Source organism: Salmo salar, chromosome ssa01, assembly GCF_905237065.1.
Source record: "Salmo salar chromosome ssa01, Ssal_v3.1, whole genome shotgun sequence".
In the NCBI taxonomy this organism is placed as follows: Eukaryota; Metazoa; Chordata; class Actinopteri; order Salmoniformes; family Salmonidae; genus Salmo; species Salmo salar.
Genome location: NC_059442.1, coordinates 46525244 through 46669422, shown reverse-complemented (window position 1 = coordinate 46669422; position 144179 = coordinate 46525244). Strand labels below are relative to the sequence as shown.

Sequence of the window (144179 nt, the reverse complement as noted above, 5' to 3'; positions counted from 1 at the left end):
GTGAATTGGGCCAAGTTGTACGTAATAATGCATTTAGGTTTTAGTTTATTGAGAGCATGAATACACCACACCAAAAGTTAGATTTTATGGCTGTTTTAAAACTAATTTCCTGCAATTCTACTTAGTAATTCTTCTTCTTCTTTTTATTATTATGTTCACTAATCTATGCAAATCAATTCTATGAATTGATAGTTCACTTCTGTTTTCTTTTATTCTGTAATTGGGTATATTGTAACTTGGTGTTCTAGCTAATCAAATCAGTTAATTTAGCGCAGTCCTTTTAGAACCACTCATCAAGATCTGTTGCCTACGCCTGCCTAATAGTCCTACTCATCACTTATTATTACAAATAGGAGATGATCACTTCTCACAATGGTGCTCATTTAGTAAAGTTAGATCAAAGCTGAATCAATGTCTAGCAAGATCACAAAACGATGAATTAATAGTTTATATAACAGAACCGAATATAATAGCATAGTACGTTAATCTCTAGGAGACTGTACGCGTCTCCTTCCTGAGCGGTATGATGGCTGCGTGGTCCCATGGTGTTTATACTTGCGTACTATTGTTTGTTTTATGAAGAGTCTCTCCCTTCTCACGTGTATCTGGGTTATATGAGATTCCCTGTGAGAGCCTTCGTGCCCAAACCCATGCAGTGTGATAAATGTAAAATATTTGGTGTATGTAGACGGGAGGAGTATTATATGCGAGCTGAGCCTAAATGCTTTAATTGTGGTGGTGAACATGCACCCGAATTTCTGAAGTGTCCTGTTAGGGTGAAGAATGGCAAGAATAAGGGCTGTCCAGAATGTCTCCTTTCCGGAGGCGTTGAGAAGAGTGGAAGAAAGGAGTGAAGTGGCACAGAATCCTCTATCTATTTCTATGTTGTTCACACGCATATTTGCCCTCCCATCCACTAGAATGGTCCCACCTGATCTCACCTCCTCCCGTTTACCTTCCATCTTTGAGGGCATGTATTTCCATTGCTAGAGTGGTCACTTGAATATCTTGTCAATATAACAGACAATCTTTGCCTCTAGTTTCTGTGTGCCAAATTTGGTGAAAAAAAGTTATGATTCTATGCTGGAGTAATTTGATCATGTCAAGGAAAAGAAAATCTAAGAATAACAAAAGGTTTCACAGCTTTGCTATGAACCCCTAAACATTGCATGAAGTTGTGTTGTCAACTGGATGAAGCTCATTATTTATGTATGCTAACTATATGTTTTTGATACATACGAAAACGAAAAATAGGCACTTGACGATCCAAGACAGAACAATTGCTTTTTGTCTTCATTGGTTGCGTTTGGTAACCAACTGTGGGTGTATACTGCCACCTTTGGTCCGGGAGTGTAATGTGGGTAAATTACCAGTTCCAAATTATACCACCAGAGGGCAATAGGCCCATTTTCTGCTGAGTTCACGTTGATGGCAATTTCTTCCATTGCCATTAACGTTTCATTCTTCCGTTCTGTGCATAATAAATTAGAATTCAAGGTATATTATTTCTTGAAATTATAGTGTAGTTTAACATCAGTTCATTGTGCAAGACAGTCATTTCTGCCTTAGGCCAGCACTTTTTTACTCAGTAAAAAAAAAAAACTTATTGGTGTAATCCTCCTGTCCTATATGATTAAATGGGGCTGGAGACTCCTGTATTCAGCTCAGGTAACAGCAGGAGGACCATGCCCTCTGAAGCATGTGTAATTAACACTTCATAAAGATATTATTCATGTTTAATAAGACATCAAAGATGTCATTAATATTTGATAAGGACGTTATTAATGTTTAATGTAGTCTACTTCACAGATGGCACTGCATTAGCTCACATGGTCACAGTCATGTCTGGTAATGGCAGAAAGGTTATTTTCTGCCACTGTTGCTGAAAAGTTTAGTACAACAAAAGACTGACCCATGTGGGTGAAAGAGATACGGAGCACATTGTTCTTTTGGATATGCATAGGAATACCAAATTCTTTCTTACAAGCTTTTTAAAAATTAAAAATGGAAAGGGTATACCTAGTCAGTTGCACAACTGAATGCATTCAACCTAAATGTGTCTTCCGCATTTAACCCAACCCCAATGAATCAGAGAGTTGACTCTGAATCAGAGAGTTGCGGGGGTCTCCTTAATTTCGGCACCCGGGGAGCAGATGTTGTTGGAGATTAACTGCCTTGCTCAAGGGCAGAATGTCAGATTTGTCCACATTACCGGCTCCGGGATACGAACCAGCGACCTTTCTGTTATTGGCCCAAAGCTTTTAACCACTAGGCTCCATGCAGCAAAAGTTAATGCATTGTCAATTTTACACACACACACACACACACACACACACACACACACACACACACACACACACACACACACACACACACACACACACACACACACACACACACACACACACACACACACACACACACACACACACACACACACACACACACACACACACACAGAGAGAGAGAGACAGAACACAGCATACCATCTGGGTATTCAGCTTATAGTTTGCAGTAGTGGGTTCCTCTGTTCTCCTGCCATGGGTTCTGGGCCCCTGAAAGGCCATGTCAGCGAAACCTTGGAACCTGAACCCAATTCAATCCTGTCTCCTGATATCAGTCAGGGCCCAGGGAGAACCCTAATAGGCCTGATTAGGCATGGCTAATCTCTCTCTCTCTCTCTCCCCTCTCTCTCTCTCTCTCTCTCTCTCTCTCTGTCTGTCACTCACTAACTCTCTCTCTCTCTCTGTCTATCACTCACTCACTAACTCTCTCTCTAGCAAGCTTTAAGTAGAGCACTTACCTGAACAAATACCATTTCCTCCACCGCTTTGATATGTTCCCACCTCTCCTTTCCTCCATCCCCCTCTCTGCTTTTCTCATTCTTGGAACAATAAGAGATGGGGGTTCCCTCCCTCATCTTCATCCTCCCTCCCTTGCTCCTCTTCCTTCTCCTCTTCTCTACCTCCCTCCCCCTCATCTCTCCTACTCCCACCCTTGTCCTGCACCCCTTCTCTCTTCCTCTTCTCTCTTACAGAGCCTGATTGCATGGAACTCCCTTCCATATCCAATTACTCAAGCAAACACCAAAATTATAAAACAACATCTAATGACACAATAGGGACTGTGAAATGGCACACGCGCACACACAGACACACTCAATCACATACAATCTACACACACATTATTCTTTAGTTTTAATGGCGCCAGAAGAGATGGCTGACGTTTTACCGTCTCCTAACCAATTGTGCTATTGTGTGGGTTTTATCACATTATTTGTAACTTATTTTGTACATAATGTTTCTGCCATCGTCTCTTATGACCGAAAAGAGCTTCTAGATATCAGGACAGCGATTACTCACCCCATACTGGAAAAATATATTTTTTTAACTGTAACGAGTCGGACACAAAGGATTTACTCCAGACCCCCGACAAGGCCCTCATCTCCATCATTTGCAGGAGAAAGAGACAGAGATATCTGGGACGTAAGTTTGGGTGCCTTGTAAGGATCCGACGGCGAATGGGTAATCTGCCTTTACCATCGATCATATTAGCCAATGTACAATCACTGGATAACAAAATAGACGAACTACGAGCACGTATATCCTATCAACGAGACATTATGTTATGTTTCACTGAGTCGTGGCTGAATGAGGACATGAATAACATAAAGCTGGCGGGTTTTACACGTATTCAGCAGGATAGAATAGCAGCCTCTGGTAAGACAAGGGGGGGCGGTCTATGAATATATGTAAACAACAGCTGGTGTACGATATCTAAGGAAGTCTCAAGGTTTTGCTCGCCTGAGGTAGAGTATCTAACGATAAGCTGTAGACCACACTATTTACCAAGAGAGTTTTCATCTATATTCTTCATACCTTTCTATTTACCACCACAAACCGATGCTGGCACTAAGATCGCACTCAATGAGCTGTATACGGCCATAAGCAACCAGGAAGACGCTCATTCAGAGGCGGTTCTCCTAGTGGCCGGGGACTTTAATGCAGGGAAACTTAAATCAGTTTTACCTCATTTCTACCAGCATGTTAAATGTGCAACCAGAGGGAAGAAAATTCTAGACCACCTTTAATCCACACACAGAGACGCATAAAAAGCTCTCCCTCGCCCTCCATTTGGCAAATCTGACCATAATTCTATCCTCCTGATTCCTGCTTACAATCAAAAACTAAAGCAGGAAGCACCAATGACTCGGTCAATAAAAAGTGGTCAGATGAAGCAGATGCTAAGCTACAGGACTGTTTTGCTAGCACAGACTGGAATATGTTCCGGGATTCTTCTGATGGCATTGAGGAGTACACCACATCAGTCACTGGCTTCATCAATAAGTGCATCGATGATGTCATCCCCACAGTGACTGTACGTATATACCCCAACCAGAAGCCATGGATTACAGGTAACATCCGCACTGAGCTAAAGGGTGGAGCTGCCGCTTTCAAGGAGCGGGACTCTAACCCAGAAGCTTATAAGAAATCCCACTATGCCCTCCGACAAACCATCAAACAGGCAAAGCATCAATACAGGACTAAGATTGAATCGTACTACACCGGCTTCGACACTCGTCGGATGTGACAGGGCTCACAGACTACAAATGGAAGCACAGCTGCGAGCTTTTCAGTGACATGAACCTACCAGACGAGCTAAATTACTTCTATGCTCGCTTCTATGCAACACTGAAACATGCAAGAGATCATCAGCCTTTCTCGACGACTGTGTGATCACGCTCTCCGTAGCCGATGTGAGTAAGACCTTTAAACAGGTCAACATTCACAAGGCCGCAAGACCAGATGGATTACCAGGACGTGTACTCTGAGCATGCACTGACCAACTGGCAAGTGTCTTCACTTACATGTTCAACCTGTCCTTGACTGAGTCTGTAATACCAACATGTTTCAAGCAGACCACTATAGTCCCTGTGCCCAAGAATACTAAGGTAACCTGCCTAAATGACTACCGACCCATAGCACTCACAACCGGTAGCCATGAAGTGCTTTGAAAGGCTGGTTATGGCTCACATCAACACCATTATCCCAGAAACCCTAGACCCACTCCAATTTGCATACCGCCCCAACAGATCCACAGATGATGCAATCTCTATTGTACCCCACACTGCCCTTTCCTACCTGGACAAAAGGAATGCTATTCATTGACCACAGCTCATCGTTCAACATCATAGTGCCCTCAAAGCTAAGGACCCTGGGACTAAACACCTGCCTCTGCAACTGGACCCTGGACTTCCTGATGATCTCCAGGTGGTAAGGGTAGATAACAACACATCCGCCATGCTGATCCTCAACACAGGGCCCTCCTGGGATGCGTGCTCAGTCCCCTCGTGTACTGCATGGTCAAGCACGACTCCAACACCATCATTAAGTTTGCAGATGATGCAACAGAGATCACCGACAACCATGAGACAGCCTATAGGGAGGAGGTCAGAGACCTGGCCGTGTGGTACCAGGACAACAACCTCTCCCTCAACGCGATCAAAACAAATGAGATGATTGTGGACTACAGGAAAAGGAGGACTGAGCGTGTCCCCATTCTCATCGATGGGGCTGTAGTGGAGCAGGTTGAGAGCTTCAAGTTCCTTGGTGTACACATCACCAACAAACTATCACGGTCCAAACACACCAAGACAGCTGTGAAGAGGGCATGGCAAAGCCTATTCCCCCTCAGGAGACTGAAAAGATTTGACATGGGTCCTCACATCCTCAAAGATCTACAACTGCGCCATCGAGAGCATCCCGACTGGTTGCATCACTGCCTGGTATGGTAACTGCTCGGCCTCCGACCGCAAGGCGCTACAGAGGGTGGTGCGTACGGCCCAGTACATCACTGGGGCCAAGCTTCCTGCCATCCAGGACCTCTATACCAAAAACTCCAGCCACACTAGTCATAGACTGTTCTCTCTGCTACCACACGGCAAGCGGTACCGGAGGGCCAAGTCTAGGTACAAAATACTTCTTAACAGCTTCTACCCCCCAAGCCATAAGACTCCTGAACAGCTAATCAAATGGCTACCCAGACTATTTGCATTGCCCCTCCCCCCTCTTTTACGCTGCTGCTACTCTCTGTTTATTATCTATGCATAGTCACTTTGACTCTACCTACATGTACATATTTCCTCAATTAACGGGTGCCCCCGCACATTGACTCCGTACCGGTACCCCCTGTATATAGCCTGTATATTGTTATTTTAATGCTGCTCTTTAATTATTTGTTGCTGTTATTTAAAAATGTATATATATTGTTGGTTAAGGGCTTGAAAGTAAGCATTTCACTGTAAAGTCTACACCTGTTGTATTCGGTTCATGTGACAAATACAATCTGATTTGATATCGTTGTATTTAAAATGTGTGTGATTGTTCTTATCTATCAGTGTATCAGTGTCGTGTTTTTTATGTTTTTGTGTGGACTCTGGGAAGAATAGCGGGTGCTTCGGCAAAAGCTCATTGGAATCCGAATAAACAAATTCTCCCTCTTCCCTCCTGTAACGGTTGTCGTCGGGAATGGAGGACCAAAACGCAGCAGGAATGTGGATGCTCATCTTGTATTTTATTTTAAACCAAGAAAACACCAAAATAACAAAATGAAGAACGAACAACAAAACAGTCTTGTCATGCTCACACACGCAAAACAAGAAACAATCTCCCTCAACACCAAACCAAACAATTACACATATATAGGACTCTCAATCAGAGGCAACGAGAAAGCACCTGCCTCCAATTGAGAGTCCAACCCCCATCAACCTAAACACAGAAATACAACAAACCAGAAAGAACATAGAAATACAAAACATAGAACATAGACCCAAACCCAGAAATAATACATCAAACACTCCACGACACAAATCACCACCCCGAACCACATAAACAAAACACCCCCTGCCACGTACAAAACAAACATCCCTCTGCCACGTCCTGACCAAAATACTAAACAACTACTCCCTCTGCTGGTCAGGACGTGACACCTCCTCCCTCCCTCCTGCTTGACGTGTTGGAGGCACCCTCTCCTGTTAGGAATGAAATAGTGTAATAATGGAGAATCTAGAATAATAATTATAGGTGCACTATAGCATGTGAATACTAAGCACCAACAACACTATTCCATCTCCTCTGCTAGTATAGCCTGGTCATCAGATTATTTTTGGCTTCAACCAACACCTCTGATGTTCGCTGTCTTGCTAATGCTAGCTCTAGTACACGCTGCTTTGGAGTTTCTGACACCATATTAACTTACGCATGCCTCTCACAGCACATTTCTCACACATCTCTCCATTCAGAGTTGTCTCCATGTTGTCGCATCCCATATTTTAATAGGAGGGGATAGGGGGTGGTTGTGGTGGGGTAGAGGGGGCAGAGACACACATGGGTCAGCAAATGGGGTTTGAGACTGGCTCCAACCAGACCCCTCCACATGTGTGCACGCACATATATACACACACACATACACCCTCGCAATTTCCATATAGCCGTTCCCCCAGACAGCTGTTTACTCACAGCTTGATGTTGTCCAACACCACCCCTCCTGACCACACACACACACAATAATATCACTTAACCCAGAATATAATCTGTTCCAATCTAAACCCTTCAGTGTGATCGTTTGGTTGAAAAGTACAATACTGTGCCAGTCACATAGGGGGGAATTCCGACTCAAGTTATGCATTCGTAAATGGAACGTAACTCCCTTTTTATGCACTTTTCTCTCTACGCGTATTTGGACCTTGAATTTAAGTCAAATCAATGTTTATTGGTCGCTTACACATTTGACCAGGTGTTAGAGCGAAATGCTTATGTTACCAGCTCCTAAAAATGCAGTCAAATATCAAACCATTAAAATGAATAAAAAATAATAATAATAATGCAAGAAATCAGGAATGGTGGGACGAATCCAAATAACAACGTAAGGGAATTTCGTTTTTTTTTTCACCCAACTTTTAGCCTAAATCGAATGACATAATGACAATTTTTGTAGATTTAACGTTAGATTTAGATTACTTGACCAAATGAGTTGACCAAACTCAAACCAAAAGTAAACCAACAAAATATATTGAAATGACATCTGTGCCCAGTGCGAATGCTCTCCAAGCCGTTTTTTTGTTATTATTCATAAATACTGTCCTAACCCTAACTAATATACCAATTGGTTCTGAAAAGGAAACAAATATGTGTGTATTTAGGCCTACATGGCTTTCTTTCATTGATCCATAATATTCTAAACCCTTCTCTCCATATGTTCTAGTGAGTCTGTAGAGAAAATTCTAATTAAAGGTACACCAAATTTAAAGGGATGGCTTTAGATAAATGTACGGAAACCCCTATTTGTTGTTTTGTTTTTTTATTGAATATTTAAAACATACAATATACTTGCAATACTTGCAAGATACTTACTGAAACCCCTATTGAATGAAAACGCCATAAGAAAATCTGTTGGCCAGCAAGTGGGAGGGTTTTCAGCGGTTATATTATATTTATTCAACGCGTGCAAGGGAACCATGCCTGCAAAGCCCGTTACGCACTTGCATGAGGTAAATCTGAATACCAACTACTGAGAAGTGTGTAGGAACGGCGTGAGTAAGAAAGGTGTACATTTCCTAAGTCTGAATCGGGCCCATATAGCCCCACTCCCCACCAAAGACTGGGGTTCAATCAATGTGTCCACCCTTCCTACTGTCTTCCCACTTGTTTGTCTCCCTCTCTGTTTCCAAGTCAAATCACATTTGATTGGTCGCGTACACATATTTAGCAGATGTTATTGCGGGTGTAGTGAAATGCTTGTGTTCCTGGCTCCAACAGTAATACAGTCTCTAACAATACACTATAAATAATACACACATCTAAAAAGTACAATTATTGAATAAAGAAATATATAAACGCAACATGTAAATTGTTGGTCCCATGTTTCATGAGCTGAAATAAGATCCCAGAAATTGTCCATACCCACAAAAAAGCTTATTTCGCTCAAATTCTTTGCACATATTTGTTTACATCCCTCTTAGTGAGCATTTCTTCTTTGGCAATATAATCCATCCACCTGACAGGTGTGCATTTCAAGAAACGTATTAAACAGCATGATCATTGCACAGGTGCACTTTGTGCTGGGGACAATAAAAGGCCATTCTAAAATGTGCAGTTTTATCACACAACACAATGCCACAGAACACATGTAACCACGTCATCCCAGGACCTCCACATCCGGCTTCTTCACCTGTGGGATCTTCAGAGCCAGCCACCTGGACAGCGGATGACACAGGAGTATTTCTGTCTGTAATAATGCCCTTTTTGTGGGGAAAAACCTATTCTGATTGGCTGGGCCTGGCTTCCCAGTAGGTGGGCCTATGCCCACCCATGGCTATGCCCATGCCCAGTCATGTGAAATCCATAAACTGACCGATTTGTAAACTGGAACTCAGTAGAATCTTTGACATTGTTGCATGTTGTGTTAATATTTTTGTTCAGTATATATATATATATATATATATATATATATATATATATATATATATATATATATACATATACATATATATATATATGTATATGTATATACATATATATATATATATATGTATATATATATATATATATATATATATATATATATATATATATATATATATATATATATATATATATATATATGTATATATGTGTATATATATATATATATATATATATATATATATGTGTATATATATATATATATATATATATGTGTGATATATATATATATATATATATATATATATATATATATATATATATATATATATATATATATATACATGTGTGTGTGTGTATATGTGATGGGATGTGTTAATAATATGGACAGTAAATGGATAGAATATGTAGTATATCTGAAGAATATTATATGTACAGCAATTGTTAAATAGGATAGGCCTTGACTAGAATACCAAATCCACTTCAATCAGTGTAGATGAAGGGGAGGAGACAGGTTATGATCATTAAGCCTTGAGACAATTGAGACATGGATTGTGTATGTGTGCCATTCAGAGGGTGAGTGCGCAAGACAAATAAATATAAGTGCTTTTGAACGGGGTATGGTACTAGGTGCTTCTGGGTTTTTCACGCTCAACAGTTTCCAGTGTGTAACAAGAATGGACTCAATATGCAACTCAATATTAGGAAGGTATTAGGAAGGTGTTCGGAAGGTGTTCCTAGTGTTTGGTATACTCAGTGTATATTTGCTGTGTGTTTTTCCATTGCAGTCAGTCAGCAGCACTGGTGAACTGGAGGTGTTCATTCTGGTGTGTGTGTGTTTACTTGTTGTTACGTAAGACACATAAAGTAAGACATAAAGGGCCTGAGAGCTTTATGAGTGGACGTATATTAGCTTGTTCTCCAGGCGTCACTGGCTTAGTGAACCTCTTTTACTGCTAACTACTCTGACAAGACAAAGGCTTTGCTCCCATTGTATCTTCTTGACGACCTGTCTCCTCTCCACTCCATGGACGCGACGCTAGGCCTCACAGCACCTCAATGGACCCTACCTCCCTGGGATGAACAAAGTTTGTCTTTCATTCAGGTTGGAACAACCACCTTCCCCATCTCCCCTCCTTCTTCTCGTTCATTTTCTTCTCCAATAAATCTCTCCTTTACTCCTTCCATTTTCCAGGAACATAGGACCGGTCCTGACCTCCGACCCCTGTAAAAGCAGGACAAACACAGGAACGCAAAGCGACCATAATGAGGATAAACAGCATCGGTGTATGTGTGTGTGTGTGTGTGTGTGCGCACAGCGGCACTCATACAGGCATTTCGTTTGGTTAGTTTAGAGAGGGGCCGGTTGGTAAACATTTGGACAGGCAGCCTAGGCTTCACTCCTGCTCCTGAACAATGGGAGATGTGAGGGGCCAGTGTGGACTGCTATTATCAGCCGGGCCAGGTGAGCTATGTGAGGCCCATTGTGAATAGGGGTCGTATGGTATGTCCACTCCAGGTCAATTCTGAGACAGAGAGAGGAGCGTGAGGGGTCAGTGATAAGCTCTTGAGAAAGCAGGTTTTACGAGCGGTGAAATCTCCCACCAAACAATGGAGTGACCCTGCCTGAGCAATGTAGGACCACTAGCCACTTATAGAAGACTGTTGGGAGATTTCATGATCTCCATTCACACTCAAGAGACACAATGCTGGGGGAGTAAATATTGGGTAGAGACGGAGAGAGGTTTGGCTGGCGAGAACATTCCAGCTATGTCTTTTTGTACAATTAAGTGATTTCTTGAAGATTAATATATCAATCATGCAATATGACAACACACACACACACACACACACACACACACACACACACACACACACACACACACACACACACACACACACACACACACACACACACACACACACACACACACACACACACACACACACACACACACACACACACACACACACACTCAGCTGCTTACAGGGAGCATGAAGCACTTGAAGCCCTCAACAGGGTCACATTCATTGTCTTCTCCAGTGCTTTAATCCAGTGCATGTGCGTGCTTATGCGTGTGCCTGTGTGTGTTATACAGAGCTGGGGTCAGTTCCGAGTAGCAGAGCCTCGGAGCTGGTGTCCACTCCAAGAAACAAAGTGTTCCTTTATGCCTTCTTCAGATGACCATAAGGATACTTCAATGGTGACATCTCAAAGGAAAGCATGCTAATGCTGATGCTTAAATGCATTCATATTTCAGCTGACAATCTTTTATACCTACAATATGCCATTGATACATTTATTTTGTTGAACACACTATGTCAAACGATGAATGAGTCACTATGAGAATTTCACTTTGTTATGATTGTTCACCTCACAGCTGATTCAAGTAATTGAAACTTGATGGTGATGAGTTGATTATTTGAATCAGCTGTTTAGTGCCAGGGCAAAAATCAAAATATGCAACCTTTGGGGTCCCCAGGACCGATTTTGGGAAACGCTGCACTAAGGTATCCATGCACATGTAGTTCGTTAGACACACCTGAAGTCTCTGTCAGGGGTCATCGGCTCACAGGTCTCTCTGCTTCCTGTCTCTACCTAGTGTAGGGGAGGAGCAGTGACGCGAACCGCTGTCGAAATAATCAGTCGGAAATGAAAACATCATGGCAGAGCAGACCCTATTACGCTGGAATGGAGGAGAAACGCTTGTGGGGTGACATCACCGTCCATTCTCTCCCACTCTCACTCTCTAAGCAGTTTTTTATGCCTGTGGATATGGGAACCAACGATTAGCACATAAACACAATTCCCCACCGACCATGTCTAAATGGCCCACAGCTGGGGTTACATAGGGCTGGGGCTGAGCTAGGGTCGTCACCCAGGGCCTAAGGTTCATCACGGGGACACACTGTATTATAAACCACTTTATTGTGAATGAGTGCACACACACACACACACACACACACACACACACACACACACACACACACACACACACACACACACACACACACACACACACACACACACACACACACACACACACACACACACACACACACACACACACACACACACACACACACACACTCATGAACACACATACTGTTCATTGACTTATGATAACAAAACCATGCCGTATTCGCCTGTGGACAGCAAACTGCTGCTATAAGATTGTTTGTTTGTTGTTAGTAAAGGACCTATCAGTTGTTCACAAGGTTACCCGGCCCCTTCTCCAAAATATAACCACAAAATGTATTACTGCTATTCTCCACAAAGTCTATACGATTTAGCTAAACCAACTCCAATAAGCAACAGCTTTCCTTCAGATTTATAAAATCAAACAATAAACTCCTCCTGTCATTCCCCTCCAGACTGTGTTATAGTTTGGACACAGAGGGAGCCATTGATTAAGGGTTTTCTCTCCCTCCCTCTGCTCTCGGTCCATGCATGACCGTGGACACACACTGCCCTGTTTGTCTCAGGACGGTCAGAGGGAGCAGGCCTGAGCCTTGGAGGGGCGGTACGGGGCCATTGGCGGACTGAGGGGTGTGCTGTTCACCTTTCTCCGACGGGAGCCAGAGAAAATCTGTGATTCCCGTTGGTGTGAGACAAGTAAACAGAGGCTGACCCACTAGCGGCTAGCTCACTGCCTAGAGCGAGCGCGTGTGTGTCCCAGGGCCTACTGTAGCTTGCCAAATGTCAGGGAAAATGTGCACAGAGCAGCTTTCATGGGGACATGGGCTCCTCTTGCCTGTCAATACAGGTGCCCAAAGAAGAGGAGGAGAGAGGGTGGTTTGGGAAAGTCAGAAGAAGGGTTGTTTACAGTAAGTGTGAGTGAACAGGTATCAAATCCAACAAGCTCTCACAGTCTCACTGCAGAATTAGACATTTATCCACATTTATCCAAATGTTTTTGACAGCCTGGGTTGACTCCTCCTGCTCAGTATCTTTCTGTTTCTCCAAACATCAAATTTTGAAGTTGCTCCAAACGTCAAATTTACAAGGCTAAGATTTTGGATAGGGTTAAAACATTAAAGGAAAATTCCACCCACAAACTCTCTTTTGGTATTTCTTTAATTAGTCCATTGTTGATAGAGTCCCAATCAAGTTAAAGTACATAACTTTCAAGATATATCTTGAAAACTTGATTGCTCACATGCAAAACATTTTGAGACGATATCAACAATGGACTAATGAAACAAATACCAGAAGATAGTTTTTGGGGACTCATTCTGAATGGTTAAGGTTAGGGTTAAGGTTTGGGATATGTTTAAAACAAAACAAATAAAAACACAACCATCTGATCCAGAGTCATGGGATTACGCCCATCCGTCCCAAATGCCCTTAAAAAACCTTACAAAACCCAACCTTACTTGACGGTAATAACGCTCACTGTAGCCCCTAGTGGCCGGTTTTGAAGGCATTCTCGACTCCTCAGGACATGGAAAGACATCTAATTTCGAAGTCACTCTTAGCTTGATCATATCAACCACTCGACTCAAGACCATGTTAACCCACTGAGGTAAAGCCTAGACATCAGTTTTGTATAAGGGCACAAGGTGAGACCCAGATGCAGACACGGGAAGCAGATGGTTTGAGTCTTTGATATTTATTAATAATCCAAAAGGGGTAGGCAAGAGAATGGTCGTGGACAGGCAAAAGGTCAAAACCAGTTCAGAGTCCAGGAGGTACAGTGTGGCAGGCTGGCTCGAGGTCAGGGAAGGCAGAATGGTCAGACAGGCAGGTACAGAGTTCAGAAAACAGGCAAGGGTCAATACCGGGAGGACTAGCAAACGAGAACAGAAAAGGCAGGAGCACGGGAAAAACACGCTGCTTGACTTGGAACATACAAGACGACCTGGCACAAACAGACAGAAAACACAGGTTTAAATACCCAGGGGATAATGGGGAAGATGGGTGACACCTGGAGGGGGTGGAGACAAGCACAAGGACAGGTGAAACAGATCAGGGTTTGACACTTTGGGAGTTATGAGTCTTAGGCAAGGCATATGAGTCTTAGGCAAGGCTATTTAACACAAATAGGTAATGAGTTGTTGGAGGTAGAAGGATAGTTTTGAGGGGGAGAACAGAGGGCTAGCTTTTGAGAGATGGCTAGTTTGTGTATACTTGGCTGATAATTCACTGTAAGACTTACTTCATCACAGCTCCAGAGTTGGAAAGCACCATGCAACTAAAGCCCAGGCTTAACACACTCTTCCCCGCAGGAAAATCAGAGCTTATAGCCTGGCCTGGATCTAAGACCAGAGCATGTCCCCCAGACTCAATGCAAGGAACAGTCACACATACAGACATGCATGCAAACGCACACACACACACACGCGCGCATGCACACACACTCCCAATACTCATACTGGCGACACATTCATGTATTCCTTACCCAGAGCTCCCCTTACCACCAGCTGATATCCTTTATCCCCCTCTCTCCCAGGGCCAGTCTCACATCTGTCCGACATTTCTCCTGTTTTCCGAGTGTGAGAGAGGGAGAGCAAATGAGTAGTGGTGAAATGTGGTCAACATGTGTTTGGCTGAGCTCCCTGAGCCCATTATGGTCTCTGAGTCACTTATGAATTAATAATATAATAATTCATAACAGAATAATATGGCACTACCTCCTCCTGTTCCTCCACCATTAGGGTCGTCACAGTCAACGCTGTGAGCTCTCCAACCAGATGGTCTCCATCCATTTAGATATTCATCAGACACTCATCTCACCATCTCCACCTCCCCTAACCCCTCCTTTAGGGGAAAAAATTAGTCATAAATTAGTGATGAGGTCATATTCCTGAGACTGAGGAGACGTATCTATTATTATCTGTATTGTAGCGAACGGCGCCAGTTCAATGACTTCAGCTGTTCTTCAATCTAAGTCTCCCAGCCCATAAACAAAGCCTGTAAACTTGCTAACCACTGCTCCAATAGGGTTAACGTCCTCAGAGTTGTTATAATAGTATCAATTAAAAACCTTTATTTTGCTTTGTGTGTTTGGCTGACTTGACATAGCCTACCATTCAGCAGTGAGACTCTCTGCTTGCTTTCAGAGCCTCACTAAACCTTTCCAATAGCCACCTGGTCTGAATATCTGATACACTCAACATTTGTTTTTCAAAACCCTGATGTCTGTCATGGCCCATACAGGAGAGACAGACAGAGATCTGTTCGGCCGGTCTGAGCGTTGGAGTTGGTTGCGTGCCCTACCTTCAGCTTTAGCGAGCTAGCGTTAGCACCTCGCTGTAAAGTGTTCGGCCTGGCTGGGAATAAATTATATCAGTTCTCGGAAGCAAATATAGGCGTGCTAATGGGGAGAATAGTTGACACCCAGCTAAGCAGTCTAATGTGAGAGACCTGTGTTAACGAGAATCGCTGGATAGAAACCCAATGAGAAGCCCAGAGCAGAGCCGACGGCTAGACATAGAGAGACTGTGTTGCTGTAGATACTGTATTCATGTAACACTGTATTACAGTATTAATGGATTACTGTAAATGTAAACTCAACTCTGGGTCTCACTATATTGAACACTATGAAAAATGTATGTTTCTTCATGATATAATGGATCGATGATATTGTTGTTATATGATGGTTATGACAATGATGATAAGAATGAAATCCAATTAAATTTTTCCAAAGGAAGAGGTACAAAGTCATCTAAATCAGATGGCTAACAAAAGGGGGGCTGGAGAACAGCTGTAAGACGGTCAGATCTAGCCCGTCAGATCCACTGATAAGACTGGATGATGCAGCAAGGCCAGGGTCTGTAAGAGAGGGTGGAATGGTTCTACAGGTCCAGGAAGAGAACCCTGTCTGTCCGGTGTGTTTGAGACTCAGGTTCTTTGATCTCCTCTCTTCCTCTCAGCTCTGTTCTGACTGTTCCAGGAGAGCCCTTCTGGAGCCACTCTCCTTCAGCTCTGCCTTGGATCTCACTCTCCTGTATTAACAGCCCCTCCATTGCCCGTAAAACTAACCTCAAAACTTCACTTTCTTTCTTTCGTTTTCTGTTTGTTTCTCTCTTTCCCACTTTATTTTTTGAAATAAATGTTTCTCTCTACCTCCCTCCTTGTCTCTGTTTCTCCCTCTGTGTTCTGTTGTCTCTTCCTTTGTTCATCTCCCTTGTCCATATTATGCCATTGTCTGTCTCATTCTTTCTATATCTCCTCTTTCTTGTCTTTCTCTCACTCCATCTTTTTATAAAGCCTGTGTGTCTATGCTGGTAACTCAACATTATACATGCCAGCTACCAGAGCAAGTGAAATCACTGCAACACTTAACAAAGAGATGCAGTCAGTTTTAGAATGGGTGGCAAGTAATAAAATAGTCCTAAATATTTGAAAAATTAAAAACATTGTTTTTGGGACAAATCATTCACTAAACCTGAACTAAATCTTGTAATGAATAATGTGGCAATTGAGCAAGTTGAGGAGATTAAACTGCTTGGTGAAACCCTGAATTGTAAACTGTCATTGTCAAAACATAATAATGCAACGGTAGCTAAGATGGGGAGAACAAGTCAACTAGAGGCCCTAGCTTTGTCGCACCTGGACTACTGCCCAGTCATATGGTCAAGTACCACAAAGAGGGACAGAGCAGCATGGATGGCCCTTAAATGTATACAGAGAGCTAACATCAATGGCATAAATGTCCATCTCTCCTGGCTCAAAGTAGAGGAGATATTAACTGCATCACTACTTGTCTTTGTGACAGCCTTCCCTGTAGCTCAGTTGGTAGAGCATGGTGTATGCAACGCCAGGGTTGTGGGTTTGATTCCCACGGGGGGGCAAGTACGAAAAAAAAAAAAAATGTATGAAACGAAAATGAAATGTATTTATTCACTACTGTAAGTCGCTCTGGATAAGAGCGTCTGCTAAATTACTAAAATGTAAATGTATGGACTTGTTGATAACACCAAGCTGTCTGTTAATACGACTAGCCACAGCTTAGACTCCCATGCATACCCCACAAGACATGTCACCAGAGGTCAGTCGATTCACAGTCCTAAGTCCAGAGTGGACTCTGGAAAACGCACAGTACTACACAGAGCCATGACTACAGAGGTGAAAAAACAAAGTGAAAACATGTTTTTAGAAAGTTTTGCATATGTATTGAAAAATAAATACAGAAATAACTAATTTACATAAGTATACACACCCCTGAGTCAATACTATGTAAAACCACCTTTAGCAGCAATTACAGCTGTAAGTCTCTAAGAGCTTTCTACGCCTGGATTGTGCAAAGTCCCATTCATTTTTGTAACCAGGAATACTGGCTGGTACAGTCAACATGATAATGCTGCAGAAGCATGGGAGACACACAACAAATTGTAACCTGTACCCTGAAGTCACTGTTCGCATGATTCAGGGCGACACTGCGCATGAGCGCCATTGGTAGGAGCAGACAGCGAGACTCCCGTGAAGTGCCATCTGAAGGGGTGGGACACCACCTTGTGGACTGGGAGAGATTGGTTCTTCTTCCATTTCTACCACTCTTGATGGCACTGACAGAGATGGCAGCTTGTATTTCTACCAATACAAGATGGCACCGATAGAGATGGCAGCTTCGCTTCTAGTCCTTAGGAAAATTTACACTATTTTGTTTTTTGATGTAGTATTTATTACATTGTTAGCCCAGAAAACCTTAAATGTTATTACATACAACCGGGAAGAACTACTGGATATCAGAGAGACGTCAACTTATCAGCACAGCCAGCACTACGACCAGGAATACAACTTTCCCAAAGCGGATTCTTTGTCTACACCTCCCAGGGCATTTGAACTGATTCCAGAGGCCGACCCAAAACAACGCCGCCGGAGGAGAGGGTGCCGGAGCGGTCTTCTAGTGAGGCTTCGGATGCGCACACCACCCACCGCTCCAGAGTATATTACTCGCTAATGTCCAGTCCCTAGTTAACAAAGTCGACGAAATCTAGGCAAGAGTTGCTTTCCAAAGAGATATCCGGAATGGTAACCTACTCTGATTCACGGAAACATGGCTAGCTGGAGACATGCTGTCGGAGTCCATACAGCCAACGGGATTTTCAGTGCATCGAACCGACAGGAATAAACATCTCTCCGGTAAGAAGAAGGGCAGGGGTGTATGTTTCATGATTAACGACTCATGGTGTAATTGTAACAACATACAGGAACTCAAGTATTTTTGTTCACCTGACCTAGAATTCCTCACAATCAAATGCAGACCGTATTATCTTCCAAGAGAACCCCCGCAGGTGGATACCAAGATGGCCATCAAGGAACTTCACTGGACTTTATGCAAACTGGAAACCATATATCCTGAGGCTGCATTTATTGTAGCTGGGGATATTAACAAAGCTAATTTGAGAACAAACCTACCTAAATTCTATCAGCATATCGAGTGCTGTACATGAGCGATTAACAAGCTCGAACATTGCTACTCTAACTTCCGCAATGCATACAAGGTCCTCCTTTAGGCAAATCTGACCACGACTCCATCTTGTTGCTCCCCTCCTATAGGCAAAAACTAAAACAGGACGCGCCCTTGCTAGGGTCTATCCAACGCTGGTCTGTCGGATTCCATGCTTCAAGATTGCTTCGATCACGTGTACTGGGATATGTTCCGGGTAGCCTCAGATAATAACATTGACGTATATGCTGACTCGGTGAGCGAGTTCATAAGGAAGTGTATAGGCTGTTGTACCCACTGTGACTATTAAAACCTTCCCTTACTAGAAACCGTGGATTGATGGCAGCATTCGCGCAAAGCTGAAAGCGTGTACCACTGCATTTAATCATGGCAAGGCAACTGGAAATATGACCGAATACAAACAGTTTAGTTATTCCCTCCATAAGGCAATCAAACAAGCAAAGTGTCAGTATAGAGACAAAGTGAGTCGCAATTCAATGGCTCAAACACGAGAAGTATGTGGCAGGGTCTACAGACAATCACGGATTACAAAAAGAAAACCAGCCCTGTTGCGGACATCCACGTCTTGCTTCCAGACAAATTGTAAAAGTTCTTTGCGCGCTTTGGGGACAATACAGTGCCACTGACACGGCCCGCTACCAAAGACTGTGGACTCTCCTTCTCCGTGGCCGAAGTGAGTAAAACATTTAAATGTGTTAACCCTCGCAAGGCTGCCAGCCCAGATGGCATCCCTAGCCACGTCCTCAGAACATGCGCAGACCAGCTGGCTGGTGTGTTTATGGACACATTCAATCTCCCCCATCCCAGTCAACTGTCTCCACAAGCTTCAAGATGGCCTCCATTGTTCCTGTACCCAAGAAAGCAAATGGAACTGAACTAAATGGCTATCGCCCCATTGCACCTACTTCTGTCCTCATGAAGTGCTTTGAGAGACTAGTCAAGGATCATAGCACCTTACCTGCCACCCAAGACCCACTTAAATTTGTTTACCGCCCCAATAGATCCACAGACGATGTAATCGCCATCACACTGCACACTGCTCTTTCCCATCTGGACAAGAGGAATACATATGTAAGAATGCTGTTCATTGACTATAGCTCAGCATTCAACACCATAGTGTCCCGTGTGGCTCAGTTGGTACAGCATGGTGTTTGCAACGCCAGGGTTGTGGGTTCGGTTCCGACGGGGGACCAGTACGGAAAATAATTTATGAAATGTATACATTCATTACTGTAAGTCGCTCTGGATAAGAGTGTCTGCTAAATTACTAAAATGTAAATGTACCCTCCAAGCTCATCATTAAGCTTGAGGCCCTGGGTCTGAACCCTGCACTTTGTGACGGGCTGCCCCCAGGTGGTGAAGGTAGGAAACAACACCTCCACTTTGCTGATCCTCCACACTGGGGCCCCACAAGGGTGGTTGCTCAGCCCCCTCCTGTACTCCCTGTTCACCCATGACTGCGTGGCTAAGTAAGCCTCCAACTCAATCATCAAGTTTTCAGACAACACAACAGTAGTAGGCTTGATTACCAACAATGATGAGACAGGCTACAGGGAGGAGGTGAGGGCTCCGGGAGTGTGGTGCCAGGAAAATACCCTCATACTAAACTTCAACAAAACAGAGAAGATGATCGTGGACTTCAAGAAACAGAAAGAGGGAGCACCCCCCTATCCCCATTGAAAGGACAGCAGTGGAGAAGGTGGAAAGCTTCAAGTTCCTAGGCGTACACATCACTGACAAACTGAAATGGTCCACCCACACAGACAGTGTGGTAAAGAAGGCGCAACAGCACCTCTTCAACCTCAGGAGGCTGAAATAATTTGGCTTGGCACCAAAAACCCTCACAAACTTTTACAGATGCACAATTGAGAGCATCCTGTCGGGCTGTATCACCGTCTGGTACGGCAACTGCACCGCCCACAACCGCAGGGCTCTCCAGAGGGTGGTGAGTTCACCCAAAGCATTACACCGGGGGAAAACTACCTGACCTCCTGAACACCTACAGCACCCGATGTCACAGGAAGGCCAAAAAGATCATCAAGGACAACAGCCACCCGAGCCACTGCCTGTTCACCCCGCTATCATCCAGAAGGTGAGGTCAGTACAGGTGCATCACAGCTGGGACCGAGAGACTGAAAAACAGCTTCTATCTCAAGGCCATCAGACTGTTAAATAGCCATCACTAGCACATTAGGGGCTGCTGCCTATATACATAGACTTGAAATCACTGGCCACTTTAATAACTAGAACACTAGTCACTTTAATAATGTTTACATATCTTGCATTACTCATCTCATATGTATATACTGTATTCTATTCTACTGTATCTTAGTCTATGCCGCTCTGACATTGCTCATCCATATATTTACAGTGTGGGAAGAAAGTATTTGATCCCCTGCTGATTTTGTAAGTTTTCCCACTGACAAAGAAATTATCAGTCTATAATTTTAATGGTAGGTTTATTTGAACAGTGAGAGACAGAATAACAACAAAAAAATCCAGAAAAACGCATGTCAAAAATTGTATAAATTGATTTGCATTTGGATTTATTGAATAATGGATTTAATGGTGCTCCGTGGGATGTTCAAAGTTTCTGCTATTTTGTTATAACCCAACCCTGATCTGTACTTCTCCACAACTTTGTCCCTGACCTGTTTGGAGAGCTCCTTGGTCTTCATGGTGCCGCTTTCTTGGTGGTGTTGCAGACTTTGGGGCCTTTCAAAACAAGTGTATATATACACTGAGATCGTGTGACAGATCATGTGACACTTAGATTGCACACAGGTGGACTTTATTGAAATAATTATGTGACTTCTTAAGGTAATTGGTTGCACCAGATCTTATTTAGGTGCTTCATTTGCACGCACCAATTTTCAGTTTTTTCTTTTTTTTTTATGTAATTTTTTTCATTTCACTTCACCAATTTGGACTATTTTGTGTATGTCCATTACATGAAATCCAAATAAAAATCCATTTAAATAACAGGTTGTAATGCAACAAAATAGGGAAAATGCCAAGGGGGATGAATACTTTTGCAAGGCGCTGTATTACTGCACTACACCCGCAATAACATCTACTAAACACGTGTATGTGACCAATAACATTTGATTTGATTTGATCCTGGTAGACCAGGTTTCTCCCTTCCAATATTGACTGATACCATTCAATTCAATAATAAAAAAAGACAATACAAGTAAAAGTTGTGTCTAGTAAAAATGTAACGCCGAGTGCCAGATCTCTCTCCAGAGAGATATAGCTATGGGCTAAAAAACATAAATAAAAAACGTTTGCTGGAATGGGCTAGTTGATCTGGACTTTTCTGACAAGTTTTACATTACCGTTCAAAAGTTTGGGGTCACTTAGAAATGTCCATGTTTTTGAAAGAAAAGCACATTTTCTGTCCATTGAAATATCAAGTTGATCAGAAATACAGTGTAGATAGACATTGTTAATGTTGTAAATGACTATTGTAGCTAGAAACGGCAGATTTTTTATGGAATATCTACATAGGCGTACAGAGTCCCATTATCAGCAACCATCACTCCTGTGTTCCAATGGCACGTTGTGTTAGCTAATCCAGGTTTATCATTTTAAAAGGCTAATTGATCATTAGAAAACCCTTTTTCAATTATATTAGCACAGGTGAAAACTGCTGTTCTGATTAAAGAAGCAATAAAACTGTCCTTCTTTAGACTAGTTGAGTATCTGGAGCATCAGTATTTGTGGGTTTGATTACAGGCTCAAAGTGTAGCTCTCTAGGGTATGCAATGACTAACATGACAAGAGTAACTGATGATGCACTACCCAATTTCCAAATTGCACTTTGTGCATTCTACTATTACAACTTTCAAGAGTAAGTTTAAAGCTGGACCGAGGAGAGGGTCACAGTTGGGGGGGGGGCAGAGTTTGGGAACCACTGACATAGGTTACGGTTGAGAGGAGGTTAAAGAGGAGGGAGGAGGCAGGCGGGTTGGAGTGTTTCTCCCTCATTATTAAGGGAGAGGGAGGGCTTTGGGGTGCCTCATGGAGGAAGAACCCGGGGTGATATGGGAGCAGAGAGTGAGGGGTGGTTCTGGGGTGGATGATGGGAGGGGTGAGGTATTACTTAGGGGAGGGATCAGGGCCCAGGGCAGCACCTGACTTGGCTGGTGCTGCCCTCCTCCTGGGGCAGGCATCCTAGCAATACCTAATGTGGAGGCAATTAGATTATTAGAGCTCCAGATGGCAGTTACACAGCCAGATATCTATTCTGTGATAAGCTTACAAGACTCTGGTGTGCTACACTCACTTTCTCTGCTCTATTCAAATCTCTCTCTCTTAGCTTGATTAAAGTTTTTCTCTGTCTTAGCTCGATTTTTCTTTCTCTCTCTCGGATTCAAAGTTGCTTTCTTTCTCTCCTACATTCATCTCTCACTTTCTTGTTTACCCTTCCCTGTCTCTCTCGCTCACACACTCTCTCTCATTCATAGTAAACATGAATGCCAAATGATCTTCTTTCATTCCTATACCCTAATGATCGTATACAACCTGTAAGCCTGAACATAAACACCAGTGGGACTAGCAACTTGTGGCAAAGTTAAATTTATTATATTTTGTCACAGCACATTTATAAATCACAGAGAAGAATGCTGAGCAGTTGATTGATTGAGGGTTACGTGGTGTGGTGTTAGAGAGCAGTGTTTCTCAACCTTTTATATGATCTCTCAGATTATGGCTGGGATTCAATATGATTCAATCTGCGTTTTGTAGACAAAGCAGTTATTAAAGGCAATGTTACCGAGTAAGTGGAGATCGCATCAAGGTAAACGCTGCAGATGTCGTCTCAATAGAAATTACCTTTAAATGTAAAGTGCGCTAACAAGGATCTAGCGAATCTAGGCCCAACACTAGCAATTGAGAACTGATTAAATCGTTGTTAGCTAACCATCTGAGGGACTGGTTAGAAACAGTAACAGTCCGCGTATTAGGGGTGTATCAATGTTCTATATCAATGGGAGAAACACTGGTATAGAGTGAACACATTCCCTTTTCATGTAACAGAGACCACATTGGGGATGCTCTCAATAGTCATCTTCATACGATTAATTTCAATAAATACTATACAAAAAAATTGATCTAAGACCGAGATAAAAAACATGGCACATGCTGAAAAAAATACATACCCTTTACAATTAGCTATAAAAACTAAATGATTTACAAAGATGTTGGTACACTGCACTGTGTATTACATACAGTATATATTTCATTATGAGTTTGTATATACATGTATATTACTTACTTATGCTTTTAATAAAGTGCCTTTCTTAAAAAAAACAAGTTTACAAAAATTATACCTTATCTTTTCAAAAGAAAATATTCCTGATAAAAAAGGTTTGCAACGTAAACTTTCAAATGTAAGCCCAATACGAGACATCTCCAAAAAGACTAAAGTATTTTTCCATGACAAAAACAACAAAGAATGTTTCAAATTGAGAAACAGCATTGAAGTTGGCCAATGATAAATAGCACAATGAAACACGTTGCCAACTGCAGTGTACTAGGAACATTTCTCCCATAAACCCATGAACTTTAAAACAGATGGTTTTGCATCATCATCACCCCATTGGTTTGTAAGAAAAGTAAACACAATCATTGTATAAAGTTGCACTTTATTCCCATCTCACAAGCTCTATCACCTTAACATTTCCCTTTGCTAATAAAAGGTCCAACAATGAGACAGAATCTGTAAGGTACATGGAAAAGAGTCGAGCAATTCATACTGTGCTGAGTGGATTTAACAGTGGCCATTGAAAAATAGTCAGTTTGTTACTGTACAGAAACACTGTACAGAGAAAGAGAGAGGGCAAGAGGGAGAGGTGGACGTGGCTTGCTTTGAAAACAATATAACTTTGAGAATCAGGCCAATGTCAATACTTTCTAAGAAACAGTTCTGATAGCCAGCCTTTCTTCCATCCCTATTTTCCTCTTCTCTCTCCTTCTCTCCCTTTTCCTCTGTAGCCATACTTTACTCAGCACTCCCACAGAACACACATACACAGATATCTATCTACTGCAGTGGAGGCACCTCCTCAGAGGAGGGGAGGACCATCCTACTCAGTCATTTCATGAAAAATAGTGAAACGTTATAAAGGTTATCCTTTTAAGATGATACTATACTAAATATATTCACATGTCACCAAATAACTGATTAAAACACACTGTTTTGCAATGAAGGTCTACAGTAGTCTCAACAGAACTCTCTGGGGTAGCACCATGGTGTAGCCGGAGGACAGCTAGTTTCCGTCCTCCTCTGGGTACATTGACTTCAATACAAAACCTAGAACAATGGATTAAAGTGATCTTTAAGAAATCATTCACTGCCTTTTTTTTGTTGAGTGCAAAAATGAAGGAGAAGCAGCAGAGAGAGCGAGAGCTAGCTCTATTTATTTTTTTATTTTTCCTTTCATTCACTTAGCTAGCTAATTCAGTTAGCTAATTTAGCCTACTCAAACACCCAGCACAAACAGAAGCATGCTATCTATGTTAGCTATCTGGCTAAGGCTAGCCAACACTGGAACTCTTCCAAGTCAAGGTAAGCGGTTTAATTAATGTATTGCCATGAGGCCCGCTGGTGTAACTGCTAAACTGCTTGCTGTACACTGTACTGCGTGATTGTAGCGGGTTTACTAACGTGTTAGTTCTAGTAGCTATGTTGACTATGACGTTAGCTAATATGGTGACAACGATGTAGGCTGTGTGTAGTGGTTAGCGATTACGGCATGAAGGTTTGGCATGGAAAGTTTATTTTTGCATGGTCACAGACAGCTGTTGTGCACTGAAAGGGAAAAGGTGAGGGGAGGATAGCACGTAGACGCGAGAAGGAATTATACAATGAGCAAAGTGATGATTCTGTTTGTATGTGGCTGCTATGAAAGTGAACTGTGTGTGCGGGTGATTAGGGGTGTATTCATTCCACCGATTCTGTTGAAAACCGTTTCTTAAACGGAAATAAACAGAACGAAACGGGGATAAACCTACCTGAATTTGTCCAATAGAAACTCTCGTTTGCAACTGTTTGGACTAATGATTACACCCTAGATCAGCTATATTCAGGCAAGAGTGTGCAAGGCGGTATTGAATGCGTCACTGTCTGTCACCTTGATTACTCCAATTTGTCTCTCGATCTGTTATAAACTTTCATTCGTAGACTAGGTTGTAGCAACCTCATGATAGATATAGGGAAAATTCAAGAATCATGTAGCCTAAACCTATTGATGTTACATTGAATGGAATATAAATGACACTCATCCAATATGCTGTAATAGAAATAAGGCCTTGCGCATAAAAAAAAGGTCCTCCCTAATCTTAAACGGCACCAACCACCACTGATCTACTGAACCTAGAGGTCCTCTGAAAGACATACACGCTTGCACGTGCATACACACAACACAGAGTACATTCCTAGGACAGAGAGATATGCTGTGAGAGTCAGTGGAGGCTGTTGCAATAGAGTGAATGTTATGGTATCAAACACATGAAAACCATTATTACTATGAGTTGTCCTCCCCTCAGCAGCCTCCACTGGGTGTAGTGGTTGTAGTGTAGTGTAATGTGATGGTGAAACCTGAGGCAGCAGCAGGCAGGCTGGAGAGCCATGCAGCAGTGTGAGCCTGAGCTGTTAATGCCATGAGGATTCAGGGGGTTTTCACAGCTGGGCCCAATGGAAGATGAACCCAGTGTAGTGTGAAGGTATCCATTACTCCATGCCAAACAGTCAGAATGGACTCAATTAAAGAGGGACTTCATCCCAAATAGTACCCTATCCCCTTTATAATGCACTACTTTTGGTCCAAAATAGTGCACTATATAGGCGATAGGCTGCTATTTGGGACAAATTCCCTCTTTAATTGAGTCCATTCTGACTGTGTCTGGCATGAAGTAATGGATATCTTCCAGGGACTGTGGATGGTTAACTGGTCATATCCCAACGTACACTCCTCATATGAATCACTGCATTACTTTGTCTGTGTTCACTTGGCTGTGTGTTTGGTAGTGATATGAAGCAACAACGTGATGGTCAAGGCAGTTTGAGTCCATAGGAACACATCACATTCAATGACAAGGCTTTGGATACTATGTGATTAAAATGTTCAAAATCCATGTAAAACATCACAGCACAATTTGAAAAATATATGGCACATGAAAACCAAACGAGGGTGGTCTGCAGTGATAGGTGGGATGGGCTGAGAGTGGCTGAGGGGTGGGATTAAAGAGCTCATGTTCGGTAATGTATTATTGTTATGTGATTGCTTTATATAAAAGTACCATGTATGTAAAATCTATATGTACAATGCATGTATAAGTAGCAAAAAAGCTGTAAAAAAAACAAAAAATATATTTGTGTCCTCCGATGGGGGGGTTAAGGGGGAAAAAAGGGTGAAAAATGGCAAGGCTTTGATCAGAGAATGTGGACAAATGTTACCAGCACCGTGTCTCAACAGATGAAGGAGAACGCATGTCATGCTGCTGTTTCATCTGAGAGAATTTGAGGGAAAAAAAAAAACGTTATTCATACCAGAGGCTGTAACGCTCTTCTCATATTATGTTCGTCAGTGTGTCTGAGTCCAACTACTACAGCCCTCTGTGTTCTTATTGTGATTGGCATCTTGATGAATTGGGATCTCTGTGAAGTTTCCAAACGCTATTCGCTTAACTGGCTTCGATATGGCAGAGTGCAGGATGTTGAGGGAATACTGGAGGGCTGCCTGACTCTCTGTGTGTGTGTGTGTGTGTGTCTGTGTTTGTCTTTAGTGACGGCCTGATGACAACCTACAGAGAATTCCCCTATGCCAACTTGAGCCAGTTATGAATGGGCATGGATGAGGGCGAGGGAGAGAGAGAGAGAGAGAGGGAGGAAAGGAGAAAAGGAGCAATCGAGCTACCAGCTCCCACAGTCTCACGTCAGAATTAGACTTTCATCCATGTTTCTTAAACGTCAAATTCAGAAGTTGTTCCAAATGTCAAATTTCAAAGTGTTTAAAGTTAGGTTTTGTCATTAACTCCAAATGTTTAAGGTTAGCGGTTAACCTCAGGCATTAACTCCAAATTCTTAGGTTAGGCAGTAACTCCAAATGGTTAAGGTAAGGTTGAAAGTTTGGGATACCCTTAAAAACAAAAATACTTTCCATTGCTGGTTTTGAACTTGCAACCTTTGAAATCAGAGGCAGATGATTACGCCCAATCCCCGTCCACAACACAACACCATAGCAAAACCAAAACCTTCTTGAAGGTAACAGTGCTCACTATTGCTCCTAGTGGCCGGTTTACACATAATTTCCCGACGTCGTCAGATGTGGATGGACGTCGAACATTGACTTGTATCACGGGTGACCTGGATGTAATTAGAGTATAAAAAAGGGAAGGAGAGGATAAGTCCCGTGTGGCTCAGTTGGTAGAGCATGGCTCTTGCAATGCCAGGGTTGTGGATTCATTTCCCATGGGGGACCAGAATGAAAAAGTATTAAGATTGTATGCACTCACTACTGTAAGTTGCTCTGGATAAGAGCATGTGCTAAATTACTAAAATGTAAAAATAAGAGAGAGAGTGACTGAGTGTGTAACACCAAAGGTTGTGTATTGTTTCTGCTGTTGTCATTGCAGTGTGGAGAGGGAGAGCTGTCCATCAACACTATTCTTTCAGGATGTATTCAGCCTCAACATCTCTCAATGGCACTCAGTCTGATAACCAGGGTTAGTATTAAGACCTTAAAACAACACCAGGCAACAAGACAGGGTGGAGGGGGAGAGGCAGCAGGTCTTGGACACCAGTGAAGGGGAGAGCTCTTCAAAGGGTTCCACTGTTTACAGAGATGTCTCTCCACTTCCCCTCTGCTCAACTCCCACTCCTCTCTGGAGAAAGGACCTCCATGCATCAACTGAGCCCAGACACCCCTCTCCTGCACCTTCACTTCTACCTCCAGCCTCACTCCATCCTCCCCCTCACCCCTAGAGAGTCCAAGTATCTCTCTCCTTTCAAGCCCCCCTACCAAGCGTTTCCCCCTCTTCCCTCCTACCTCTCTCCCTCTTTTCCAGCACCTCTACGACTGTCTCTCTGAGTGTCTCGGGTTGCGAGGAATGCAACACCGTGACTTGTTAACAGGCGATAAAAGGAAAACATCTCAATACGGCTCAATTATGGATCAGATTAAACGATGGAGCAATCCTTAGGAGGAATACAAGCGGTGCGTCTGTCGATGAGAGAGAGAGAAAGAGAGAGAGAGAGCGACAGAGAGACCTTCAAGGTTTCAACAATGTATTTTTATGTTTCCCCCAGGATTAGCTAACCATGACCCAGTGCAACTTTATCTGACGGAGCATTACGGCCAAATGGCTCAGGAGGATGAGTATCTGGTCTTCTGATACTGGATATGACTGGATGAATAACACAATAGAGTTCTAGGGGTCAACATCTCCAAAGAAATATGTGGCTTGACATGAAATAAGAAAGTAAGAAAAGCACAATGCATCTTGGGGCTGTGCTTGATCAGTCTGTTTTTTTGTTCCGACTGGAGTTGGGCCAAGAGAGAGAGAGAGCGTTGGGGAGAGAAATAGAGAGAGATAGAGAGAGAGAGAGAGAGAGAGAGAGGAGGGAGGGAGGGAGGAGGGAGGGAGGGAGGGAGGGAGGGAGGGAGGGAGGGAGGGAGGGAGGGAGGGAGGGAGGGAGGGAGGGAGGGAGGGAGGGAGGGAGGGAGGGAGAGAGAGGTGGATAGAAAGAAGACAGAGATTGTGAGAGAGAGCTTCAAGTCTAAGACAATCAACAACTAACATTCTGTGTTGAATTCATCCCCATTTTAGCAGCTTGACAGGAATTCCTTTCATGAGACAGAGTATTTGAGTAAATACAATACAGGCCCAATATGAGTCCAATAAATACACTATCCATGTTCCTCCATGTTCCCTCAGGGGTTCTGGAACAGCCCATTGCAACCACTGAGCCATCCCATCCCCCTGTACCCATCCCCCCATCCCTTTTCTCAATAGCAGCAGCACATGTGAGTCTATGGGGTGGTGGGTTGAGGGGTGTCAGAGAGAACTAGGACAATCTAATTGCAGTCTCTCCCTCTTTAAAATTTCCCAACGTTTACAAACCAGTGTTTTTTTTTCTTTTTTTTTGAGTGTAGCCCAAAAAAATGCTCTCCAAAATCCAGACTTTCACAAGCAATAAATTACCAGTTAGAAAATAGTTGTTTTTTTCTCTTCCCGTAACACCACAGTAAGTCATCCATGGGAAAGCATATTCCAATTGGCAGGTGGATTCTGATGAGTCATCCAATGAGGAAATGCTTGCTGGTGATGATGTCATAACAACGCGCCATTAAGACGCGACGCTCTTAGAGTTTTCCCACCCACTCCAGATAAGAGTACTCAACTTGACTCCATTTTGGATGGGTGGCTGCCGGGTTGCCTGATTAGAAAAATGTAAAATTTCGTTATTCACTAAACTCTGTACCATAATGTGTCCAAACACTGAGTAAGGGGGAGGGGGTCTCCAGGTCTTTCATCCAAAGCAACTGATAGTTAATACAATATATTCAGTACATGGCCCATGCCCAAATCCAATAGAGCCATTGGAACCAAGTGTCTCTCTCCCCACTCAGGATCTCAGTACTCCTCCCCCTCTCCTCCCTCAGTACTCACGGGCCTCCACTAGCTCAGCCTGGTACACGTCCTCTGTGGGGTTGTGGGCACACTGCAGCCCGTTGTTGGGCGGCCTCACAGAGTGGAAGCGGCTCCAGTCCCCTTTACACAGGATCCAGGGCAGCACGTCCACTTTGTAATGCAGCTCCGGTGAGAACTCCGTACTGATGAGGTTTGGCGCGCCCGCCCCTTTCCCCCGTGTGATCAGCTTCATGTGGTCATCGTAGCAACAGTGCTGCGCGGCCAGTGTGGTGCTGTCGAAGGAGAGCATGGAGCGTGTGCAGAAGCGAGCGGAGGGCTTGTAGATGTCCAGCCGTTCTTTGGGGCCGGAGGCGTCACGCCAGCGGTAGGTCTTACGCAGCGTCTTGTCGAAGATGTTGACGGCGCTGTAGACGGCCTCAGATGGGTAAGAGCAGGGGCAGCTGGGTAGTTCGGTCAGCACCTGATGGAGGTACTTCTGGAGAAAGTCGTTCTTGCAGCTCAGCCACTTCTCACAGCTGTCCACGTCTGGGGAGGAGATTAATCATACAGGAGTCAACAGATGATGAATAAACTATCCATCGATACCACAAGTCAATCGACAAGGATCAATCAATGATCAGCAGAAATCAATTAACTATCAATAAGCACAGAAACATACACTAAGCACCTGCTACTATAAGTGATGCAAACATATAGAGTTGAATCGTAGCTGAAGGCACAAACAAACCATGGACTTTCACACAAATCACCCATTGACATCTATGCATATTTGTGTGAAACATCACATTTTCAATGCGTATGTGACGGTCGTGATAATGGTCGGACCAAGGCGCAGCGTGTGTTGAGTTGCACATCTTTATTTGCAGTGAAAATTTGAACAAAAAACATACAACGACCGTGAACTACGTGGTGCAGAATGCACTCACACAAAACAATATCCCACAAAAGCAGGTGGGAACAAGGACACCTTAAGTATGATCCCCAATTAGAGACAACGATAATCAGCTGCCTCTAATTGGGAACCATACTCAATCCCAAACATAGAAATGAATCGACTAGAACACCCCCTAGTCACGCCCTGACCTACAACACCATAGAGAGCCCTTCGTTCTCTATGGAGGATTATCATTTTTTGCCTTGGTCCGTCCATTATCACAACCGTGATAACGCATTGAAAATGTGATGTTTCACACAAATCATGCATAGATGTCAATGGGTGATCTGTGCGAAAGTTCAGGGCGTGACAGAGTATATAAATAAAAAATGGATTCGGACCATATTTAATACATTTTCCAGCACATAGAATATATACAGTATATATATCTATGAAATACTATAATGCATACTAATCACGGTAATCAACCGCTCTCTTTCGACAGCTCAGGTTTTGGCCGTAATAAAAAGATGACTTTCGGGGAGGATTATAAGCTAAGACAGCGTTGGTAACCCTGAGGAAACTAGAGAGACGTTCCAAGCATAAAGGAGTGATTTCAGCGCGTTAAAACCCATTACTTTGAACCGGGGGGCTGCAAAGCTCTCAAAGACCATGGAGAGCAAATGAGAGCGGGTTAAAAAACAAAGCCATAGTCAGTGCTAGAGAATAAAATGTTGGAGGCTGCGGTCAAATTGGAACCTATTCATTATAAACATTTATGTTCCGTAGTGGATTGGGGAAAGAGCAAAAAAAAAATGGACACTTTATCTTGTTATGTTTTTGTTGCGCATTCTTTGTTATTTTTGCCCAGAGTGAAAAGACCTATCCCTTTCACTGGCCTGTGCCAGACGTAGGGAGAGCAATAAAAGACAAACTAAAAAGCAATTCAAACATTTCTTGGAGGAACAGTTGGGTTTTTCATGGGCTTTGTAACAATCTCGGTGGAGCAATCCTTAACGCGGTGGAGGGAGGGAAAATTCTGACTACCCCAACTGGACTCCTGCAGTCTCTCTATGATTGGAGCCCCAGTAGAACAGTTTAAACCCCCCTAAACGGAACAGACCATTAAGGCCCCCCAAATACTAGAACGGGCCGTTGGCTACAGAAAAAGGGACAACCAGGTAATACACAGCCACGCATGCACACACACACACACAAACACACACACACACCAACTTGTCATATACACATTTCAACCAACATACTTGTGTCGAGGGAGTCAGTGCCATTTGTTGTCTCCAGAGGTATCAGCTCAGTCACTGCTAACAGGTCATCTACAGAGAGAAGGGACGCAGACACTGGTTAGGAAACCTGCTGAATGGATAGCCTCATACCGTAGGCAAAGGGAAAAAAATGTTTCTGAGTAGCTGTTGATATGACTAGGGGGACTGTCTATGCCCAACACACACACACGCGCACCCACACACACCTTCCTGGGTAGCAGTACGAGCCTTCATTGAGCGTTTTAAAACAGACATGGAGCTGTGTACACACCAGGACTCTGCAGGAGGGCAACAGAACAAGCAGCTCACTACTAAACACACTAACAGGGATCAACATCACGTTTGTCCATGTCCCAACTGTACTGATATAAAGAGCCCTGTACTAGAAGCATCAGGCAGACCTTTTAGGAAAAGCCTAATGGTACGATCACTGTAGAACTGATCACTAATATATGAAAGGCTGGATACGTTTTAGCCTGTTGCTTTAACACGTGTAAAGTCCTTTGAAATCAGTGATCATGAAGGAAAGGCGGCACATAGAGGATGCTATTTGGAACTACTGGGACCCAACCAGAGGCAGGCAAGGTCTGATGACATCACACAGCCACGAAACATGGCCATTGTTGATGACATTACATAAGTGTCTCTCTCACCTGGGCATCTGTCCAGGTCACAGGTCCGGGACTCGGTCGCCGTGCACGCATAACCACATGAACGGATACGCTTCTGGTTGCCATGGCCACAGGTGACGCTGCATGGAGACCAGACGCTCCACTCCTCCTCCTCGTACTCTAAGATGGGGGGATGAGAAAGGGGGAGATGGAGAGATGAGAAAGGGGGGGAAAGAGGGACGAAAAAAAAGCAAAGGGTTATATTAGAGAAGTGCGGTATGTCTTTGAAGTGAGCCTAGTGAATTCCTCACCCAGCTGGTGAGAGCGTTATGCAATAAAGCAGCAACGACCAAACATGTTTGGAGCTACAGTAGAGTGTTCATCTGTCAGCTCTAACATGCATACATAAACCTTCTTCAATGTGCTGGCTGTGGCAGGAACAACTGAGTATCTTAGTATCTCAGGAACAACATAGAACAAAGTAGACACCAGGAACAACCGTGTCTTGGAGCAGACCAAAAAAACCACACTTCAAAAAGCCAAGGAGGCTTCAGAAAGGAGTGAGAGTCTTTTCATGAGGCTGTAGCTGGTGGCTGTCATTAACTTCACTAGGGCTGTAGCTAGTGGCTGTCATTAACTTCACTAGGGCTGTAGCTAGTGGCTGTCATTAACTTCACTAGGGCTGTAGCTAGTGGCTGTCATTAACTTCACTAGGGCTGTAGCTAGTGGCTGTCATTAACTTCACTAGGGCTGTAGCTAGTGGCTGTCATTAACTTCACTAGGGCTGTAGCTGGTGGCTGTCATTAACTTCACTAGGGCTGTAGCTAGTGGCTGTCATTAACTTCACTAGGGCTGTAGCTAGTGGCTGTCATTAACTTCACTAGGGCTGTAGCTAGTGGCTGTCATTAACTTCACTAGGGCTGTAGCTAGTGGCTGTCATTAACTTCACTAGGGCTGTAGCTAGTGGCTGTCATTAACTTCACTAGGGTTAGGGTTAGGGTTTTAGTTTTTGCCTTAGCATTAACACACCTGATTCTAATCAAAGGCTTGATAATGAGTTGCTTATTTGAATCAGGTGTATTAATGCTAGGGGGAAAAAACTAGGGTCCCTAGGACCAGGATTGACAAACACTAATCCAGTACCTGCTTTAGCTAGTTCCACAGGATGATGTCTATAACAGAGAAAAACGTACCTGCTATAGACATACTTTTTTCAATCTTTACTAATGACCTGCCACTGGCTCTGAGTAAAGCCTGTCCGTCTATGTATGCTGAGGACTCAATCGCCAAAAATAAAACAGACACTGTACCTGCTATATTCTGATCTACTGTAGAACCTGTCAAGTACAAGTGAATATCTTTAACAGACACAGACATCAAGCTGCTATATTCTGATCTAAGACCTGTCAGGTAAAGTGATTCTCCTTAAAAGAGACAAACACCAACCTGCTGTAAACTGATCTGGAATCTGCTTCTCTCCGTCTCAGTGAGACTCCATCCCACCACCAGAGACGCTTAACTGCTCCCTCAGTTTCCACACAGAAGTTAATGACGCGTGAATTAATATTGCATATTTTTCAGGAAAGTATAATCTCGCTAATGATCAGGATATGGGGCCAGTTGGCAGGCTAGGGTGTGTGTGTGTGTGTGTGTGTGTGTGTGTGAGCATGTCTATGTACCAGTGTGTGTGTGTGCGCGTGTAGATGTGTGTGTATCCGCAAGTGTGTGTGCTTGCGTGCTCGTGCATGTGCCATTGTGTATGTGTGTGTATGTTTCTCTTGGTTGTAATAAATATGTCAATGGCAAATTCTCAGCAGCATACAGCGGAGTGAACAAAGCCAAGACAAACAGTGCCCCAGGACAGCTAGCCCTGTACTAGGCTAGCTAATAGGTTTTCTGTTTCTCTAATGAACAATCAGTTCTTTCCCCATGTTAGGGAAGGAGGAAGAGAGGAAGAAAGAAAAGATGGAGAGACATAGGAAAGAGAGAGACACACAGTGAGGGAGAGTAATGGAAAAGATAAAGAAATAGAGAGGGAGAGGGTAAAAATGTAAGAGAAAGGGCAAGTGGAAGAAGATGGGCATAGGGACACATGCTAGGTAGGACAAAGGGAGGAGTGCAAAAGGAGAGCCATCAAGGAACATACTCAACGAGGTGATCAAGGGATGGAGCGAGAGAGAAGAACATAGAAAAAAAGAGAAGAGAGGAAAAGGAGATTAGTTCATCCAGCGTCCTGCTGCCTCTCCGGCAGTTAATATGTTTTTGGCTAGTTGCCGTTGGTTGCTAGTTTGGGGCTAATTGTGAGCTCTGGGCCTGGTGTTGAATGAGATGGAGCCTTCTCCTGTTGGCAGACTACAGTGTGTGTGTGTGTGTGTGTGTGTGTGTGTGTGTGTCTTGAAGGAGCCTTCTCATGTTGGCTGGCCAAGTCAAACAACACAGAGGTGTGGGTGACATGCTGCACTCCTCCACTCACTAACACTAATCCTGGAATGCTCTGTAGTCTCTGTAGCCACACACACACACACACACACACACACACACACACACACACACACACACACACACACACACACACACACACACACACACACACACACACACACACACACACACACACTGTCTCTCTTCCCGTCTTGTTCTTCCCTCTTTCATTCTGTTTCCTTCTCCCTCTTCCTCCTTGTCATCCCTCTCTCCATTTCTCTTTCTCTTAATAAACCCCACCTCCAACTCTCCCTTTCTTGCTCTCTTGTATACTAAGGGTGTGACAAAACTGAGCACATAACATACATTATGGGTTCCTTAAATGTACAGTGCCAAATATAAACAAATAAGGTCTCCTAATGATAATGAATATGAATTTGGATGACAGAAATTATTAAATATTAAAGCACTAAACGCATCACTAAAGGCTTCAGTCATACAAAAGTTATACTTAAATCCGAACTGGTTCTCTAGCAAATTCATAAGAATGTCTCACCCCATGTTCAAGAATGGCCTTTTTCACTTTATTCAGATTACAACCTCGCACTTTCAGTTATTTTAAAAGGAAATAATCTCCCAAATATAGCCATAGGTTGGTTGCAATTTACATTTACTCCACCAGAAAAAAAACTGAACAAATAATACAACTAATATTGTGGTTAAACTCAAATATACTAATAGATTAAAAAAATTAAAAAAGAAGATAAAAAAATTTAAAAAATGTATAATCTTTGTAAATGATATCATAAATAGGACTGGTGGAGTTATGTCACACATGCAGCTAACAAAAATATATGGAAACCCAAAATTACAACCAACTAATTCCAGCATTATCACACAAATGGAAGAGGAAAGTGGAAGGGGGAAAAAGTAGGGAACTTGTCTGGCGGGCATGCATTAAAGACAATAATTGGTTAAAGAAAATTGTGATAAATAAATAAGTATACCAGTTTAATTTAAGGATCAAAAAATTGACTGCTGTGCCATATAGATTGCAAAATAGTTGGGAAGAGATATTTAAGTACCGATTCCATGGCACATGGTTTATGAACTGTGTCACGACTTCCACAGAGGTCGGTCCCTCTCCTTGTTCGGGCGGCGCTCGGCGGTTGACATCACCGGTCTTCTAGCCATCACCGATTGTTACGGCTTGGTAATCGTGGAGGAGGAATGAGGCGCAGGAAGCAGTGAACACAGGGTAGTGGTGTTTTTAATATACACTCACACAAAAAACAAATGTTCCCACACACAGGGGAGAAAATACATACGGCGTCCAACAACGTCGACACGAACATAAGCCGTCTGACAAGAAACAATCATTAATCCCGCACGAACAGGAGCGGGCCAGCTAAACTAAATAGCCCCTCTAATGGCTAATTGACCACAGGTGTCACAAAATAAAAAAAGGGAAAAGCAAAAGGGAATCGGTGGCAGCTAATAGGCCGGTGACGACGACCGCCGAGCGCCACCCGAGCAGGAGGGGGCGCCACCGTCGGTGGGAATCGTGACAGTACCCCCCTCCTGACGCGTGGCTCCCACAGCGCGCCGACGCCGGCCTCGAGGTCGACCCGGAGGGCGAGGCGCAGGGCGATCCGGACGGAGGTGGTGGAACTCCCTCAACATAGATGGGTCCAGGACGTCTGCCGCCGGCACCCAGCACCTCTCCTCCGGGCCGTACCCCTCCCAGTCCACGAGGTACTGTAGGCCCCTCGCCCGGCGTCTCGAGTCCAGAATGGCCCGTACGCTGTACGCCGGGGACCCCCCGATGTCCAGAGGGGGTGGAGGGACCTCCGGCACCTCATCTTCGTGAAGGGGACCAGCTACCACCGGCCTGAGGAGAGACACATGAAACGAGGGGTTAATACGGTAATAGGAAGGGAGTTGCAACCGATAACACACCTCGTTTATCCTCCTCAGGACTTTGAAGGGCCCCACACACTGCGGCCCCAGCTTCCGGCAGGGCACACGGAGGGGCAGGTTCCAGGTCGAGAGCCAGACCCTGTCTCCTGGTGCGAACACGGGCGCCTCACTGCGGTGGCGGTCAGCACTCCTCTTCTGCCGCGCACTGGCCTCCTTTAGTGAGTCCTGGACGGCTCTCCAGGTCTCCTTGGAGTGCTGGACCCAGTCCTCCACCGCAGGAGCCTCGGTCTGACTCCGGTGCCATGGTGCCAGGACCGGCTGGTAACCTAACACACACTGAAAGGGTGATATGTTAGTAGAGGAGTGGCGAAGTGAGTTCTGGGCTAACTCAGCCCAGGGAATATACCTCGCCCACTCCCCTGGTCGGTCCTGGCAATACGACCTCAGGAACCTGCCCACCTCCTGGTTCACCCTCTCCGCCTGCCCATTGCTCTCGGGGTGATAACCGGAGGTCAAACTGACCGAGACCCCCAGCCGCTCCATAAACGCTTTCCAGACCCTGGATGTGAACTGGGAACCTCGATCAGAGACAATGTCCTCCGGCACCCCGTAGTGCCGGAAGACGTGGGTAAATAGGGCCTCCGCAGTCTGCAGGGCCGTAGGGAGACCGGGCAATGGGAGGAGACGGCAGGACTTAGAAAACCGATCCACAACCACCAGAATCGCCGTGTTCCCCTGAGAGGGGGGAAGATCTGTCAGGAAGTCGATGGACAGGTGCGACCATGGTCATTGTGGAACGGGGAGGGGCTGTAACTTCCCTCTTGGTAGATGCCTAGGAGCCTTACTCTGGGCACATACCGAACAGGAAGAGACATAGGACCTCACGTCCTTAGCTAAGGTGGGCCACCAGTACTTCCCCCTTAGACTCCCCACTGTCCTCGCCTCACCAGGATGACCCGCAGTAGGTAGCGTGTGCGCCCACCGAATTAAACGATCACGAACACCGAGCGGCACATACATGCGCCCCACGGGCACCTGCGCAGGCGCAGGTTCCAACACCAATGCCCACTCGATGTCCGCGTCCACCTCCCATACCACAGGTGCCACCAGCCTAGACACTGGAATGATGGGAGTTGTATCGATGGGCCGGTCCTCCGTGTCATAGAGACGGGACAGCGCGTCGGCCTTAGTATTCAGGGAACCCGGTCTATAGGAGATGGTAAACCTAAACCGGGCGAAGAACATGGCCCACCTCGCCTGACGTGGATTCAGTCTCCTCGCTGCCCGGATGTACTCCAGGTTTCGGTGGTCGGTCCAGATGAGAAAGGGGTGTTTAGCCCTCTCAAGCCAGTGCCGCCACACCCTCAGAGCTTTAACCACTGCTAGCAACTCCCTGTCCCCCACATCGTAGTTACGCTCCGCCGAACTGAGCTTCTTCGAAAAGAAAGCGCAGGGGCGGAGTTTCAATGGCGCACCCGAGCGCTGTGATAGCACGGCACCCACCCCAGCCTCGGATGCGTCCACCTCCACTACGAACGCTAAAGACGGGTCCGGGTGCGCCAACACGGGTGCATCGGTGAACAGCATCTTCAACTTCTTGAAGGCTCCGTCCGCCTCCGTCGACCATCGCAAACGCACCGGCCCCCCCTTCAGCAGTGAGGTAATGGGAGCCGCTACCTGGCCAAAACCCCAGATAAACCTCCGGTAGTAATTGGCAAAGCCTAAAAACCGCTGCACCTCCTTCACCGTGGTTGGAGTCGGCCAATTACGCACGGCCTTAACGCGGTCACACTCCATCACCACCCCCGTGGTGGAAATGCGATAACCCAGAAAGGAGACGGCTCGTTTGGAAAACTCACACTTCTCAGCCTTAACGTATAGGTCATGCTCCAGCAGTCTACCAAGCACCTTGCGCACCAGGGACACATGCGCGGAGCGGGTGGCGGAATATATCAGAATGTCATCGATATAGACAATCACGCCCTGCCCGTGCAGGTCCCTGAGAATCTCGTGAACAAAGGCTTGAAAGACGGCTGGAGCATTTTTCAACACATACGGCATGACGAGGTACTCATAATGGCCTGATGTGGTACTAAAGGCGGTTTTCCACTCGTCTCCCTTCTTGATACGCACCAGATTATACGCGCTCCTGAGATCCAGTTTTGTGAAGAACTGTGCTCCGTGAAATGATTCCACCGCCGTAGCGATGAGAGGTAGTGGGTAACTAAACCCCACCGTAATAGCGTTTAGACCTCGGTAATCAATGCACGGACGCAGACCTCCCTCCTTTTTCTTCACAAAAAATAAACTCGAGGAAGCGGGTGAGATGGAGGGCCGAATGTACCCCTGTCCCAGGGATTCCGTGACATATGTCTCCATAGCCGCCGTCTCCTCCTGTGACAAGGGGTACACGTGACTCCTGGGAAGCGCAGCGTTAACCTGGAGATCTATTGCACAATCCCCCTGTCGATGAGGTGGTAATTTAGTCGCCCTCTTTTTACAAAAAGCGATCGCCAAATCAGCGTATTCAGGGGGAATGCGCACGGTGGACACCTGGTCTGGACTTTCCACCGACGTGGCACCTATGGAAACTCCTAGACACCTACCTGAACACTCCTCTCACCACCCCTGGAGAACCTACTGTTTCCACGAAATATGGGGATTGTGACCAGCCAGCCAGGGGACCCCCAGCACCACCGGAAACGCAGGCGAATCAATAAGGAAAAAACTAATGCGTTCCTTATGATTCCCCTGCGTTACCATGTCCAGTGGCACCGTAGACTCCCTGACTAGCCCTGACCCTAATGGTCGGCTATCTAGGGAGTGCACGGGGAAAGGGGAATCTATCGGCACCCGCGGAATGCCCAGCTTAATGGCAAGTCCACGGTCCATAAAATTCCCAGCTGCGCCTGAATCGACTAGCGCCCTAGAGGGAGAAAATTTAGTAAACAAAACAGGTAAAAACACATGACCAACAGGGGGTTCTGGGTGAATCTGGTGCTGACTCACCTGAGGTGACCGAGAAGTGTTCTGCCTACCATCTCGACTCCCAGACTGGCTCCTCCAACACCGGTCGGCCGTGTGTCCTCTCCGACCACAGCTGGTGCAGGAGGAGCCACCTCCTCCGGTGCCCCTTGGCACGGCCCCCCCTACCTCCATAGGGGTAGGGCGGGGGTGCACGGGGGTGGAACGGGCAGGACCCTCTCCGAACGCCCGCGGGCAGCCAGCAAATTGTCCAGTCGTATGGACATATCTATCAGCTCGTCCAGGGACAGAGCTGTGTCCCGACAGGCCAGCTCCCTGCGGACGTCCGCCCGGAGACTGCAGCGGTAGTGGTCTATGAGGGCCCTGTCGTTCCACCCCGCCCCAGCAGCCAAGGTCCTGAAGTCCAGCGCGAAGTCTTGGGCACTCCTCGTCTCCTGCCTGAGGTGGAACAGCCGTTCACGGCGGGTGAACTCTGGGTAGTGGTCCCTCGCCGAGTCTGGACTGTTCCAGACCGCATTAGCCCACTCCAAAGCTCGGCCCGTCAGGCAGGAAACGAGGGCACTCACGCTCTCCTCCCCCGTGGGAGCAGGTCTGACGGTGGCCAGGTACAGCTCAAGCTGGAGCAAAAACACCTGGCACCCAGCCGCCGCCCCATCGTACTCCCTCGGGAGCGCCAGACGAAGCGCGCCAGAGCCAGACGTCATGGGAGGCGAAGATGGCTGTATCGGGGGAGGTGGAGGTGGAGAGAGGATACCACTTCTCTTCCATCGGTCCATCCTCTCCATCATCTGGTCCATTGCCAATCCGATGCGATGGAGGACTGTCGTGTGGTGGAGTACGCGTTCCTCCATCGAGGGCAGAGGAGTGGCCGCTGCTCCCTCTGATTCCATGCCTTCTATCGAGGCGCGGGATTCTGTTACGGCTTGGTAATCGTGGAGGAGGAATGAGGCGCAGGAAGCAGTGAACACAGGGTAGTGGTGTTTTTAATATACACTCACACAAAAAACAAATGTTCCCACACACAGGGGAGAAAATACATACGGCGTCCAACAACGTCGACACGAACATAAGCCGTCTAACAAGAAACAATCATTAATCCGGCACGAACAGGAGCGGGCCAGCTAAACTAAATAGCCCCTCTAATGGCTAATTGACCACAGGTGTCACAAAATAAAAAAAGGGAAAAGCAAAAGGGAATCGGTGGCAGCTAATAGGCCGGTGACGACGACCGCCGAGCGCCACCCGAGCAGGAGGGGGCGCCACCGTCGGTGGGAATCGTGACACCGATCCACTTTTAATTTTCCATTTGTTTTGTCTGTGGGTTTTTCCCACCTGGTTTCAATTCCCCCATTACATGTTCATTATTTAACCCTCTGTTTCCAACATGTAATTGTGTGTGTTTGTTCTATGTTGATGGCTGTATCTGACGGCTGTTATTTTGTTACCGGGTTTTGTAATATGCACCCGTGTAATTTTTGTGGTACCGGTATATTTCACGCACCGTTGTATTGTTTCTATACTGGTGTTTTTCATGTATTAAATATCTTGTCCATGCATCTCAGCTCTCCTGCACCTGACTCCTTTTCACCAGTTACCCAAAGCCTTGACAAACTGATACGCAAAACAACGCCGGATTCAAAACTTTGAATTATTCAGTCTAAATTATTATACAAAATTCTTGCAACCAATAGAATATTATATATACATGGGGGATACAACCTTCCCAGCTCTGCAGATTTTGCTGCGACGAGACAGAAACATTATATCATCTGTTTTGGTACTGTCCATATGTAGCTTGTTTTTGGTCGCAGGTTCAGGAATGGCTGAAGAATTGCAACATTTACTTGGAGCTAACTCTGCAGATAGCACTACTGGATGACCTGAAAAGTCATAAGCTGTGTTCGAATACTCCTACCAACCGCACTAACCGGAGCTTATTGGTCATGGTATGGATATAGTTAGTATGCCAAAAGTTCCCGACTGTTGTACTAAATTCGCCAAAATATGAAGTATTCGAACACAGCTTTAGTCAATCGATCAATAAAATAATAATACTTTTATCAAAAATCTGTAGAAATTATGAGAATAGAAAGGTTCAAAACTTTTATGAAATATCACAGCCCAGTTGAAAAAGATATGGCAAATAGAAATCCAATATGGATGGTGTTAAGAGATAGATGGGAGGGGTTGAATGGAGCTGAAGGTTGGGAATAATAATAATAGGTTGGGAATAATAATAACTAATAACAACAAGATGACTAATGTAAAACAATGTGTTCGTAAAATGTATATAGGTTCAGAACTTTTGTGAAAGAAATAGATGGGAGAGGTCGAGGTTAGAGGAAGGACAGGAGAAAAAACAAACAAAATATAACTATTGTAAAATAGACTGTGCCCGGAAAATGTATATAGTATGTACAAGCTGGAAGTAGAAGCCTTAGCGTTGTTGTTCAGTAGTTTTTCTCCAATTAGGGGACGGGTGGAAGGGTTAGAAAGTAACAAAGGAAAATATATTTCTTTAAGTATGTGTATATACAGTACCAGTCAGAAGTTTGGACACACCTACTCATTCAAGGGTTTTTCTTTATTTTTACTATTTTCTACATTGTAGAATAATAGTGAAGACATCAAAACTATGAAATACCACATATGGAATCATGTAGTAACCCAATTTTTTTTTAAACAAATCAAAGTATATTTTAGATATTAGATTCTTCAAAATAGCCACCCTTTGCCTTGTTGACAGCTTTGCATAATCTTGGCATTCTCTCAACCAGCTTCATGAGGTAGTCACCTGGAATGCATTGTAATGAACAGTTGTGTCATGTTGAAAGTTAATTTGTGTAATCTATTTCCTTCTTAATGCATTTGAGCCAATCAGTTGTGTTGTGACAAGGTAGGGTTGGTGTACAGAAGATAGCCCTAAAAGACCAAGTCGATATTATGGCAAGAACAGCTCAAATAAGCAAAGAGAAACGACAGTCCATCATTACTTTAAGACTTCGTCAATCCGGAACATTTCAAGAACTTTGAAAGTTTCTTAAGGAGAGTGGTTAAATTGTTGTGAAGAAGGCTTCAGGGCGCCCAAGAAAGTCCAGCAAGTGCCAGGACCGTCTCCTAAAGTTGATTCAGATGCGGGATTGGGGCACCACCAGTACAGAGCTTGCTCAGGAATGGTAGCAGGAGGTGTGAGTGCATCTGCACGCACAGTGACAGACTGATATTATGCAAAAGGTACAGGGATTGGACTGCTGAGGACTGGGGTATAGTGATTTTCTCTGATGAATCCCCTTTCCAATTGTTTGGGGCATCCGGAAAAAAGCTTGTCTGGAGAAGACAAGGTGAGCGCTACCATCAGTCCTGTGTCATGCCAACAGTAAAGCATCCTGAGACCATTCATGTGTGGGGTTGCTTCTCAGCCAAGGGAGTGGGCTCGCTCACAATGAATAAAGGATTGTACCAACTCATCCTCCGAGAGCAACTTTACCAACCATCCAGGAACAGTTTGGTGACGAACAATGCCTTTTCCAGCATGATGGAGCTCCTTGGCATGAGGCAAAAGTGATAACTAAGTGGCTCGGGGAACAAAACATCGATAATTTGGGTCCATGGCCAGGAAACTCCCCAGACCTTAATCCCATTGAGAACTTGTGGTCAATCCTCAAGAGGCGGGTGGACAAACAAAAACCCACAAATTCTGACAAACTCTAAGAATTGATTATGCAAGAATGGGCTGCCATCAGTCAAGATGTGGCCCAGAAGTTAATTGACAGCATGCCAGGGCGGATTGCAGAGGTCTTGAAAAAGAAGGGTCAACACTGCAAATATTGGCTCTTTGCATCAACTTCATGTAATTGTCAATAAAAGCCTTTGACACTTCTGAAATGCTTGTAATTATACTTCAGTATTCCATAGTAACATCTGACAAAAATATCTTAAGACACTGAAGCAGCAAACTTTGTGAAAATTAATATTTGTGTCATTCTCAAAACCTTTGGCGACGATTGTATGAGAATTCCTTAGATATCGTTCACCAGCTGTTGTTTACAAATATACATAGACCTTGTCTTACCAGAGACTACTGTTCTATCCTGTCGATACAGTGTATAACCCGCCAGCTGTATGTTATTCATGTCGTCGTTCAACCATGACTTGGTGAAACATAAGATATTACCGTTTTTAATGTCCCGTTGGTAGGATATACGTGCTTGTAGTTCATCTATTTTATTATCCAATAATTGTACGTAGGCTAATAGGACCGATGGTAAAGGCAAATTACCCACTCACCACCAGATCCTTACAAGGCACCCTGACCTTCGTCCTCGAAATACGGGGATTTGGGCCTTGTCGGGTGTCTGGAGTAAATCCCTCTCGCCCGACTCGTTAAAGAAAAAAATGTCTTTCAATATGAGGTGAGTAATCGCTGTCCTGATTTCTAGAAGCTCTTTTCGGGTCATAAGAGACGGTGGAGAAAAACATTACGTGCAAAATCATTTACAAATAACAAAAAAAAACACACACAATAACACAATTGATTAGGAGACTGTAAAACGGCAGCCATTCTCTCCTGTGCCATTGTGTAATCTCAGTGACTTCTGGGAAGGGAAGAGTAAATTAAGTTTGGCATTAAAAAGAGGGCCCCACTTGCCCCTCAACAAAACAGACATGGAATCACTGGTCACTTTAATAATGGAACACTAGTCACTTTAATAATGTTTACATACTGCTTTACTCATTTCATATGTATGTACTGTATTCTAGTGTATTTTAGTCAATGATATTCTGACATTGTTCATCCTAATATTTATATATTTCTTAATTCCATTCTTTCACTTTTAGATTCACGTGTATTGTTGTGAATTGTTAGATACTACTGCACTGTTGGAGCTCGGGACACAAGCATTTCGCTACACCCACAATAACATCTGCTAAATATGTGTATGTGACCAATACAATTTGATTTGATTTGACAACTCCAGCCCCTCCTCCTCCACCCCCTAAATGCCTGTGCTCCCCCCCTCTCTTCGGTCTAAATGATCACAAATAAATATTAGTTGTTTGGCCAGGGGGTTGTGAGGAGACATCATGCCACCATTACCCTGAGAGTCAGCGCCAGCAGAGGTTCAAATGACTGCTCTATCCCAAGAACCAGTGTCAACTTCAAAGGACACACACTTCAAAGGACACACACGATGGACTGACGGTCGAGCGCTCGCTCGCTCTCTCAGTTCCTCCCTGAGCTTGCCCTCGTGCTCTCCATCTCTTTCTTTCTCCCCCTTTCAATTTGTTCTCTCCAGCCCAATAGCTTTATCTTTCCCTCTGTTATTATCTGACCTGTATTCTACCATATCTTTAATCTTGTCTTTTAATCATTTTTGTTGTGATATTTTTTTGTTTTATAGTTTTTTTCTTAGGGTACATTACTATCCATTTCAAATTAGAAGTTTATAAAACCTGTACCTGTAGGCTACCACTCAAAATAACATTAAGAAATACATAGAGTTGAATAATAAATAATACATTCACTATGAACAGGAAAAGAAAACAAAAAAAGATTTGGGCCTCCACCCCACCCCAACCTCCCATCCCATTCCCCCAACTAGCCAACATGTCTCCATCCAACCCCCCCACCCCCCAGACAATGGTGGCCTGTCCGCTGTGAATATGAGAATAGTAATAATCTATCAGAGCTCTTTTGGCAGAGCGCTACAGACAAAGCAGAGCCGTAGCACTGTGGGCTGACTGGTCTCACTTAGAGGTGAGTGCCTACTGATCAGGTTAACAGCATTAGAGAGCTGTTAGCTAGTCTGGTGGCTAACTGCTACTGTCAGAGAGAGAGAGAGAGAACAATAAAACAACCAACTAAAAACCAGTAACACAGAGCCAGAGCCAAGAACTGAAGCTCTTTCCAGAGGGCTTAATGAATGAGCTTGAGGGTTGACAAGGAGAGTTCAAGGTTCAGACAGATTATAACTACCGGAGCCGAAATAAGGTCTTCCGAAAATGTTCCTACCTTCTTCATTGAATGCAGCCCTGTGACTTGACTACTGTAATCATTCTATTTTGGCCATATTATTTCAGTTATAATATGATCCACATATTAAAATAGTTAGCTACAGTTATCCCTGGAAGGGAAGGGAGAGGATAAGGAAAGGCTATACAGAGTAGTCTGTAAGAGCATGTCTTGGGCAGTTTTCACTATAAAGATCAACCTTCTTAGATGTCTTATAATGGGACATAATGACCATCAAAAGCAGCATTTCTAAAGAGGCTAACCTACAGGCCTACAGTATACAATATCAAGTTTATAGTAAGTTATCTCTAAATCTTTAAGTTCTTGGAACATAAATCTGAATCTCTAGGATGTCAACAAACACCTCTAATTGTCTCCCCAGTAGACAGTAGGCCTAAACATTCAACAATCCAATCATCTTTCATGCCATGAACATGACTTTATCCAAGGTGAACACAGTACACCTCACAGGCCAAGTCCTGTTCCTCTCGCTCCCTGGCTGGCTGTTTTACAACTGATAGGCATCAGAGAGGTGAGGGAGGGAGGGAGAGTTTGGAAGAGAGCCTCAGGGAGGGAGGGAGGGAGGGAGGGAGGGAGTTGACATGTTTATGTAGCGGACCTTGAGCGAACAGCCTCGAATCATAAATCATGTCGTAGGAACAGAGAGTAAGGCGGGGGGAGAAAAGGAGAGACAGTGGGGGACGGAGGCCCGTATTGCTGTCTCTGAGCCTCGCGGAGGAAACTGTCAGGACAAAAACATCTCAGACAGCTCGCCACATACATGCCCTGACCACTGACCCCCGAACCATACACAAACACCAGCCCTCTCTCAGATCTGTGATCAGATCAGGGACACCAAACAAACAGGAGGAACCCTCTTCTACAATAGAATGGTACAGTAACAATACACAAGCCATACATTCTCCTAGAAACCTTATCTAATCATTGTCGAAGAAACTGAAGGGCCAAAACTTCTGCTTCCTGTGGGGTGTTTTAAAAAGGTGTCTTTTTAAGAGGATGTTATTTGCAGTGCATCGTCCAGGTAGGTGGTGGTGCTACACATTGGATGTTTCACAAATTGGAACACGGAGGGGTAGGAGTCCAAATCAATGTGGAATGGAGCTCGGAGGGCACTTCTCGGATGCATACTCTGTTTGTATACATTTTGAAGCGTACATCGATGCAAGCCGCAACAGAAAGTACGCACAGAATTATGATGCAACCATGTAAAAAATGGTGTAACGTTTATTGAAATCAATGGTCATTGTTTGAGCTGAAGTGAGAGAAAATAAACTCTGACTTCAGAATGACATGTTGCCCATTCACATCTCATACGTTTCCTGACTACAATATTTGATCTTGATACGTTAATAAATAGATTCTATGTTCATTTTGACATGTTTACCTGCCTACAATACCCACTGTAGTGTGTGCAGATGCAAGCCCATATGGGCCCGGGGAGTTCGAGTGCTTGTCAAATGTACTGTTTTATGCGTTTTCCACACTGTCATGCTCACAAGAACGTACTCTAGAGAATGTCCTCGTAGAACGTACTCTAGAGAATGTCCTCGTAGTATGCACTCGGTGCATGAGAGCGTGGAGCACGGTGGTATGCATATTGAAAAACACCCATTGTAACTTGATTCTGCCGAATTGTTCCTTCTTTATCTATCATTTCGTGATAATTACAACAACAACAAACATTCCATCATAAAAAACATACCGTAGTTCTCCTTGGAGTCCCATCCCTTGTTGCTGCTCCAGCGGCTGGCCCAGCCGCCACCCACGCCTGCCCCCACCCCAGTCCCCCCGGTCCCACTAAGTACAGGTTCCTGCTCCTCGGGGTTGTAGTTATAGTCCTCTGTGGGCTGCTCCTGTTCCTCTAGGCTGGTCCTGCTGCCAGGCCCGCTCTCAGCCTGGTCTGGGTACTCCCAGAACAGAGGCCAGAATAGCTTCTTGTGGCCCAGCCACTCCTCCGATGACAGGGACCAGTCGTTGCGGCCCCCCTCCCCCCCCTCCTTGGCCAGGTCCATCTCCATCTCTGTCTGTGGGTCCTCCACCACCTCGATGGTCACCTGGAGGAGGGGGGGGAGGAGAGGGGGGAGGAGGGGGGGGAGGCGAGAGAGAGAGAGAGAGAGAGAGAGAGAGAGAGAGAGAGAATACACTATGAAAGAGATCTTTTAGGTTTCAAATGAAATACTTTTTTCATTGCCTTGAACAACATGCCAATGCCAAACACACATGGTTTCTGCACCCTTCTCAACATGTGTGTACTAATTAAATACTAATTCGAGTGATAATACGAGTAGCAAAATCTTTCCCAGGTCTCCAGTCCTCCTTTCATATATAGAATATTGCATTCTGTGTAATCACAACTGAATAATGTGAAACCTTTATAAAAGTTAACCTTTCTACAACTGGGAATTGAGGGTGTGATTTCACACTTCACAATTATCCTCAGCAAATTGCAACAAAATCATAGAGTAAATTGCCTCTGGACCGAAGCTGTTGCCAAGAGTAACATTCAACACAATTGCTTGTGTAATCTTATGGAGTCTTACAGGCTTGCATCCCAAATGGCACACTATTCCCTATATAGTGCACTACTTTTGACCAGGACTGATAGTAATGCACTATATAGGGAGTAGGGTGCCATTTGGGGTGAAGCCAGGGTGTCACAGACTCTGGTGCGGTTGATGGCCAGCAATTATTGAACACACAGTACTTTCCCAGATGATGGTAAAACAGCAATGACTGTAGAGTAATACTGATAACACATACACTGGCCACAAAACTGCTTCTGTAACTGTAGTCACAGCAATCGAAGGCCGGCTAGTAACGGTAGGAAGGGAATGCAACAGAGGTTAAAGAAACTATGGGGATAGGGAAACAACCCTTCCAGTACTGTATGTGATATGTACTTCCTGGTGAATATGACTAGGACCAGGTGTTCTTCCTGACCACATGGCCTCACCAGGAAAAACTCAGAGTCCTAGTTATACCAGCAATAACAACTAGAGACCAGAGGTACTCCCCTGTAGCTCAGTTGGTAGAGCATGGCGCTTGCAACACCAGGGTTGTGGGTTTGATTCCTGCAGGGGACCAGTATGAAATGTATCCCCTCATTACTGCAAGTCGCTCTGGATAAGAGCATCTGCTGAAATGTCAATGTTTCCATAGTCAGGCTACGTGTTCAGGGAAAACTCCTTGCTCTACCACTGTCCATTAACATTCTATATACTAACATTACTGCTTCTACTGTAAACAACCTAACATTTACAGCATCGGGCTCAGACATGCAACATTGGAAAGAAAAATAAACAACCCCCTCCCACCCCCGTCTAACAACATGGTCTGTTCTGCCCCAGCCCTGTTGTCTTGGTGCCAGTCTGATGCCCTATCTGAACCCACTGGATTCTTGGGATGAACCAACCAGGGTCCTGAGGGAAGCGGGTGTGTAGGTAGGTTTGTAGACAGTGTGTCCAGGCATGTGTGATGAAGGGAGAAGGAAAGGAAGGTGGTTGGGGAAGTATGTGATGGAGGGAGGTGGAGAACAGAGTGGAAGAGTGAAAAGGGATGGCAGGAGCGGGAGGAGATACTTAGAGCGGGGCTGTAAAGGGAGGTGTATATGGAGAAAGCGGGATAGTGAAGCGAGTTGAGAAGTAGGGGAGGGATAGAAGGAGTGAGGTGCGGGATAGGGGTGTGTGGTGGTGGAGAGGGAGGGATAGCTAGAGATGGAGGGAACAAGATAGAGGGATAGGGGATAGACTGATAGACTGCCACGAGCCTGCAGGTCCAGACAAAGGCATGGTTGTTTATGCTTCTGCTAGTAGTTACCATCTGATGGCTGCTACAACTGTTTATAAAGACAACCCACTGGCTAAAGACACAGATTAGGATGGGGAGTCATGGCTACTAGTCTTATGCCTCTCAGACCCTTAGCACCATCTCTTTCTCTCTCTTTCCCTCTCTGTCTCTCTCTGTCTCTACCTCTCTCACTCTGCTGACAATAATTGTCAATAGACCGACAAGTCAAGGAAGATTCATATATCAAAATATGACAATGCTTGATTTAAAAAGCAATACGCGAAGTAGTAGGACAGGACACACTGTGGCGTCATTACAAGCCTGCATGATTCCAAGGGGCAAAGAGAGGACATAGCCAGCCCACTGTATGGCTCTTGCTAGTTGTCAGCAGGGTGAAGTTGGACTGTAGTGTACTGTACTGTATAAGACCTCCGTAATATTGAAGCTGAGCTCTATTTCCTCCCGCCTGTCTGAGCGGTAAGTGGAGGAAGTGTATTAGGCCTAACTATGACCCATTATAGGCTGTGACTCATACATAACTGTGGATCTGAAGGACAGGCACTTCCAGTATTAATGCCCCAGACAAACCATAGGGAACTAAGCCACTCCAGTAAAATAGTTCCTGTGTATTGTCAATCAGGAGATTGTACTATGCAGAATGTTGGTAATTTGTCAACGATGATGGGCAGAGGGACCAGTATTTGTGCACATGTGTATGGGAAGACAAAAATATTTGAAACATCATTATTTATATATCGGATGCATTTGGTTCTATTCAAATCTACTCTATTGTTGTATTCTATTCCTCGTAGTGTGCCAGTACAGTCTGGTACGGTTCACTCAGTTCGTCACGCTATGACCCTCCACAGTCAAAACCAATGAATTCCAGCCGACGTGATAACAAGGTAAAAAGCCCACTAAAGCAACCAAGGATATTAGCGGCTGGCTCCCAAAGAAAGACTTATAAAACCAAATAGCTTTGTCTGGTTCCTATAGACTAAAGGATGGCCCAATCCCACTTGGATCAAGAACACATTTTCCTTGTTATAATAACGAGGCGCTTTCAATTTCTGGATACCTGGGCTTCTCTTGTGTCAGTTTTTCCCCAAAGTCTAACTTAATTTCCTTTCAAATCCACTTGCACACATAAACCCTCTGAAATAACACTAAAAATAAAATGAACGTTTTTTTTCTTCATACTTCTGTATAAAAAAGCACTTTTGAGATAATCAAGATCTGCTGCGCTTGGAGAGCATGTTAAAAAGTGCTTGTTAAAATAATAAAATAATGCGGTGACCTCTCACCCCTTAGATTTGGCTGTTTTCTCTGCTCTCTCCCTAAGCCCCATGCAGATGTTCGAGCATCATGGCAGACTTGAAGCACCCCACTGTAAAGGTCTCGCCTGGAGAAATTTAAGAGGCCGCGCCGACTCAAAACAGCTGTGAAGAAAGATGGGAGGGGGAGTCAGTGTATGTGTGTGTGTGTGTGTCTGTGTGTGTCTGTGTGTACATGCGTGTGTGTGCATTCACGTATGTGTTGGGGTGATACAATAAGCTTTAGAGCAAACGCCCCACCTCCCTTCTTATTCTGGAGTCCCTGCAGCCTCTTACAATAATAGCAAGAAAAAAATTAAAGGGATAAATTATCAACTAAATGAAATGCAAGGAAAACAGAGAGCCTTGTAAACTCTACTGTTGGCCAGTGGTTCCCAGTGTGTTTGGTACAGTAGCAGCGATCAGATATGAAACACCACTAGAGGAATACAGTCTCTAACCCTATTAAATACTGCCTTTTACCCAGGCCTAACTAGGGAACTTGAATTTTCTGCAAATCCCCATAGACATCAATGCATGATGTACACAGAAGTCTGAGTTCTGTGCATGGGTGTCTAGTTATGATTCAGCCCACTTTAAAGAAAGTCACTTCCTTGCCCCGCTCAGTAACTGTTTCCTTCTTAACTTACTCGGTTAAGAAGAACATGAGTTATTAAGTGTTTTTCATGCTGGATCAAAACATGGTACAATCTTTGAAAAAAAGGCGCTACCTGGAACCTAAAAGGGTTCTTCGGCTGTCCCCATAGGAGAACCCTCTGAAGAACCCTTTTGAGTTCCATGTATTCTACCTGGAACCAAAAAGGGTTCTCCTATGGGGACAGCCAAAGAACCCTTTGGGAACCCTTTTTTTCTAAGAGTGTACCGTCCCTTGGATACAATCATTTGATGAGCTACGTTCTGCTAGTTCGCTCCGGGGCAGTCACAGTTTGATACTCTCAACACTTTTCCAACCATCCATTGTTACACATCAGCTAACATTTACTGAAAGCACTCAATCCAGCAATCTGGTGCCTCAGTCGTTTCCTGTTAACCATAAGTCATTATGCTTCTAAATGACTCTAACACGCAGCCCTGTGAGAATTAGCTGTCAACCAGGCTTTGGCATGGCTCACACATTATACAGAGAAGCTGGATTGCAAAACCAGGTGCAAAAGGTTGTCGCTGAATAAATTGGCTGTCAACAATAATGATGCATATATGCAGCGCTGTGTGTGTGTGTGTGGGTGTGTGTGTGCATGTGCGGTGTGTGTGTGTGTGTGTGTGTGTGTGTGTGTGTGTGTGTTAGGCTTACGGTAATCCTGTACACAGTATCATTATAAACATCCTGAGATCTTTGTTGTGACAGTCGTCCTTCCCTACGCTAGAGTGATAGGGTTTTATTAAGCTTTGGGGTCATTGAGACAACGGTAAGATAGTAACATTATTACAATAAGTTTCCTTCCAATTTATCATGAATATAAAGATACAGACGTCATCCCAATGCTCTTCAATAGCTTCCTTTTCTTAAATTCTTCACTCTACACTAACAGTAGATCTGAAAACACTACTAGTAGATCTGAAAGGATCGTTGGATGGATGTAAGCAATTTTTCACCTTTATTTAACCAGGTAGGCAAGTTGAGAACAAGTTCTCATTTACAATTGCGACCTGGCCAAGATAAAGCAAAGCAGTTCGACAACATACAACAACACAGAGTTACACATGGAGTAAAACAAACATACAGTCAATAATACAGTAGAAAAATAAGTCTATATACAATGTGAGCAAATGAGGATGAGATAAGGGAGGTAAAGGCCAAAAATGCCAATACTGGAAACTCTACCTAGCCCATACAACCATGATATATATGTGATATATTCTGATGTACTAAACAGAAGAGCTCCAGAGATACACTATATATACAAAAGTATGTGGACACCCCTTCAACATAGTAGATTCGGCTATTAAGCCACACCCATTGTTGACAAATTGAGTGTATAAAATTGAGCACACAGTCAATGAATCTCCATAGACAAACATTGGCAGTAGAATGGCCTTACTGAAGAGCTCAGTGACTCAATGTGGCACCGTCATAGGATGCCACCTTTCCAACATGTCAGTTCATAAAAATTCTGCCCTGCTAGAGCTGCCCCGGTCAACGGTAAGTGCTGCTATTGCGATGTGGAATCATCTAGGAGAACCAACAGCTCAGCCGCGATGCGGTAGGCCACACAAGCTCACAGAACAGGACCGCCGAGGGCTGAAGCGCGTAGCGTGTAAAAATCATCTGTCCTCGGTTGCAACACTCACTACCGAGTTCCAATCAGCCTCTGGAAGCAACATCAGCACAATAACAGTTCATTAGGAGCTTCATGAAATGGGTTTCCATGGCCGAGCAGCCGCACACAAGCCTAAGATCACCATGCGCAATGCCAAGCGTTGGCTGGAGTGTTATATAGCTCGCCGCCATTGGACTCCGGAGGAGTTTGGTGGAGGAGAAATAATTGTCTGGGGATGTTTTTCATGGTTTGGGCTAGGCCCCTTAGTTCCTGTGAAGGGAAATCTTAACGCCACAGCATGCAATGACATTCTAGACGATTCTATGCCTCCAACGTTTTGGCAACAGTTTGGGGAAGGCCCTTTCTGCTTTCAGCATGACAATGCCACTGTGCACAAAGCAAGGTCCATACTGAAATGGTTTGTTGAGATCGGTGTGGAAGAACTTGACTGGCCTGCACAGAGCCCTGACCTCAAGCCCATCAAACACCTTTGGGATGAATTGGAACACCGACTGTGAGTCAGGCCTAATCGCCCAACATCAGTGCCCAACCTCACTAATGCTCTTGTGGCTGAATGGAAGCAAGTCCCCAAAGCAATGTTCAAACATCTAGTGGAAGGCCATCCCAGAAGAGTGGAGGCTGTTATAGCAGCAAAGGGGGGACCAACTTCATATAAATGTCCATGATTTTAAAAAGAGATGTTTGACGAGCAGGTGTCCACATACATTTGGTCATCTAGTGTACTATATAATACATAGTGTAATATTTAATTATGTGTCCTCTCCTACCTGTAAATTAGGGTTGTGTAAACCTTCACACCATTTAGCAGACACTCTTTTCCAAAGAGACTTACAGGAGCAATTAGGGTTAAGTGGCTTGTTGAAGGGCACATCAGCAGATTTTTTACCTAGTCAGCTCAGGGAGTTGAACCAGCAACATTTTGATTACAGGCCCAACACTCTAACCGCTAGGCTACCTGTACAAACCTACCTGTACATTAGGGTTGTGTAAACCTACTTATTCATTAGGGTTGTGTAAACCTACCTGTATATTAGGGTTGTGAGATCCCAGGTCTGCGTTGGCCAGCTCAGGGAAGTTCCTGAGGTCCAGGATGAAGGGTTCTGGATCCTCCTCTGGTTCTGGTTTGGGCAGAACCCCCTGGGACCAGCCACGGCGTCGGGGTCTCTGGGAGGATGGGTTGGATGATGCCAGGCTCTGGAGCTGGTTCTGCTGCTGGAGGTCCTCCAGAGTCTCACCCACATCGCCACCCGGGCTAGCCTGAGATATCGCCTAAAGAAAAAAGAGATAAATGATCAATTATTTCATTTTTTCATGCATCACCTCATACAGGTTGATAGTAGATGACAGATAATAAATTGAGATCATCACTGAGAGTAGGTATCTCTTTAACAAGAGTCCTGATGCAGGCCCATGCACAAGCTTTGTCCTATTGTTGCAACAATATATTGTGGATCAGAACATTTTCTCAAAACGTTTTTAAAATGTTGTGAAATGTTCAGAGACAATAATCTTATAAATGTTGATACAAGATTACATTTCTGTGGCATTACAGAACATTCCACATGTAGTTAGATAAGACTGAATGAACATGCTGAAGACTGAATGACGATAACAACAAATGAGCTAATTCAATTTGACATCATCATGATCTAACCGGAGGGGTATACTATGAAGTAAGCTAGATCTACTCAGGCTTTTCTAAAGCTAGCCAGTTTCAGTTAGCTTCACATTCCAGCTCAGGCTTCATCCGTACTACGATGGTCATGGCTCACATCAACAGCATCCTCCCGGATACCCTAGGCCCACTCCAATTCGCATACCGCCCCAACAGATCCACAGATGATGCAATCTCAATCGCACTCCACACTGCCCTTTCCCACCTAGACAAAAGGAACACCTATGTGAGAATGCTGTTCACTAACTACAGCTCAGTGTTCAACACCATAGTGCCCACGAAGCTCATCACTAAGCTAAGGACCCTGGGTCTAAATACCTCCCTCTGCAACTGGATCCTGGACTTCCTGACAGGCCACCCCCAGGTGGTAAGGGTAGGCAACAACTCGTCTGCCACGCTGATCCTCAACACTGGGGCCCCTCAGGGATGTGTACTTATTCCCATCCTGTACTACCTGTTCACCCACGACTGCATGGCCAAACACGACTCCAACACCATCATTAAGTTTGCTGATGATACAACAGTGGTAGGCCTGATCACTGACAACGATGAGACAGCCTATAGGGTGGAGGTCAGAGAACTGGCAGTGTGGTGCCAGGACAACAACCTCTCCCTCAATGTGAGCAAGACAAAGGAGCTGATCGTGAACTACAGGAAAAGGTGGGCCGAACAGGCCCCATTAACATTGACGGGCTGTAGTGGAGCGGGTTGAGAGTTTCAATTTCCTTGGTGTCCACCTTACCAACAAACTATCATGGTACAAACCCACCAAGACAGTCGTGAAGAGGGAACAACAAAACATTTCCCCCTCAGGAGACTGAAAAGATTTGGCATGGGTCCCCAGATCTTCAAAAAGTTGTACAGCTGAACCATTGAGAATATCCTGACCGGTTGCATCACCGCCTGGTATGGCAACTGCTCGGAATCTGACCATAAGGCAGGTGTCACTACAGACCCTGGTTCGCTTCCAGGCTGTATCACAACCGGCCGTGATTAGGAGTCCCATAGGACGGTGCACAATTGTCCCAGTGTTGGGGTAGGCTGTCTTTGTAAATAAGAATGTGTTCTTAACTGACCTGCCTAGTTAAATAAATTAAATGGAAATAAGTATTACATTTTAGTCGCTTAGCAGACGCTCTTATCCAGAGCGACTTACAGTAGTGAATGCATACATTTCATTTCATGCATTTTTTTTTTGTACTGGCCCCCCGTGTGAATCGAACCCACAACCCTGGTGTTGCACACACCATGCTGGCATTGCAAACACCATGCTCTACCAACTGAGCCACAGGGAAGACCTATCTGATTTTATTGTGCTGTCACATGTTTAAAATGTATGTACTGTTTATACAGTATGTATTATTTTTTATCAATTAGTCAATCAAAGTACATACAACACAACTCAAGTCAAAGCTGTTTTACTCCACAAGGTATGTAGGTATCTTCTTTACAGAGAAGAGAATAGTCAGTCAGTCTGTCAGTCTACATCACAGTTGGTTGGCGTTAGCAGTAATACCGTCTACAGGGATAGAGGTTTGGAGTGAAGCCTGGGATGGTACAAGCAGGTAGAATATCACACACACAAACACACTCACACGTACACATACACACACGCACGGACGTGTGCACACACACACACACACACACACCCAAATCTCCATCATCTGGTTCACTTTAGTATGTAGTCCGTGAGTCTGGGCCAAGAGAGAGAGAGGCCTCTTGAGTCAACAACATCAAACCCAGCTGAGTCACTTGACACTGACTGTGCTTTGTCCGTCTGTCTAACCCATCACTGTCTGCCTGTATGTCTGTCTGTCTAACCCATCACTGTCTTTCTGCATGTTAGGATATCACACTGTACTGTTCTTATGGATATACAGTGGGTATCAGAAGTATTCACACCCTTGGATTTCTTCACATTTTGTTGCATTACAAAGGGGTTTTGAAATAGATTTAATTGTGATTTTTTTGTCATTGATCTACACAAAATAAAATCAACACATTTTTACAAATTAATAACAATTATAGTACATTTAAAAAATAAATAACTAAAATAGAGTTGTTGCATAAGTATTCACCCCCTTTGATTAGGCAATCTTTAATAAGTTCAGGAGTAAAATGTGTCTTAACAAATCAAATAATAATTTACATGCACTCTGTGTGAAATAATAGGGGTTGACATTTTTGAATGACTACCCCTTCCTCTGTCCCCAATACATATAGCATCTGTAAAGTCCCTTAGTCAAGCATTGAATTTCAAGCACAGATTCAATTACAAAGACCTGGGAGCTTTTCGAAAGCCTCATAAAAAAGGGCAGATATTGGTAGATGGGTAACAATAACAAATCAGACATTGAATATCTATTTGAGCATTGTCAAGTTAATAATTATGCTGTGGATGACGTATTAAACCACCCAGACACATCAAAGATATAGTTTGATGATACATTCCAGTCCTGAACTGAGCTGCAGGACTGGAATGAAACTGCTCAGAGATGTCACCCTGAGGACATAGGGGATTTTAAAACAGCTACGGAGTTCAATGGCTGTGATGGGAGAAAACTGAGGATGGATCGACAACATTGTAATGACCTAAATGAGAGAGTGAAAAGAAGAATACAAATATACCGAATATTCCAAAACATGCATCCTGTATGCAACAAGGCACGAAAGTAATACTGCAAAAAAGCACGGCAAAGGAATAAACTTTTTGGCCTCAATACAAAGCCTTATGTTCCAACACGTCACTGAGTAGTGGTGGCCGCATCTGTCACTGCTTGAAAATCTATGGCAAGGCTTGCAAAGTTCTTAGAGACTTACCCAAGAAGAGGCACAGCTGTCATCGCTGCCAAATGTGTTCCTAACATGTATTGACTCCGGGTTAATCAAATCAAATCTTATTTGCTTACTTACAAGCCCTTAACCAACAACGCAGTTTTAAGAAATGTAAGTGTTAAGAAAAAATAAGAAATAAAAGTAACAAATAATGAAATGGCAGCAGTAAAATAACAGTAGTGAGGCTAGACACAGGGGGTCCCGGTACAGAGTCAATGTGCGGGGACACAGGTTAGTAATTGAGGTAATATGTACATGTAGGTAGAGTTGAAGTGACTATGCCTAGATAATAAACGAGAGTAGCAGCAGAATAAAAGGGGGGACAAGGCAAATAGTCTGGGTAGCCATTTGATTAGCTGTTCAGGAGTCTTATGGCTTGGGGGTAGAAGCTGTTAAGAAGCCTTTTGGACCTAGACTTGGTGCTCCGGTGCGGTAGCAGAGAGAAAAGTCTATGACTAGGGTGGCTGGAGTCTTTGACAATATTTAGGGCCTTCCTCTGACACCACCTGGTATAGAGGTCCTGGATGGCAGGAAGCTTGGCCCCAGTGATGTACTGGGCCGTACTCACTACCCTCTGAAGTGCCTTGCGGTCGGAGGCCGAGCAGTTGCCATACCAGGCAGTGACGCAACCAGTCAGGAACCAGTCTCGATGGTGCAGCTGTAGAACCTTTTGAGGATCTGAGGACCCAAGCCAAATATTTGCAATCTCCAGAGGGGGAATGGGCTTTGTCGTGCCCTCTTGACGACTGTCTTGGTGTGTTTGGACCATGATAGTTTGTTGGTGATGTGGACACCAAGGAACTTAAAGCTCTCAACCTCCTCCACTACAGCCCCATTGATGAGAATGGGGGCGTACTCGGTCTTTCTTTTCCTGTAGTCCACAATCATCTCCATTGTTTTGATCACGTTGAGGGAGAGGTTGTTATCCTGGCACCACACGGCCAGGTCTTTGACCTAATCCCTATAGGCTGTCTCATCGTTGTCGGTGTTCAGGCCTACCACTGTGTAATCGGCAAACATAATGATAGTGTTGGAGTCGTAACTGACCATGCAGTCATGAGTGAACAGGGAGTACAGAAGGGGGCTGAGCACGCACCCCTGAGGGGCCCCAGTGTTGAGGATCAGCGTGGCGGATGTGTTGTTACCCTTACCACCTGGAGGCGGCCCGTCAGGAAGTCCAGGATCCAGTTGCAGAGGGAGGTGTTTAGTCCCAGGGTCCTTAGCTTAGTGATGAGCGTTGAGGGCACTACAATGTTGAACGCTGAGCTGTAGTCAATGAATAGCATTCTCAAATAGGTGTTCCTTTTGTCTAGGTGGGAAAGGGCAGTGTGGAGTGCAATAAAGATTGCATCATCTGTGGATCTGTTGGGACGGTACACAAATTGGAGTGGGACTAGGATTTCTGGGATAATGGTGTTGATGTGAGCCATGACCAGCCTTTCAAAGCACTTCATGGCTACAGATGTGAGTTCTATGGTCTGTAGTCATTTAGGCAGGTTATGTTAGTGTTCTTGTGCACAGGGACTATTGTGGTCTACTTGAACCACGTTGGTATTACAGACTCAGACAGGGAGAGGTTGAACATGTCAGTGAAGACACTTGCCAGTTGGTCAGCGCATGCTCGGGAGTACACGTCTTGGTAATCCATCTGGCTCTGTGGCCTTGTGAATGTTGACCTGTTTAAAGGTCTTACTCACATTGGCTATGGAGAGCGTGATCACACAGTCGTCCGGAGCTGATTCTCTCATGCATGTTTCAGTGTTACTTGCCTCGAAGCGAGCATAGAAGTAATTTAGCTAATCTGGTAGGCTTGTTTCACTGGGCAGCTTGCGGTTGTGTAGTCTGTAATAGTCCTTAGTCGTCTGTAACAGTTTGCAAGCCCTGCCACATCCGACGAGCGTCGGAACGGGTGTAGAATGATCTTAGTCCTGTATTGACGCTTTGTCTGTTTGATGGTTCGTCTAAGGGCATAGCGGGATTTTTTATAAGCTTCTGGGTTAGAGTCCCACTCCTTGAAAGCGGCAACCTACCCTTTAGCTCAGTGTGGATGTTGCCTGTAATCCACGGCTTCTGGTTGGGGTATGTACGTACAGTCACTGTGGGGACGACGTCATCGATGCACTTGTTGATGAAGCCAGTGACTGATGTGGTGTACTCCTCAATCCCAGCGGAGGAATCCCGGAACATATTCCAGTCTGTGTTAGCAAAACAGTCCTATAGCTTAGCATCTGCTTCAGCTGACCACTTTTCTATTGACCGAGTCACTGGTGCTTCCTGCTTTAGTTTTGCCTGTAAGCAGGAATCAGGCGGATAGAATTATGCTAAGATTTGCCAAATGGAGGTCGAGGGAGAGCTTTGTATGCGTCTCTGTGTGTGGAGTAAAGGTGGTCTAGAGCTTTCTTCCCTCTGGTTGCACATTTAACATGCTGGTAGAAATGAGGTAAAACAGATTTAAGTTTCCCTGCATTAAAGTCCCAGGCCACTAGGAGCGACGCCTCTGGATGAGCATTTTCCTGTTTGCGTATGGCCGTATACAGCTCATTGAGTGCGGTCTTAGTGCCAGCAACGGTTTGTGATGGTAAATAGATAGCTACGAAGAATATAGATGAAAACTCTCTTGGTAAATAGTGTGGTCTACAGCTTATCATGAGATACTCTACCTCAGGCGAGCAAAACCTCGAAACTTCCTTAGATATCGTGCACTAACTGTTGTTTACAAACATACATAGACCGCCACCCCTTGTCTTACCAGAGGCTGCTGTTCTATCCTGCCGCTACTGTGTGTAACCTGCCAGCTGTATGTCATTCATGTCGTCGCTCAGCCACAACTCGGTGAAAGATATTACAAGCTTATCTAATCAAGGTATATTCGTTGTTGTTTTTTTCTTATATATTTTTTTGTTGCTCAGAGCTGTGCTCAGCTCTGTATTATGCCTCTGATCAAAGCCTTCTATCCACTGATCATGTGTATCCTGTCTTGACTCTGGCTGTGTCTCTAACACAAGCAAAACAGATGTCCTCTCCCCAATCCCCTCCACAAACCACCCGTACATACATTCCACTTCCAACCCTCAACTAGATTTCAGCATGACCAAAAACCAGAGGTCTGCAGCAGAGAAGGCCATTCATGGAACAGGTTTAGGTTGGGGCTTTACTTTAGCTGAGGTTGGGTGTTAAAACAAATGTATCCCAGTAGTCATAACAGAGAAGCCTGCCTTTGAATGAGTCAAGAACGGAGTTGAATACCAGGAACGCAACGTTCTGTGCCAGGAAGAATAACTATTAGTGGTGCATGAGTGGGTCTAGATTCACCAGGCACACGATACAATGAAAGGAAAGTTATTCCAGTCTTAACAACTTCCATCCAGATACATGACACAGAGAGAGGGAGAGAATGAGGGGGGGGGGGGGGTGGGGGGGTGGAGAAGACAACAAAAAAAGAGAAGAGATTTTTACCAAGTGGCTACGCTACACTGTAGTCTATCCCCTGTACTCCTTTCTCTCTTGATAACATAATGACAGGTCACATAAGCTACGTTTACACAGGCAGCCCTTATTGGCAAAAATCTGATGTGATTGGTCAAAAGGCCAATTAGTGGCAACAAGATCAGAATTGGGTTGCATGTGTAAACGCAGCCATAATGTATGACTGACTGATGGTCCCCTTCATGACTTCCTCCACTCTCTCTGGACCTTTCACCTATCCCAGGTTGGAAGGAAATCGAAGAGCTAAATTAGTGGCAAAACGGTCCTGCTCAACTGCACACGACAGAGCCATTGGGATGTGACTCTTCTAGCTCTCCTCCATATAAACATTAACATCACCAAAGCAACCTTCCACGGATAATAAAAAAGATATATATTTCTCTCTGAGTGATTGAGTGTAAATTGGGGAAAGAGTTGGGAGAACAGAGCACACACAGGGGATTGATAGGGCTCTCTGAATTCATTGCTTTAACACACAGAGAGAGAGAGAGAGAGAGAGCGCGCTCGACCAGAGAATTCTTGGAGATCCACAAGAGCCATGGAGAGTTGGCCAGGAGAAACATCCCCTGGAAACCAACGAAGACAATCACCAGAACAGAGGTAGGGAGGCCAGTGTGTGTGTGGGTGGGTGTGCGTATCTATGTCTGGACGCCTGCCCGGAAACTGGCAGAAACTTTGAGAAATCTCTCATTGTCGGATTTATTTCTTCTTCTTCTCTGGCACCACGTCGGCGTGTAACTATATCTGATTTGGTTGGCATTCCCCGATAGTATCACTAGCATAGCCAAACGTGTTTTATCCTATCTCTTCAATAAAGCAGTCTTTGTGCATTCTCATTGCAGACACTCACTGTAGCTATGGGTAGCTCTGGAAAGATGGCTAACAAAGGCAGCCAGAGTCCAGAAATAACACCTTGAATAACCAAACAAACACACAGCGGCCCAATAATAACATGTAGTGAAGCACCACCGATAGTGCTCTGCTGACCTGACAGTGTTCTAGAGAGATATGGTACCAAACCCCCGCTAGTGCTCTGCTGACCTGACAGTGTTCTAGAGAGATATGGTACCAAACCCCCGCTAGTGCTCTGATGACCTAACAGTGTTCTAGAGAGATATGGTACCATCCCCCCGCTAGTGCTCTGCTGACCTAACAGTGTTCTAGAGAGATATGGTACCAAACCCCCGCTAGTGCTCTGCTGACCTGACAGTGTTCTAGAGAGATATGGCACCAAACCCCCGCTAGTGCTCTGCTGACCTGACAGTGTTCTAGAGAGATATGGTACCAAACCCCCTGCTGACCTGACAGTGTTCTAGAGAGATATGGTACCAAACCCCCGCTAGTGCTCTGCTGACCTGACAGTGTTCTAGAGAGATATGGCACCAAACCCCCGCTAGTGCTCTGCTGACCTGACAGTGTTCTAGAGAGATATGGTACCAAACCCCCTGCTGACCTGACAGTGTTCTAGAGAGATATGGTACCAAACCACCACTAGTGCTCCGCTGACCTGACAGTGTTCTAGAGAGATATGGTACCAAACCCCCCGCTAGTGCTCCGCTGATCTGACAGTGTTCTAGAGAGATATGGTACCAAACCCCCGCTAGTGCTCCGCTGACCTAACAGTGTTCTAGAGAGATATGGTACCAAACCACCGCTAGTGCTCCGCTGACCTAACAGTGTTCTAGAGAGATATGGTACCAAACCCCCGCTAGTGCTCCGCTGACCTAACAGTGTTCTAGAGAGATATGGTACCAAACCCCCGCCAGTGCTCTGCTGACCTAACAGTGTTCTAGAGAGATATGGTACCAAACAGGCACTAATTGGAGTTCCATGACTGGAGAATGTACAGTGCCCTAAGGAACTAGACTTGACTGTTAGACTGTAAGTCATGCTGTTATGCTTCATATGAATCTTTCAGATCTATGTATGTGTATTCATGGAATGTGTGTGTGTGTGTGTGTGCGCGCGCGTGTGTGTGTGTCACACACTGTGTGTTCTTTAGCTCACCACACACTAATGCAGTTCCGTTGAAGCGTTAGTTTACGTTTCTTGTTCATTAAAACCTGAAGCTGAGATTGCAGTGTGTACCAATCAGCATATGCAACCAGGCTGTAGTTTCATACCTGGATTATGGTATACAGTTTCAGCTTAACCTCAATTAGGGCGTCTGACATTTGAGAACTTTCCACTCCACACAGTCACCCCATGCCACCATATAGAACAGCAACTTGAAGTTCTGTACGGGATAAAGAATTTGGCACTCTCTGTGAAATGTGGCATGGGCATCAGCTCCCCTCTAAGAGGGGGAACTAGCCGATCATTCCAGGATTATTTGGTTTAACAATTACCAGAGCCTCTCAACCCAATTCTACCCCTCATCCCTGTTGCTCTGCCTCCACACACACATGCACATGAAAGCATACACGCACACACACACACGCATGCATGTGTCATGACGTTGGCCTGTGGGTAAGGTTTATGACCCCCCCATGAATACCTTTCTCCCTTCCCCTCTCTTTCTGACCCTACTGAAGGACTTGAATAGCCTGTGTTAAATATAGAGAGTCTGGGAACATCAAACAAATGGGGAAAAGGAACCATATTTTGGTAATAAAACCAGTTGGAAATATGCTTGGGAACGTAATGAGTATGGATGTCAGTTCGGTTGTCATCTGAGACATTATGACTGATGACAGGACGACATAAACTGTACCTGAGAAAGTATACACCCTCTAGTTATCAGAGTAACATGGAATTGTTATGCAATTGAAATGTTTGATATTGAAATTGTTTGTTAGGAGATTAAATGTAATTTTAGCTTCCAAATGAGAGAATTGGGTTTTCATAAGGAAAGTGCCCTGCTTGATCAGTGGCCCACCCCTGTGAAGAGACAGGGGTTATAAACGATGAAACACATCCTTCCCCCTCTCCACTATATAAGCCTTTGACGAAAAGATAACCACATGTTCCAGTACGTGAGGTCTGCAGCCTCTACGTTAGAAGGACACACGTCAAGTACAGAACTAAGCCAACCTCAGCGTGAGCTTTGGTGGCGAATGGTATGAACTTTGAGCTGTAGACGTGGGCTAGGAAAGGACGGACGACTGATCCAGTCTAACAACCAGACGAAGATACCACCACGTATCCACTTTACCACCATTGACATTCTTCCGAGGACAGGAAGATCTGTTGGCCAACCCGGCCAGCATCTACGACCAACCTACCGAAGCGCAGCTCAGAGTAAATATTTATTGCATTTTCCTTTTCCAAATGGGCGGTAATTTAGTAATGCATAAGATAATGTATTTACGTTAGCATAGCTGCTGTTTCTTCGTTCCTAAGTCTTCCCGCTCTTTCATTCAAGCCCAACCCCCTTTCCTTTGTGTAACCAGCCATCATACAGGTTCCGTCCACCAGGACATTTTCTGTATGACATCATTTGTATTCTGTGTATATGTAATTCTGTGTGATTAGTTTAGGTATTTAGTAAATAAATAATTAAACCCAATTTTCTATTGCTGATTCAACTTGTTAGCCAGGGTTCATGAAGATAGCCAAGAATTTACCACTTTCATTATGAGACTGAAAATAAGATAAGGGTTAATATTGACTGCTATCGATGTAAAATATGACTAAGTATTTTAAGAGTTTATTCGGAAGATAACGGCTCTATAAACGTTCTTCCGTGGTGCCCCGACTTTCTAGTTAATTACATTTACATGATTAGCTTAATCAGGTAATATTAATTACAGAGAAAGAATTTTATAGGTTAGCATGTCATATCACTTAATCCGGCATAGCCAAAGACACGACACATGCCCAAACAGACATATATACTGAGTATACAAAACATTAAGAACACCTGCTCTTTCCATGACATAGACTGACCAGGTGAATCCAGGTGAATGAACAGGTTAAAGAAGGATTTTTAAGCCGTGAGACAATTGAGACATGGATTTTGTATGTGTGCCATCCAGAAGGTGAATGGGCAAGACAAAATATTTAAGTGCCTTTGAACGGGGTATGGTAGTAGGTGCCAGGTGCACCAGTTTGTGTCAAGAACTGCTGGATTTTTCACGCTCAACAGTTTCCTGTGTCTATGACGAATGGTCCACCACCCAAAGGACATCCAGTGACAACTGTAGGAAGCATTGGTCCACATCGGCCAGCATTCCTTCGGAACAATTTTGACACCTTGTAGAAATGTCCATGACCCGACGAATTGAAGCTGTTCTGAGGGCAAAAGGGGGTGATACTTAATATTAGGAACGTGTTCCTAATGTTTGGTATACTCAGTGTACATGTACACATGCATGCTCACACATACACACATAAGAGAGTCACATGCAATATTGCTGCATACATTCCAGGCCAGAGTTAGGATAAGTAAGTAGTTGTTTGTGTGTAAAACAGGTGGTTCATGTTGCGTCCCTCAAACATTTAGCCTCGCCGGCTCCCTCTGAGCAATGTCAACCCAACCGCTCTCTCACTTTAATAAAAATACATCACAGAGAGAGATGGAGGGGGAAGAGAGGGGTGAGAAAGAGAGTGAGATAGAGAATGTGAGAGAGAATGCAAGATCAGGATAGGGAGAGATTGTGTGAGAGAGGAAGTGAGCGTGAGAAAGCGAGTGAGAAAGAGCATGTTTTCACACTCCGCACAATTCCACCCTGCCGTTGTTGCTTTCTAAACTGGCGCTGTGCTACTTTTCGCCAGATTGTCAAATTCTCTAGAACATTCTTTCACCTTCCAGGCAGCTAGCAAGGTATGTTTCTGGCACCCTGCCGGGCCAACGGTGAGAGAGACTTCCGCTGTATCTAGTGATCTATAGGCCTCTTCTGTGAGTACATGGATGCCTGCATGGGGGAGTTCCGCAGTTATACTGTTATTGAGCTTAGCCATCTAATCAAAAGTCTTCATCTTCCACAAGAAAACAGTGGAGACATAAAATCAGTTTTATAAGAGGAGAAACAGGACCTTTGTGCAAGGCGCTGCTTCCATAATCAGGAGGTGCCGGTTGTCATGAGATCATCTAGAGATTGTTTCCCAGACCCAGATCGCACCTATTCCTGCACTAAGATTCATGTTCAATGGAGAATGTTCATTGAAAGTGCTTTTTAGTCTAGGACTCGGGACTGGGCCCAGGAAACTGCATGGCCCCTAGTGACTGAGACATTAACCAAAACTCTCGAGTTAACAGACAGAGACAGATAGAATGAAGTCAGTGCTAGGGTGAAGGATATGGGGTTTCTGTGTTCTGGTAACACCCCATAAATCCAGAGGTAGAAATATAAGAGGACCAATGAAATCAGATTCCCTCGCTCTCGCAACGATTGCATCATCATGCCCTTCATTTGACGAAGATTACGGATTAAATATTTCATTAAGCAAATACTTGTGTGTGTTCAAAATTAGAGCAATATCCACCATCGTAGTATGGATGAAGCATGAGCTGGAATGGGAAGCTACAGTAACTGAAGCTGGCTAGCTTTAGAAAACCCTCAGTACATCTAGCGTCAATCGTAGTACACCCCTCTGGTCTTTACATCTCTCTAACTTAAGTCAAACAACATACACCGCAGCTCAGCTGGGCTTCATACAGCAGATCTTCACCATGTTATTTATGTGTTATGAGGTATGGTGATTCAGAAAAAGAGAGGAGACAAAAGAAACTCAAAGCACCTGTGTGGATAGCGAAAGAGAGGGTAAAGAGGGTAATTCCGTAAGAAACACCAATTACTTACATGGTCATTTATCATTTATTTGCACGTAATTACTAAATCAATACCTTCAAGTCCTCCTCTTGTGTTGATATTCTCTCCCGTTGTTTCTGTGTACTTTACCTTTAGTTAGCATGTACGTTCGTAGTAACAGGGCTGTAAAATGAAGTGGTGTCTGTTTCAGCATATACAACGTAGTTACTTGTGAGGTACCACGGCATTGGACGACTCCATCCAATGTAGACAAGAGTACATTTCTTTGTGATCGTACCCTGTTTTTACAAGATACCACCTTCACACTTACAGGGTAGGTAGGAGGTAAGAGGGATGTAAGATGAAGCCATTGCTAATACCATATACTGTCACGACATCGACGGAAGGTGGCGCCCCTCCTCGCCCGGGTGGCGCTCGGCAGTCGTTGTCGCCGGCCTACTACCTGCCACCGATCCTCTGTTTCACTTTCTGTTGGTTAGGTCTAGGTTAGGCATGCACCTGTTTTGTATTAGTTGTTTAGTGGGGGGTGGGGGGGTATTTAGTCGTGCTACGTAGGCTTGTTGTTTGTGCGTGATTGTTTTATGTCAGGATGCTTCTCGTCTGAGGAACAGGTGTTTCCCTCTGCCTGTGGTTTTCTAAGAGTTTATTGTGGGCTGCGTCCCTGCATTGTGTGTGGGCTGGTATTTTGGGCTTTTGTTTAATGCGCCCTGCCCTACCTAGTTTTGGACTAAGTGAATACCAATTAAACATGTGTTCACGGATTTGTGTCTCCTGCGCTTGATTTCACCCCTCCTGCTTCCTTGAGCAAACCTGACATATACACTGAGTAAACAAAACATGAAGAACACCTACTCTTTCCATGACATAGACTGACCAGGTGAATCCAGGTGAAAGCTATGATCCCTTATTGATCACTTGTTAAATCCACTTCAATCAGTGTAGATGAACGGGAGGAGACAGGTGAAATAAATTATTTTTTGAGACATGGATTGTGTATAAGTGACATTCAGAGGGTGAATATTTTGATTTATTTGTATTTATTTAACCTTTATTTAACTAGGCAGGTCAGTTAAGAACAAATTCTTATTTACAATGACAGCCTACCCCGGCCAACACTGGACCAGTTGTGCACTACCCTATGGGACTCTCAATCACGGCCGGATGTGATGCAGCCTGGATGGGCAAGACAAAAGATTTAACCTGTCTGGGCTAGGGGGCAGTATTTTCACGGCCGGATGAAAAACGTACCCAATTTGAACAGGTTACTACTCTGGCCCAGAAAATAGAATATGCATAGTATTAGTAGATTTGGATAGAAAACACTCTGACGTTTCTAAAACTGTTTGAATGGTGTCTGTGAGTATAACAGAACTCATATGGAAGGCAAAAACCTGAGAAAAAGTCAACCAGGAAGTGGAGGATCTGAGAATTGTAGTTCTTCTTTCTAGTCCCTTTCGAAACTACAGTATCCATGGGGTTACGTTGCACTTCCTAAGGCTTCCATTGGCTGTCTAAAGCCTTCAGAAAGTGGTTTGAGCATTCTCCTGTCACTGGGCAGATAATAGGAGCTCAGTTTCTGAGTGGACTGCCTGGCAACAAAGGGATTGGATATGCGCGGTCACGCGAGCACGCTGTTCCTTCGTTTTCTCCTTGAATGAATACGCTATTGTCCGGTTTGAATATTATCACAATTTTACGTAAAAAATACCATAAAGATTGATTTTATATTAGTTTTAATTTCTTTTCGTTTTTAGATTTTATTTGAAATTAAGTTTAGTTTCAGTTAGTTCTCACATTTGATTAACACATTTTTATTTAGTTCCAGTTTGATAAAAACATTTCTATTTCATTTTTCTATTATTTAGTTTTAGTTTAATTGTTAGGGACAGAAAGGATAGTACCCTATTCATGGGGGCTAGGAGCCAATTCGAGTTGAAGTCAGAAGTTTACATACACCTTGGCCAAATACATTTAAATCAGTATTTCACAATTTCTGACATTTAATCCTAGTAAAAAATTCCTGTCTTAGGTCAGTTAAGATCACCACTTTATTTTAAAAATGTGAAATGTGAGAATAATAGTAGAGAGAATGATTTTTTCATCTTTTATTTCTTTCATCACATTCCCAGTGGGTCAGAAATGTACATACACTCAATTAGTATATGGTAGCATTGCCATTCAATTGTTTAACTTGGGTCAAACATTTGGGTGAATTTTGGGTGAGTTGGGTGAATTTTGTCCCATTCCTCCTCACAGAGCTGGTGGAACTGAGTCAGGTTTGTAGGCCTCCTTGATCGCACACGCTTTTTCAGTTCTGCCCACAAATTTTCTATAGGATTGAGGTCAGGGCTTTGTGATGACCACTCCAATACCTTGACTTTGTTGTCTTTAAGCCATTTTGCCACAACTTTGGAAGTATGCTTGGGGTCATTGTCCATTTGGAAGACACATTCGCGACCAAGCTTTAACTTCCTGACTGATGTCGTGAGATGTTGCTTCAATATATCCACATAATTTTCCATCCTCATGAAGCCATCTATTTTGTGAAGTGCACCAGGCTCTCCTGCAGCAAAGCACCCCCACAACATGATGCTGCCACCCCCGTGCTTCACGGTTGGGATGGTGTTCTTTGGCTTGCAAGCCTCCCCCTTTTTCCTCCAAACATAATGATGGTCATTATGGCCAAACAGTTCAATTTTTGTTTCATCAGACCAGAGGACATTTCTCCAAAAAGTACGATCTTTGTCCCCATGTGCAGTTGCAAACCGTAGTCTGGCTTTTTTATGGCGGTTTTGGAGCAGTGGCTTCTTCCTTGGTGAGCGGCCTTTCAGGTCATGTCGATATAGGACTTGTGTTACTGTGGATATAGATACTTTTGTACCTGTTTCCTCCAGCATCTTCACAAGGTCCTTTGCTGGTGTTCTGGGATTGATTTGCACTTTTCGCACCAAAGTACATTCATCTCTAGGAGATAGAATGCCTCTCCTTCCTGAGCGATATGACGGCTGCGTGGTCCCATGGTGTTTGTACTTGCATACTATTGTTTGTACAGATGAAGGTGGTACCTTCAGGCATTTGGAAATTGCTCCCAAGGATGAACCAGACTTGTGGAGGTCTACAATTTTTTTAATGAGGTCTTGGCTGATTTCTTTTGATTTTCCCATGATGTCAAGCAAAGAGGCACTGAGTTTGAAGGTAGGCCTTGAAATACATCCACAGGCACACCTCCAATTGACTCAAATTATGTCAATTAGCCTATCAGAAGCTTTTTAAGCCATGACATAATTTTCTGGAATTTTACAAGCTGTTAAAGGCACAGTCAACTAAGTATATGTAAACTTCTGACCCACTGGAATTGTGATACAGTGAATTATAAGTGAAATAATCTGTCTGTAAACAATAGTTGGAAAAATGACTTGTATCATGCACAAAGTAGATGTCCTAACCGACTTGCCAAAACTATAGTTTGTTAACAAGAAATTTGTGGAGTGGTTGAAAAACGAGTTTTAATGACTCCAACCTAAGTGTATGAAAACTTCCGACTTCAACTGTATGTGTTGTAAGTCTATAGTTTGTTTGTTGGGGGGCATGTCACTTCATGCCACTAGGAGGCAATAATAAGGTGGTGGTCATAGTTTTGGTTAGGTTTAAATTATAAATACATTTTAGGCCTCGTTCCAGAGCTTAGACATTTCTGATGCCTGACAGATCTTACAATGCCTGGGTAGGTATATTACAAATCAGCTAACCACACTATATGTTATTGAAATCTGTCAGTTGATGACACAGTTGATGACGTGGCACGCAACCATTGGTTGATGCATGCAATATCTGAGCAGGGGAACGCAACCACTGTCTGCTTATTGCCCCAGAGCGATACACATTTTTCTGCTCGAGGCAGGGCACTCTGGTCTGCTTATTGCCCTCGCCGCGACCAGAACAAAATAGCCAGTGAGATGTTTCGCTATAGGGCAGCCCCCTAAGCAGACCAGAGTGGCCCCTCTCCGATCATAAAAAAAATGTGGCGGTGTCTCGCTATCTCTGCCACGGATTTCTTTCCTGTCATTAGCTAGTGATAGCAAACATTATCTATTATACAGATATTGACAAGATGTTCATGTAACCGCTCTAACAATGAAAATACATGTCCTCAAAGATGGAAGGCAGGCGGGTGGAGACGAGATCAGGTGGGACCATTCTAGCCAATGAGAGGACAACTAAGCGTGTGAACAACAGGCACAACTAAGTTGTTTTTTTCAAAGTTGCAGAATGCCACGTGCTTCCACTTATATCAGTACATTTGTAACAACCTAAACATTACTCTATTTGATCAAATAACCCTCATGTAAATTCAAACTCTCTCATAGATCTCCATGCAAAAAGGTCTGCTTATCTCGTGGGGACAGATTTTTGGCGGAGGAACAGTAATCATCTCCTGAGTGGCGCAGCAGTCTAAGGCACTGCTTCTCAGTGCTAGAAGTGTCACTACAGACCCTGGTTCGATTCCAGTCTGTATCACAACCGGCCGTGATTGGGAGTCTCATTGGGCTGGAGATCGGGCCTAGCATACAACTCACTCATGATGTCAACATCATCAATCAAACCACCATCATTTCAATACCTTTGGAACATATTGATGTTGAATAACTAAGTGCTATATGATGTGTGTCTTATTAAGCCATAATTTGATGTTCTGTTCAATTGGTCTTGTTTTATACCAAATAAATGGCCCAGCGTCGTCTGGGTTAGGGTTTGGCCGGGGTAGGCTGTCATTGTAAATAAGAATTTGTTCTTAACTGACTTGCCTAGTTAAATAAAGGTTTAATAAAAAATAAGTCTTCTTCGCTTTTCTTCTCTGGCGAAACACTGCCATCTATTGGCAGCATTTGCCTGCAAGAATCAGAAGTTCGAAAACCCAATAATTTTTTTTTTTTAAATCCCATTTGATTTTTGCCCAAAAGTTTAAAATAAAATACAAAAACTGAACATCATTTATCCTTTTTTTTATTACTTTGAGTTAGTTTTGAAGTCAAAGATAATAGTTTTTATTTTTAGTAAATTGTTTTTACAATTTTAGTTTTTAGTTTAGTTTTAGTTTACTATAATAACCCTGACAAAAACACACACACACACACACACACACACATACACACACACACACACCCTTTAAACCTCCATGCTCATTTGAGACACCTCTTTCAAAGTCAATGAGATCTCATCATCTTGCCATGTAGCCAAAATAATGGGTAACTGGGAATTTTGGGTAATGGGTAAGTGGATGTTAATTGCTTAATTCATTCCTAAACCACACCTGTGTGAAAGCACCTGCTTTCAATACACTTTGTATCCCTCATTTATTCAAGTATTTCCTTTATTTTGGCAGTAATCTGTATGTAGTAGTAACAGGGCTGTAAAATGAAGTGGTGTCTGTTTCCAGGTAAATACAATGTAGTACCAGCACATTGGATGACTCCAATCCATGAAGACAACAGCAAATCTGTCCGTGATCCTACCCTGTTCATGGTACCACCTCTACACTTATGGGATAGATATGAGGTAAGAGGACTGTAAAATGAAGCTGTTGCTAATACCATGTAAATACCAGATACTGTCAAGTTTACTCCAGTACAATATAACAAAGTGATCCAGTTTGTAAGTGTTTTTTTTATACGATTGAGACACAAAACTTTGTTTAATGAATATTAACCAAACAAACCTAGCTAGCTAGCTAAGTAGCAACACATTTGTATTCACAACCATATCAAAGACCTAGCATAACAACAAAAGTGAAATGCATAAATGTCTATGTGAATATGTGTAAATCATTTTTACATTAGCTACTGTATATACAAAAATGTTTTGTATCTACATGACATGAATATATATCATATACAAATATGATTAAACAGAATGACTGCATATATCCCAATCATGAGCTAACATAGAAGATGACTTGCAGAAATTGCTAGCTATCTGACCATTTCACTTACCAGAAAAAGTGCTACAAATTAACTGTAACTATGTGTAAATACAACTTTCCACAACCATGTTATCAATTAAAGGGCATGTAGCAGCTATTTCTCAATGCCAGAAACGTATATAATTGTAACTTAGAGCACCCCAAGAAAACCTTCCCAAATTACAAACACTTAAATCAATTTTTATCATATTCTAATATTGTTCTAAATGTTGGGTTTCCATGCTCACTCTTCATACACTTGCGGGTATAATAAAAAAAAAATTAAAAAAAAAAAAAAAGTGTGGGTTAGTGGTATGGAGCTAGCTAGCAATTGTATTTTTATTCATCAAGATGGCCAAGCTTTGTGTGGTAGCAGGGGGTAGAAACACTTGCTATGGAAATGTGAGTATGCCTCTATTATCATGCAAATGCAACACTTTGTAAAGTGGGATACAGTTGTGAGAATGAGGTCGGCGAATTGGGCATTTACTCGCAAATTTTATCCTTGAGAACTTCCATGGCTGTCAACAATAGAAGGAGGGCTTCAGCAAAATGTTGCTTTTCAAAATGGATGCTGTCCTTACCAACAATGTGGCCTATAAAGTATCACAAACAGCCAGCAGCACCAGCAGAGACAAAGCATTATCAGGACTTTACCGGCTAAATGAAAGAGCTAACTTATTACCTCTATGCTAAACTTAGCTAGCTATAGAGCTACCGTATTTAATCAAATCAAATTCAAATCAAATTTATTTTTATATAGCCCTTCGTACATCAGCTGATATTCTCAAAGTGCTGTACAGAAACCCAGCCTAAAACCCCAAACAGCAAGCAAAGCATGTGAAAGAAGCACGGTGGCTAGGAAAAACTCCCTAGGAAAAACTCCCTAGAAAGGCCAAAAACCTAGGAAGAAACCTAGAGAGGAACCAGGCTATGAGGGGTGGCCAGTCCTCTTCTGGCTGTGCAGGGTGGATATAGCTCACATATGTATTTAGCTCACATCTTCCATCTAAATAACACTGATTAATGCTAAAGTAGCCAAATTAACATGTCTGCCAACTGTTGCTAGCTAACTGCTGGTACTGTCATACTATAGATAGTACAAACCTATGGGAAAAGAGTAGTTTGGTCACGATGGAGGTCAATGTTTCTGTATAGAGCCTGTGGCTGGGGCCCAAACTGTGTGTATGTCTATGTGTGTGGATAGCGAGCTAAACTGTAATGCAAAGCTTTGGCCAGGTATTAGAACGTGGATCTGGTGGAATTTCAGAGAAAGGAGACAGATTTTCTTTAGAGGGGTGGATTGTGGATTTTGTTTAATTGGAACATTTATTTCTAGAGCTTCCCGCATAAGTTGTGTTTTGGGAGCCGTTCACTGTCTCGTTGGATGGTGTCTAGCATTGGGGGAGTTTTCTATTGAGCCTGCCTGCAGGCTAAATTGAAATGCGACACTTTGGTCATGGATCTGATCGCAGATCTGGGGTCATTTAGAAGTCCTGGAGACAGGCTTTCTATGGAGGGGTGGATTGTGGATTTTGTTAAATGGGAAAGTAATCAATGTTGTCACAGTTGCTTCTTGTTAAAGAGGCATCAGCTAACGTTAGCTTGCTATAGCTAGCGATCCTTTCCCTCTGTTTCTGAATGAATTTGTGTCTGTTTCTTTCTAGCAGGCAAAATAAGTGAGCTAGATATGTCGATAACATATCCAAGTTTGTCACTGGTATGGGGTAGTAAATATCCTAAAGCTAGCCAGTTAGACAGTGATAGCCGCAAGCTAGGAGAGAATTCACTTTCTGTTTTATCTGCTGCTGGCTTGATAATGTTTACTCAAATATATTTTTCCACATGTAATTGATGAAAAAAGATTTTTATTCTCTAAATATTATAATTGTGTCAATATATTGTGACTATCGTTGAAAAATCCTCACAGCCGTTATCCATGCTAAAACATAAAGTACAACCTGGTGCGCATCAGCTTACCATGTACAGTAGGCTAAAGTAGGCTCACCGTGTGAGTCATCAAAATTGAGATCTTGCGTTCATGCGTTTCTGCCAGTCTTCGTGGTTTTTATGTGCATGCATTTTACAATTGTAAATTAACAAATAATTGTTCAAGTTAGAACCCATGTATACTAGTTAATATACAGCACCAACTACATAAATATCTGATAGGGTCCATTATCTGCTACCTGGACTTTAAGAAACACGTCTTTCCAAGGTCCTCTCTCCATCCTACTTCTTCCCACCGGCTAATCCTCCGACTAATCCAAACATAGATAGCAATCATTTATCTCTGGTAGAAGTCACATTTCTGACTAAATAACAACACGTACGTCCTTAAATCATGACCAATAATACTTATACTCACAGATGATGGCAATTTAAAGGCTAGAAAGACAAGGATGACTATGGATTGTTAGCCAGACGACTCACACAACTCTTTGTTCGCTACATACTTTGTTCGCTACATCATCAAAGATTATGGATGTACTGACAAGATACATGTCTCTCTGCCCTAACAATGGGAGTCGTTGTCCACAAAGCGGAAAAGCGGGCTGTCTAGCTCCCTGCTATCCTTTCTTTGGATTGGTGGATACATTGTTGTAATCCTTTTTTGAATATTCGATGAGTGTTGTTGACGTCAACCGCCTGTATTCAATGGAGAGAGATGCTATGCTAATAGCCTTATACCATGGATATGCATAAACTCTTAGAAAAAAATGTGCTCTTTTTGCTTCCAGGTAGAACACTTTTGGCTTCCATGTAGAACCCTTTCTACAGAGGGTTATACATGGAACCCAAAAGGATTTACCTGGAACCAAAAAGGCTTCCCCTATGGGGACAGCTGAAGAACCCTTTTGGAAGCCTTAGCTATCCCGAGGCAATTCCGATATGAAGTGTTTTTTTCACAAAGTTGCTGGAATGTCACGTGTCCTTCTTATACCAGTACACTCGTAACAACTTAAGCATTACGGGACTTCTATTAGATCAAATAAACCTTGCGTAGCAAATAAGGTATACATTTTTTGTTGTTGACCAAATTCGAAACTCTCTCATTGGAGTCCATACAAAAACTCCATGCTTGGTGGGCGAAACAACGAAAAAACGCTACCTGCTGGAGGGAGACAGATTTTCTGCCAAATTGGGCCTCCCTCTTCCTCTCTGCAATCATTGAACTTGTTTATGGTGACGAGGAGCGTTGTACAAAACAAATTCTTCAGCAATTGGATCGCCTCGAACCAATCAGAGTACCAAAGTCAATAACACATTTTCAAACCGCCGCTTTACCCACGTGTGTTCTGGCTCTGGCCCAACACATCGGATTCTGGGCCAATCAGACGGCTCCGAATCTGTTTACATTCGGTGAAGGGGTCGGGAGGTACTCATTGCAGAGAAGAAACGAACGTCTGTGGATGTGGTGTAGCATTTGGACGGAGCTACCCCCTGCTGAGTCCCCAACAACCAGACATTCCGGTTTTCAGGGGAAATTGAAAAATAGCCTGTGACACGACTTCCACTTCTGGACATTAAGAAGGAGACACTCCATCTTAACTCCTCCTCTACTTTTACTGGCTTTGTTGAACGGTGTAGAAGAGAACCTCCCCCTACAGTTTTTTTTCTTCTCATCAAGACTAGTATGTAGGGGATCTAGTTTCAGGCATTTATTTTATGCCTGCTACGTTAGGTTACAACGGAGCAAGGAGTCTGGGTAGCCAGGCAAATAGACGGTGGCAAGTTTGAACATCGTGGGTGAGATTGAAAAGTAGCTACTAGCAACAATAACGAGTCACTTCCAGGTTACGAATTTTGGAACATTTCAAAATAAAAGTCCCTCATGTCATAGTAGAAAAGTGTCAAAAACATTTGGTTTAGCGTTTCCCAATGTAGTTATAATGTTGCATCCTATAACGTGCACTATGCAAAACTGCAAAAAATACTGAATTAATATCATACACAGCGTTTTGCCGCATGCTTTTATTTTGATGGAAAAAACAGAAGTCTTAATGTGGCCAGCCGTCCCTGGCCACCGGTTGCTGAAGTGACACTTCACATGCAAGCTCCTCCGTTCCTTCAGATGATGTATATAAACCCTGGATTTCTGATACTATGTATTGGCCAATGAGAGGCTTTGAAGCCACCGGTCACCTATTGGCACTCCCCGGATGAAGCAGTCCTACAGTATTTCAATTAAATGTTTCAAGGACAATTATTTTTTCTGTTGTAACGAGGAAAGTAACATTAGAACTTCAAAAAATTATACTTTAAGGAATATTTTTTAATATAATTTTCAATTTTTTATTTTCATGTTTAGCTCACATAATATAATTTAAAAGTATGTAATAAGGTGTACGTAATAGAATAATCATGTCAAAAACAAATATAGCCATTCATAAATGCATTTCTATAGCTTCCAAAATATTATTTTGAATGGTGGGGGAGTGCCAAGATGGAGGCATGGTGGCTTCAAAACTGTTAGTCATCTAGTGTATATATAAATAATTGATTCCTTCTTACTGCGCTTTGGAAAGATATGTCTGTGGGTAATATTGTGAAAATGTAGTTAAAGACTTGCTTTCGCAAGCAGTGTTTTATGTTGGAATTACATTTTTTGTATGTTTATTCTACATTCTAAAGTCTACTTGTATGCTAGGCTAATTAAGCTAACGGATCACCATTGATATTACATTGTGTGTTAGCATGCTAGCTCCCGCTATGGTAGTAATTTAGCTACATGTTGTACAGAATCTATGTAGCTCTTTTGAGTGTTAAGATATTGTTTTCTTACGAGGCAATATGCATGTGAGAACATTGCATAGATGCTTAGTTTGTCCATACTCTGTTTACAGTTATTTTGTGACACTTCTAGCTATTTCTGCAAATCAATATGCTTGAGCTAGCAATCTTCTATGTTAGCTTGTGGTTAGAATGTATGCAGTCATTCTTTTTTGTGGGTGGGTAAGATTTATTTTATAAACAACACAAAACATACAAATGTTTTATTTTATTGAACCTTTATTTAACTTGTTATTTATAATGACAGCATAACCCGGACGACGCCATGCCAATTGTGCGCCACCCTATGGGACTCTCAGTCACGGCCGGATGTGATTCAACCTGGATTCAAACCAGGGACTGTAGTGTCGCCTCTTCCACTGAGATGCAGTGCCTTAGACCGCTGCGCTACTTGGGTGCCTGAGTTGGGCTCCCGAGTGGTGCAAATGACAACATCATACAAACATCAACTACATCACACCTACCCAGACCCACTAGCACACACCCCCATATCCAGCACCCGCATCACTTTCCGCCACAAGGCCTGAAACTGCAACATGTAGTTTCTCTCCGTAGCCCACGCAATATTTAAATAATACATCTTTTTATTTTTCCATTGTATTATTGGATTGTTTTATTTCCACGTTTTTAGTATACATTTTTCCGAGATAGGGGATCTCGCTACACCCCAATATGCCATGTCTTGAAATACACAGACAGGCGGAATAAAGTATGTTTACAATGTGATACTTCTGACAGCCAACTTTCTAGTTCCGCCCACAACTTCTGGACTTTATAGCGTTCTCAGAAAGCATGAATTATTGAGTCATTATTAGTTTTGCACTCAAGACATGACTCTGCCGTTGTGCTTTATAATTTGTGAATTTTGTCTCTTGTATAATAAATTATGTATGCAGTGATTCTATTCAGTCATATTTGTATGCTTCATGTAGATACAACTTGTATGTAGCTAATGTTAAAATTATTTTCACATATTCACATAGAAATGTATGCAATTGCTTTTGTTGTTAAGCTAGCTAGCTAGCTATTTGATATGATTGTGAATAGAAATGTGTTTTTACTTACGTTTGTTTGGTTGATTTTCATTAAAATAACTTCACTCTGAATTGCGTGCTTGTCTGTATTGTGAAAAATCACTTTGTTATATTGTACTGGAGTAAACATGAAAATATATTGTATTAACATGGAATTAGCAACAACGTCATTTTACAGCCCTCTTACTTCATATCTATCCTGTAAGTGTGAAGGTGGTACCATGTAACAACAGGGTAAGATCACGGGCAGATTTGTTGTCTTCGTGTGATGGAGTCGACAGACAGACAGACTGATAGATAGATAGAGGGAGAGTTCTCCATTAATAATATTTTATCAGAAAGGGTATAAGCCTGAGGCTACACTTGCTTAAGACTTCTGATCTCTGACCCTTTACCTCTGACCTGCTCCCTGAACCCTGGAAAACGATGACTAGTAACTGGGTCATTACTGTATTATAGCCATGTGGAAGGGCAATGCCTTCATCTTTATTAAGATTTAAATGCAGCCCAAAGTCTATGCAGTATAGCATACATACACACTGACAGACATGAACTGCCAGATGCTCCAATGATACCCGAGGGGGGTATTTGAGGTGTTATCAGGTATGAGTGTCATCACAACTGGAAAATGTCAATTTCCTCACCAGCCAATGAGGGCTCTCTGCTCCTCTCAGCCTAAGGACTGCCTAAGAACATACTCTCTGTTGTACATTATTTAATGTTTTTTTTTTTTTAGATTGTCTCCCCTTAACATGTGTAGACAATCAAACGTTTCACTATTGCCCTCCCCAGCTCCCGACTACCTCTGCTTTCATTTCATCAAAATGATTGCGCAATGAAGTCACTTTGGACCATGGCCATTGTTGCTCACTGTCTCTGGTCCATTGAGCTTTCAGAATAAAGAGTTTAACCAAATAGATTAATTTCATGATGAATGATGCCAATTCCTAAACAATAATGTTGTAATTTCAGACAACATACAACGTGTTACGTTCAGCCAGGTGTTTAAGGTAACACTACGCATCAATTCATAAATGCACTCTGTCAAGTTTCAGCAGAGTGAAACATATTTCCCAATCATATGACATTTAATAAAAATTTGCAAATGGCCTAACCCCCTAACTGTGAGTAGAAAAGTTAGTAGGCTTTTACCTCCGTGGTCGCAGTGCTCCTGTCCTTGGGGACTGCACTCTTTTGACTGTTGGTGGGGAAGCTCTTGATTGACACCTGGGTCATCGTCAAGAAGACTACCCACAGCAGGTTAACCTTCCTGTGCATTTTCTGCATGTCTTATCCAAGTTGGGACAACAGCTGTTGGTTTTGTCGGTGTTTGCTGGTGTTGCGATGCTGTGGTCGGTGTGGAAAGCAACAGCAGATATTTAGAAGCCGCTCGGCGTGCTGGACACGTTTTCAGAACCCTCGCCTCTGGTCCATAGCCTAAATATAATCAATATAAATCCGAAATCAATATGTAAGACTTTGCGATATACGATTCTTAATCCAATGTTGTTTGAAAGTGAACTCAGCTTTCAGAGCTGGAGCTGAATTTTGAAACAGTTTGATGCGTCTCGTCGGTGCTCTTTGCTCCCCAAATGCGCCATTAGGCTACTTCCAACAGTGACGCTCAAAGGTTACTTCAAGTATTTTGCACTGTGATCAATAATTCCCGTTGGCTCCTCTCCCGCCAATATCCAGTCTTAGTCTTGTACCAAAACCGTTTAGAACTAGATCAGGCTATCGGCTGGTAGCTATGTTGCCTACCTATCCTTCCTTGACTTTACACTGTCCAAAGACGCTTCGTCTCCTTACTTGCTCGCTTTCCATACACGCTTCTTCGGTCCTGCTATTGCAACCTTATAGTATACTCCTTTGAAATAAATGGACTTAAGTTAATCCCGAGTTTTAATAAGTAACTTTCTCTAACCTTAAATGCTGCTAACTGAAATATGTTCGCATGCGCTCTGCTGTGTCTGTTGTAAGGGACCTCTTGTTTGACTGCTTGAGAATAACCGTTTGTCATCTACAGTCGTCGCTGCTTCTCTCTCTGTCACCATCTGTTCAGTCCCAGTCACCTTCGCAGAGACCACTCGTAGTATAGTGGCCTCATTGGCTGAGGGCTCGATCCGCATCTCCCCTTTACGGGTGACGCTCTGAGGGAGGGTCTTACGTAAGAGCGCACAATAAAAGAGCGAAATCAGTGAATGAATGAGAGACCGAAATGAATGAAGGTTTGTGAAGGGGGTGATTTTAAATATGAGCAAAATGAAAGGACATTATGAAAGAGAGGAAGGATAAGGCCGAAGACGGTGGCTAAACAGAGAATGCTCCCGTTTGAATAAGTCTGGTTAGACACTCCCCGTTGGACTAGAGGGGCGTGTGGTTTAATAATGCAAATTGATATGGAGTAATTAATTTTCTTTGTTCGGGGATGAGCTTAATTAAATGACTTTTCCCACAGAGTTCCCATTTATCTCGCTTATCATCTTGTCGCAACGCAGTCTCACAATCAATTCGTGCATATATGCACATAATTCATTACAGCAAATTTCGTGCGTTGAGTTGCTTGTCCATATGCCAGAATTCCCCGTTTTGACTCCAAAGGTTGCAGAAGCCAGGGACACGAGTGTTGGGTTTTCTCCCAGACTGAAGATACATATGAAGTGAAGCTGATGACGGGTGTGACCTTGTAAACTAAAGAGGGAGAAATTATGAACTTCTCTCCACAGAGGGAATCAGAGATAGCGAAAGACGCAAGACAAAGACATGGCATGATTTACAGCGACCTACAGTATGAGCTGTGATAAACATGTTGAATTAAAACCACACCTGATTTTATGTTAGCCCTCAGACCGAACTCTCCCTTTGATAACCGATGAACCAGCTCTGAATTATGACACATGAGAAGGACAACACTATCAGGAAATCTCCCACTTCTTCAGGATTATACTGTGTCACAGAGAGCGAGCATGAGCATGCGAGTGAGTTAGTGAGAGAGATTCTGTGTTATCTCTGACTTCCGTTAGGCTGTCTTGCTAAGAAAGGAAAAAGTGATGTGTTTTGAGAGCAGGTGATGAAGGAGCTGTTGTTCAGCTCAAGGTATATGATGTGCTGGAAACAGATACAGTATTCAAAGTGATCCTGTTAACAGCTCTCAACACCTTTACACGTTTGATCTTAGCTTATTTTTTCTTCTGCACCACTCTTCCAATTCCATACAGTGCGTTCAGAAAGTATTCACAAACCTGACTTACACACAATACCCAATAATGTCAAAGTGGAATTATGTTTATTTTTTATTTTTACAAATGTAATAAAAAAAAAAAATGTCTTAAGTATTCAAACTCTTTGTTATGGCAAGCTTAAATAAGTTCAGGAGTAAACATGTACTTAACTAGTCACATAATAGTGTTTAACATGACTACCTCATCTCTGTACCCCACACATACAATTATCTGGAAGGTCCCTCAGTCGAGCAGGGATTTTCCAGGGACGCTTTCCAGTGCCTCACAAAGAAGGGCACCTATTGGGAAATTCATAAAAATAAAAAAGCAGACATTTAATATCCCTTTGAGCATGAAGTTATTAACTACACTTTCGATGCTGCATCAATAAACCCAGTTACTACAAAGAAACAGGCGTCCTTCCTACCTCAGTTGCCAGAGAGGAAGGAAACCGCTCAGGGATTTCACCACGAGGCCAAAGGTGACTTTAAAACAGTTACAGGAGAAAACTGATGGATCAACAACATTGTAGTTACTCCACAATACTAACCTAATTGACAGAGCGAAAAGGAAGCCTGTACAGAATACAAATATTCCAAAACATGCATCCTGTTTGCAACAAGGCACTAAAGTAATACTGCTAAAAAAAATAGCAAAGAAATTAACTTTATGTCCTGAAAACAAAGTGTTGTGTTTTGGGCAAATCCAATACAACACATTACTGAGCACCACTCTCCATATTTTCAAGCATAGTGGTGGCTGCATCATGTTATGGGTATGCTTGTAATTGTTAAGGACTGGGGAGTTTTTCAGGATAAAAAGAAACGTAATGGATCTAAGCACAGGCAAAATCCTAGAGGAAAACCTGGTTCAGTCTGCTTTCCCCCAGACACTGGGAGATGAATTCACCTTTTAACAGGACAAATTAGCTAAAACACAAGGCCAAATCTACACTGGAGTTGCTTACCAAGAAGACAGTGAATGTTCCTGAGAGGCCGAGTCACAGTTTTAAAATCTACTTGAAAATCTATGTCAAGACATGAAAATGGTTGTCTAGCAATGATCAACAACCAATTGAGAGTGCTTGAAGAATTTTGAAAATAATAACGGAAAAATGTTGCACAATCCAGGTGTGGAAATCTCTTAATTTATTTAACCTCAATTAAGAACAAATTCTTATTTACAATGACGGCCTACCTCGGCCAAACCCTAACCCGGACGACGCTGGGCCAATTGTGTGCCGCCCTATAGGACTCCCAATCAGGGCCAGTTGTGATACAGCCTGAAATCGAACCAGGGTCTGTAATGACACCTCTAGCACTGAGATGCAGTGCCTTAGACCGCTGCGCCACTCGGGAGCCTCAGTTCTTAGAGACTAACCCAGAAAGACTCACAGCTGTAATCACTGCCAAAGGTGCTTTTAAAAAATATTGGCTCAGGGGTATGAATACTTATGTAAATTAGATATCTGCTTTTCATTTTCAATACATTTGTACAAATTTCTAAAACATGTTTTCACTTTGTCATTGGTTGTAGCGGGGTGAGAAAAAAAATCTATTTAATCCATTTTGAATTCAGGCTGTAACATAAGAAAATGTGGTATAAGTCAAGGGTTATGAATACTTTCTGAAGGCACTGTAGCTAAAGCAAAATTAAATGGAATGTGTGAAGCAATTAGTCATCAGGCCTCATTCACAAACTGACTCAGAGTGCTGATCTAGGATCAGTTTTGCATTTTAAATCATAATGAATAAGAGGTGGGGTCTGGTCCAAGATCAGCACTTCTACTCTGAGACGCTTTCGTAATACAGGCCCTGATGTGTAATAAGTCAATAACAATTCATTTGTAATAAAACACAAAACATTGTTACATTATTTTAATGACATTTTGATGTCCGTAACATGAGTGAAACAGTTACAAATAGGTGATCCACTGATATGTAGCAAACACTGCCCTTTTCTTTGATCCAAAAAAAGTACAGCTATTATTTTGCACTATTTGTAGCACATCCAAGTTATGTTAGAACACATACATGTATTTTTAAAGCAGTTGAATGGCCACTCACCCAAGAGACAGGTCATCCACACATGAGGCATAAGGACTGTTTAAATCTTAAGACGTTTGACATTAAGACTTTGAAACCTCATCAGTATCATGTTGTATTTCTCTTTGTGCAAACAAGGAAAATAGAAATATACAAAGACATTTTTACACACATCCAGTGCAGATTTACTTCTAACTTTTTGCTTTTGGGGGAAAAAAAATAGCTAGCTGAATGAGTCAAATCATTCGTCATTGTGAGACAGTTCTGTGTACAGTAAGAAAAATTAATGAAAATCTATTTAGTTCTCTATATTCAATATTTAAATGATCTTAACGTCTCTCCTCCAGCTCTTTGCAGGTCTCTTATATTAATAAACTCTCAAAGAAAGATTCCTTTTTTTTTTTTTTTACACAACAGAACATGTCCTTGTCTTCAAAGAGATATATCAATTTCATACATTAAAATCAGTAATTTTGGAATGAGTTCAGGTTGTATTTAAAAACAAAGCCACAGGAAAGAGTGTTTTATGTAGCTAGTGCGTACAGTTGAGCACCTTGTTTCTTGGTGTACTAGCAGCGTCAGTGACTACGTCATACAGTACATGCATCGCTAAGGTGTTCCAAACGATAAAATACTCATCAGTAGTGATTGCACTGAGGGCATGTGATCAGTCAGAGAGGTGTAAAAGTATGTACATGCAGGACATGGCTTCAGAGCTGCCATTGATAAAATGTAAAAAATAAAAATAAAAATATTTTTTTTGGGGAGAAAACATGGAAACATGGAAACATGAATAAATAAATACATCTGTACATTACACAACTCTCTCTGTCACACACACATTTGGTTAAGACTAAGTCTGTCTTGACTAAGTCTGCCTGCCCCCCCCCGATAGATCCATTTCCCTGGATACCAGACTTTTTCTACTGGAGTGGGTGGAGTTTTCCCAAAACCATCAATACTGGGTCATATAGTTGTTTATCCCCCTAATAATAACGTTAGGATCGGGGTAGAATAATCTGATCCTAGATCTGTGGTTAGGAGCTACAGCTGAAACAGCCTGGAACCAAGGGCTAGTGGATATGAGCGAGGAGGAGTGAAGTGCACATAGCTCATCTGAAAGTAAAGGCCTTGGTACAACGTCTCTCACTCTGACCTGTTATGAGATATAGTAATCTGTAAATAAAAATCATAAATAATTTGGAAAGAGAATAGATAGTTAGAGATTCAAGTAAGACACGGTTCCTGGCTGCAAGTTAGAACAGCAAAGTTTAGCTCCAGGACTCAGTTACACCAAACATGCATCTCAAAGCACTCCTAAACTGTACATCATAGCAATACAATCACTGAGTAGGATAACGTTTCCCCTTGACACTGATCTAAGGTCAGTTATACATTTCACCCCCAATGGGTAAGGATGGGTTTTGTGGAGGGTAAGCTGGTCCTAGATCTGTACCTAAGGGAAACTTCTAACAGAAACTCACGGTGTGTTTTATGATCTTTAGAAATCACCATGAGTTTGTTTGTGTTGATTCTTCAACTCCCCATCTCTCCTCCAAAATTTTTAAATACTTCGGTTCGGGATGAGTATCCCGAAAGCGTCGTAAGCTACAATTAAGTTGGTCTTTCCAAATCACACCGTTTCTCCCAAACACACAGAGTCAGAGATGACATGACATAGGCCTGACATAAAGCAGCTACAAGCACACATAAGCAGTCCTCAGTCTACTAATCCTCCAGAAACAAAATGCCACAATAAATTAAGAAGCAGACCCAACATTTCATTATAAGACAAAACAGAGGTAAGAAATAATCGTTTGAAAAAATAAATGTTTTCCGTTTTTTTTTCTTCTTCGCCATGATGCAGTGAGTTCCCTGGTAAAATAAGGCAGGCATGTGAAAGTTAAAACCTTGTGTTAGATGAATAAAGTGGTTCTGTGACATCAAGGCGAGCACATTTTGGTTTTGGGTGTGGAAGACTGCCAGTCCAATCTGGTCTAGTACACTCTGGTCCAGTTCAGTCTTGTATCTCAGTCGAGAGAGGGCAGTCTCTTCTGTCTGGAGTACTTGACCTGCAGCAGGTCTCCTACCTCACTGATCACACTCAGGGCCTAACCATAGAGACACAAACACACACCATAAATGTAACATTATCACACAGATCTGAAGACACACATACACACTAATGATCACACACACGCGTCATGCCTGCAGAGACACACATTACTGATTACACTCAGAGCCTGACAAAACAAACACACACCGTCTTGCTTTACATGTATACCGATGGAAGACACACTTACACCAAAACTCACGTCTACGTCTAACTCAGGCTGACTACAGCTGTCTGAAGCTACCATTTGATGTTAGTCAGTTGAGAGTGATGCAAGCCCTCCCAGATTACTAACACATGGTACAGCAGGATCTATGATGGGAGAAGACTGGGACTTGAGAGAGCAGAGCTAGCATGGGGATCTCTCACACAACTCACTCATCTACAACATGACTATCACAACAAGACCCATAATGGCAGAATCTCACTATTGGCCAGGCACGAAAGAGGCACAGTGATATAAGAGAAGAAGAAGAGAGGGAAGAGAGGTGATACACAAATCAATGTGACACCAAAGAATGGATAGCAGACAGCAGTTACAGTTGAAGTCGGAAGTTTACATACACTTAGGTTGGAGTCATTAAAACTCGTTTTTCAACCACTCCACAAATTTCTTGTTAAACTATAGTTTTGGCAAGTCGGTTAGGACATCTACCTTGTGCATGACAAGTCATTTTTCCAACAATTGTTTACAGACAGATTATTTCACTTATAATTCACTGTATCACAATTCCAGTGGGTCAGAAGTTTACATACACTTAGTTGACTGAGCCTTTAAACAGCTTGGAAAATTCCAGAAAATGATGTCATGGCTTTAGAAGCTTCTGATAGGCCAATTGACATCATTTTTATGTCAATTGACATCATTTGAGTCAATTGGAGGTGTACCTGTGGATGGATTTCAAGGCCTACCTTCAAACTCAGTGCCTCTTTGCTTGACATCATGGGAAAATCCAAATAAATCAGCCAAGACCTCAGAAAAAAGACCTCCACAAGTCTGGTTCATCCTTGGGAGCAATTTCCAAACGCCTAAAGGTATCACGTTCATCTGTACAAACAATAGTATGCAAGTACAAACACCATGGGACCACGCAGCCGTCATACCGCTCAGGAAGGAGACACGTTCTGTCTCCTAGAGATGAATGTACTTTGGTGCGAAAAGTGCAAATCAATCCCAGAACAACAGCAAAGGACCTTGTGAAGATGCTGGAGGAAACAGGTACAAAAGTATCTATATCCACAGTAAAACGAGTCCTATATCGACATAACCTGAAAGGCCGCTCAGCAAGGAAGAAGCCACTGCTCCAAAACTGCCATAAAAAAAGCCAGACTACGGTTTGCAACTGCACATGGGGAGAAAGATCGTACTTTTTGGAGAAATGTCCTCTGGCCTGATGAAACAAAAATAGAACTGTTTGGCCATAATGACCATCGTAATGTTTGGAGGAAAAAGGGGGAGGCTTGCAAGCCAAAGAACACCATCCCAACCGTGAAGCACGGGGGTGGCAGCATCATGTTGTGGGGGTGCTTTGCTGCAGGAGGGACTGGTGCACTTCACAAAATAGATGGCATCATGAGAAAGGAAAATTATGTGGATATATTGAAGCAACTTCTCGAAACATCAGTCAGGAATTTAAAGCTTGGTCGCAAATGGGTCTTCCAAATGGACAATGACCCCAAGCATACATCCAAAGTTGTGGCAAAATCGCTTAAGGACAACAAAGTCAAGGTATTGGAGTGGCCATCACAAAGCCCTGACCTCAATCCTATAGAAAATGTGTGGGCAGAACTGAAAAAGCACGTGCGAGCAAGGAGGCCTACAAACATGACTCAGTTCCACCAGCTCTGTCAGGAGGAATAGGCCAAAATTCACCCAACTTATTGTGGGAAGCTTGTGGCAGGCTACCCTAAATATTTGACCCAAGTTACACAATTTAAAGGCAATGCTACCAAGTACTAATTGAGTGTATGTAAACTTCTGACCCACTGGGAATGTGATGAAAGAAATAAAAGATGAAATAAATCACTCTCTCTACTATTATTCTGACATTTCACATTCTTAAAATAAAGTAGTGATCCTAACTGACCTAAGACAGGAAATTTTTACTTGGATAAATGTCAGAAATTGTGAAAAACTGAGTTTAAATGTATTTGGCTAAGGTGTATGTAAACTTCCGACTTCAACTGTAGATATGAGAGAGAGAGAGAAAGGGCCAGAGCAAGAGGGGAAGAAGGGGAAGAGAGTGTGAGAGAAAGACAGACAAGGAAAGCACTGCTTTATGTGAAAAAAAGGGGTGATGGAAAATGTATGGGAGAGAAGGAGTGCGTGAGATAGAAGAAAGTAGAGAGAAAAACAGATGCATTTGAGCTGCTGTGGATGGCAAGAGCATATCAGAGAGCATTATGGGCAAGTGGAAGCCCTCACTCCATCCACCAGGGTTGGAGTCTATACGAATTGAAATAAGTAAATTCAGGAAATAAACTGAAATTCCAATTCAACAAAACACTTTTTTTCCTGTGAATTCTCAATAAACTGAAAAGTAGATGCAATTTTTTTTTTTTCATTTTTGAATTTTAAATTCAAATCACTTCCTGAGGTAAATCCCACACTAGTCAACTTTTTAACTCCCAAAACCACTGACTTAGCTTTATATAAGCACGAGTCTAGTTACAACTATGATGAAATACAAAACGTGAATAAGAACTTGAGGAAGAAAATGTAAAAATGTGTGATTCAATTAGGGCTGGGCGATATGGCCAAAATATTATATAACGGTATTTTCTTACAACATTTGGATGGTATTTTTAGTTTTTGAATAATAAAAAGGTCTACATATTTTTTATTTTACCTTTATTTAACTAGGCAAGTCAGCAAAATTCTTATTTTCAATGATGGCCTTGGAACACTGGGTTAACTTGTTCAGGGGCAGAATGACAGATTTTTACCTTTTCAGCTCGGGGATTCGATCTTGCAACCTTTCGGTTACTAGCCCAACGCTCTAACCACTAGGCTACCTTCCACCCCTTTATGAGTAGTGAGTGATCCTAGGGTGGCAACACATACATTCTAAGTGATTTCAATGTCTTTCTCCATTATGATTGTTTTATAATGTTCAATTCAACCCAAACATTTTTTGCACTTTTATAATTTCTGCATTTCCTGCAGTCAATTGCAGTGGTGGAAAAAGTACCCAATTGTCATACTTGAGTAAAAGTAAAGATACGTTAATAGAAAATTACTCAAGTAAAAGTTAAAGTCCCCCAGTAAAATTCTACTTGAGTAAAAGTCTAAAAGTATTTGGTTTTAAATATACTTAAGTATCAAAAGTAAAAGGATAAATAATTTCAAATTCCTTATATTAAGCAAACCAGATGACACCATTTACTTGTTTTTTTTATTTACGGATAGCCAGGGGCACACTCGAACAGTCAGACATAATTTACAAACAAAGCATTTGTGTTTAGTGAGTCCTCCAGATCAGAGGCAGTAGATGACCAGGGATGTTCTCTTGACAAGTGTGTGAATTGGACCATTTTCCTGTCCTGCTAAGCATTCAAAATGTAACGAGTACTTTTATGTGTCAGGAAAAATGTATGGAGTAAAAAGCACAGTATTTTCTTTAGGAATGTAGTGAAAATAAAGTTGTCCATTTTTTTTTGTAAAGTACAGATACCAAAAAAAAACTACTTAAGTAGTACTTGAAAGTATTTTTACTTCAGTACTTTACACCACTGCTCAATTGAGAATGCTGCCACATAGGGCTGCATGATGTGATCAATTGTCTAGGACTTATTTTTAACCAACTGTTGCAATTGCGATTTGACTTGCGAATTAGAGCAAAACTGTTGGAATCATGGAAATAGAATGACTATTCTAATTCCATAGTTAGAATATAATAGTGGGCACTGAATACAGTGCTGTTTGAGATGACAATGAATTAAAATGCCAGGGAGGAGTTATTGTGACAGGGTAGGAACTAGTGTTAATAAGTGTTTCCAAGGGGACCCTATAAGCATTGGCTACATTGCATGTTTTCCCTTAGCTACTTCATGTAGCTAACATATTCGTGCTTCGCATATTCCTCTTTGATTTAGAAGATACTGTTGCACAAACATGCTGATTTAAGTCTACACCATCACTGTATCAGGCTGTATTAGCTAGCTACGTTTGCTATTAAGCAGTACATTTATTAGCGAGCTAGCTAGCTATTAGCATTAGCAGCTAACAATTAGCATCTCACAAGATTTAGGACAACTTGCTAATAAAAGACTAGCTGTTTGCTGATGTAAGGAACACAAACGAATAGTGTCATTATAGAACGCTAGTGGATTTATATTAAGAAGAAAAGTGAAAACAGCGTTGTTGTCATCAACATTTTTGCATGTGCTGCATTGACCATGCAGACTGAAGGCAAGTGTCTCGTGGTTGAGGAACATGAAACGCGCTCCTTGAGTGACAGGGGGAGTGGCTAGTTCTGTGTGGAAAGTGGCACAGAGAGAAAGAGCAGAGAGAGATGACTCAAGTAGCGAAGTAAACTATAAAAACTGGCATTACACACGGCGTATCACATTTAACAAACCAAACATTCAAATACTGGTATAGAAGGTTAAGTAAAAACCTAAACCGGTCCCTGCATCAATACCGGTATATCATAAAATACGGTATACCGCCCAGCCCTAGACTCAATGTGAAAACAGATAACGTCACATCAAAGGGCGGTTTAGGTTCTAGGGGGAGGAGAGGGAGGAGAGAGGGGGTACAGGCCTTTGTGAAAGAGTGAAGAAGTTAAAAGAGGATAAAAAAATAAAAGAGGTGGAGGCAGAGTGAGTGTGCTTTTCAGCAGAGTTAAATGGGGACTCCTGGGAGAGAGAGAGATTAAGAGAGGCTGTTTGATCTAATGCCAGCAATGAGGGGAGGGGAGATCACACTTACATACACCCACCCTTAAGGGGGATGGGGGGTAACCTACCAAGGTAAGTTTTATTTTCTCTATCCACCCCATTTTTCAATCTGGCGACCCCACATGGGGTCCTGTACCCAAGTTTGGGAAACGCTGCACTAGGAAGTGGAAGCTATAGAATGGAAGAAAAAATGGAAGGACACAGGACCATGAGTGTGCGCTCTTTATGTCTTTGGTGTGAAAATGGTAGCCATTTTGTGCCAAGCATGGGGGGATAGTTACCGTGTCGAGCATGTCTTTGGTGTGAGCGGCAGAGATACAGAATCGTGCTCTGGACTCAATGATGGGTGTGGCTGGAAAGCCCACCACCACCACCCCGATGTTCCTCTTCAGCATCTCTCTACCAAACGCCCTGAGAGAAAGAAAGAGAGAGCGAGAGACAGAGAGAGAGAGAGAAGGATAAAGAGAGAGAGAAGCATAAAGAGAGAGTAGGTGCGCCACCAAATATGTATTTAAAGTTTTGAGCCTAAATTGAAAAACAAAACTGCATTCAAGCCACTTGGTTTACTATAAAGCTGAGGAATGGGGCTGGGGAAAGGTAACCTCTCATATTCATAGATTAAACTATGAATGCCAGGGCTGACTCACCCTATCTTGGCCGGCATGTAGAGCATCATGGGAACAACGGGCGAGTCGTTGTTTCCGTAGATGATAAAGCCCATCTCTGTCAGTCTCCGACGGAAATACAAAGTGTTCTCTGCCAACTGCTGCACGCGATCACGACCTGGACACACACACACACACACACACACACACACACACACACACACACACACACACACACACACACACACACGTTGGGGTGAATTTTAAAGAATTTAAAAATGAGTAGCTAAAGCCTGAACCTACTCAATTTTGGTTAAAGCTCTAAGTTTACACAGTAACACCCTCCAGTGGTTTGTCCTCTGTCCAGACAGACAGACGATGTTAACCCCGTCTGTCTCTCTGTTACCATCTAGCTGTAGCCTTTATCAGACTCGTAGAGCTCAAGACAGACCCTCATGCCCCAGTCACATACTACAGATCTCTATCTATTCCAACAGAGCATTGGGGCTGCAGGTAGTCTGTCTGTCTGTGTACGCAAGCCTATGTGTGTGTATGTGAAAGGGTCTGTCTGTGTACGCAAGCCTGTGTGTGTGTGTATGTGAAAGGGTCTGTGTGTGTTTCAAGGGCTGAAAGCATTACGAGCCAATTGATCACAACTTGTACATACACATTGGTACACACATCTACATCAGCCTTTGAAAGGAGGTCAACACACTTTCTAACCAAGCTCCTCGCAGTAATATTGAGGGAGAGCAGAATTCCGTCTGTTCCTTTATTGGCTATGAGGCGGACGGAACAGTTTCGGAGGGTCAGCTTGCATTTCTGCACGCCTCGGTTCTCACTTGTCAAATATTCCGCGCATGCTAAGGACTCGGGCCCAGGAATTTCCCCTTCCCTGACGATTCCCCCCTGCTAGTTGCCCCTCTGCCACCGTTGGCCAGATGCGCTAAGCGACACCTTCAAGTCACTTTGCGGTGGCACATTCCTGCCTGGGGTGCCAGGCTGAACAAAACACATCATCCCCAATTGAGAGCTACACAGAGAGTGACACACACACGTCAGGATTGGTTTATGGAATGCTGACGTTTTTGCTGAAACGGGGGGGAGCAGCAATCACTTGAGCGAGAGGAGAAGAGGAAAAGCGACAAGTGTGGGAACGTGACAGGGGATCATTGGACTCGACATGTGTATAACATATGAAAGTTGACTTGATTGGCTGATTAAGGGGGATAGCTCTCTCTCTAACTCCTTCCCCCCAAACATATGTTAACATTGCCAAATCAAGTGATTCACTGGTTGATGGCACACTGTGGTATTTCACCCAATAGATATGGGAATTTATTCAAATTGGGTTTGTTTTTGAATTCTTTGTGGATCTGTGTAACCTGAGGGAAATGTGTCTCTAATATGGTCATACATTTGGCAGGAGGTTAAGAAGTGCAGCTCAGTTTCCACCTCATTTTGTGGGCAAGTGTTGCACATAGCCTGTCTTCTCTTGAGAGCCAGATCTGCCTACGGTGGCCTTTATCAATAGCAAGGCTATGTTCACTGAGTCTGTACATAGTCAAAGCTTTCCTTAAGTTTGGGTCAGTCACAGTGGTCAGGTATTCTGCCACTGTGTACTCTCTGTTTAGGGCCAAATAGCATTCTAGTTTGCTGGTTTTTGGTTAATTCTTTCCAATGTGTCAAGTAATAATATTTTTGTTTTCTCATGATTTGTTTGGGTCCAATTGTGTTGCTGTCCTGGGTCTCTGTGGGGTCTTTGTGATCAGAGCCCCAGGACCAGCTTGCTCTTCTCCAGGTTCATCTCTCTGTAGGTGATGGCTTTGTTATGGAAGGTTTGGGAATTGCTTCCATTTAGGTGGTTGTAGAATTGAACGTCTCTTTCCTGGATTTTGATAATTAGCGGGTACCAGCCTAATTCTGCTCTGCATGCATTATTTGGTGTTTTACGTTGTACACTGAGGATATTTTTGTAGAATTCTGCATGCAGTCTCTTAATTTGGTGTTTGTCCCATTTTGTGAATTGTTGGTTGGTGAGCGGACCCCAGACCTCACAACCATAAAAGGGAAATGGGTTCTAACTGATTCAAGTATTTTTAGCCAGATCCTAATTAGTATGTCAAATGTTATGTTCCTTTGAATGGCATAGAAGGCCCTTCTTGCCTTTTCTCTCAGCTCGTTCACAGCTTTGTGGAAGTTACCTGTGGCACTGATGTTTAGGCTGAGGTATAGTTTGTGTGCGTGCGTGCTCTAGGGCAACGGTGTTTTTGGAACACCTTTATTTTTGTCTTACAGAGATTTACTGTCAGGGCCCAAGTCTGACAGCATATGTGCAGAAGATCTAGGTGCTGCTGTAGGCCCTCCTTGGTTGGTGACAGAAACACCCGATCATCAGCAAACAGTAGACATTTGACTTCAGATTCTAGTAGGGTGAGGCCGGGTGCTGCAGACTGTTTTAGTGCCCGCGCCAATTCGTTGATATATATGTTGAAGAGGGTGAGGCTAAAGCTGCATCCCTGTCTCACCCCACGGCCCTGTGGAAAGAAATGTGTGTTTTTTGCCCATTTTAACCACACACTTGTTGTTTGTGTACATGTATTTTATAAATGTGGTATTTTTTCCCCCCAACATCACTTTCCATAAATTTGTATAGCAGACCCTAATGCCAAATTGAGTCAAAAGCATGAGAAGACTTTGCCTTTGTTTTGATTTGTTTGTTTGTCAATTAGGGTGTGCAGGGTGAATACGTCGTCTGTTGTACGGTAATTTGGTAAAAAGCCAATTTGACATTTGCTCAGTACATTGTTCTCAGTGAGGAAATGAACTAGTCTGCTGTTAATGATAACGCAGAGGATTTTTCCAAGGTTGCTTTGACGCATATCCCACGGTAGTTATTGGGGTCAAATTTGTCTCCACTTTTGTGGATTGGGGTGATCAGTCCTTGGTTCCAAATATTTGGGAAGATGCCAGAGTGAAGGATGATGTTAAAGAGTTTAAGTATAGCCAATTGGAATTTGTGGTCTGTATATTTTATCATTTCATTAAGGATACCATCAACCTCACAGGCCTTTTTGGGTTGGAGGGTTTGTATATTGTCCTGTAGTTCATTCAATGTAATTGGAGGATCCAGTGGGTTCTGGTAGTCTTTAATAGTTGATTCTAAGATTTGCATTTGATCATGTACATTTGTTGGCTGTTTGTTCTTTGTTTGGAGAAGTGGGTTAACCATACATCTCCGTTTTGGATAGATAACTCTGCACACAACCCCCCTGAAAACATATTCCCACCCTTTCGACTCCATCCCCCCCCTCTCTCCCTCTCCTCCGGCTGTTCACACACACTGTGGGAAAGTATATACCCGACAGTGCAGGACTGACAGCATAGTATTATCACTGTGTGTATATATCCATCCTGCAAGGTCAGTCAGCCCATGCATGCCAGAGATGACTTGCACACTGGGCAGAGAGAATCTCTTAGGGCTGTCCCGAATCGATAATGACCTTGATGAAAACAAAATGGCAGCAGGCTGCTTGGTCTGGTTCTGAGTCACTATCCTCTCATCTTCCTAATGGAGCTGTGTGTTGTGTTTCAACTGATACTGGACACTTGGCACTGCCCACCAATACACAAGACTACTGCCACTGCTGAGGGAGAGAGAGTAGAGGGAGGGGAGAGAGAGAGAGGGAGGAGGGGAGAGAGAGAAAGAAAGCGAGAGAAAGGAGGGGAGGGAGAAGGAGGAGAGAGGGAGAGAGAAGGGGGGCGAGAGCGAGGAGGAGAGGGAGAGAGAATGGGAGAAAAATAACACAATTTCTCTAACTCACGTTCACCCTCACACAAGCACATACTCGTTGCCATGTTCTCCAGCCATTTCCCTAATGAACCCAGCCTTTCCCCTCCAGAGCTGTGATCAGCTACATAAACTGTGAGGAGAACAAATGTATTAAGACCCAGAGCAGGGCTGGCCATCTGAAAGCAATAAGGTCTTACAGGGGGAACAGTGTGTGTGTGTGTGGAGTGGACGCTGACTTCAAGCTCTTCAGTCAGAGTGTTCTCTCTCCAGGGGGATGGGGTGCAGGGCTCTCCAAAGAAAATCTTTCTGGGGTACCCTTTCAACAGCTAGTTTCACAACACACACACACGTACGCAGTGGCACGGGCACACACACGTACACATACACACTTAACTCCTTCCAGACACGGGGCAAAAGGATCTGGAGTGAAAGATGGGGGGGTGGAGAGATGAAGGAAGGGGGAGGGGTGGAGGGGGAAAAGGAGAGGGATTGAGGGGGGTGGAGGGGCGAAAGAGCTTCCAGATGTAGGGGCTGTTTCCCTTTCAGATGAAAGTTCCTCCTCACTTCCTTCTCATCTGAGAATGGGGGGGAGAGGAGGAGGAGAGAAGAGGGGGAGGAGGAGAACGAGGGATAAGTACAAAACACCCACAGCGATTTGGAGGTTTCTACACCAGCTTCAGTTCAAGGGCTTCTGACAAGCAGAGATGGTCAGAACACACACACACGTAAGCATTTCGATGAACGATGTATACCATGTGTATCCTGTACATACGACTAATAAAACTTAACACACATCTCTGAGTAGTAGTAGAATAAGAAGCTGGTTTGGAAGCTCTATATGCCAATGTCCATGCAAAAACGGGTTCACACACACACACTTACACACAGCCATGGAAAGATGAACTGCGTTAGAAGACTCTGGATTCTGTATCTAAACCATGCAAAGTAAAGACAAATGCCAGGTAGAGACAGAATGAGGCAAGGACAGTGAGTTAATCACATCTAAATTTAAGACCGTTCAGAGACCAACCTTCTCCAATCTAATGTACAGTTCAATGTCCTGAAGAGACGATGGGACGTCTGACATCACTAACTCTGGACCCCACCTTTTCTCAGGAGTCAGGGGAAGTCAACACCCCCACTCTGAGATGGACGGGCTGGAGTTGGTATGGCCCGTCTCAATGTCAACCAGATATCATGCAAAACCTGTTTCTAGCCCGGATCCATCCAGTCTTAATCCACTCAATCATCCAACTGGATTCAAATCCAGTGAAGACAGATTTTGAATCAAAACAAATGAGTTGAGCAAAAGCTTCTGTAAGTAAGACACATGGTTGTTAGCCATGTTCAGTCCTTGGTAGAGCAGTGGCACAATGTTCATCAAGGCACGAAATTGTCGGCCATGTTCAGAAATACATGCCTCCCTGACATGTACCCTACTGAAGATGGGGGGGAGAGAGACTAGAGTACCATTTCCCATCTATCCGTCGCACTTCCTGCATCTCCGTCTCATTTCCTGTCTGCCTTGGCCGTCACTCCGGATGAGACCCACATGCTCCCAGGCGTGACTGAGACCTCCCAACTTCCCAAACTCACCGGGAAAACCGTAATACCAGCGTGCATTCCCGAATGGGAGTTTTCCCTGCGTGGAAACAGGGATTGTTCCAAAGACTTTCTCCTGGGCTCCAGAGATAATATTTATCCCTTCAACATGTTCTTAGGATTACAGTTTACTCATCATCCTGTGACAACGGCTTTGTAAGCCACTGCGAAGGATAATAACACATCTAACTCAACGGCATCTTGCCTTTTCACTTCAAATCTTATTCACCTGTGAAGCTAACTTGGATCCATCACAGCAGCTTTGTACAAGTGATATACAATATACAAAACATCTTTATAGTATTGCCTGTAGAAGTTGAATACATTATTAGAATTAGTCTATCTGGGTGTGAGGCTTGCTGGCTGGTGCTTTGCAGTAATGGCTCCACCTCTGCTTCTTGTACTGATGAGGGTCTGGTAACAGAGATGCATGTCTCTCTTTCAGTAACATCTTATCCACTTGTTTTGTAGGTCGCAGTGGCTACTTAACCTTTATTTAGGCAGCGAGTCCCATTGAGACAACTGTCTCTTTTGCAAGAGAGCCCTGCATGACCAGCAGAAATGACACATTCAAAAATTAGACAACTAATGCTTCAATCAAGGCAGGAGCATGGACAATACAAAAACACTATTATAAAAAAAAGTGGTTTTGTTGGTGAAGAGGTCCTCCAACAATATGAACTACCCGAAAGGCACAAATGCATCCAACTGTAGGGTATTCCGAAGATTGAACAAATACATAGCTTATGGAACAATAAGAAACTATTGTGCTACACCATGTCCTAATGAACACTGCCCTGGTCTGTGGTCCTGATAAGGCCTGGGCTATCCGTGAAGAATGACTGGGCTTGGCTCATAGATCTGAGAGGGTGTTTTTACACCCCATTTAAAGGCCACTTTACAGGCCTGTAACTCCAGGGGTTATAGCTCTACTGTACTAGTGCCTGGCTAGGCATGCTGTATAAATTACACTGGATGAAAAGAACCAAATCACACCATAGACTGAGTATATATATATACTGTGTGTGTGTGTGTGTATAAAAAAAGCCCCGTTCCCACATAGTGTAGGATTAATTATCTGTGGTACACAGAGGAGAGAGACGTGCTTTGAAGGTCTTTTGATGGTTTTCCCATGAACTTCATCTCAGTGTTTTATCTGTGGACACTGGAAGGTTGAGTGAGAACCAAGCATGGATGGTTTTAACATCACCTCTAAAAGGCCAAGACGCAGTCTGAAAAACAACACAGAGGACGAGAACAGAGGAGAATGTTGAGGCTGATACATGGGTAGTGAGACTACGTGGTCATCTGTGACATCCACTCATATGCACTGTGAACTGTGAACAAACATGGCCACATCCTAACTTGAGATACGTGTATGTGACTAATTCTCACGCAAATCCTACACTTATCAATGCATGATCATTTCTGTGAAAGGTCAAGTTACACGCACACCTCTCTATTTCAGATTCTGCTCTAAGAGTGGTGACATCAAGGGGGAGGGGGCAAGCGTCCCCCTCTAGCCCATTGAAGGACCACCCTGATGGGGGTTTAGAGGGTGTCGGTCCCCCTGGGGAACCACAGGATATCCGGCCACCTATATACGACCTCCAACTGAAAAAAATGTACATTGTGCATCCCGCACGCACACACACAATTATATAAATGCACACACTCATGCAGGCATGCACACACACACACACACACACACACACACAGACCCCTCCCCCAATTTGATTGCTTTTCCAGTCATGACCCAGTTCACACACACAGCGATCATTAAAAATGCCAATTAGCACGCCACTATGCTAAACACATGACTGACTGTCACTGTGGCCACAACATCACAATTTTGCAATATACACTGATGTCATTGACAGATTCAAGGTATGGTCAGCTCAGTGGTCAATCAAAGGGAAAGGCGGGGAGGACAGCTTAGTTGTCACACAAAGTAAGTGAGAGGCGAGGAAAAGAGCCAGGTATGCCAATGTGTCCTTCAACAGGTGTTTGACATCTTTGGAGCAGCTCTCTATATACAGTGAATGAAGGGTGGAAAAAAGGAGGAGAGAGGATCTAGGATGAGTAGTCAACCTCCTGAGGCTGCAGAAAGGGTAGGATGTCTTTGTCTGGCAGGAGTATGTGTATCAGATGTGGTGAGATGTGGACAACCTTGAACAAGGCTATGTTACAGAAACACAGTCACTGAACGTACGCTCGAATGTGCATGCGCGCACACACACACCATGGTTTCCGTCAATAAATTTAAAAAAATCCCATTGCAAAATAAAGTTTTTTATTAATTGATGGAAATACCAGTCGATGGAAATAAATTTGACCGTCATGTTTATCGGTCTATAGGAACATTTGCATAATTAAAAACAAAATTGGCCTGGTTGTATTTTTGTTAGTCGTCATGCATCTTATTTATCCAACACAACTACACGTGCACAGCATACAGACTATTTTGAGTGGGATTTCTCCTGCTGCTCCTCAGCTGGTTGCAGCTGGAGTAAAACATGTGCTTTAAGAAGACCATTCATTCACTGAGCAACGATTCTAAATGCAATCGCGTGTTACAAACTGTTTTGGTGAACGACAGAAAATAGCTACTATTTTTATTTCTCAACTCTTAATTGAAGTGTTCCTCCCATTCAAGTGCAGGCAACAGTCTATCAGCGCGTCACCCACCACTTTACAACGTGAGCTGGAGGCAGAACGCATTTTGAAAACATACTTAATTGTTTGAAACCTGTATGTTTTACCTCATATCATGAGGCATGTCTCACCTTGGTTCAAAGTAGCCTATAGGTAAAATCCGACCATGGAAACGTGGAGGCAATTATTTTATAAAGACTTCATAGGTGGCGCATACCATCTTAACATTTCTACTGTTCAGGGTGTCAGTTATGATTTTCATATGTGCAACAGTTTACTGTGAGGAACTATAGTTTTAATATATTATCATTCACAATGGATGTAAAAAACAAAACAAAAAAACAACAAAAAACACCTTTCAACATTTCTGAGCAGCAGGCCAGGTACTTCTATGCGTGCTCAGGCTCACTCCTTCAACATTATCAGGACAGAGAAACCAGACCCATGCTCAATGTTCACATGGAGCACTCCAAACAAAAGACAATGAAAACATTTACAAACTTCATAGATGGTTACTCTGCAAATGACGTTTCCACTCTGAGAACGAGAAAGGTAAATGACTGTAATTAATACATGCATTCAAATAAATTAAACGTAACCAAATGACAGGGATTAACGGTACATTTACTACTGGTGACATACGTAATGGGGAATTGATTAAAAAAAAGAATAATCAACGGTAAAACAATTCACACAAGGAAACAATGAATGCGCAAGAATTGGCAGGAGACAGCTGAGCCATTCTGGAGAGAGACTCGCCTACAGTGCATTCGGAAAGTATTCAGACCACTTGACATTTTCCACATTTTGTTAAATTTCAGTCTTATTCTAAAATGGATTAAATATTTTTCTTTCTTCATCAATCTACACACTACCCCATGACAAAATGAAAACAGTGTTTAGAAATTTTTGCTAATGTATAAACAAAAAAACAGAAATACCTTATTTACATAAGTATTCAGACACTTTGCAATGAGACTTGAAATTGAACACAGGTGCATCCTGTTTCCATTGATCATCCTTGAGATGTTTCTACAACTTGATTAGAGTACACCTGTGGTAAATTCAATTGATTGGACATGATTTGGAAAGGCACACACCTGTCTATATAAGGTCCCACAGTTGACAGTGCATGTCAGAGCAAAAACCAAGCCATGAGGTCAAAGGAATTGTCCGTAGAGTTCCGAGAAAGGATTGTGTCGAGGCACAGATCTGGGGAAGGGTACCAAAACATTTCTGCAGCATTGAAGGTCCCCAACAACACAGTGGCCTCCATTCTTAAATGAAAAAAGTTTGGAACCACCAAGACTCTTCCTAGAGCTGGCCACCCAGCCAAACTGAGCAATCGGGGGAGAAGGGCCTTGGTCAGGGTGGTGACCAAGAACCCGATGGTCACTCTGACAGAGCTCCAGAGTTCCTCTGTGGAGATGGGAGAACCTTCCAGAAAGCCAACTATCTCTGCAGCACTCCGCCAATCAGGCCTTTATGGTAAAGTGGCCAGACAAAGCCCCTCTTCAGTAAAAAGGCTCATGACAGCCCTCTTGGAGTTTGCCAAAAGGCACCTAAAGACTCAGACCATGATAAATAAGATTATCTGGTCTGATGAAACCAAGATTGAACTCTTTGGCCTGAATGGCAAGTGTGAAGTCTGGAGGAAACCTGGCACCATCCCTACGGTGAAGCCTGGTGGTGGCAGCATCATGCTGTGGGGATATTATTCAGCAGCAGAGACTGTGAGACTAGTCAGGATCGAGGGGAACGGACCAAAGTACAAAGAGATACTTGATAAACCTGCTCCAGAGCAGTCAGGACCTCAAGACTGGGGCGAAGGTTCACCTTCCGCCAAGACAACGCAGGAGTGGCTTCGGGACAAGTCTCTGAATGTCCTTGAGTGGCCCAGCCAGAGCCTGGACTTGAATCCAATCGAACATCTCTGGAGAGACCTGAAAATAACTGTGCAACGACGCTCTCCATACAACCTGACAGAGCTTGAGAGGATCTGCAGAGAAAAATGGGAGAAACTCCCCAAATACAGATGTGCCAAGCTTGTAGCGTCATATCTAATAAAGACTTAAGTCTGTAATGCCAAAGGTGCTTCAACAAAGTACTGAGTAAAGGGTCTGAACTTAAGTAAATGTCATATTTCTGATTTTATTTTTTATACATTTGCAAAAATGTCTAAAACCTATTATTGATTTGGCATTATGGGGTATTGTGTGTATATTTTTGAATAAGGCTGTAACATAACAAAATGTGGAAAAAGTCAAGGGGTCTGAATACTTTGCGAATGCATTGCATACCTTTGCCAAACACCCCTCCCCTTCTTCATTTCTCAACATTTTAAATTATACTCAAGACAGACACATTATCTTCAGACATATTTTAGACGGTTTTCACTGACGGCTTGTGATTTGAAACAATCCACAGAAATTTGATCCTTGACTCCTCTGTGGCTAAGACATGCTTTCTGGGGATTTATTTTGAATTATATTATTTATTTCTGTTTGAACAGGAGTAATTATACAGATACACTGCTCAAAAAAATAAAGGGAACACTAAAATAACACATTCTAGATCTGAATGAATGAAATAATCTTATTAAATACTTTTTTCTTTACATAGTTGAATGTGCTGACAACAAAATCACAAAAATAATCAATGGAAATCCAATTTATCAACCCATGGAGATCTGGATTTGGAGTCACACTCAAAATTAAAGTGGAAAACCACACTACAGGCTGATCCAACTTTGATGTAATGTCCTTAAAACAAGTCACAATGAGGCTCAGTAGTGTGTGTGGCCTCCACGTGCCTGTATGACCTCCCTACAACGCCTGGGCATGCTCCTGATGAGGTGGCGGATGGTCTCCTGAGGGATCTCCTCCCAGACCTGGACTAAAGCATCCGCCAACTCCTGGACGGTCTGTGGTGCAACGTGGCGTTGGTGGATGGAGCGAGACATGATGTCCCAGATGTGCTCAATTTGATTCAGGTCTGGGGAACGGGCGGGCCAGTCCATAGCATCAATGCCTTCCTCTTGCAGGAACTGCTGACACACTCCAGCCACATGAGGTCTAGCATTGTCTTGCATTAGGAGGAACCCAGGGCCAACCGCACCAGCATATGGTCTCACAAGGGGTCTGAGTATCTCATCTGGGTACCTAATGGCAGTCAGGCTACCTCTGGCGAGCACATGGAGGGCTGTGCGGCCCCCCAAAGAAATGCCACCCCACACCATGACTGACCCACCACCAAATCGGTCATGCTGGAGGATGTTGCAGGCAGCAGAACGTTCTCCACGGCGTCTCCAGACACTGTCACGTCTGTCACATGTGCTCAGTGTGAACCTGCTTTCATCTGTGAAGAGCACAGGGCGCCAGTGGCGAATTTGCCAATCTTGGTGTTCTCTGGCAAATGCCAAACGTCCTGCACGGTGTTGGGCTGTAAGCACAACCCTCACCTGTGGACGTCGGGCCCTCATACCACCCTCATGGAGTCTGTTTCTGACTGTTTGAGCAGACACATGCACATTTGTGGCCTGCTGGAGGTCATTTTGCAGGACTCTGGCAGTGCTCCTCCTTGCACAAAGGCGGAGGTAGCGGTCCTGCTGCTGGGTTGTTGCCCTCCTACGGCCTCCTCCACGTCTCCTGATGTACTGGCCTGTCTCCTGGTAGCGCCTCCATGCTCTGGACACTACGCTGACAGACACAGCAAACCTTCTTGCCACAGCTCGCATTGATGTGCCATCCTGGATGAGCTGCACTACCTGAGCCACTTGTGTGGGTTGTAGACTCCGTCTCATGCTACCACTAGAGTGAAAGCACCGCCAGCATTCAAAAGTGACCAAAACATCAGCCAGGAAGCATAGGAACTGAGAAGTGGTCTGTGGTCACCACCTGCAGAACCACTCCTTTATTGGGGGTGTCTTGCTAATTGCCTATAATTTCCACCTGTTGTCTATTCCATTTGCACAACAGCATGTGAAATTTATTGTCAATCAGTGTTGCTTCCTAAGTGGACAGTTTATTTTCACAGAAGTGTGATTGTCTTGGAGTTACATTGTGTTGTTTAAGTGTTCCCTTTATTTTTTTGAGCAGTGTATATCCAAATGTATTTCCATCTGTCACATATGGAACCGTTATCAGGTGCTCTGTTTAGAATGGTGTTTTCCCAGGTGCTCTGTTTAGAATGTATTTTTCCCCGCAAATTGCCTCTTTGCAAATGTTTGAAAATTACATTTTATTGGCTTCTTCATTACATGAGTTGCCTGTTCTGTTCAGGTGTATTACCATAATCTAAATGTGATATTTTTTATCATTCTGAGCACCGAAGGTGGACGCCCTAATGGGTTATGCACACAATACATATGGGTCCACTACATTTCTCAAATGGACAGTCAATTTAAAATCTTCCCGTTATGTTGTCCGGCTCCACATTTTCCTAGCGGAAACCCGGACACACACACACTTCACCTGGGGCGGACAGGGCAAGAGCAACTATTTGTTGTCGTTGTCCTGCCGTGATTAAGTGGCATGTGTGTGTATGAAAGTGTGCGTAAATGCCCTCGTTCTTGCACGTGTACAAAAGTGTGTGTGTGAGAGAGTTATTTGAGAGGGCCTCACCAAAGGGCCGATCAGTGTGGCCTGCTGGGTAATTGTTGCCATATTGGAGGGGTTGGTCGGGGCTCTGGGTTAGATATTGTACCTGGAAAGACTCTGTGCATCTGTGGAAGCCATCACTCTTATTTAATGAGTGGTGAAAAACACAAGAGGGCAGAAACTAAAAACCTCCCACATGACATTCTTTCCCTCCATCAAAAGCATGAAAGTGAAACAATAGTGATGATTCAAGGTTAGGGTTGACTGTACTGAATGTATTGTACAGAGAGAGGAAAAAGTATGTGAGGACTGTTTTTTTCCCACAATATGTTTAAATTAAAATGATGCAACACTAAGCAGGGACAGAGACAGGAATAAAGTAAGCGAGTGAGTGTGTGGCTGTGTCTGCAGCCATGGCCAGTACTGCAGAGGGGTATACTACAAAGCCAGATGCCTTTGATAAGCAACCAGAAATCACTAGAGATTTACTGGAATATTAAAAAAGCTAAACGTAGATTGTGGAATCAAATCGGACCATTTCAAGCTTCCCTTAAAAAACAAATTTGTACACACACACAAAAGTTTGGACACCTACTTATTCAAGTGTTTTTCTTTATTTGTACTATTTCTACATTGTAGAATAATAGTGAAGACATCAAAACTATGAAATAACTCATGGAATCACGTGTGTTAATCAAAATATATTTTAAATTTGAGATTCCTCAAAGTAGCCACACTTTAACTTGATGACAGCTTGCATACTCTTGGCATTCTCTCAACCAGCTTCACCTGGAATGCTTTTCCAACAGTCTCGAAGGAGTTCTCACATATGCTGAGCACTTGTTGGCTGCTTTTCCTTCAATCTGCGGTCCAACTCATCCCAAACCACCTCAATTGGGATGAGGTCGTGTGATTGTGGAGGCCAGGTCATCTGATGCAGCACTCCATCACTCTCCTTCTAGGTCAAATAGCCCTTACACAGCCTGGAGGTGTGTTTGGTCATTGTCCTGTTGAAAAACAACAGGACAATGGTACTGGTACTGTATATCCAAATATTTATGATAGTTAGCTGGCTAACTCCTTAATCCTGCTTTGTAGTATACCCCTGAAGTAGCTGGACTAACATAAATCAACATCCCTTTACAAGTTTGAAAAACATTTCACATGCCGTCAGAAGTCATCGTTTACTTATTTGGACTCTAAAATGTATTACAAAATGTATCACACACACACACACACACACAATGACAAAACAAAAATAGGTTTTATTTTTTGTGTACAAATGTATTAAAAATAAAAACCCTAAATGTCACGTTTACATAAGTATTCAGACCCTTTACTCAGTACTTTGTTGAGCACCTTTGGCAGCGATTAAAGCTTAGAGTCTTCTTGGGTATGATGCTACAAGCTTGGCACACCTGTATTTGGAGAGTTTCTCCCATTCTTTTCTGCAGATCTTCTCAAGCTCTGTCAGGTTGGATGGGGAGCGTTGCTGCACAGCTATTTTCAGGTCTCCAGAGATTTTCGATCGGGTTCAAGTCTGGGCCACTCAAGGACATTCAGACTTGTCCCGAAGCCACTCCTGCGTTGTCTTGGCTGTGTGCTTAGGGTCGTTGTCTTGTTGGAAGGTGAACCTTCGCCCCAGTCTGAGTGCTCTGTACTTTGTTCTGTTCATCTTTCCCTCAATCCTGACTAGTCTCCCAGTCCCTGACGCTGAAAACCATCCCCACAGGTTTCCTCCAGACGTGACGCTTGGCATTCAGGCCATTCCGTTCAATCTTGGTTTCATCAGACCAGAGAATCTTGTTTCTCATGGTCTGAGTCCTTTAGGTGCCTTTTGGCAAACTCCAAGTGGGCTGTCATGTGTCTTTTACTGAGGAGTGGCTTCTGGTTGTTTTTCTGAAAGGTTCTTGGTCACCTCCCTTACCAAGGCCCTTCTCCCCCGATTGCTCAGTTTTGCAGGGCAGCCAGCTCTAGGAAGAGTCTTGGTGGTTCCAAACTTCTTCCAATAAGAATGATTGAGGCCACTGTGTTCTTGGGGACCTTCAATGCTGCATTAATGTTTTGGTACCTTTCCGTAGATCTGTGCCTTGACACAATCCTGTCTCGGAGCTCTACGGACAATTCCTTTGACCTCATGGCTTGGTTTTTGCTCTGACATGCAGTGCCAACTGTGGGAGCTTTATATAGACAGGTGTGTGCCTTTCCAAATCACGTCCAATCAATTGAATTTACCACAGGTGGACTCCAATCAAGTTGTAGAAACATCTCAAGGATGATCAATGGAAATAGGATGCCCCTGAATTACATTTCGAGTCTCATAGCAAAGGTTTTTTTAAATAAATTTGCAAACATTTCTAAAAACCTAAAAACCTGTTCATCTCGCTAACATTTAGAAGGTGGAGACAGTACAGTTGCATCAAAGCTGGGACCGAGAGACTGAGAAAGAGTTTCTACTATCCAGCCTCCGCCCAGTACCCCGCCGTGAACCTTAGTCACTGTTCTAGCCAGGCTACCACCAGGAACACTACCCTGCACCAAAGAGACTGCTGCCCTATGTAGAGTCATTGAACACTGGTTACTTTAATAATGTTTACATACTGTAATCTAGACTAGTCATGGCTCATCCTATATAACTACTGCTGTAAAGACCTTTTCTATTCATATACTGTCCAACACTCCATTATATTTATATACATTATTAGGGGTGTGACGTTTAAACAAAATTGGGATCGTTAACGTTTAGAAAAAAATCCCTAAGTGAAAAACAGTGCAGTTATCACAAAACTACCACTAACAGGCCCCAATCATCATCATCATAAAGCGTAAAATAAACATTTAACAAATACCTAACGCAACAATGCTGAACGTTAGGAGATCTACAGCTTTCAAATTATTTGCCACGGATATAAAGCACTCCGTAAATCATCCTCGTTAACAGTAAAAAAAAAAAATACAAATATAATGGCAGCGAGTGAGACAGCAGTGAGGTCCTGTATGGCAATACTTAGAGAAGTTAAATGAGAAGGTTGTGAAATGCAAACTCTGCGAGGTGGAATTGAGCTATAGTGGCAGTATAGGTGCAATGCTGAATGGGAGGCACCGTGAGACCCAACCCGTTCCTGCAGCACCGTGAGACCCAACCCATTCCTGGCAGCACCGTGAGACCCAACCCGTTCCTCACTACAAGGGATGGAGTGAGAAAAATCACAGCGCTGATTACAGAAATGATTGCAGTTGATATGCAGCCATTGTCAATGGTAGAAGATGTCGGCTTCAGTGTCGCCCTATTGGCATGTCTAGAACCAGACTACAAGACGCATGTCAAAAAACTGATGGAGAAATTGTGCAATGATTACTCTGCAAGTAGGCCTACAAAGCTCCAGCTCTTGAACAACAAGAACCTAATATTTATAAATTCCATTATTTTACTTTTTAGATTTGTGTATTGTTGTGCATTGTTAGATATTACTGTACTGCACTGTTGGAGCTAGGAATACATGCATTTCACTACACCCGCAATAACTTCTGCTAAATATGTGTATGTGACCAATAAAATGTACAGATTGTTGGATGTCAATGAACCCACTGTCATACATCACTGCAACGACCCATCACGTTAATGAGAAGTGGGACATGAAGTCCCAGGAACTACTGACAATTAAGAACGTGGAGGAGGCACAGAGCAGAGAAACTAAAACGGCATTAACTACCATCGTTGCTGATTGGGTGGGGGACAGTAGTAAGGTGAGCGTACACATACACATATGACTCAGTTACACCAGCTCTGTCAGGAGGAACGGGCCAAATTCACCCAACTTATTGTGGGAAGGTGGTGGAAGGCTACCCGAAACTTTTGACACATTTCATTCCGGTCCCTGACATTGCTCATTCTGATATTTATTAATTTCCTTATTATTATTGATCTTTTCTGGATTGTGTGTGTATTTTTTTATTTATTATTGCTTGGTATTACTGCACTGTTGGAGCTAGAAACACAAGCATTTCGCCGCACCCGCGATAACCTGCAAATCTGTGTGTACACGACCAATAGCCTACTGTATAGTCAGTGTTTACCCAAGCTTGGGTATAGCAAGTACAGTACGTTTCCACCAATATAGAACACTGATTACCTCACACACAGTCAGTAAATCAGAACCCCACTCTGTATCTGTCCAGAAACTAAGTTTGTCTGTTGAGAGCATTCTGCCATGCTCCAGTCTTAAACAAGTTTCTGCCGCCCCCTTGTGGTGAAGCATGGTATGGGCCAACAAACAACACCTCAGTACAAACCACAGAGCAAAAACATCCTCTAACACCTTTTACAGCTCAGTGCAATGTCTTCAAAATGGCATTTCATTGCATCAGTGTGTGTGGGGGAAATATCAGCTTTTCACTCTATCTACTGCGTTTCTACGTGTCGGACTCACCTAGCGTTGTCCCGTCCTCCCCCATAATGCACTTCATAGAAGCGATGATCTGCTCTACGACAGGAGGTGACATGGACGCGGCGTACACCGCACTGTGAGAGTGGGAACGCAGGTACTCCATCAACTCCTAGAATAGAACAGAATAGAATGTTATTGTCGAATAGAATGTTACTGTCAATTCTGAGGTTAGTATATTTGCAACACTAAAAGTATACATTTCTGATTTCACACTTGGCATTAAAGTAGATATCTACATTGTGCGCTGTTGCTCTTCACCCTCCTCTAATGTTGCTGTATTGTTAATATGTCATGTTTTTATATTGATATGGTACATTTACAGTATCTGAAACGTTTTTTTTTTGTAACGTGGTTGAAACGTTTTAGTAACAGTAAAGGACGTTGTGTGATTCTAAACTTGTGCGACTCAAGCTATACTTTTCCTTGTGCGCATGCACGGGCTATAAATGACTTGCACAAAATGGAACATAACATTGCGGATAAAGTTCAGAATGAGACAATTTCATGTGTACAACATCAAAAGACCTGCATCACTATCCTAAGAGCGTTGCCGTTTTGAAAAGGACGTATTGGGGTGTTTTTGGAGCCTTTGTTCATGTTTTATCTGTGTCCCTGCAACTGCTGAATGAGCATGAGGAAGTCTATCGCTGGTGGGGTACGCTTTTAAAATCCAGGTGAAATTGCAACAAAAGTGTCTGGACAGTTCTTTAACATGCCATTTACATCCAAAATACAGATTTGGTTTAAAAAAAAAAAGTGAACTTGTCCATTAAATCAATGTTATCCTCCTCACCTTCCTGCCTCCGATGTAGCCCCCAGCGGCGCCGAAGCTCTTGGTGAACGTCCCCATCATGACGTCCACGTCCCGGGGGTCCAGACCAAAGTAGTCGACTACACCTCGGCCCCCTGGCCCCAAAGCCCCAATACTGTGGGCCTCGTCCAGGTACAGATAGGCCCTGTAGCGCTTCTTCAGAGCTATGACTTCAGGTAGACGTACTATACTGCCTTCCATACTGGGGACAGATGGAAAAGGGGTAGGATGGTGGGTGGGGGTGACAAGAGGGGCAAAAGATGGAGGAGGAAGTATCCCATCTTCACTTCAGGGGACATTTTCTCCCATCACATCGTGTACATTTGACTAATGATAGAGAGAGCACCAGTGTTGGGAGTTCCTGTAGATTCCTTCTTTACAGTGTAAAGTTTAAACAGCCTGGGGTGGTCTAGCAGTCTAAGCTGCTGCCTCTGAAGTATATGTACAATGTTCTGCTGCCAGCAGACCTTCTTGAACATGTGAACTTTCATGTGCCTTAATAACAAACTCATATGTGATCTGTAAAGATGAATACAACATTTTAATTACGAGGCTAGTTCAGCCTAGGAGAAAGCACTGAGCTTGGGAGAAAGACAGGATACTTCCTGGACTGCCATGATTGGCTGAGATAATGGTGGGGCTGTACATGTCGAGAGATGAGTCCTGATTGGTCTGTCATGTCACAGGCTTACATCTATAACAGAATGGGGGCTTCAATGGTCAGTATATAGATCATCTTTGCTGCTGCAGATTTTTGGAAAGATATAGCTATGGGTAGCAGCAAAACTGTTGCCACAGCTCTCAACAACATTGCTGCCCTGAATTGATCTGTTGCTATCGGCAAAGCACAGAGGGGGAAAGTTTAAGTAGAGAGTACTTTTTGGAGGACAATGCCATGCTGACTCGCATGCATTTACAGTGCCTTGCAAAAGTATTCATCCCCTTGGCGATTTTCCTATTTTGTTGCATTACAACCTGTAATTGGATTTGGATTTCATGTAATGGTCATACACAAAATAGTCCAAATTGGTGAAGTGAAAAGAAATAACTTGTTTCAAAAAAATTCAAAAAAAAAAAAAGAAAAGTGCATATGTATTCACCCCCTTTACTATGAAGCCCCTAAATAAGATCTGGTGCAACCAATTACCTCCAGAAGTCACATAATTAGTTAAATAAAGTCCACCTGTGTGCAAGCTAACTCTCACATGATCTGTCACATGATCTCAGTATATATACACACACCTGTTCTGAAAGGCCCCAGAGTTTGCAACACCACTAAGCAAGGGGCACCACCAAGCAAGCGGCACCATGAAGACCAAGGAGCTCTCCAAACAGGTCAGGGACAAAGTTGTGGAGAAGGTCAGATCAGGGTTGGGTTATAAAAAAATATCTGAAACTTTGAACATCCCACGGAGCACCATTAAATCTATTATTAAAAAATTGAAAGAATATGGCACCACAACAAACCTGCCAAGAGAGGGCCGCCCACCGAAACTCACAGACCAGGCAAGGAGGGCATTAATCAGAGAGGCAACAAAGAGACCAAAGACAACCCTGAAGGAGCTGCAAAGCTCCACAGCGGAGATTGGAGTATCTGTCCATATGACCACTTTAAGCCGTACACTCCACAGAGCTGGGCTTTACGGAAGAGTGGCCAGACAAAAAGCCATTGCTTAAAGAAAAAAATAAGAAAACACGTCTGGTGTTCGCCAAAAGGCATGTGGGAAACTCCCCAAACATATGGAAGATGGTACTCTGGTCAGATGAGACTAAAATTGAGCTTTTCGTCCATCAACAAAAACGCTATGTCTGGCGCAAACCCACTACCTCTCATCACCCAGAGAACACCATCCCCACAGTGAAGCATGGTGGTGACAGCATCATGCTGTGGGGATGTTTTTCCATCGGCAGGGACTGGGAAACTGGTCAGAATTTCATGAATGATGGATGGTGCTAAATACAGGGAAAGTCTTGAGGGAAACCAGTTTCAGTCTTCCAGAGATTTGAGACTGGGACGGAGGTTCACCTTCCAGCAGGACAATGACCTTAAGCATACTGCTAAAGCAACACTCGAGTGGTTTAAGGGGAAACATTTAAATGTCTTAGAATGGCCTAGTCAAAGCCCAGCCCTCAATCCAATTGAGAATCTGTGGTATGACTTAAAGATTGCTGTACACCAGTGGAACAGCTTATATAGAGACGTACCCCAAGAGACTTGCAGCTGTAATTGCTGCAAAAGGTAGCTCTACAAAGTATTGATTTTGGGGGGTGAATAGTTACGCACGCTGAAGTTCAGTTTTTTTGTAATTTTTTTGGTCTTATTTCTAGTTTGTTTCACACCAAAAAATATTTTGCATCTTCAAAGTGGTAGTATGTTGTGTAAATCATGTTGTGTATATCAAATGATACAAACCCCCCCCAAAAATCAATTTTAATTCCAGGTTGTAAGGCAATAAAATAGGAAAAATGCCAAGGGGGTGAATACTTTCGCAAGCCACTGTACATCAGAATTTTTAAAGGAGATGGGTGGGGCTAAAGCTTAAGAGGGTGTGAAAGATTCTGAATAGTCGTAAACAAATAACAGCTCTTTGGCAAGTGTGAAAATCTCAGCAAAATCTTTCAAGTTTATCAACTTTCAAAGCAGTATAACTTTCCATGTTTATCCAACTACAGTGTATGATAAACCATTTTGAAGCTCTGAGTCTGTACTTTTATAAAATATAAACAGATTGACTTAAGCTCACATGGAGCTGTACCGTCAGAAACAAAGTTGAAATAGCATGTAAAAGACTACCTGTATATTCCCTCCACCAGTATGAGGATCTTCTTCCATGGCCTGTGTGTTCTGGGCTGGCCGTGGACTATGGCGTCTCTCAACATCTTCTCCAGACTTTGCATGTCTGGCAAGACACACCAGGAGCACACAGTTACAGTTTCCACAGCAGAAAAAAATCTTCATTAAGATCTGACAAGAGACCATGGCCAGCCCTAGCCTTTTGGGGGGCCTAAGCGAGATTTGAGTCTGGTTGCTGGCTGAACCAGTCTCAAATCAATCCATATGAAATGAAAGGCAGGGATGCAAACAACACCAGTTGTTCCCATTTTCTGCAATTCTACCCATTTTGCCATGGGATGGAGAGAAATCTTTGCAGTTCTAAAGCTAATTTCCTGCAATTCTACATATTTTGCCAATACTTATTCCATGTTAATGATATCTGAGTGAGTTCAATGTGGGGCTCCTAGAGGTCAGGGACACTAGGCACCTGCCCTGCATATCCGGTCGGTATTCGGCCACGATTACTACAAGTTTATATAGCAGGCTAGACTAATTTACCAATCTAAAAATGATTAGCTGACATACTATTGAGTGACTGTCAGTGACTGACATAAGTGAAAAACTGCTAATGCACTACCAAATTTCTAAATTGCACATTGTGTATTCTACTATTCTAACTCTCAAAAGTAAGTTGAGACCAGACTGAAATTGCCCGCAGGACACCAGTTGACAATCCCTGATCTAGAGTCTTCAGATCTCATTAAAATATCAGTTTTCCATTCAGATGGTCTCCCTGCCCTGGACCAACAAAGGGAGATTATCAGGAAGGGTCATTGCCATATAGATAACCTTTCCAGCTCGTGGGAACACATATCCGGAGCTTAGGATTCTGAACACACACACACACCTAAATGTCACTGCTGGGACTAAACGGTTTAGACCAGCGCAGTTGTTCCCAAACTTTTCTAGAGCCTTTGGGTGATGATCTGTACACTGTAGAAACAGGGGGGGGGCAGAGATAAAGGACAGACCCATTGTAGCATGTGGGACAGATAAGGGATGTATAAGCCCCACCATTTTGGTTGAACATGAACAAAGTATGGAGGGGATAAAGATAAGGGACGAACCCGATATTGCTGTGGGGACAGCGATAGAGGACGGACACGGTTTTGCAGTGGGGACAGCGATAGGGGACGGACCCAGTGTTGCAGGGGGGGAAGAGATAGGGGATGGGACCGTGTTGCAGGGGGGGACAGAGATAAAGGACGGACTTACTGTTGTGTTTGAAGACACGGATGGTGGACCCAGACAGCCTGGCTCCCAGGACCAGAGAGGCATGGTTCAGCTCATCACTTAGGATTAGACAGCCCTACAAAGAGAGAGAAAGGAGAGCTTGTCTACTAACACTATTTCTATGCTTTATCAATAATTAGTAAAACCCTAACCTCACCATCTTGTTTCGCAATCCTCACAAGGAAGAAAGAGAAAAGAACGCGTTTTCTTTTTCATGCCCACAGTCAAGTTTGGAAACCTCACACTCGCTCTCACAGCAACACAACAGAGTTGACCTCTGTCTGCCCTGGTGATGACCTTTGTCCTGACAGAAAGGAGAGCTGTGATGTGCTCCTGGCGGCAGGAAACACTTCCCGTTGATAATATGTGGTGTTGTCGAGACTCTCCCGTGGCGTACGCACCACCCAGGTCTGGAGGTCACCTGCTGGCGCCATGGTGACACACACAACCTCCCGGAATGTTGTTGTTATGGAACGGGCTGTGCTCTGAACATTATGACAACACCACACACCATGCTGGTATTAAATATCTCCCCCTATTGCAATACAAACACACGCTCTTCCTCTCATAAACTCTTAACAAACACACACACCTTTGGCAGCTGTGATCCTGAAAATGATAATGTTCCAAGGTGTGGTGCAGGCAATACTGAGAGGGCAACACAACAGAGACCGACAGAGCACACAGTGCCAGGGAGAGAGGGAAAGAAAAGTAGAGAGGCAATGAGTGAGCGCCAGGGAAAGTGAAATGAACAGAGAGAGGGTGAAACTAACTGAATGAGAGAAGGAAGAAAGATGTCTCTAGAGGAGATTCGGTAGAATAATGAATGCCAGAATTCAGGCCTTCCTAACTGAACACAACATTTTAAGTAAAAGTCTAATTGGATTCCTCCCTAAAAGCTGATATATAGATATATATATAAATAAGAGAGAGAGAGAGAGAGAGAGAGAGAGAGAGAGAGAGAGAGAGAGAGAGAGAGAGATCCTCCACACCTTGGCCACCAAACTCTCAAAGGAAAAATATTTGCCTTTTTTATAGACATTCAAAAAGTATTTGATTCCATATAAGGTATGTTCTTAAAATGCCTTCAAAGTGGTATAGGAGGAAAGGTCTATGATATTATTAATGTTGTGTAAACACAATTCTTTAGTCAGGACAGAGGGGTAAGACAAGGTCGCAATATTAGTCCAAACTTATTCATTATTTATATAAATTAACTGGCTACCATATTAAAACAATCTACATCACCCTAGAAGACAAAGAAATAAAGTGTATTTTATATGCCGATGGCTTAGTAATCTTGTCACCAGCAGAACAGAGGCTACAACAAAGCCCGTCCTTGCTAGATCAGTATTGTAAGGACTGGGCACTATCCATTAATATAGAAAAAAACTAAGTAATGATCTTTCAGAAAAAGTCCAGATCCCAGGAATGTCAATACCATTTAATCCTAGGAGAAATAACCCTTAAATACACCACCAACTAAACTTATCTTGGTCTGACTAGAAGTTTATCAGGGCGGTTTGACATGGCCATAAAGTCTAACAGATAAAGCATGCAGAATATATTTTGCAACTAGAAAGACCCTGTATATATTTAACCCACCAATTTACAATATACATCATGGGATAAAAGCCCCACTGAAATTTTACACTTGGAACTTAAAAATATATATTCTAGGTGTGCACAGAAATGCCCCAAACCTAGCCAGTAGGGAAGAACTTGGGAGACAACACCATGTCAAAATCAAAGAACTCAAAAGGAAGACATTAACAACTTACAGACTTAGTGACCATAGCCTGGCAATAGAGACAGGATGCCATAGAAAAACATGGAAGGTCAGTTGAAGAAAGACTATGTAAACACTGTGGGTCGCTTCCTACTCCACTGCTCTAAATATGACTCAAGAGATATTTATCTCCTGAAATTGTAAGAAAATGTTGCAGGATTTCTTGAACTGCCCGTTGAGGAGAAAATCAGAAATGTTGTTAGAAGAACACGTTGAGACAGTATAATAATATAAGAGAGACAATAGCTACTGCCATGTCATACACACGAACTCTTGTAGATTTCATTTCTCGACTATTGCTGTTTATTTTCTTTTTTGTGTATTATTTTCCACGTATAATTCTTTTGGTTGATATATATTATTATTGTTGCTCAAAAATATTGTTAACGTATGTAATACTTCACATACATTACCTTTGGCAACAGTGGCAACCAGCCATTCATGCCAATAAAGCATTTATTGAATTAAGAGAGAGAGACAGAGAGAGAGCAAGAGCGAGCGAGCGAGCAAGAGAGAGACAGATGCAAAGACAGTGAATCAGAGTGAGCCAGAGGCTAGAACATAGCAAAAGACTGAGAACCCCTGGTGTTTGGGTAGCATGTCATACTACCTTGCCAGTAAGGGCAGGGATGTTCATCGAATTGGTAGCGAAGCCCATCCCGAAAGCCATGGCCGACTCCACGCCCAGGAATTTAGCAACCAGCTCCTCCATCTCCTCATGTCTGTCTAAGTTACCTAAGGGAATTTAGGAGATACATCAAAACTCCCATAGACACATACCTACCTACTGATAAGATTCAGAAGAATAACTGTGTGTTATTCATTATAAAACAGTTGTATGATACAGATGGCTTAGGGCTGAGTCGAAGCCTCTGCGTTCATCTACCAGCCAAAACGGAGTTATAAGGCGCAAGGGTGTGGCGATTAAATTTGTTTTTATAAACAAATGGATATACGTTTACTTTATAGCAATAAGTTAATATAAACAAAAATCAAATCTGATAGAGTTAATCTCAGAGCCTGAGGATTAATCCTTCCACTCACTACTGGGTCGTTCCACCTCAAAAAGCACAAGAAAGACGATAACACCCACCATCACAGATTATTCTGAAATTGTTTCTGTAGTTGGCAACAGATACAATTAGCATTCCTGAAACATTATTTTCTTTAAACATAATTTGATCTCTATGAAATTAAGCTAATTGATTACACCCAAATTTGCCCTTTTCATTTATAGGATTCAGATCATATTCAATAAATATAGTACTCAACATCCGATTTGGACCAAACTTCTTCCTACCAATGAGTAAGACATGAAGAATCCCCCAAAAAGGGTCTAGACTCCCCACACCCCATGCCAATCCCAACCCAACAACCAGTATAAGTGCTCTGTTTGAAAAGTAGTATGAAGCTGTGGCTTGGAGAATTGCTTCTCCATACTATGTCATGTATTCCTAGTGAATTTGTAATGGAAGTCGCTTGCAATATTTACCATAAAGTAGTAAGAAAGTAACAGGTTTTAACCACTAGATGCCTGCTATATCGCCACACAGTTTTATCCATTTTGCTGGTGTCTTGTGTTTATTAAGTAGATCATAACATTTCGTTTGCAACTTTGGATTCTAAACCAATAGATTTGGCTCATTATGGAAGTAAATTGTGTGGTTATCCTCACAAATCAAGCCAGTCCTCCAAGCAATACAGTTTATCCTTGTCTTAGCAACCTAATGCGTCAACCCAACTATTTTTGAATTGTCCAACAAGTGGCCGCTCTCTGAGAGGGCTCTCCCTATGCAATTCTCAGATGAAGACTATTCCCACAAACCCAAAACTTTGATGGAGAAATGGGCTTAGGTAATCAAATGTGGCAACACTAACAAAATAATGAAATGTATGGCAGTCTTATGTTTTTCAATAAAATGATCAGGAAATGGCTCTATATGTATTGTGATTAGTAACATTAAACATTAAGATAACCCAATACCAATGGAAAAACACTAAACAGTGTTTGTTTGGGACTTTTACCATTGAAGACCATAACATTGAAACCATTAGAACTACTGTAGCCTAACAGTTTGCCTGTTCACCATTGGTCTAACAGTAACTAAACCAGACCTCTTTTGAAGGGAATAAACCTCACACAAAAGGGTTTCCTGGACATAGATTAAGCGTAAAAGAAGGAAACATTTATTTTCATCATGAGCCAAATCTATTGGTTTTCTACCCAAAGTTGCAAAATAAATGTTGTGATCTATTTACTAAACACAAGAGATCAGCGAAATTGATAAGAGTGTGGCGGTATAGCAAGAAAAGCGGCATCTTTCATTTTGGGGGGGGATTCCTCATGTCTTACTCATTGGTAGGAAGAAATGTTCCAAATCGGATGTTAGGCACTATATTTACTGAATATTATCTGAATCCTATTAATTAAAATTGCCAATTTGGGTGCAATCAATTAGCTTAATTTCTCAGAGATAAAATTACATTTCAATTAAATAATGTTTCAGGAATGCCAATCCCTGTTTCTAACTACAGAAACAATTTCTGAACAATCTGATGGTGGGTGGCATGGCTTGCTGAAATGACATGGAACGACTCTACTGTGAAACACAAATAACTTGAGGGTGTGAAAGTGAGATAAAAATGCTTACATTGGACTCATTTGTAAACATTCAACTTTTACAGAAAAAGGAGGATTGTGAAAATCAGTGCTCTTTTACCGCTCTCTGTGTGATATGAATTAAACTGTGGAGAGTGTATTTACGCGGCATGTATGTGTTACCAGGCCATACCCATCTCCTGCCTGGTGCTGGCCACGCCCACCCCGTACTTCATGGTGACCTCAGCGGACGCGTCAGCACAGTAACCCGTGTTCTCAGCAAAGCCCAGGTAGTTATAGGAACCCATGTTTATTACACCTTCAACCACTTTGCCTGTGTAGCTGAGAGAGCGAGAGAGAGAGAGACACACAGAGGGAAACCGAGAGAGAGAGAGAGATACAGGTAGTTATAAGACCCATTACTCTGTATAGCTGGGACTAAAAGGGGTGCCAAACTTATTTAACCTTTATTCAGCTAAGCAAGTCAACACACATACTTGACCTTCAACAGTCTCTTGACTGCATGTTTATCAGCCAGACGCTATAATGACATGATGCTAATCACACACACAGCACCAAATCAGAATACAACCATTTAGTTGACAGTTCCAATCCAACAAATCATGGCCTCAGGTTTTGTGGTTAGTCTTTGTTCTCTCTTCCTCCTCATCCAAGGCTTTTACCACATCCTTCACTATAAGGAACTGCCGCTTTTCTGACCTTTGCTGTAGATTAGTGTTGCTATCTTAGTACAACACAGACAGAAAAATAAACTGCAGGGTGAGTTCCCCTCTGGTACCAGGGCTGGGTGTGACACTAAGGCGTGGAAGTGGGCAGTGTGTGTAAGGCTGGCTTTTGTTCCAAACAGCTCTACCACACCTGATTACACTCAAGTTAACACTATATGGGACACCCTGTTTATAACACATTCCTAACAATGTCACACATATGTCCTAATCGTAGTGCAAACTGAAAGCCATGATTAGTTGATTATTTAGGCCTAATCAGGTGTATTTTTACTGGACTGGAACAAAACCCTATACATGCTACGGCCCACCAGGCATGGAAATGCCCTATCTAACCACTGATCTCAGACCAGATTACCCTAACCTGATTCCTAACGCTAAACAGAGGGCTAATGTTCTCATCTGGCCCTGGATCAGTGGTTAGGACCTTATTTTAGCAACTCTATGGCTACGTCTCAAATGGTCCCATAGGGCTCTGGTCAAAAGTAGTGCACTATGTAGGGAATAGGGTGCAATTTGGGACACATCCTGTGACTGTAAGTAGCCTTGGCTTGTGTGAGCCGGAAAGGCCCATAGGAGCCTATGTCCCGTTTCTGTAGCGTGAGGCAGCTTGGTGTACAAGTACACCCCCTGGACAGGACGCTAGTCTATTGCAGGGCCTTACCCCCAATCTATTTCCTTAAATGTTGAGTGCCAAGTCCCATTTTTACAGTATGGTATGACTCGGCCAGGGATCGAACTCCCTACCTTCCAATCTCAGGGCCGGACACTAATCACAAGGCCAGAGTTGGTTTGTCTTTTTCCCCCCTGTAATTATGACACTCACTCAAAGGTCCAGTTGTAATCAGGTGACACACGTTCCACCAGGTCCACCTTGGCCCCCGGGACACTGCAGATGGGTCGGTTCCAACTGTCACGGATCCGCATGTATAAGTTCCTGGTGTAAAAGTTCTCAAAGTCCTGGTAAAGTGGGACAAAGTCCTGGAGACAGAACATATGGGAGAGGGAGACAGGATGAGGAAAAATAAAATAAGTAGTATTCCCATTTCCTAGTATAGACCACACACATACTATGTTAAGTGACCTGTTACGTTAGCATTTATTTCAGACTCCGACTCCGACGTCACGCCAGCCATATTCTGTGTACTATGGCACATTCATCCACATTACACTAAGCATATAGGCTGAGCTCACAGTCAAAGTATAGTCAAACATGTACTGTTCTAATTAGAGTCTAAATCTCTCCCTATACGCAGAGGTAAACTTAAGTTTACACATGACTGAAAAATCCCCGCAGACATTCAGCTTATTTCACTTTCTTCAAACCCAACAGTGTCTGAGGCAACAAGAGTAGGATATCCTTCAGGCGATAAAGTTTCCTCCTTTCCTCCTCCAGAGGTAACCGAGTGCCAAAACAATGTCCTGAAACTGTTCTTTTACGTGCTGTGAGTGAGTGAAGGTCTGTGTCGTACATTAGGACATAACAACCGCCTTCTCACATTCCTGTTTACTAGTGTATGTCACAATGAATGACTGTTGTGTTACGCCAAAGGACCAGTGGTTTTAATTGGCAAAAGCTTTCCTTCCTTTTTCACAAACATTCCATCTATAGAGTTTTTTGATATCCTCCTCAAAATCGGACTTCAGTGCCAAAATAAATGGGTCCATGTGTTACAGTGAATGCTTCCAAGTGTAAAATGTCAATGTCGAAGGTAACCTCCTTTTCTCACCTCAAAAGTAAATAAGTTGAACAAATAAGTTGAACATATAAACACAATGTAACGTTTGAAATATGAAAACATCTGACGACCTAGATCATTTTTTTTGGAATCCCCTTAACAAATAATGACGTTGATGAAGAAGATGAGAATAATGGAAATGACAATTAATAACGTTTATCAAACAAACTGAGGACCGAGCCAGGTGAGGTGGTCATAATCGTACCCTCTGCTCCTCCCTTTCGCGGGCAATGTGACACCTCTCGATCTTCCAGTCCCGGAGGAAGTCTCGGAGGTATCCGAAGATGGTGAGGATGCCGTAGCCCATGTAGGTGAGGACCGCCACCAGCATGGGCGTTTCCTCAAAAGACTCGATGAAGGGACGACTGTACAGGCCCAGGCTGCTGCTGCCATTACACGCTGTGTGCTGTACCTGGGGGGGGAAGAGGTGATTTACACTGACATTTTAGTAATTTAGCACGGTTTTATCCAGAGACACTTACAGTTAGGGCATTCACATTAAGACAGCTAGGTAAGGCCGCCACATATCACAGTCAGTAGCTAGGTTTCCGTCCAATTGTCGACAGATTTTCAGGCAACTATTCAAAAATCTGCACAAAAACAATATGCGGATTTTACCACCAGATGTGTTTCCATCAAATTGACTTGTTGCGGGTAAAAGGTTGTGCGCGATGACGTAATGCGCATAAAAATAACCGTTGTGGTTATTCTCAAGTACCGAATTAAAATGTTAAGTTAAATGGGTTTCCATCACATTTTCAACTCTACTAATAGTTTTGTCACGACAAATGTTGCGTCATATAGCGAATGTGCCCACTCTGGGCGGTGCACGTGTGCTCTAACCAACAGCTTGCAGATACAGTGCAGGACAGGTAGCCCTACTACATGATGAGATTATTATGGACGTAAGAGCAAGATCAGTTTTATTTGTCAAACAGCAGCCAAGCATCCATCATCATGTCATCAGAATAAGACCCTCGGTATGTATTGGAAAGGAGCATCAAGCTCATCACCTTGCACTTTCACCACCCTGTGACGTTCATCATAATGTATTTAATCTAAAGCCTATCAAACTGCATGCTCTCCTGACTAGTCGTAGTGGGAGGACCACACAACATATCATCACGTGACTCCAAGTTTACTTCCAGTGTGTCCACTGCCATTTCTCACATTCTTAATTTTACATACACAAAAAGATCCCACCTTGTCTAGCTTATTTTGTTTCGTCGACATTTGGAAAGTTTACCAACAAATTGGCAGTTTCCATCAGGCCTGTCGTGACATTTTTTTAGCATACATGTACTTTACTCGCATTAAAAAGGTTAGATGGAAAGCTGGTTATAGTAACCTGGTTCTCTCAATAAAGTAGTCTAGTTATCAACACAGTCAGTGCTAGTAGTAAAAGGCAAGTGTGAGTGTTATTCTGGGTTTTTGGGAGATGGTGAGATGGGGTGGTTGGGATGGAGGAAATGTCAATTCAGTTAAATTACCTTTACTCATCCCTTAGGGGCAATGTCAACAAAACAACCTACTGTAAAGGGTCTTTCCTTTTGATTCCAATCACTTTTTGTCCATACCCCTGTTGATTTTAACAAAACTTCCATACATATTTGCAAAGAGTTTGGTTTGCTTTTTGTTTTCATTTTTGCAATGTAAAATTATTGTAATAATGATATCATCCAGGCCCATTGACACTGTAAATGACATGAGTTTCATGATCTGGAAATGTGAAAGTCTCACATGTACGGGAAATACACATTTTTCAAAGCACTTGGATCATAGTAATAACAAGCTGTTGCATGTTTTGTATAAAAAACATAGGAGAGATATGTAAGCCATGCCTTCTAAGGTCTCACATACACGTTTCAAAGCACTTGCATGCCACCATCTGATGTCTTTAACTCACGCAAAATGTAAATGAATACTTGTCTGGCAACTGGCTCCGAGGTGTCTGCATAACCTAATTCCTGGTCATTCAAATTCAAATGACAATTTCTGTCTGTTCCCATCATCACCGAACAGAATCGTAGTTCAGTAAGTGGTGACTAGCCTATGTGGTCAGTGAATATTATTACAGTGTTAGCACTGTGAGAAAAGGAAGTGAAATATTCAAAATAGCCTACAGAGCTATGGGCTAGCTATGTTTTTACACTGACCATATGTAAAGCACTGTTGCTCTGGCTGTCAGATTTGTGAGTCAAATAAAGGGAGGGGATGCTCCATGACTGAGTGTGTGTTTCTGAGCACTCTCCAAGCAGATACGACACTCCTAACCAACTCACATGAATCAAACATCTTCCCAATGAAATAAATCAAAACAACGAAATGCTGCCACAGATCTACACATGGATTATTAAAACAAGTAGGCCTGCATTCAGCATTCCCAGGGCCACCCATAGGTCAAATGTATGCATGCATAACTGATGCTTTAATCGCTTTTGATAAGAGCATCTGCTAAATGGCATATTATTATTATTATTATTATTATTAGGCCTGTATTCTGCTACGTTCCTCTTTTTAATAAACAAACTACAGTGGATGTCGGAAGTTTACATACACTTAGATTGGAGTCATTAAAACTTGTTTTTCAACCACTCCACAAATTTCTTGTTAACAAACTATAGTTTTGGCAAGTCGGTTAGGACATCTACTGTGTGCATGACACGTAATTCTTCCAACAACTGTTTACAGACAGATTATTTCACTTATAATTCATTGTATCACAATTCCAGTGGGTCAGAAGTTTACAAACACTAAGTTGACTGTGCCTTTAAACAGCTTGGTAAATTCCAGAAAATAATGTCATGCCTTCAGATGCTTCTGATAGAATAATTGACATAATTTGAGTCAATTTGAGGTATACCCATGGATGCATTTCAAGGCCTACCTTCAAACTCAGTGCCTCTTTGCTTGACATCATGGGAAAATCCAAATAAATCAGCCAAGACCTCAGAAAACATTTGTAGCCCTCCACAAGTCTGGTTCATCCTTGGGAGCAATTTCCAAACGCCTGAAGGTACCACGTTCATCTGTACAAACAATAGTACGCAAGTATAAACACCATGGAACCACGCAGCCGTCATACCGCTCAGGAAGGAGACGTGTTCTGTCTCCAAGAGATGAACATACGTTGGTGCGAAAAGTGCAAATCAATCCCAGAACAACAGCAAAGGACCTTGAAGATGCTGGAGGAAACAGGCACAAAAGTATCTATATCCAGAGTAAAACGAGTCCTATACTGACATAACCTGAAAGGCCGCTTAGCAAGGCAGAAGCCACTGCTTCAAAACCTCCATAAAAAGCCAGACTACGGTTTGCAACTGTACATGGGGACAAAGATCATACTTTTTGGAGAAATGTCCTCTGGTCTGATGAAACAAAAATAGAACTGTTTGGCCATAATGACCATCTTTATGTTTGGAGGAAAAAAGGGGATGCTTGCAAGCCGAAGAACACCATCCCAACCGTGAAGCACGGGGGTGGCAGCATCATGTTGTGGGGGTGCTTTGCTGCAGGAGGGACTGGTGCACTTCACAAAATAGATGGCATCATGAGAAACAAAAATTATGTGGATATATTGAAGCAACATCTCAAGACGTCAGTCAGGAAGTTAAAGCTTGGTCGCAAACGGGTCTTCCAAATGGACAATGACCCCAAGCATACTTCCAAAGTTGTGGCAATATGGCTTAAGGACAACAAAGTCAAGGTATTGGAGTGGCCATCACAAAGCCCTGACCTCAGTCCTATAGAAAATGTGTAGGCAGAAGTGAAAAAGCGTGTGCGAGCAAAGAGGCCTAGAAACCTGACTCAGTTACACCAGCTCTGTGATGAGGAATGGGCCAAAATGCACCCAACTTATTGTGGGAAGCTTGTGGAAGGCTACCTGAAACATTTGACCCAAGTTAAACAATTTAAAGGCAATGCTACCAAATAATAATTGAATGCATGTAAACTTCTGACCCACTGGGAATGTGATGAAATAAATAAAAGCTGAAATAATTAATTCTCTACTATTATTCTGACATTTCACATTCTTAAAATAAAGTGGTGATCCTAACTGATTTAAGCCAGGGAATTTTTACTCGGATTAAATGTCAGGAATTGTGAAAAACTGAGTTCAAATATATTTGGCTAAGGTGAATGTAAACTTCCGACTTCAACTGTATGTGATTGATATACAACAGTCAACTTCTACATCCAAAGATGAGGGCCAGTTTCCCGGACACAAATTGCTAATTTAAGCCAAGTCCTGAACTAAAAGCTATTTCAAATGAGATTCTCCATTAAGCATGCTTTTTAATTCAGGACTAGGCTCAAACTGTGTCAGGGAAACCAGGCCTTAAAGACAGCACTAGCCTACCTTTAGGCTATTACCTCTTGTCTGGACAGATCAGGGTTCCCCAATTGGTGGCCTGTGGGCCAAATTCGGCCCGCTGGTGATTTTATTTGGCCTCCCAGGTTCTGAGCAAAATAAATGTATGTTTTATAGTTTACTGTTATTGGACATAAAATATTAAAATCACCAGAAAATTAGCTTTTAAACTAAGGAAATTTGTTCCCAAGTATTTCCACAAATAAATAGTCAGTCTTGTGATCGTATCCTAACGTAATCAAGGTTTGAAATAACTCTGTTTTTGTCAAATACTATACTGAACAAAACATTTAAATAAATTCATTAGGCCCTAATGTATGGATGTAACGGCTGTCGTCGGGGATAGAGGACCAATACGTAGCAGGAATGTGGATGCTGATCTTGATATTTATTTTAAATAAAGAGAACACCAAAACAACAAAATGAAGAACGCACGAACAACAAAACAGTCTTGTCACGCTCACACAGGCAAAACAAGAAACAATCTCCCACAACACTACACCAAACAATTACCCATATATAGGACTCTCAGAGGCAACGAGAAAGCACCTGCCTCCAATTGAGAGTCCAACCCCCCATCAACCTAAACATAGAAATACAAAACATAGAACATAGACCAAAACCCAGAAATAAATCAAACACCCTACTACATAAATCACCACCCCGAACCACATAAACAAAATACCCTCTGCCACGTCCTGACCAAACTACAATAACAAATAACCCTTATACTGGTCAGGACGTGACAATGGATTCTACATGACTGGGCAGGGGCGCAGCCATGGGTGGGCCTTGGAGGGCATAATCCCACCCACTTGGCATCTAGGCCTCACCCACTGTTGATCCACCCCCTTTTTTGCATATGGAAAGTTTCAGGGATTTTTTATTTCAGCTCATGAAACATGTTGCATTTATATTTTTGTTCAGTGTATATCTGTTTGAAATTGCTGCGGTCAATTTGTAGTGTACAACTTATTTATAACTATTTATGGACCCCGACCATTAATGTAATTGGGGACACCTGGCCTAGCCTATACAGTAAATCAAATAAAGGTTTATTGGTACAATAGGTTAATATGTGAGAGACATTTTTACACACACTGCAAACTGAAGTTTGAAACACATACAGGAGTGGCCTTTGAGTCTTTCCCTTGAAAACTAAAGCCCCACACTGCTTTGCAACCACATGTGACTAGTCATGCTTCTCTCTCCCATACCTCAGAGGCTAGCAACAGTGACATCCACGTGCACTACAATCAGCTTGGGGTCAATTACCAGACCATGCATTCCCCTCCCTCCCGCTCTCTGCCTTATGAAACGCCTGGGAAAAGGAGCTAGTCTAGCTACAGCAAGTAGGCCTAGGCTAGGTTAAATCCTTGATTCATTTCCTTGTATCTAAGATCTGTTTGTGATGTCTTGGCAATGCCTTATTGAATTGTCAGTGTTTCTGACTTCCAATGCAATGATGTAACTGGAATGATGAGATAGATGTTCTTCTATGTTTTTGTTTTATTATTTCACTGCCATACTGTGTTCGATCTTGTCTAGCCATCTTGTCTCAAGATGACCACAATGGAAATAAGTTCCAGACTTTATTGTGTGTTATCCTCCATGATTATTAATGTGCATGTATGGCTTAAGTTTTATGTGTGCTTGTTTTTTTTAAATGGTCGAGTTAATAAACCAAACTAAACTAAAAATGCTCTACCTAGAAGATCACACAGTTGGTTGAGCATGGCGCTTGCAATGCCAAAGGTCGTGAGTTTGATTCCCGCTGGAGCAAATGTATGCACGCATGACTAAATCGCTTTGGATAAAAGTGTCTATATAGGGCAAGACATTGATATAGCCAACTTGATAGAATTGTCTCTGAGAATTTTAATTTAGATCCATCTTAAGATATGTTGTTGACTCATGAAAGAGATGTTATCGAATTGCAATACACTAGGCTAATTAAAAATAAGTCTGGATCAAGGGGTGGAAAATTAATGAACAGAGCTCTGTTCCTCTGTGTTCCCTCTATTGAAGGAAAGTTAGGGAGTCGGGGAGTACAGGCTAGGGATTTGGGGAGTACAGGTATAGGGTTGTGGGGGCTGGGTTGGCGCCCCCCCTTGGGTTGTGCCGTGGCGGAGATCTTTGTGGGCTATACTCGGCCTTGTCTCAGGATGGCAAGTTGGTGGTTGAAGTTATCCCTCTAGTGTTGTGGGGGCTGTGCTTTGGCAAAGTGGGTGGGGTTATATCCTTCCTGTTTGGCCCTGTCCGGGGGTATCGTCGGATGGGGCCACAGTGTCTCCTGACCCCTCCTGTCTCCGCCTCCAGTATTTATGCTGCAGTAGTTTGTGTGTCGGGGGGCTAGGGTCAGTCTGTTATATCTGGAGTATTTCTCCTGTCTTATCCGGTGTGAATTTAAGTATGCTCTCTCTAATTCTCTCTTTCTCTCTCTCGGAGGACCTGAGCCCTAGGACCATGCCTCAGGACTACCTGACATGATGACTCCTTGCTGTCCCCAGTCCACCTGGCCGTGCTGCTGCTCCAGTTTCAACTGTTCTGTCTGCGGCTATGGAACCCTGACCTGTTCACCGGATGTGCTACCTGTCCCAGACCTGCTGTTTTCAACTCTCTAGAGACAGCAGGAGTGGTAGAGATACTCTGAATGATCGGCTATGAAAAGCCAACTGACATTTACTCTTGAGGTGCTGACTTGTTGCACCCTCGACAACTGTGATTATTATTATTTGACCATGCTGGTCATTTATGAACATTTGAACATCTTGGCCATGTTCTGTTCTAATCTCCACCCGGCACAGCCAGAAGAGGACTGGCCACCCCTCATACCCTGGTTCCTCTCTAGGTTTCTTCCTAGGTTTTGGCCTTTCTAGGGAGTTTTTCCTAGCCACCATGCTTCTACACCTGCATTGCTTGCTGTTTGGGGTTTTAGGCTGGGTTTCTGTACAGCACTTTGAGATATCAGCTGATGTAAGAAGGGCTATATAAATACATTTGATTTGATTTGTGACCAGGGCCTAAAACTAACTTTTTGTATACCAGCCACTGTGGCAGCCACTCAGATCTTTTCCCAGCCAAATGTTTTCCCCACAATAATTACACACACAAAAAAACAGATGAGCATGTTCAGTAATGTAAAAAAATAAAATACAAAAAATGAATGAATGAATGAATGAATGAATGAATGTAAGACTTAATTTAATATTCTGTGACCTGAGTCTTCAGAGACAAAACATTTTTAGCTGCCCCTTTAAGGTTACCTTGGTAACAGGGCCACTCAGGTCTTCACATATGCCTGTGAGAATTTCACTAGAAGGAATCCAGCTTTTGTCGAATGAATGTCAGATTTGACACTTCATATCAGGTTAGAAGAATTTACGCAGTAGGTCAGGAGAATTATCATAACAGGTTAATTAAGAGAAATAGTTTAAGGTTAGGAAAAGGGTTAAGGTTAATTTAACAATAATTTGGTTAAAATATTTTTGACAATTACATAAAAAATTTAAAAACGGATGACCATGCTTTGTAATGTTTCTAAAACAAGAAATGTATTAGTAAGAATGTGGTATATTGCTCAATTTCATTTCAGTTTTTGTGACCTGAGTCTTAAATCTACACTGGAAAAAAAATAAAAGTGCAACATGTCAAGTTTTGGTCCCATGTTTCATGAGCTGAAATAAAAGATCCCAGAAATGTTCCATATGCACAAAGAGCTTATTTCTCAAAGATTTTGCATTTCGCATTTCGTGACAAAAAAATCGAAATATTCCATTACCGTACTTCGAAGCATGTCAACCGCTGTTTAAAATCAATTTTTATGCCATTTTTCTCGTAAAAAAACAATAATATTCCGACCGGGAGTGGTGGTTTTCGTTCAAAGAGAGAGAAAGTAAACATTGAGTCGACTCGGGCACGCGCGCCCCGTCCCATTGTCCTCAGATCGGCCACTTACAAAATGCGCTACTGTTTTTCAGCCATAGGCTGCAAAGCCACGATTCAGCTTTCTGGCACCTTCTGAGAGCCTATGGGAGCGTTAGAAAATGTCACGTCATGCCAGAGATCCCCTGTTTTTGTTAGAGATGATCAATAAGGCCATGAAATGGTCAGAGAGAGCGCTTCCTGTTTGGAATCTTCTCAGGTTTCGGCCTGCCAAATGAGTCCTGTTATACTCACAGACACCATTCAAACAGTTTTAGAAACTTTAGGGTGTTTTCTATCCAAATCAAACAATTATATGCATATTCTAGTTACTGGGCAGGAGTAGTAACCAGATTAAATCGGGTACGTTTTTTATCCGGCCGTGCAAATACTGCACCCCTATCCCCAACAGGTTAATTCTATTTTATGATGAGAAGGCGTGAAAAAACTGGGAAAATATGCGTACTCTCTTCATGAAACATCATTTTTCCACCACCATGCTAGAGTAGTTAATGCTAGTCCTGAAAGTAGGATATCACATTCAGCCAATCAGGTTTCAGCATTCTTTTATTTAGAAACTTTCAGTTCAGGGCTGTGGACAAATGCGAAGTAGACAGCCCTCACCCCGTAAATTAAGTTTTACATAGTCACATCCAAGTTTACCTTCAAATTTCTATGGCCAAGCGAGGGAGAATGTTGATCTGATAGGCAACGTCCTTGGTGGAAAGCAAGCAACCTAAAGCTATTTATCTACCTAGCAAGCTAACATAGCACTCTTGTCAGGTAGCTAGCTACAGACATTTACATTTTAGTCATTTAGCAGATGCTCTATTCCAGAGCGACTTAAAGGAACACTTAGGGTTAAGTGCCTTGCTCAAAGCCATAGATTTTTCACCTAGCCGGCTCTGGGATTCAAACCAGCTACCTTTTGGTTACTGGCCTAATGCCCTTAACCGCTAGACTACCTGCCGCACCATAGCTGGCTAGCTAGCTTTAGAGTTTGGTTATTTATTCCAATACATTTTCGAATTCCCAAAAATATGTTTATGTAGCTAGCTAGTTCCGTTTTATCGATTCATCACAATGGGTCTGAGCCACTTTGAGCATCATATTCCCATTCGCCAATTCTAAAATGTATGTACCAATTGTCATTCTTGAGTAAAAGTAAAGACACTATACCTTAATAGAATTGACTCAAGTAAGTCACCCAGTAAAATACTACTTGAGTAAAAGTCTAAATGTATTTGGTTTTAAATATACTTAAGTATTAAAAGTAAAAATTATTTAAAATTCCTTATATTAAGCAAACCAGAGGGTACAATGTGTTTTTATTTATTTACGGCTAGCCAGGGGCATGCTCCAACACTCAGACATCATTTACAATTGAAGCATTTGTGTTTAGTGAGTCCGCCAGATCAGAGGCAGTAGGGATGACAAGGGATGTTTTCTTGCTAAGTGCATGAATTGGACCATTTTCCTCTCCTGCTAAGCATTCAAAATGTAATGAGTACTTGTGTGTGTCAGGGAAAGTACGGAGTAAAGTAAATTATTTTCTATAGGAATGTAGTGAAGTAAAAGTTTTCAAAAATATAAATAGTAAAGTAATGTACAGATACCCCCCAAAAATGGCTTAAGTAGTATTAGAAAGTATTTTCACTTAGATATTTCACACCACTGACTGTGACTTTGTCCTTGTGTTTCTTGGCCCGCTATATAATTTTGTTCACACACACTAGGTTGTTTTTCAATGTTACTTTCAGTTTGCTGCAACAGTCTGCTGCTTGGAAGACATTTGCAGTTAGATCATTTTTTTTCTAGCACAGACAAGCAAGTGCCCAAGTTGCTATGGTAACGACCCGTCCCTTAAAGTGGCAGCTGAACATTTGTCTCACCTAATGATTGTGTATGGATCCATCCTAAAATATTTTATTAATGAACTTTTAGTAATTTCTTATCATTAAAACACTCAAATACTTATTCTCCTAGATTTATTTGTGTGCTTACATTTCTTCTTAGGAGCAAATCATGAACTGCTTGTAAAAAATGTAAAAATAAAGCCTTTAACTATAATAATAAATAAGCCATACTCAGCCTTTGTTGATTCTTGATGAACAGGTATAGAACTGTTCATCTGTTTGTACTATTGTATCTAAATGATTTATTTTAACATGCATTGGTTAAGACAGGTCATAAAAATGAAATGAAATTATGCAATTATACTTCTTACAAGTAATACATTTTTTGTTTTAGAAAAACAGAAAGCATTCTCATTCTAGGTGTGTGTGTGTGTGTGTGTGTGTGTGTGTGTGTGTGTGTGTGTGTGTAATTATGGCCAAAAAAAAATATTTTGGCTGGTAAAAGATCTGAGTGGCTGGCAGATTTTTAAAAATCGTTTAAAAATCGTTGCTGGTGGACCAAAAAAGTGAATTAGTTATGCAACATCCGGGACTAGTATTAATTACTCTAGCATGGTGGTGGAAAATGGCATTTCATAAAGAAAGTATGCATATTTTTGGGCTTTCTCACCATTAAATGGAGTTAAGAAGGAAATCAATGACTTTGCAGCCTGAATGTAAAGTGTTTAATGTACAAACCGGTGGCTGCATAGATTCCCTTTGGACGGTAAATGAAACTGAATTGCGCCATCTGCTGGCCTTTGGGCTAATGGCATCAGTGATTAATTAAATTATTGTTGACATTATAGCTAGCTAACTAGTTTGTTGCAAATTGTTTGTAAAAGAGAAAAGGCTAGGTAGAAAAGCAGCAAGCTGGCTACACTGCAGATATAATTAGCTAACACTGTGGGATAACATTACCAATGAAGGCTGATGGGAGGAGCAATAGGAGGACGGGCTCATTGCAATGGCTGGATTGGAATGAATGGAACGATATCAAAACACATCACACATATGGAAACCCCATGTTTGATTCCATTAATTCCATTCCAGCATTAGAATGAGCCCGTCCTCCTATTGCGCCTCCCACCAGCCTCCACTGAACGTTACATAATGCTAACTTTCCATTATTACAAATCTACTTTGATGAACAGTTAACGTTAGTTAATAAACCAACTAAAATAGTTGGCACAACTGTCATATGTCCAACTTGCTGAACTAGTAGACTCAGTAACGTTGGCTTCTGCTTGCGGGCAGTTGTTTAGCAAATTCAAATAGGTGTCAGTAACGTTAAAGCTAACAATAAAATAGGTTAGCTACATTTCAAAACATAGCAAACTAAATGCACATAACGTTAGCTAGCTACATTGCTAACAATAGTGATTTTCAGCTTGGTTTTTTCGGTTATTCAGATAAGCCTCACCACTTCCACACCATCCATCCATTCTCCATCCATACAGTGCGCTTGGGCCTCACCTTGTCCTCGGGATAGCAGTACATCGGCTGCTGATGATGGTAGTGGTGATGGTTTTTTATGAAGCCGTTCCTGCCCGGTTTAACGCCGTTCTTCACTCGGTGACAAACTTGTCCATTCGCCGGCTTGTTCGCGGAGCTTTCGGTCATCCTTGCCTATGATTGTGGACGCTACAGTAACTTGCATGTATCTGGCTAGCACAGAATGGGGAAGTCGTTTTTGGTGCCTGTCCGGGTTGTGCGCTCGCAAACCCACCCAAAAAACCACAACGAGGACACAGGGGTGCATTCAGCAAGACAGCACGATGCTCAACCTTTAATTCAACATAACGGTTCTAAATGTAACTTACTGAACGAGTTTCGCGATTTCAAATGGTATCCCCCGTATTGATCATGCCACACCCACCAAAGAGGAGCAGACGTACCTCAAATGATGTTGAAGAACGGTGCGCACCGTTTTGGGGAAACGTGTTGTTCAGTATAAACCATCACACAATGTAGCAAATCGTTGAGATGAACTGAATGCAACCCCTGAAATTCCAGCCGCTGCAATACCGGAAATAAACGCCCCTAGCAACCAGCGTCAGCCTATGGTATTGCGGCATTCAGGAATGGGTGCGGTTTACCAGCCTTCAGATAAGAAAAGGGAGTGGTCCTCTATAGTGGAAATGAACTGTAGTAGCCTCTACTGTTTGGGCTTTCTGACATGTGACATAGGGCTCACCTGTTCCCACGGTGTGCTAAATTAATGTTACCTGCCATTTGAATTTGACCAAGAGCTTGAAATCAGATATTCTTGTCAAATTCTGAGTGGTTGCCTTGTAAATGGATGACACACTAAACATAATTGTTAACATAGTGGGTGTTAATAGTTAGGTTTCCATCCAATTGGCGACAGATTATCATGCAAATATTCTACAATCCGCATAAAAACAATATGCGCATTTTCCCACCAGAGATATGTTTCCATCAAATTGACTTGTTGTGGATAAAATATTCCCTGTGGCTCAGTTGGTAGAGCATGGTGTTTGCAACGCCAGGGTTGTGGGTTTGTTTCCCATGGGGGGCCAGTATGAGGGAAAATGAAATGTATGCATTCACTACTGTAAGTTGCTCTGGATAAGAGCGTCTGCTAAATGACTAAAATGTAAATCTAATGACTTAGTGCATGTAACTGACTTTTGCTGTTAAATTCTGATGTACCTAATAAAAATACAAGTTAAATGGGTTTCCATTGCATTTTCAACTCTACGGATGGTTTTGTCATGACAAATTTTGCCTCATATAGCGAATGTGCCCTCTCTTGGCAGCAGCTAATGGAGATCCCTAACAAATACAAATACTCTAGTCTTGGCAGATGTGCTCTAGCCAACAGCTTGCAGATACAGTGCGGGTAGACTACCAACATTATCATTATGGATAAGAGCAAGATTATTTGTATTTGTTAAATGGCGGCCAAGCATCCATCATCATGTCATCAGAATAAGACCCTCGGTATGTATTGGAAAGGAGCATCAAGCTCATCACCTTGCACTTTCACCACCCTGTGACGTTCATCATAATGTATTTAATCTGAAGCCTATCAAACTGCATGCTCTCCTGACAAGTCGTAGTGGGAGGACCACACAACATATCATCGCATGACTCCAAGTTTACTTCGATATGATGGTTATTTTATCAATATTTGAGCATAAAGGAGTTCCCACCACAATTTCTCACATAATTAATTTTACAGACACAAAAAGATCCCACCTTGTCTAACATATTTTATCGATATTTGCAAAGTTTACCGACAAATGTGATGTTTCCATCAGGCCTGTCATGACATTTTTTATCCAACATGTACTTTAATCGCATAAAAAGGTTGGACCAGGTTTTTATTTGTATTTTTTTTTAATGCAGGAAACAAAAATTCCATTCAAGCTTAACAATGGATATATAGTGTTTTGCAACAAATCCAATTGTGAAAAATATGAATTGAAAATCTGAGGACAGTAATATTTTACACACGCATAAAGGTACCCATAAGCATTATTTTCTGAAGAATAAAACACAAATGTGAAACAAATAAACTCTTCAATTGTATAAACACTTATTTAATGAACATAACAAAATGTTAAGCTACTGTACAGTAACATTAATACTAACATCACAAACCTTCGGAGCTTGAACCCCTCACTGTGGCTTTACCTCTGTTCTGATTTCAGATTTTTGGCCTCACTCACTCACTCACTCACTCACTCACTCACTCACTCACTCACTCACTCACTCACTCACTCACTCACTCACTCACTCACTCACTCACTCACTCACTCACTCACTCACTCACTCACTCACTCACTCACTCACTCACTCACTCACTCATTCACTCACTCACTCACTGTGTGTGATGTGTTCCAGCTCCAGTAGAACCGTGTGTGTTGTCCCTGGAGGAGGGCAGCTGTGGGAAGTTTATTCTGCGCTGGTATTTTAACAGCCACGTCCACGCCTGCAGACCCTTCATCTACAGCAGCTGTGAGGGCAACGCCAACAGCATCCTCCACCAGGAGACCTGTGAGGAGTGCTAACCTTGGGGAGGACACACACACACGCACACACACACGCGCACACGCGCACACGCACACACCCACACCCACACAATAAAGCACACACACACACAGTAACCTATTGTACACACACACACACACACACACACACACACACACACACACACACACACACACACACACACACACACACACACACACACACACACATATGTCTATTAAGGTAAGTTTTCATCCAGCCTTTTAATGCACTGTATCTGCGAGCTGTTGACTAGAGCGCATGTGCCAATACCAGAGTAGACACAATCGCTGTACAACACAAAAATGTTTGTGACAAATCTATCAGTAGAGTTGAAAATGCTATGCAAACCCATTCAATTTGCATTTTCTATTCGGTACATGGGCATTTAACCGTAAAAGTAATTTTTTATGTGCACTACGTCATCACACACAGCCTTTTATCCAAAACAAGTCAATTGGATGGAAACACATATCTCGTGGGAAAATGTAGGCCTAGTTTCAGATGCGTACTTTGAATAACATTCATTCTGGCAGAGTGCCATGCATTCCTTAGAGCGTTTGATAACTACAGAGCCCCACAGTGGAGGTGTCATAATACCCATAAAACCTAGCGGTCAAACAAGGAAATGGTTCAAATAGTTATTCCACCATTCATTTTTCCCATAGGAATTTTTTGAAACACTTAAAATAAGGGCTGTGTTTCATGTAGGCTTACCCTGGTGTGACGTTTTTATAACAATATAAATCTCTCTGGGACAAGGTGATTTTTATCAATATATTCCTCTTTATTTACTCTCAGATATGAAAATGCTAATTAGCATCAAAGTAGACATCATGCAAGACTACAAATCCCTGCAAGCTCCTGCACGTCATCTCTAGCTGACACCTTTGCTAACAGGTATTGTGGTAAATATAAAAGTCACCTTGTCCTAGGCAGATTTCCACAGTTATCAAAACGTCATGCGTTTTACACAAAACACAGCCCTTATTTAAATTCTTCTGAAACCTCTTACGGGAAAAATGAATGGTGGAAAAACGATTTGAACCATTTCATTATTTGACCACTAGGTTTTATTGGTACTATGACTCACACTGTGGTACCCTATAAAGAAACAGCATTCTTGAACCTACCTTTTCCCCCGTAGATCCAGTTTACGCTTCATTTCCTGTACTTTGGTTGAACTGTCTGCAAGGTATAGGGACAGTATACGTTATCATAACCTAGGCTAAATTAAAGCAATATTCTATTTATTTAGTGTTTTCAAACATACCCAGCCATTAGGTGAAGTGAGCACTGTATGCCTGATGGTGTCTCTCTAAGATCATCTATATGGAGTGGCTTCCTCCTGTCTCTCTCTCTCTCTCTCTCTCTCTCTCTCTCTCTCTCTCTCTCTCTCTCTCTCTTTCTCTCTCTCTCATACTGTTTCAGAGAGATTGACAATGCCCCATGTTAGAGGATGATAGAATATCACACACACTGACCTCTAATTCCTATTTCACATCATATAGGGTGACCCGCAGTCAAACCACTACGCATAGATTTGCCTTTGAAATGTGGTTCCTCACCTTTTCCCTTCCACACACACACACACACACACACACACACACACACACACACACACACACACACACACACACACACACACACACACACACACACACACACACACACACACACACACACACACACACACACACACACACACTTCCCCCCCTCAGGCCTGTATTTTTAATGAAATTGTTCTCATTGTCATGGTGAGCTTGCTGGACTGAGGCACATGAGGAGAAAACAACACACTCCTGTTCAGGAAAGATAAGGACCCGTGTTTTACTTTCCATGTTTTAAATGATTGCTGCCATTATTTCTTTCCTATTTGGGCTCTTAATGGTTTCTATTCCAGGCCACTGCCCCCTAGAATAGCATATCTATCGCTGCGTTAATGTACTATGCACCATACCCCCGGCAGGGCAAACACAGCATATTGTGGTTTATATCTAAAATCAAGGCTTACTGTAGGTTAGCTAAAGCTATCATGTGTAACAATGTTCTATAGATCTATAAGTGTGGTGTTTACTTCCTAGTTGTGAGCACTGCATTAGAGTGGAGATAGCGCCCCCCCTTCTTCCCCTCCCTTCTCCGTCAAAGACAGGGTAGAACCTTCATCTACACACACACACACACACACACGCACACACACACACACACACACACACAGACGCGCGCACACACACACGCGCGCACACACACACACATGCGCACACACGCGCACACACACATGCGCACACACACACATGCGCACACACAAACATACACACACACACATGCACCCATGTATACACAGATTTACTCTAGGGGATGCTCTGAAATGGTGGGCAGAAACAAGGTTAACATTTTGATGATGGGGATTATATGTTAATATTTGCTTATGCTCAGGGGTCAATTCAAACCTAGATCAAAGATAAGGAAAATCCGCCTTTGGAGCATACCCAGATCTATGCTATTATTTGACTGCATCACATGATTCCCATCCCTCTTCAGCATCCAGACAGGCTAACGATCTTAAGCCACGCCATTTCAAAAACAATCCCCTTTATCTCCCTTCTTCTTTTCTTAGCAAAGCAACTCCGATTTTAATTAAATAAGTGATAAAAAAAACACACAAAAAGAGAAAGAAAAGGAAAGGAAAAGAGGAAAAAAACAGTTGCCCTTATCATTCGCAACGGCAGCTCTAAATCTTCTCCCTTTTTTCCATCCCTCTTCTCCTTCTCGCTCTCCTTTGCTGCATTGACTTTCCTCCACTGATCCCGGGCTCTGCTGGTTTATATAACGGTTTGGGCGGAATGTCATTCAAGGAGATTGGTGTCAGCTCCGATAAGGCGGCAAAGTGATCGGAGTCTGAGATCTCGCCACCTCATTATGGAGGCTCTCGCCCGCCATGCGCCTGGAAGAGGCCGATAAGAGGCGAGGAGATGATGGGAATAAAACAGGTTTGGTGAGAGGGAGGGAGGGGAGGGAGAGAGATGAGGGAGGGAACCAAATTTGTTTCTCTCTCCTCCCCTGCCTGGATTCCTGTTAGCCGCTGGCAGAGAGAGATGGAGGGAAGGAGAGAGAGAGAGAAAAAGAGAGCAATAAAGATATATATATATATAGAGAGAGAGAGAGAGAGAGAGAGAGAGAGAGAGAGAGAGAGAGAGAGAGAGAGAGAGAGAGAAAGTAACAGAGCAATATTCGGCTAAGTGAGAGACAGAGCGAGACTGTAGCCATGTTTTGTCTTACGTTTTTCTGCAGTGTCGATGGCTGCTGTGGTACACACACTGATACATTACACTGAACAGGCGTGTTAATCCTCCCTTGCCCCATGTTTCTTGTCACGTGTGACCAGACACCAGCTACCTGTGGTCAGTCTGAGAGGTTCATCACCCCAGTTAGCGGTCTGGCGGCGCTGTAATAGCTCAATAACTCATCCAATGACGCCTCTGCCTCTGCCTCTCCCCACCACCACCACACCTCACAACCCAACACCTACACTGCTGGTTAGTGCTTAAAGTACATCCCAACACTTATGCTGTGAGGGGAGTAGGCGGTAATGGTTACGGTTTCTTATACCTATGGATTTATTGGCATCTGAAACCATCAACCAAGAACTCAGTTGTCCCCCAGTAGCCTTCATTATCAGATGTCATTTTTTTAGGTTTCCATTACTGCTCACGCGATTGACAGATGTGTGTGAAGAGAGAGAGAGAGAAAGAAACAGAAAGAGAGAGAGAGTGAGAGAGAAAAAAGCCCTGTAGTAGTAGATAAACAGTTGGATGTGGTGAGAGAGTGGGCAGACATGTGAGGGAGAGAAAGAGAGAGAGAGAGAGGGGGGGAGAGAGAAAGAAAGAACATGAAAGAGAGAGACAGAGGGAGGATGAGCATTCCGCACACACAGCCCTCTCCTTATCTCTCCCCCTGCACCTCCCCTCTCCCCCTCCTGCTCTTCTCTGAGGCATTGCACATGGCACCACAAAAGGACTCCTACATTTCAAGGCAGCCAGGCTCAGGAAAACCCATTACACTGCAAGGGGTAACTCTCACCACCCGGAACAGACAGGAGAGAAGAAGAGGGGCGTGCCCCCAGAAAGCAGCCTATCACAGCCTGTAGACGGGGGGTTCGACTCCACAATCCCCGGCTTTTATGTCACAGTGGGAATCATGCAGTTTTCTATGCAATGTTCTTAGCCAAGGGAAAAACAATGGCACCGCTTCCCAAAAAAAAGGGAAAGGGAAAGCTGCACAACTGAATGCATTCATGCATGTGATTGACTTTTGACTTATTAACTATCAGCTCTAAAACAATTTGCTCTTTTGGTATAATAAATGTGAACATACATATTAAGATTAAAATCACTTTATTCGTCAATTGTACACAAGGTCCAACTGAAATTTGACTTCCGCTTTATACCAACCCCTCCAAAAGACTGTCACGTCCTGACCAGTAAAAGGGGTTGTTTGTTATTGTAGTTTGGTCAGGGCGTGGCAGGGGGTGTTTGTTTAGTGTGTTTCGGGTTTTTGGTTGATGTTCTATGTTTTCTATTTCTATGTGGTTTTTCTAGTTTTTCTATTTCTATGTTGGGGTTTTGGAACGACCTCCAATTAGAGGCAGCTGGTTGTCGTTTCCTCTAATTGGAGGCCATATTTAAGTGGGTTAGTTTTCTCTTGTGCTTGTGGGTGGTTGTTTCCGTGTATAGTCTGAGCACCTTACAGGACTGTTTTCGTCGTTTGTTTTGTATGAGTATTTTTCCTTTCTTTATTAAATAAGAAGATGAGCAATTTAACCGCTGCATATTGGTCTGATGATTTCTCCTCCTCAGACGATGAACTTTGTGACAGAACCACCCACCATAAGAGGACCAAGCAGCGGAGGAGGGAGAAACAGAGGAGCTATTTAGAGTCGTGGACATGGGAAGAAATAATGGATGGGGCAGGACCATGGCACCAGGTTGGGGAGTACCGGCGCCCAAAGGAGGAGCTGGAGGCAGCAAAGGCTGAGCGTCGGAGGTACGAGGCATTATATCCACCATTTCAGGAGGTGAGGAGGCAGCCCCAAAAATATTTTTTTGGGGGGCACACGGGGAGTTGGAGTAAGTCAGGCAATAGGCCTGAACCAACTCCTCGTGCTTATTATGGGGAGCATTTGGCGGTGAGAGCACCGTGCTATGCGGAAGTGCGTATGGTCTCGCCCATCTGCACGCACAGTCCGGTACGGGTGATACCAGCCGTGCTAGAGTGGGCATCCAGCCAGAGAGAAGTGCGCCGGCACAACATATCTGGCCACCAGTGCGTCTCCTAGGCCCAGGCTACCCTGTGCCTGCTCTACGCCCGGCAACCATCATGCCTCAGCACAGCCCAGTTCGCCCTGTGCCAGCACTCCGCCCGTGCAGGGCTACAGTTACAATCCGGCCAGGACGGGTTGTGCAGGCTGTGTGCTCCAGACCTCCAGTGCGTATTCATGGCCCAGTGTATCCAGTTCCTGCTCCTCGCACTAGCCCTGTGGTGCGTGTTACGGTTCTGGCGCCTTCAAAGCCAGCCCCACGCATCAGGCCTTCAGTGCGCAGTCCCCGTCCAGAGCTTCCGGCGACAGTTCCCCGTCCAGAGCTTCCGGCGACAGTTCCCCGTCCAGAGCTTCCGGCGACAGTTCCCCGTCCAGAGCTTCCGGCGACAGTTCCCCGTCCAGAGCTTCCGGCGACAGTGCCCCGTCAAGAGCTTCCGGCGACAGTGCCCCGTCAAGAGCTTCCGGCGACAGTGCCCCGTCAAGAGCTTCCGGCGACAGTGCCCCGTCCAGTGCTTCCAGCGACGTCCCACAGTCCTGAGCCTGCAGAGACGGCCCACAGTCCTGAGCCTGCAGAGACGGCCCACAGTCCTGAGCCTGCAGAGACGGCCCACAGTCCGGAGCCTGCAGAGACGGCCCACAGTCCGGAGCCTGCAGAGACGGCCCACAGTCCGGAGCCTGCAGAGACGGCCCACAGTCCGGAGCCTGCAGAGACGCTCCTCAGCCCGAGGTCTCCAGCGACGCTCCTCAGCCCGAGGTCTCCAGCGACGCTCCTCAGCCCGAGGTCTCCAGCGACGCTCCTCAGCCCGAGGCCTCCAGCGACGCTCCTCAGCCCGAGGCCTCCAGCGACGCTCCTCAGCCCGAGGCCTCCAGCGATGCGCCTTAGCCCAGAGCCTTCAGCAGTGGTCTACAGCCATGAGCCTTCAAGGGGGGGGGCAGGTTAGGATGGGGACTAAAGCCGGAGCCTGAGCCACCTCCGTAGTTGGAGGATTGGGGAGGGGGGGGTGTAGCACGGGAGCCGTCGGTGACGGTAGCCACCCTCCCTTCCCTCCCTTTAAGTTTGGGGTTATTTTTGTGGGGTTTTTGTGTTTCGGTTCATCCGGGGTCTGCACCTTTGGGGGGGTACTGTCACGTCCTGACCAGTAAAAGGGGTTGTTTGTTATTGTAGTTTGGTCAGGGCATGGCAGGGGGTGTTTGTTTAGTGTGTTTCGGGGTTTTTGGTTGATGTTCTATGTTTTCTATTTCTATGTGGTTTTTCTAGTTTTTCTATGTTGGGGTTTTGGAATGACCTCCAATTAGAGACAGCTGGTTGTCGTTGCCTCTAATTGGAGGCCATATTTAAGTGGGTTAGTTTTCTCTTGTGTTTGTGGGTGGTTGTTTCCGTGTATAGTCTGAGCACCTTACAGGACTGTTTTCGTCGTTTGTTTTGTATGAGTATTTTTTCCTTTCTTTAATAAATAAAAAGATGAGCAATTTAACCGCTGCATATTGGTCCGATGATTTCTCCTCCTCAGACGATGAACTTTGTGACAAAGACACCCATACAGGTTGGGCAGGTTGGAGCAGGGGGCTGCCACACTGGGCGCCCGTGGAGCAGTTGTTGTGCAGGATAAAGTGCTTTGCTCAAGGGCACAATGACAGGAAATGGCATATAGTATTTGATACCAGCAATTTTCCGGTTTCATCCACATTAAAAAACATCATAGTATACTATGGTATAAATTCTATAGTGTTCACTGTGGTGTTTTTGCAGACATTACTGTGGTATTTTCTATACTGTTTTTGTTTTATTATTTTTGACATATGTGGGCCAGCTCACTTCCCGACAGATTTTTACAGTCAGACCCGGGATTCAAACTGGCAACCAGTCGCCTCTCTAACCGGTAGGCAACCTGCCGCCCACATATCTGTGTAATGTAGCCTATGTATGTATGAATGTCCGAAGGCCTTATAATGGTTATGCAGATTCTCAAAAAAACTGTGACTTGTCAAGAGGTGATGGACAAACGCATTAGGGAAAATAAATGGATGACTCTATTTGACGAATAAGTAAAAAATAAATCAACGATAAACACTTGATACGTGTCCTCATAGAGTATTTGTTTTCATAGCGGTCATCCCCAGGTGGGCCATATATGCTATTACTCATTGCTTTTCTCTGGCATCACTCTGTCACAAGAATCCACTCACAGATTCCATTCCTCAGAGTATGACAGCCAGAGGCAGCCTAGCCTGTACACAGAGTATTCCTTTGTGTGTGTACTGGTATCACCTTCCATGACCTAGACGTGACTGGGCCTGCTCTATAATCCTCCTCAGGGCACAACGACACTACGCTCCCATGTCGTTTAGCCAGATGCACTCGTCTGTCGCTTAATACTATCACCATGAAAAGATGAATGACAAGCAGTTTTCAAATGTAAATACATATTACATTTACATTTGACATTTTAATCATTTAGCAGACACTCTTATCCAGAGCGACTTACAGTAGTGAATACATACATTTTATTTTTTTGTACTGGCCCCCGTGGGAATCAAACCCACAACCCTGGCGTTGCACACACCATGCTCTACCAACTGAGACACTTTTAACCATGTTTAATCTTACCCATACCAACTGAGCCACTTTTAACCATGTTTAATCTTACCCATACCGTTAAAGAACATGTGATCAACACCTCTAAAGATATAGCCATTCTATTCTCTCTAACCTAAAGTATACACGACTGCAAGATGCACCTGCTGCTATAGCGCACCACTGCACTGCCGCCTCTGGCCTACAGGTGTCCCTATTGCACTGCAACACGTTCCAGGTACCTGGGAGATGATTACTGTTGATTTAGCATGGACCACAGGCTTCCTTCAGAGCTGGGATTACACCATTAATAACACAACAGCAAGCTGGTCAAGTCACTCGCAGTATACACTACACAGATAAAGGCCTCCCGGAATTACCAGGGCTTTAGCTGGGCATAACTATTAGCAAACAATTATCTAACAGAGGACGAACAACAACTGAAATATCTATCGCCAAGCTATTTTCATTCGTTTTCCAATGCAGGTGGGATCATCGGATTTGTAGCTATAGATAAAATACCTAACTTTGATCAATTGAAGCCATGTTGCTCAGTGATATGCCTAGTTTGTAACATAGCAGAAGCCTAGTAATAAATGCGTCATTACATATTTTTCCCATCAGTATATGCAGCTAGGCCTAGCTGCGTCACACAGCCAATAACACCTGCTCATGTACACAAAGGTCTCTGTATTGTGATAATGCATGGGAACACAGACGGAGCACAGGGTATTTTTCTCTCCATCTAACCTGCTACCAATTAC

General features: G+C 43.2%; 2 protein-coding genes across 3 annotated transcripts; both read right to left on the bottom strand.

Moving 5' to 3' along the window:
* Nucleotides 1-29592: 29592 nt before the first annotated feature.
* Nucleotides 29593-81643, bottom strand: ism2a (isthmin 2a). The gene is made up of 6 exons (XM_014196118.2): nt 80712-81643; nt 55086-55331; nt 48366-48717; nt 33346-33483; nt 32675-32743; nt 29593-31060 (listed from the first exon to the last, which is right to left on the bottom strand). The coding sequence occupies exons 1-6, from the start codon at nt 80844-80846 to the stop codon at nt 30543-30545; spliced, it is 1458 nt and encodes a 485-aa protein (XP_014051593.1). The 5' UTR covers nt 80847-81643; the 3' UTR covers nt 29593-30542.
* A 2999-nt stretch (nt 81644-84642) lies between these two features.
* Nucleotides 84643-133469, bottom strand: sptlc2a (serine palmitoyltransferase, long chain base subunit 2a). 2 transcript variants are annotated; one of them, XM_014196119.2, is made up of 12 exons: nt 132962-133468; nt 121500-121706; nt 120382-120536; nt 119003-119151; nt 116821-116945; nt 114404-114497; nt 113147-113252; nt 110335-110554; nt 109524-109650; nt 92488-92623; nt 92122-92251; nt 84643-86936 (listed from the first exon to the last, which is right to left on the bottom strand). In XM_014196119.2, exons 1-12 carry the CDS (start codon nt 133106-133108, stop codon nt 86856-86858), a joined length of 1677 nt encoding a protein of 558 aa, XP_014051594.1. In that variant the 5' UTR covers nt 133109-133468; the 3' UTR covers nt 84643-86855. The 2 variants fall into 2 exon arrangements, with proteins under 2 accessions (XP_014051594.1, XP_045574498.1); XM_045718542.1 differs by lacking the exon at nt 84643-86936 and adding an exon at nt 90568-91413 and having other exon boundaries at nt 132962-133469.
* Nucleotides 133470-144179: the final 10710 nt, after the last annotated feature.

What these genes read in the sequence shown, in the direction of transcription:
- ism2a (XM_014196118.2), bottom strand. Translation starts at nt 80,846, where the DNA reads ATGCAGAAAATGCACAGGAAGGTTAACCTGCTGTGGGTAGTCTTCTTG. An exon ending in GGACTCCAAGGAGAACTACG is followed by an intron (nt 33,484 to 48,365) that starts GTATGTTTTTTA and finishes CCCCCATCTTAG; the next exon opens with AGTACGAGGAGGAGGAGTGG. An exon ending in TGACCTGGACAGATGCCCAG is followed by an intron (nt 32,744 to 33,345) that starts GTGAGAGAGACA and finishes TTCTCTCTGTAG; the next exon opens with ATGACCTGTTAGCAGTGACT.
- sptlc2a (XM_014196119.2), bottom strand. Translation starts at nt 133,108, where the DNA reads ATGACCGAAAGCTCCGCGAACAAGCCGGCGAATGGACAAGTTTGTCAC. An exon ending in GATTACAACTGGACCTTTGA is followed by an intron (nt 119,152 to 120,381) that starts GTGAGTGTCATA and finishes TCGCTCTCTCAG; the next exon opens with CTACACAGGCAAAGTGGTTG. An exon ending in CTGGTGGAGGGAATATACAG is followed by an intron (nt 110,555 to 113,146) that starts GTAGTCTTTTAC and finishes ATCTGTCCCCAG; the next exon opens with TATGGAAGGCAGTATAGTAC.